A 121,577-nucleotide genomic window follows, 5' to 3' on the forward strand; every position below is an offset into this window, starting at 1 on the left:
ACCTTGTTTCAGTTCCAAGACGTGAAACGAGCTCTCGTGGCAGCATGGAAAGTGGATGAAACAGGTAAGAATTCTTCCGCTTCAAAAGGGTCCCTCTATAGCTTTGTTTAAGGATATGAGTGATTTTTATTTTGTTTTAATGGATGGTCCTTGATTTGTTTTTGAGCAACGGCTCCTGTTGAAGGAGTGGCGTGTGCAGGACAAGTCCCCTCTCCTATCTCCTTGCATGAAGTAGATGTTTGGGTCCAGATGCATGACCTTCCCCCTATGAATATATGGATATGGATACTGGCAATGGCATCAAAGAAAAAGCTAGGGGTTGTCTGGGTTTGAATGAAGCTCCATTGACCTGGGTTTTTCTTATTCCTTGCCAAAAAAACTAGGAAGGATATCTAGAGGAGTAAGAGATGTAGAAGGAATGGAGGCAGCATCTACTTTGCAGGTACATGGAGTTTAGTCTGTAATAAAGTGGGCGCTGGTGGCTGGCCCATAACAACCACACGGGGGCCATGAGGATATGCAGTTGGAATTGTCGAGGAAGTAGATGACCTCCAGCGGATTGAGATTTAAAAGACCTAGTTTCGTCTGGGTTGGTGTCTCTTTTGCGATACCCCAATTTTGTGAGTGTTCCCTTTGAGGGACTAGTTGGATGCCTGCTTATTTTTTGGAAATCGGGGTTTGATATCTCTATTCTTTTTACTTCTCAAATTATATGGTTTTAAAATTGTTAGTAGGTCCATATTCTCCCTCTTGGTTGTTGGTTTGCATGTATGGGGGGCCGAATAAAAAGCTCTAGCGCACCTTTTGGAAAAATGACTATAATTATCTCTCCAATCCTAACTTCCCTCTTTTAATAATATGAGACCTCAACGAGTTGGGGTCCATCGATGATGAGGGTTTGGTCTCAATGGTTCAGGGTGTAGGTTCAAGTAGAAATAGGGTGACTCCTAATTTCATAAATTTGGTAAGAGACCTAGACCTATAGGAGATTAAGGCATCTACACAATGGGTAACCTGGTCCAGGTTTTTTAGTGGAAAGGGTAATCAAGCAAAGAACCTTGATAGAGTCCTGGTCTCACCCAACTGACTGTTGTGGTTTCCCTCTACAATTTTAAACCAAGGTCCTAGGTAGGGTTCAAATCATAACGCCTTGATTTTAGACCTAATAACCCAGGTTGTTAATAAGCCAAAACCTTTTTAGATTTTATCAAATGTGGCATTTAAAGGAGGATTATGTTCAATTAATTCAAGTGGCGTGGGATCAAGACCTGAGGGGATACACAGCCTTTAAAATCTAGAGAAACCCAAGAGAACTTGCTAAGAAACTAAAAAATTGAAATTGAAAGGTGTTTGGGGATATTAACAAAAACCTTCAAGGAATAGATTTGAGGTTGGGTTAGTTCGAGCTTGAGAAAAAGTCATATTCGAAGGCATAAGTGATGAAAAAGGTTAGAGGAAGAATGGGATCTCATTCTTCAATGTTAGGAGTTGTACTTGAAGCAAAACTCTAGACAAACTTTGCTCTAGGAGGGGAACTGAATACAGTCTATTTTCACAGGATCATGGCCACTTTGAGGCAGAAAAGAAATAGAATATCTTGGATCAAGAATAAAGAAGGTCAATGGGTTTCGAATCATGATGAGGTCAATGAAACTATTATGGAGTACTTCAATGACTTGTACACTTCCTAGGGTTGTCAAAACCTTGAAGAGGTTTAAAGCTTGTTTACCCCAGTAATTTTAGATAAAGAGAATTAAGAGCTAATGAGGATCCCCAAGGAAGAGGAGGAAGTTAAGGGAGCTCTGTTTAGTATATGAAGTCTCAGAGCTCTTGGGCCAAATGGCTATCTGGCACTCTTTTTCAATTTTTTTTGGAATTAAATTAAAAAGGTTCTAATCCTTATGGTGCAGGAATTCTTTAGGAATTGTTGCTTTGCAAAATCCTTTAATCAAATTTTTATTATGCTTATTCCTAAAAAGTTAGAGTGTCATCAGGTAAAGGACTTTCAACCCATTAGTCTCTGTAATGTGGTATATAAAGTCATATAAAAAATATTGGCCAATAGATTGAGACATCTCCTAGATAAGTGTGCTTCTCCTTACCAAAATGCTTTTGTCCCGAGCAAACAATTGTTAGACAATGTGGTTATAACCCATGAGATTTTTCTAACACATGAAGTACAGAAATGGGTCATGGATATATGGCAGTTAATGTTGACATGTTAAAAGCGTATGATAGGATAGAGCGAGATTACATCATTGAGGTTGTGAGAGGTTTGGGGTTCTCGGAAAGTTGGTGTAGCCTGATCATATATTGTATCTCCTCTATATCTTTTTCAATTTTAGTGAATGAAGTAGTGGAGGGTCGCATTCTGCCTATGAGAGGTTTGAGACAAGGTGATCCACTTTCCCCTTACATGTTTATTCTCGCCATGGAGGGGGCTCTCTAGGATTTTGAAAGGGTAGAGAATCAGGGGCTTGTTAGAGGCTTTAAGATCTATAAAGAAGCTCCTTCTATGTCCCACCTATTTTTTGTTAATGGTGTTTTCATTTTTGTTAGAGCTCAGAGAGATATTACTGCAAACCTGTTGAATAATTTAAATAATTTTTAGCAGATGTCGGGGCAAACAATAAATTGTGGGAAGTCAGGTATTTTTTTAGTAAAAGTGCCAGTCATAAAGGGGCTAAGTTGGTTAAAAGACATTTGAAGATGTGAGATTTGGATTGCCAAGCAAAATATTAGGAATCCCTCATAATATGGAAAAAAATAAGGCCAATTCTATGAATTTTATTATTGACCATTTAAAATCAAAGCAGAATGAACTGGAAGGCAGCCACCTTGTCCCAAGCAAGGAAACTGGTTCTAACCAAATCTGTTTTGCAATTGGTTCCAAATCATGTGATGTTTGTTTTCAAATTGTCAAATAGTTTTAATTAAAAGATAAATAAAATTTAAAGTGATTTTTTGTGGAACCATGGCAAGGACTCAAGAGCCTTCCATTGGGTTAATTGGGACACAATGTGTACCCCCGAAACTCTATGAGGTTTGGGTCTAAGAAAAGCCAAGGAAATTAACAAAGCCTTTCAATGGAAGATGGCTTGGGCCCTTATAAATAAGAAAGATTCGTTGTGGGTTAGACTCCTTAAAAGTAGATACCTGAAAAACCCTGGTTTGTTCCCTCATAAATTCAAGAAAAATTCTACATTTTTCTTGGAAAACCTGGCTAGGACCCTGGCTGAGGTTTTCCCCCTAATAATTTGTAGATCGAGGGCCTCAAGGGGTGCTACTTTGTGGGGCACCCCTTGGATTTTAAGTTCTTTAGGCACTATGGCTCCTATGGGGCCTCCCATTCGATAGCTAACTAGACTCACCTTGGCCGATGCTATTGATGAAGGAGGGCAGTGGAATGCTGCCTTTCTAAGAAACCATTTTGATGATCCCTAGCTTAATTTGATCATCTGCGCCCATGTTTTTAGGTCTCTGATTAAGGATCATTTTTTTTGGACCCTATACAAGAAGGGAGTTTTTCTCCCTAGGGTCAACCACTCAATATGTGGTGGAAGGTTGTATTCCGGACCCTAACCCAAGGTACCTTCCCCTTTTGCAGAAAATCTGGCACCTTCCTATTCTCCCAAGATATAGGCTTTTTCTACGGAGACTGGTGAAGGGCTGTGTAGGCACCTCAGACATTCCGAATCAAAGAGGTTTTATCTGTTTTTTCTTTGGGTAGCTTTTGTAAGTCTAACAATGAGTTTTCCCCATCACCCCTTCTTTCAATGCCCTTTTGCTGGAGCAATTTGGTTTTCTACCCCTTTGGCCAATATTACAAACATGGCAACAAATTAGATTTGTGACACTATTAATATGGTGCTCGTAGCTCTAGGAAGCAAAGAGAATCAAATTGATTTTTTAATTTTCAGAGGTAAGGTTTGGAGAAGCTACAGGGCAGCCTTGATAACTCAGAAAGCTCATAGATGGTTTGTCTAGACTAGGTCCATAATAAGAAACTTCCACAAATTCTTCTTTGATCCCTGATCCTGAGAGCTCCTGTATGGGGCTTTTTATCCAAAGACCAAATTAGATGTTTTTCTGTGATGGTGGTTTTTTTTTTCAAAATACCCAATGAGCTTTTGCTTTTGTTTATCTAATGATGGGTCTTTTGTGGTAGCCATTGGAAAAAAGGTTCAAGGGACAGAGTCAACCCTTCATATGGAATTGCATGTGATAGAAGCAGCTATTTCTTTTTTTGGGGAAAGAGGCTTCTCAATTTTGTCTACATTTTCTGATAGTTTATCATCTGTGAACTTATTAAATTATGGGTCTGTAAATGTTGGGATGAAGTTGTGGCATGTGGTAGATCAAATCCTTTTTTGTTCTATTAGTTTGGATGTTAAATTTAACTATATATATATATATATATGAAGAGAAACTTGTTGGCCCATGAAACATAAAAAATGGCCCAATCTTTGAATGGGGAGGTGCACATTTTTATAGTCCTCCCTCTTTTTTGAACACTCTGTATAAGGTCTTTTGTGTAGAATGGTAATCTTTAGTTTCATAAAAAAGTGTTCTTATCCTAGTATTATATTAAAATCATTTACCTTGATTATTGTGCAGATTATAGGTGTTAAATCAAAGTATTAGCATTCATATAAGGTTATTTGCGTTTATCCTTTAATAGTATGTGCATGCATAGCACGTGTTCTTATACTTTTCAGGGTGAGTGCATAGTGCTAACCATCCATACCAACCCTCTAAAAACTTTTATTTGGTCTTAAGAAACCCTAGAGTAACCTTGATCTAATCAAGGAACTCATGCACCACCCTTCTAATCAATAATGCGGCTACTGTCTACTAGTTCATTAAGTAAGCCATTTATCTAACTAGGACTTTGATTCATAATAAACCATCCCGTAAATCCTTCCTTAACTCGAGGAATAATGTGGGAGAGTTAGCTTGTATGGCGTGGGACCCATAGGAGTACACTTTTTACCAAAATAGAAAACCCCACAAATTAGTATATGATCCCAACGAGAGTGGGATCCTCATAGCTGAATTCTCACTTAAATATATAGAATTTGCCAATGTCTACTGGGCCTACAATTGGGTCCAATTTGTATTAAATTTTATGTTTGAGCTTTACCTTCCTTAAAGTCCAAGCCCATTGGTTCTAAGTGAATTGTGAATCACGTAAACAGGCCTAATAAATATTGGTATCACAATCATTTTTCCATTAATACCCAACACTGAGAATGACAGAATAATTCTTCCCTACTTTCACAAGAGTCGGTGCTATATGTCCTACCATGATGAATCCCTAGAAAATATTGATTTCAAACCAATTTAAAATCCACTACTAGCAGATTTAGGCATCCATTAGAAAAAACATTCCTAGGTTATTCACTCTACTTGGCAAAGTGCAGGATCCTATCACAATGATCACTTACCACAATCCATTAACGCTTGCTTCAACGTACGTAAGTATTGACCATAGAAGGATATCATTATAATCAAGTCTAAGGACTATGAAATATCTAAATATTTTACTAATCATAAAGTCCAAGAATTAATTGAAAATGGTTCAATTAAACATTTCAGACATCCACACCGATCCTCAATTAAGATAGGTTACTCTTTCTCACAAGGCAGCCTAAGTGTGTCAACCTTATCAAGATAAATTGCCCAAAATTATCCATTGATTGAGAACATTTAGAATATATATAGATCATGGTTGTCTTCAATTATAGTTATGGCCATCATGATCCCAGAATGTAGATCAAGGACATTATTCCATAGAAACACACCTATCTTAATTTTTTTTTAAAGAGTATGTGTTGTTCAAATCCATAGCAACATCAAAGGGATATTATGCTTCAAATACATGTCATTTAACAAATGGGCCATATTGTTATTGTCATTCTTATCATTGAATCCATACCTCATACAACCATGGCCATAGTGTATTTTCTTGTGATGCCCAGTAAAGAATTGCCATGTCACGCCACTATACTTAAATTCAAATTCGACAGCAAAGAGACTCATTTTATCACCCTAAACCTCAAAAAGCATTAGAATTTTTGCTCTACGCATTGAAACTATAAAGCAAATACTGCATTATTCATCAATTGAACACAAAGATGATGGGAATGGCAGCTATATTAGTACTGAAACATCATAGATCTTGTTTATGGTGTTTACAATTTATCATTTATCACTTTTAACTAAAAGAAAAAAATAGTACGCATCCAACTAGGATGCCATTAAGAAGCAACAATATATAGATCCGTGAAAGATGGTAAAATTGTGTTTTTTCAATCGATCGATCAATTCAGCTTTTTAATTGGTTCAATTCTTTGCTTTTTTGTCATTTTAATGGATCTCCAAAAATATAAACAAACTCAAAGGGAGAGTATAGATAAGAGGGTGATGTTTAGTACCTTTAAGATTGAACGAGCGAAGAACACAATCAGGCCAATCAACCATGGGGTTGGACTATAAGGTGCTAGTGGTGTACTTCATTGGAGTGTGGAGGTCATCACTGGCATCTGACAAGGGGCGGCATGGTGTTGTACTGCTTTGGTAGAGAGGAGACAGAGAGTGAAAGGTCAGGTCAAATGGGATGAGAAATGAAGACGAAAGTGTTCTAGTTTCATTCTAGAGAGCAAGAGGTTAGAGGATTAAAGGAGAGGAAGAATGGAGATGCATGAGTTTGGTTTCATTGTAAGGATTGGAGATGAAGAGTTTTGGCTGGAGAATAGAAGTGGCAAATGATATTTGGGATGGGAGATTGAGGTGGGAAAGACAAATAAGGTAACTGCCAAGCTGTGTGGGGTAGTTTGGGTAAGGAAATTGGGAATCTTAAGTAGAGAAGTACGAGTAGGGTGCCACTTATCACAAAAGTCAAAAAAGTATGATTAGGCCATTAAGGCATCTACGTGGGTAGGTTAGGTAGGTAAGTTAATTAAAAGATACAATTAATAAAATATATACACAATTATATTATATATGTAAATATATAGTATTATACATGCACAGTTTGTTTAGTTAACCATCGTCTTACAAAGTCCATAGTGTTTGGGTGGTCCGGTGGTGATATTTGATGAAGTTGAACGAACGAGCATTACACTTGTATCCAAGGGAATTCCAGTTGTAGGGGATAACGATGGGGATGGTGTTGTTTCTGGTGATGATTTGCTTCAGAATGCTTCATCTTCCTTGGCGGAGAATGATTGCACAATTGATGTTGAGAATTTCACCAGCTCTATAAATGGTTTTAATGTTGTTTCCATCTTAGCCTTAATTGAGATTTTTGTTTGGGGTAGTGTTTATTATTGTGGGAACATGAAATTACCCTCCTTTTGGCAACTATTATTGAGGCCTTTATTACATACAATGGCCTTTATGGAATAGAGGGTGTCCCACTTGTCTTTTATGGTAGTGGTGTTGTGTGTTGCTTGGGAGCTCCAGGAAGATTATGGTCGGTTCAAAGAGATGGAATCGCCACTAATTTTTTATAGGAAATTGACCATCATTTTTATATTAAAAAATCGGTTTACTTGCATTGACAGTGATTTTGTCCTCCATGGAAAAGCCATTGAATCGAAAGGTTTTGGGTTCCAAAAGGTTGGGAGAGGGAAGGTGTTAGGCAACCCTCTCTGCAAGTTGCAATAACAACCCACTATGGGAGTAATTCTGGCTCAAATTCCATCGGAGCATGAATCAATAGAATTGCTCAAATCTCTTGAAATCTGGTGAAAACGTTCCCAATTTCACCCAGAACTGATTTGAGGTGATGTTATCGGATCATAAGTACTAGTTTCCCTATGACCCTTGCCTCTCTACCTATTTTCGTCAATCTGGAGGAAGCTGAGAATGCAAGTTTCCTAGTATTTGAGAACTCTAAGCAACTTGAAACTAAACTAAAAGCATAGAGATGGTGGAATGAGAGGCCTACCTCGCGTGTACAACCTTGAAACAAACTTTCCTGCAACGAAAATGACTTTAAAGGAAACTTGAGCAAGGTATAGAGATGGATTGAGTGTTTTCGGTGTTAAGTTTGGAAAATAGGGAATGAGGATTGAGTTTGGCTTCAGGGATTTAGGGATTTCAAGTAGAATGGGTGTATCACAGAAGTTGGGAAACTGCCCCTTCTCTCCAAGCTCGAGCTGGGCCTCTATTTATAGAGGAAAAGGGAGGGAGATGGGTCTGAAATTCGTTAAACTACAATGTTTGTGATTCAGCAGAGCTCATTCACTGAAATATGCAAAGATTTTGAGAGAGAAGAGCCTGCAGTTGACCCTTCATTCTTTGTGTAACAAATTTTCTTGAGCTTAGAAGGCTTCTCATGGATTTCATGCATCCAATGAGGGTGGGGCGTGCCATACGTTGCAGCCCCGTATTTGGGGCTGACAGTGTCAAAAAAACGTAAATTTAATGACTTTTAAATGGGGTTTTGTCCTTTCTTAATTTTAAATAGAGGTTTATTTGGTATTTTAAGCTTTTTTAGCCTAATTAGCTCAAATTCACCAGTCTAGGTGTTTTAATGGGGTTAAGTAATGAGCTGACAACAGTCCCCATTATCTTGAAATCCTAGGATGAGACAGCTGATGTGGCGATTCAATCTGATACGTCGAAATAGTATCTTTCTAGTTTAACAGTAAAATTGATGAATTTTGCCATGAAATTTGGCATGTTGGGTTTTTTTGGGTCTGTGAACATAGTGGTGAGGTCTGATTGGACAAATATGGTTAGGATGATTGAGATCTATGTCCAAAATTTTTGGATCAATAAGATTTGCTTAAATGAAATTTTTGTTTGATGAAGGGTGAAACTAGGGAATTTCGGGATGAAATTTGGTAGGTAGACATTTTGATCATTATGAATATAATGGAAGTGATGGATCTTTGACCAAAGGTGTAGATTGACTGATTTAGTTCAGATTATGGTCTTAGCTTATGGTTTTCTAATCAACGAGAGGGCCCAAAATAGAATCTTACTTTTTCAACGGTCAAATGGAGGTTTTTAGTCGTAAAATTTGATGTATTGGAGTTCTTTGGGTCTCTGAACAAGATGACGGGGTCTGAATGGTCAAATAAGGTTTGGATGATGGAGATTCGTGATATGTGAGCTTTTGATCAATAAGATTCGCCAAACAGAATCAATACTTGATGTTGGGTCAAACAAGGGAATTTGGAATAAAATTTGGTGGGTAGGTATGGATTGGGATTATGAGGTTGTTGGAAGGGTTTGATCATGTTAGGTATTTACAGATCATGGGTTTTAGGTTCGAGGAGCGTTGTAGTGTTATACGCGTCGAAATAGAGTTTCTGATGGATGTTTGACTAAATTTAAGAATTTAGGGTTGAAATTTTGTATGATTGGTTGTTTAAGGATTTTGTTTCACGTGATGAAGTTTGATTGGGGATCAAGTATGGTGACGTGGCATAATCAAGACCATTGTAAGGGAATCATGTAGATTTAACAGTGAATTTATGGGCATTTGGACTAAAGTTTGGTTTCTTAAGGTTTTGGCATACTTTAAAGTGACTGATGTTGGTCCGATCGAGCATCCGGAATGTAGGAGATGGGTCAAAAAATGGACCGAATAAAAATCAAATGTTAACGTTGCTAAAGCTTCATTTGGGTACGAGAATCTCTGGATTGACATTGACAGTTTTAAGAAATTATGGTTACTTAACATGTGGCTACTTGTGGAGATGGAAGATCTCCTCTTACACCTTCGTCTATTTTGAAGTGGATTCTGGAATTGTCAAGGGTAAGGGTTTACCTTGGCAATTCCTCTTCTCTAAGACCCTTTTGTTTGGTTAAGGTGGTTAGGTTCTTTTCAGTTTTTTTCTTGGATTTAAGTTGATTCCTTCATTGATACGGAAGTATTCATTGACTAATGTGGTCTTTATTGGAGGCTTGTTGACCTTCATTCCACGGCTTTTGTTTGACTCTCTGATAACACTTGTGCTAAGCTTCATGGTCTCTCTTTCTAGTTGGTTGGTTGTTGCATCATTGGTTTCTTGTTTGTTTCTTCTTTTTGGTTTTAGTGTTGAGTTTGTTGGTTGTTTTCTTAAGTAGTGTGTCTTTGAATTTGTTTATGTGTTTTTATTGTTGTTATTGTATCTTGAGCATTTTTCAATGAAGATTGGCCTTTGGCTTTCAAAAAAAAGAAAATCATCTTATTGGTTAACCGAAAACCTATTTCTTAGAAAAAACTAAATTGAAATTGAATTGGTCGATTTCGTTACCTGGTTTTTCGATTCAGTTTTCCGTTTATCATGAACGCCCCTGACCTCCAAGGCCTCTTTAACTGAGTGAAGGCAATACTCAATCTTAGGTCTCTACTACAACCAGTTAGAGACATTACCACCAGGCTAATTGGCATCTTTGAATAATAAAATCAAGCTTTGAATGACAAGAAAGTACACACCATTTTGTTTTCAATGTAGTGTCCAGAAAGTCCATAATGCATTCCCTCTCTAATTTTTTATACAAGCAGGAACAAATATGAAAGATGGGTGTTTTGACGGATTCACCTGCCATTATGGATTATTCTACTTGGGTATGGAACCTTTCTAATCTGATAAGTGTAGTAGATAGGAATAATAAGGCTATGTCTAGTTATGTGGGTGTTTATTGGAAAAACAATGCCACACCAACGCCACTTAGGGATTAACATTTATTGTGCTTAAAACTACTGTTTGATTTTCAACATTATCTAAACTAAATATATATAAATGTTTGGATTTATGTGCATGAGGCATTGGGGGAAACTTTAAATTCTGGCTTCTCACTAGGCCCCAATGTTTATTGAAATCAGATGCTTACCTGGAGAATTGTAAGCTGATGTGGAAGATAGCTTTATGGGGTATTACTTGAAATGCCTATGAAACACCTAACCAAACAACAAAAATAATAAACGTTTAAAGTAAGGTTTTTAATTAAACATTTATTTGAGAAACACCCCATCTATAAATGCCCACGGAATCAAACACATACTAAGTGTTTTGAGGCTACGAAATATTTCTTTAATTCTACCATATTCTCCATTCAATGCACTTTTGAAGAATTAACTCCTTTAGACAATCTCCCATGTGTCATTCAGATTTCATGAGATTTGAGGTTAATTTTATCAAGTATAACTGTTGGTGCTTGTATTGATAAGCGTCAATGTTGAATGGATCATTAGAATAACATGAATGGGCACTTGGAACATGATAATTTGTTTATTTTGTTTGAGACCAAAACCATTGTTCTCCTACTTTCCAAGAGGTTTGCTACTAGCTTAGCTTATATTCTTCTATTCTATTTATTTTTATCTTTTTCCAATTCAAATGTTAAGGATTTTTGTTGATGCTTGTTAATGTTTCATTATATATATATATGGTAAATTTTTGAAACAAGTAAGAACAAATATCATAGATGGAGTTAATAGATTCACCTGCCGCTCGGGATGATTCAAGTTGACTCGGGAACCTCTATGATATGAAAAACCAGAAGTTGACTCGGGATGATTCAAGTGTAAAAAAAAAAAAAAAAAATCCTTTGATATTTAGACCATCTTGCCTTGTACAAACCATGTTCATCTTTGACAATAGATCAGTTTCCAATTTTTGCAATTTGTGTTGATCTTTCTATATTATAGAGTTTGAAACAATAATCCAAACAATGTAACCAATAGCACTCTCTCCCAGTATTGGCATGGTGGGTTTTAAAATGGATTTCATCTTGTTAACATGTTGGGGTAAACAAGTAGGGTTTTGTGGTTAAGTTGAGAGTGAGGAAATGGAAAATACCAAGGGTCGTTAGAAACATGTAAAAGAAGATCCCCCTATCATAATTTTTGAGGTTCAAGATGGGAAATGGGGATTAAGTTTCAAGGCATGACATAATAGTTCATTATTTGGGATTGCAAGACAATGTTGTGACCATGGTCGGATCAGATATGGACTCATTTTGTTTGTGTCAAGGGTGCTAAATAACTTATTCAAATTATATGACAAACATTAAATTTGGAATGAATATTGCAAATTAGATCAATTTGGCATGGGATATTGCATTCTACTAAATCGAATAGAATATTTGAAATAGCTTACCTCCGGTCCTTCCCATAAACAATAAAATTTGAGTATAACCTTAATGAGACATGTTTCAATTTGTAATCTCCCTGGTCAGAATAGTGTCCTTTTAGGGCTCCACTTTCCTATCCTTGCAAAAGTAAGCGGGACAATACATCAATGGATAAGATGAAGAAGTAAGGGGACAAGAGATATCCTTGTGCCTGTATTTTGAATAACTTGCTCCTTTGATTCGGTATATATTACGCAAGACGATCGCAAAATAGGGTAGAGATGCAATTTATAACTATATTGCAAAAACCACTCAATTATGTCATACACTTTATAGCTACACTTTATAGCTAGGTCAAGCTTCATGAGAAAACTAACTCATTGTGTCTTTATTTTTTTATTTAGATCCTTCACTCCCCCTCCCTCTCCTTTCTAGGGATCAAACTAGTGAGTATCATTTAACCTAACAATAAATGTGGGATTGGTGAAAGCCTACTGAATAGATTGCATAACTTCATTGCCCAAAAATGACCAATTTGATTGATAGAACAAAATTGAATGTTCATTAGGGCTTGGAGCTTTAGTCTTATTTCATCAGCAATTGGAATGTCAAAAAGCAATATGGCTCAATTTGGAAGGAGTACAAATGCAAATGTGTAGAGTGCAAAATCTCATATTTTGTATTATTTCGTATGTATTTATACTATACATATTTGCATTTGTATCAAGACTCGGTTTGGAAAGAGTATAAATGCAAATACATACAAAATATAAGGTTTTGCACTCTAAGTATTTGCATTTGTACTCCTTCCAAACTAAGCCTAAGGCTCGGTTTTGAAAAGTACAAATAAAAATATGTACAGTACAAAACCTTGTATTTTATATTATTTTTTATGTATTTACACCATGCATATTTATATTTGTATTCCTTCCAAAACGAAATAATTGAAGGGTCTCATCTATCTGCTTTTACCGTTTCAAATTCTTGCTTCCCCCCACGGTTCGCCGCTTTCTTGAACGCGGATCTGACCTAGCAATGATGTGCCTGCCGATGTGGTTTATCAGAAGAGGAAATTCGAACTGTGGTTCCTTTTTAATCTGCAAGGTGTTTACAATGAAATCTCTCTTTTTTTTTTTCCTATGAATTATGAGAAATTACAGACATACATTTTTTGATATGCAAACTAGTGAACCATGGGATGATGCTCTTATCATTAGGGCAGGTTTCCAAACCAGTTTGGCCAAACGGCAACAAACCTGTCTTTGTATGTTTTAAACTCTACGACCTTTTAACTTAAAATACGGTACTACCTAGTACCTAGTAGAAGGCCAGAGGAAAATGTTGGCGTCCAATAGAATAGTTTTAGATGAACCGATAAAAGATTCCAGATAGGTGAGTTGGTACGTATAATTATGTAAGGTACCAAGTTCAAGTAGTAAATGATTTATCATCTCAGCCTTCAATAGAAGATAAAATTTCAGGTAAAGCATAACAAAGAACATGGCCATACCCTCTATCAAATGTTGCACCTGTAGATGATAGGGTGTAATCCTTCTCCTTTTACTTCATTTTCAGCAATAAAACCCCTTTTGATATTGTTACCAAAAAATAAAAAAAGAAGTTTGCAGCTGACAAAAATAAATACTTTCCTACCACTTCACTCTAACCAGTGTCATACACTCTATCAAATCATAAGTACTAAGATATTCCTATTAGTTAGGTCAATAGACATTTCTATCATCTTAGGTAATTGTTTTATAGGGATGGCAATTTTTTTCATTAGCGGGGATGATTGTCCCCCGCGGGGATAGGGATGGGGAAATTTTCATCCCCGTTAGCGGGGACGGAGAGAGCACTCCCTGCCTGTGGGATCCCTATTAATATATATGTATACATGTATACATACATTTATATATTAATATTTTTAAAAATATGGTTGAATATGTCTGAATATTTTTTAATAGAATTATAAATTTTAATTATTTTATTTTTATTTTTTAAATAAAATAAAAAATAAAAACAAAATGATTAACATTATAAGAAATCACGGAGAATGGGGATCCCTGTGGGAATGGAGATAACCTTATCCCCGTTAGTGGAGAAGGCTCCCCATCCCCGTCCCATTGCCATTCCTATTCCTTCACCTATTGATTTTGACTCCAGGTTACAGTATGGTGAAAACCCATAATGAATTGCAAGGCATTTTGACTCGAGGTTCATGACAAATGCACCATAAAACAATATTGAAAATCCAAATATGAAGTATTCATTAGTAGAAGTAGCACAAGATGTGATGACTGCTAGTAAATATGGTGAAGTGGATCTCATTGACTTTGATAGATACAAATAGCATAAGATGTCAAAGACAATTTGCATTTAAGGGCCTATTTGTTTCCTCTTAACTTTTATCTCTTAAGAGGAATCCTTTAATTTTAAAAGAAAAATGGTTGTTTGTTTCCTCTTATATCTTATCATTTAAAGTGCAATAATACAACTTTTTATTTTCTAATGATACCTTAAAAAAGACAAACAAAAACTTTCATATATGAGGTCAAAATGGATATTTAATCATTTTCATAATTCATAACAACATTATATGCATTTAGAGTTCAGAGGAAATAAAAGTTCACCAATACCAATATACCTCTTAATGTAATTATTGCACTTTCAAATGTCATATTTCAGAACAAACAAACAGGCCCTAAGTTAGATTTACAACAATGCCAGACTATAATATTCCCATAAAATCGTTCCCTACTCCCTAAATGAGGAGTCTATGTGAATGAACAATTCATATTGGATGCCAAAGCAATTGTTTCTCTTATCATCTGTTGCAGTCTCTAAGGACCCATCTATAAAACCATTTGCCATTGCAGCTGATTTTTGCACACATATATAAAAGAGCTCATTTCTCTCACTAGCCACATGTCTATTTGTCGTCTTGCCCATATTGATAATGGCCATGTTGCCTTGTTTTTGTCAATCAACCAGCTACATGATGGCTCAACATTCAATCTAGTATTGTTATTTATTTTTTTGATAAATAATAGAATTTCATTAAGTGGAAGCAAATAAAGAGTACCAAGTCCATCACCACATTTGCCCAAATCGACCACACCAAACTAGCAAAGAAAAGTACAGAAAAATAAAACAGGGAAGATTACAAATTAACTCCCAAGTCTTAGCCCGGGACAACCCCGGACAAAAAGTTCTTTGACAGCCCCAACCTTATCTAAAGCATCATATAAGGCGTTACTCCCCCTGAGAACCCAGTCGAAGAAGTTTTTTTTTTTTTAATTTATCAACTTGAGGCGTTATTCCTCCAAAGGGATTACTAACGTTGTAACTTGGATAAAGGAACCAAGCAATGGAATTATTGATGCTTTATTGTAAATAAGTCCACCCAATATCAATGTTCAGTTGTAAGTAATTTGTATACCGTTGGATATCAATTTTACACTTTCATAGAGACGGTAATAGAAAGAAAATTCATGCAGAGAGAGAGGATGACACTGGTAATCGAGCTTACACTAAGGCTGTGTCTGGTTTGAAGGAAAAAAAGTATGAAACCCCTACAAGGTTTGTAAAGGTTTCCTTACATTTTCCTTCTTTTCCCCACATTTTCCTTTAAACCAAACATAGCATAAGGGAGTTTGATATGGTGAGGACGACAAAGGAGTACTACAGACTAAAGGAGTTCCAAATGGAGGCGACCATGCCGGCCAAGCTGTCGATGCAGAGGGAGAATGAGACTGTAAGTATGAAATCGACAAGAGGATCGAAGGAGTTCGAAGCGGTGGTGGGTAGGAATGGGAACGGGGCGGGTTCGAGGCGGGAGTACATTCCCCATTCCCGACCCCCAAATCACCCCCATCCCCGACTCTGACAGGGATGAATTCCCCGCCAAAGACCCGAATCCCTGAAACTAAGAGAGAGAGAGAGAGAGAGAGGACCGTTGGGACTTGTGAGAGTTTATGTCGATGATGAATGATGAGAGAGAGTCCAAATGGTGACAGCGACGGCGACGATGGTCGGCGACGAAGACGAAGTCTCTTCCTCGGTTCTCTGGCCTCTCCTCTGTTTGATGTCCGACGGGCGAGTGGGCAGTGGCAACAGTCAGTGATGACGGTTGGCGGTCGACGAATCAACGATGAAGACAAAGCTAGGGTTTACTGGTTTTGTGGTTCAGTCGCCTCTCTTGAGTCTTCTTTGTTGAAGACAAAAGAATGAAGACTAGTAATCGGTTTAGTTGAGGGTTAAGGGTTTTCCAACTTTTCAAGTTTTCTTGATTTATTCAAATTATGTTTTAGACTTTTTAGTTTTGACTGTTTTATAAATAAATTAATAATTATTATACTTATATAATATATAATATTAATCGGGGATGAGTCGGGGTGGGATTGCATTCCCCGACTCTGACCCCGCCAAGGTACCTCCCATGGATGGGGTCGGGGAGCCCGGATACCCGTCGGGGATGGGAAAAATTGCCACCCCTAGTGGTGGGGACGAAACTGGTAAACGAGTGCAGAGAGAGGGAGTGCAAAAGAATGGGATCTCAATGAAGGTGGTGTCTAACCGTTATAGGGGTATGGTGCTTGGTTGGGAGACCAGTTTTAATTGTTTATTTCTCACTCTCATTACAGAGGTTTCTTATTTTCTCACCCCAGTCGCACAAACCAAACATATGTACGCAACTACGTCACACGTCAGGTTCCTTTATCGTGCGCCGTCCGTTTTTCACTAATGTAAGCGAGCATAGGGTTTTGAAAGCTAGGGGTTTACCATAGTCTCTTTCTCTTTCCACAGCCCGCTCAAATTGCAGGCATTTCGCGCTCTTTTTCTCCTAGCGCCACCATTTCAGTCTCCGGTTGTCTTATTCGGCCTGTTAAAGAAGAAGAGAAAGAAAATAGTGAAAAATGGTTTCTCCGAGGCAACTATTATCCACCATCGAGTCTGCATTACTCGGCCCTTCTCCTCCAACACCTGCTCAGAGAATCGAGCTAATGCACGTCATTCGTAAATCTCTACCGTCTCTCCAATCACTCCTCTCTTATCCAGTACGTGTTCCATACAAGTTGTCAGAATTTATAATTTTTGATGTTCTTTATCAGTTTCATTAAGCTGTCTATGTATTGATTTTCAGCATCCAAAAGCGTCGGACCGGTCACAGGTCCAGTCAAAGGAAGTCAGACTTCCTGATTCGTCCCCAATCTCTCTTGACGATCAGGACGTTCAGATTGTGAGTTTATCTGCATCTACTTATGCATTTACAAAACCAGATTTTTAGTTTACTCTTTTCAATTATGGGGTTTAATTTCATGCCTGAGTTATACGGCTTTGGTTCAAGTGTATTACTGAAGCGACACTTCGTATAAAAAATATATCATTTTACCCGGGGAGTTCAATGCCATCATTTTGTTGAAACAACATTCAGTTGTCCTTAAAATAGTATAACTACGGAAAGGCGGCACATAAGGTGGGCATCAAACAAAAATCATGTGGTCCATCACAAAGTTGTAGGAGCGCTTAGCTATACAATTCTCCTCTGCACATAATAATTAGCTTTACATGCCATCGTTGTTAATTCCACTTTGACTAAGCATGGCAATATCCCTATCTCCAGTTGGACTACTATAAGCCAAAACTATGTTTCCTTCCCTATTCAGAGACATGAACCTTAACACCTAAGGAACATTGGTTGCCCATGGAACTGCTATCAAATCTCAATCACTGCTTCATGCTAAATGATTCATCCGGGGATACTATCCTCCTGTGAAGGGGATAAGAAAACAATAGTATAGGGCAGCCCAGTGCACGAGGTTCTCGCCAATGCAGGGTCTGGGGAGGGACAGATGTACCGTGGTCACCCAGGTCGCATTGGAGCAACCCAACCGTTATGCCAAGGTCCACCCTCATAAGAAGACAATAGGATCACAAATAGATTTCAACCAGTCATCTTTCAGCTAATTCCTCTAAGTTCTTGTCATGCCTCAGCCCAAGAAGCAGCCAGGAAATTACTCTTTCACAAATGATATATTCAGTGATTTAAAAGGCACGCCTCTAGGTGCACAGGCGGGGTGCATTTTAGGTTATGCACCTCACCTAGGTCCTAGGTGCAGCACTTTCAAAAGGCGCATGCCTAGTGTGCCTTGCACTTCAGCCCAGGTGTGAGAACCACCTATTTGCTGATGTTGTTCATTCATTCACCCTAATAAAATATATTTTTAAAAGGCAACTAAAATTATAAAATCATTATTTGCTGATGTTCATTCATTCATTCACCCTATTTGCTGATGTTGTTCATTCATTCACCCTAACATGGACTCGTTTGGGATTGCCTTGAGGGGTTCGTAGAAACAAGAATGCAGTATGTTTTACATCACATTAGGTACTACTTGAAGTAATGCAATTGACGAAAAAAATAGATTGTGGGTTTTACATGCTTGAAAATGTTTTATATGTTTGATTTTATTTTAAATTTTCATTCGAATACACTCTACATGTTATGTTTATGTATTTTAATTTTAGATAATAGGGTTTTTAAAATATTTATTTTTAATTTGAGTTTATATTTTTATTAATATTATGTTTAATATTTTTTGATTTTTTGCAATTTTTTTTTTAATTCTTGGCATTTTTTTTTTGTATTTTTGGGCCTTGCTTCAAAAAGGCGTGTGCCTCTCCTTGCGCCTCAGGTGCAAATTGCCCCTTACGCTTTTAAAACACTGGATTTATTGATGGGAATATTTATTCTGGAAAGTTCTTCTATTCCTTTCCACTCATAGACTCTAGATGGATCCACTTGCTATACTCGTCCAAAATATCTATTGATAGTTCTAAACCAGGTGTAGCATCTCTAAATACAGTAAAATAACCGTTCTTGGTCCATCTCAATTTAATTCTATTTACAACTTTCTCTTCAATTACTCTCTTATTATGGATTATTGAACAAGGGCAGTTAAATGGTTGCTTTGAAGCATCTCTTGGTCAGCTATCTTAACTGTACCCTTGTTCTTCTTCTTAATGATACTAACTTGCATACTACATACTTAGTCTAATCAATAGTTTTCACATATTGAAAACTTTTAATTTCTGAAGAATTTTTAATAGTTTGAGCTTTCATTTAACCACATTTTTAGTCTCTTCAATCAATATTATGCTGTGTCAACAACACATCCCATGGGATCTGATTTAGTAAATGCCTAATCAGCTGAACATTTTTTTTAATGAATGAGCGAAGAGATTTATTAATCAGAACAGGTAAGAGTTACAAGCATCCCAAGGAGAGGCACAAGGTGCAACCTCTCCTAAGAAACTAAATACAGCTTTCCAAACTCAATTAGAACAAGTCAAAAAGTAGCCCAATCAATTGAACACTAAGCAAACCAAATGGATCAAGTCTTGACCTTGGTGTGACATATATGAGAAGGTACTCTCTTGTCTTTCCTTTGCATGATATCATTCTGGTTGCTGATATATATATATATATATATATATATATATATATATATATATTAATCAGATTCTTTTGTTTCCAAAGGCCTAACCTGTTATCTCCTCATGGTCCGCATCATCCGCTTTTCCCTCCTTGTCATGAAACCATATTGGTTTTCTGATATGATTGTGTTTAGTTATAGGCATTATTTAATGACTTTCTGTCAAAGTTTCATAACTATGGCACATAATTAGGCAATCTATGTACATCACATTTATCCCATTGATTTAAAAGGCATGCCTAGGCGCATAGGCGAGGCGCATTTTAGGGTAGGCGCCTCGCCCAGGTCCTAGGTGCAGCACTTTCAAAGGGTGCATGCTTGATGTGCCTTGGCCTAGGCGTGCGCCTTTTGAAAATTTGTATGCTTTTTTGCTTTTTTTTTTGAACATAGTGGTTGGGGATGCTAATGTTGTTCATTCGTTCATCTTAATAACATATCTTCTTAAAAGGCAATTAAAATTATAAAATCATTATTTTTGTGTGAGAATTAAGAATTTAAGACTATAACCCTAACATGGACTTGTTTGGGCTTGCCTCGAGGAGCGTGGCACAAAGGCTACTCGTAGAATCAGGAATGTAATATGTTTTACAACATTAGCTACTTGAATTAATGCAATTGAGGAAAAAAAGAGATTGTGGGCTTTACATGCTTGAAAATGTTTTATATGTTTTATTTTATTTTTATATTTTCATTTAAATATGCTTTACATGTTATGTTTATGTATTTTAATTTTAGATAATAGGTTTTTTAAACCATTAATTTTATAATTTAAGTTTATATTTCTTATTAATATTATTTTAATATTATGTATTTTTTTTGAAATTTCTGACATTCTTTTTTTATTTTTAGCAAATTTTTTGTATCTTTGCGCCTTGCTTCAAAAAGGCGCGCACATTGCCTTACGCATTGCGCCTCGGGTGCAAATTGGCCCTTGCGCTTTTAAATCATTGATTTATCCAATGCCTTTTCACCATTCATTTGGTATTTTTTTTTAATTTTGTTTTCAAAGGGCCTACATTTATCTCCTTAGGGGTCATATCATTTGATTTTACCTCCTTGGCATGAAGCTATATTTGTTTTCTGAAATACTTGCTTTAAGTTGTGGCTGTTTCTTAATGGTTTTCTATCAAATTTGCATAACTATGGTGTCTAAACTTGATTCTTCTATAATTAGGCAATCTTTGTATATCGCATTTATCCAATACTTTTTGCCATTCATTTGGTATTTTCCTTCTCATTATCTTATTAATAGCATTTTAGATTGGAATCTCATTTTGGAGAGATTTGCAAGGAAATTAGTAGTGTGGGAAAACAATTGCCTTTTGTTGGGGGTAGGGTAACTTTATCAAGTTGACTTTATCCAACCTGCATGTGTATTACCTCTCAGTCTTCCGTATCCTGAAGGCAATAGCTGACAAGTTGGAGAAAATTATGAGGAATTTCTTATGGGAACCGGGTGAGAGGAAATTGAGAAGTGGTAAATAGAAGGAAAGAATTTGGGGATTAGGTATTGGAAATTTGAATGATAAGAATATAGCTTTGTCGAGGAATTGATTCTGGAGGTTGCCCATTGAGAAGGAAAGATTGTGGAATAAAGTGATTACTAGCATACATTGGCTCTTGGCAAATTAGTGGGATGCTGGCCTATCTACAAGGGTCTCTAAAGCTTCTTTTTGGAAGTCAATTGCTAAAATCTTTTGATAAAAAATTGCTAAAATCCTTCCAATCTTTCTAACTGGCATTAAGTATGATGTTTATGCTGGTACCTTTGTGGGGTTTTAGAGTACCCATGGCTGGGAGAGACTCCTTTGAAAGGTGACTTTCCTGTTTGTTTTTAGTTATCTTCTTTGAATGGGGAACAAGTCTCTAAGTTTGTGGTTCCCTCTCCTTGTGGAATTGGCTTTGACTGGGAGTCTGGGACATTGGATTTAGAAGGGATATTCGTGACTCAGAACTTTTTATTATCACTATTTTGCTGCTTTTGTTAGACTTTGTATTCTTGGACCCTTCAAGCCCTGATAATAGAACTTGGTCTTTTGCTCCAAGTTCTTTTTCTTGTGCTTCTTTTTTTTTTTTTCCTGTGCGTTCAGTTCCCACTGTACTCATTTGTAGCCTTGTTCTTGTTAAAGAAATTTGGCGTTGGCCACTTCCTCCCAATATTGGGGCTTTCTGTTGGGAGGTTTTCCATGGTAAGACTAACACTTTTGATACTGTCCAAAAAAGGCCTTCTTGGGAATGGTTATTTTCTTTGTTTGGGTGTAGATAGGAAATTCCAACCAACAAGGCTGAACTGCTTGCCCCTTCAACCTTCAAATGGCCAAATAAAAGAGGAAAGGTAATGTGGAGAGCAACAAAGGCAGCAACAGTTTTGGATGATTTGGGAGGAAGGAAATGCAAGGATTTTTGAGGACAAAAGAAGAACAAGAGAAGTAGTTATAGAATGAATTACAATTAGAGTGGCACATTGGATCAAAATGGAGGACTTTTTCTCACCTTTCTTTTTTTCTACAGATGACATTTTTAGGCAATGGAGGGAAGTGGCAACTTCTTGTAGTAGCAAAGAATCAGTTTCCGAATATTGGCCACCTCCTGAAGAAGGTTATATCAAGTTAAACTTTGATGGGAGCAGCAGCCAGCAGGGGAAATCCATGGCCTTCTGGAGTGGGAGTGTTAACTGTTAAGGGATGGAGGAGGGAGGGTATGAGCAATGTACTTGGGGCCAATTGGAGAAGGAGATTTCTAAGAGCAGAAGTTGTGGTGGCATTGATTGGAGTAGAAAGGTCAGCCCATGCATGAGGCTCCCGCCAATGCGGGGTCTGGGAGGGACAGATGTATGTGGCTTTACCCCTGTACATACAGAGAGTCTGTTTCCAAGATTTAAACCCTTGTCACCCAGGTTGCGGTGGAGCAACCCAACTGTTGTGCCAAGGCCCACCCTCGTTGATTGGAGTACAAAATGCCAAAGAATTAAAACATCAATAGATTGAATATAGAGGGTGACTCAGAGAAGATGGTAGGGTGGCTACAAAACAGGAAGGAAACATTATGGACCTACAGGAATGAGATGAAAAAGTTTTAAGTGCTTAATGAGGGGCATGCAAGTACAGGTTCAATTGGTGTGCAGATCAGCTAACAAAATCACCGATACTTTAGCTAAACAAGGGGCACTTAGAAGTCAAATATTTTTGGCGGTCCTGTAAGTTGAAACTTGAATAGAAGAGGGGGGAGATAATTTCTATGCTCTCAACACTTTGTATTTTTCTTTGTATATTTCTTGTATATATGGATTAACTTTAATGGATGAATGAATTTCATTGCCTATCAAAAAAAAAAAAAAGAAAAGTCTTATTAATAGCTTTGGTCAACTATTGTACAACTGAGATTTTTGTTTTCCATTTTCTTTTTAATTTCCCGTTAAGTTATATAATAAATTGGATTTTTCAGCCCGAGCTGAGGTGATGGCCTCAATTGGAAAGAAACTAACTGTATTGGCTATTCCATTGACCCATTATTATGCACTAACCACTTCTTTTTGTTTTTTTATAGATATTTCCTTTTGGTGTTTTTATTTGATTTTTATGAAAGGTTTAATCTCTGAAGCCTAGCCATGCCCTTTGTTTTACTGGATCAGGATCCTGCTATTGTATAATTCCTTTCTTGTTTACTTAAGGCTTCTGCAATCGATTGTCTTTTATGCGTTGGAATCTCAATTATTTTTAGTACACTAAGTCTATTTTGTTTCCTTAAAGTTTGTATTAATATTTTAACAATGGGACCGGCTTTTATCTCTTTACTGATCCTTATTAGAAGAAAAAAATCTTTTATATCTTAATCAATCCTTTATTTTAATTTCAAGTTGATAGTTTGTTTTCTTTCTGCCTTATTTTTTATCTTTATATTTTTTTGTTTGCTAAAAATGATTTGGTACTTGTCATGATGCTTGAACCCAGGCTTTGAAGTTGAGTGATGATCTCCATCTAAATGAAGTAGATTGTGTCCGCTTGCTTGTTTCTGCCAATCAAGAGGTAATATACGTGCATACATTGTCCATTCTAATTTGTCAGTTTATTTATTTTTCTTTATTTCTTCCAAATCTTTGTATTTCCTATTGATATCGTTTCAACTTCAGTGGGGCTTACTAGGACGAGAGCCATTGGAAATTTTGCGTCTTGCAGCAGGGCTGTGGTATACCGAGAGAAGAGATTTATTAACAGCACTATACACTCTACTTAGGGTAATGTTCATCCCCTCTTGGACCCCTCCTTTTGTTGTTGCTTGTTCATTATAGCTTAGAATAAGTATTTTGTTGGTGCCTTGTAGGCTGTTGTTCTCGACCAGGGACTTGAAGCTGATCTTGTGGCTGACATTCAGAAGTATCTTGAAGATCTTATCAGTGCTGGGCTTAGACAACGGTTGGTTTCTCTCATAAAGGTTTGGACCTTTGCATACTAGTTTTCTTTTCTTTTCTTTTATCTGGAAGGCTGTGATCGATAATTATTAGGATTTTCAAGCATTCATGACAGTCCAAGACACTTGCTGATACTCCTACATTTTTTTTTGTATTTTTGTACAATATTTAACATATTTTTGGTCAGTTGGAATGTTTGGCGTTTGATGATGTGAATAAGAATATTGAGCATAATTGGAAGAAAGAAGAAATTATGGATTGTGTTTTGACCGAACTTATACATTGGCTACTAATTTTGGATCTATTTAGACATTTCTCCTTTGATGATATTTGGAAGAACTGGTTATCAATGGCTTCTAGTTCAGTACAGGAGACAAAAACAAGGTTGTTATGGGTACCTTTTTTTTTTTGATCAATAACAGTAAAACTTTATTAAAGATGTGAAAATTTAAGAAGATTTAGTTACAACAGGGGAGGTAAAAAGACTTAACTCCCCTACAACAGAATACAAAGACAGAAGTTCAAAAATTAGCCCAGAAGATAGCCTCCCTATTCACCCCCTGCTTGGCCAGCCCATCTGCAAGTGAGTTAGCAGACCTCTTTACCCAGCTATAGTGTATCTCAATGTCTCTGCCCACCCAACAGAATTTTTTCTTTTCATTGTTATATCTCCACAAGCCACTGTCTTCTTCCTTCAGCCAGCTAATCACCACCTTCGAGTCACCTTCCAAGACCAAGCGTCTGATATTTAGTTCCCTTGCTCTTTGAATTCCTTCCAGAGCTGCAAGGATCTCAGCCCTGAGAAAGTCTCCTTCCCCAATGGGGCCTGAGAACAAAGCAATAATAACCCCCTCCTCATTCTTGAACACTCCCCCAATCCCAAAAGGTCCTGGATTCCCCAAACTACTGCCATCAAAATTCAGTTTTTATACATCCAGAGGGAGGAGGGGACCATGAGTGACGTGGAAAGCTCTTACACATAGAAGAAGTAGCTATCTCTTTCCAGTTTCTTAATAAGTCGGCCACAGGAAAGTCTGAAAACTGCCCCATAGATTTTAGCCAATGGACAGCCCTTAAGAGAATTAGATGTAATAGGTTTGCCAAGGATCTGTGAGAAGATTCATAGATTTCTTTCTTCCCAAAGGGACCAACATACTGTTGCCTTAATGCTCCTCCACATAATCTTCCCTCTCTTCTTAGGCCAGCTGAAAAACGTTGGAGAGAACAGCCTCTGGACACACTCGGGAGGATTCCAAGAACACCCAAAGAGTGAAAGAGCCCACTCTCAAACAATTTTAGCAACCTTACAAGAAGCCATAAGGTGGTAACTAGTTTCCCCATCAGCTTTACAAAGAGTACACCAATTAGGAAGTAAGCAAGAGTTGGGTTGGGTCTCTTTTTTGAAGTAAATCAGATGTGTTAGATCTTTCTAGGAAAACTTCCCAACAAAAACTACCAACCCGAGGAGAAATGGGCTTGCTCCAAATCTCTTTGACCGGAAAGGACACCCCTAAAGTGATAGGATGCTGAGTTAGAGTTTCAAAAAATGAAGTACAAGAGAAAGTACCTGAGGTGGAAGGAGTCCGGATTCTAGTATCCTCCTTATTAGGATCCAGAAAGACATTCTCAAGGATGGACAACAAAGATAAGATACTGTCCACGTCTGTATCCCTAATTGCCCTTCTCAGGCCTAGGTTCCAACCAAAACCAGAGATGGAATCTGAAGGACCTAAGAAAGAAGAAATAGGCTCATTTTTCAAGTCTGACAAAGCATACAAGGAGGGGAACTGGTCCTTCAGAGGTGAATCCCCTACCCAAGTCTGTTCCCAAAACTTTATTCGATTACCAGAGTTAAGACCATACTTGACCCAAGGGGAGAAAGCAAGAAGCAAAACATGAATGGATTTCCCAGGAGAAGCAATTGTAGCCCTTGTAGCGATTCCAGGATCCCAACCATTGTCTTCCAACCCATGAATGCTAGCCACAATCTTAGCCCACAACTTATCTTTTTCCATTGTAAATCTCCATAACCATTTCCCCGGCAAAGCCATATTCATTTTCTTAAAGTTACCAATCCCAAGGCCTCCTAGCTTTTTACCTCTGGAGAAAGTTCCTCATTAATTTTTCCAAAAGATTGGAAACCTTAGTGGGGATCTTAAACACTGACAGAAAGTAGACCAGAAGGTTAGCTAGGGTAGATCTAATCAAGGTGATTCTTCCCCCCAAGGAGAGATAACTTTTCCTCCAGGATGCAAGCCTCTTCTCACATCTCTCCATTATCGGGTTCCAGAAGCTTTCATTCTTAGGATTATCTCCTAAGGGGAGGCCCAACTACTTCAAAGACCAAACCGACATTGCACACCCTATCACACTTGCATACTCACTTAATTCCCTCTCCTCCATATTCATTCCCACTATACAACTCTTACCAAAGTTCATCTTGAGGTTAGACATCTGCTCAAACTGTTGTATTGCTAATTTCAAATTCTGGATCCAATCTAAATTCCCACCTTCACAGAATAGGATTGTGTCATATGCAAACTGCAGATGTGTCAGTGGGACCTCCTCCCTTCTTACACGCCAGCCTTTTATTAAATTTCTTGAGTCAGCCCTATAGATTAATCTCCCAAAAACATCAGCAATCAGGGCGAATAGGAAAGGGGAGAGTGGCTCTCCTTGTCTTATATCTCTCAAGGCAGGAAAGAAGTCAACCACAACTCCAATTACCTAGATAGAATAGTGACAAGTCCTAACACAACCCCAAATCCATTTACACCTCTTGTCTCCAAAACCAAATCCTCTCAGCACCTCCAATAAGAAAGACCAATCAACTAAATCATAAGCCTTCTCCAGATCCAATTTGCAGACCACTCCCTTCTTCTTAGATTTCCTAAAGTTCTCCAAGCTCTCATTAGCAATGAGGATTTGATCTACGATTTGTCTTCCCTCCACGAAAGCACCCTGGTTGGGAGTAATAATGAGGGGAAGGATCTTCTTTATCCTGAGGGACAAGACTTTTGCAATTATTTTATATAAACTATTCACCAAACTGAAAGGTCTAAAATCCCTTGGTTGTGAAGCCTCTTCTCCACAACCTCTCAGCAATCCTGATAAAAATCCATTGTGAAACCGTCTGGGCCCGGAGCTTTTGTCCTATCCATTGAGAATACAACTTCCTTTATCTTCTCTAGATCAAAGCTCTTTTCTAGCCACTCTCTGTTCTCTTCACTCAATGTTGGCCATTCTAAGCCCTCCAACCACACCCTCATATTTAAAGGTCTTCTAAAAGTGGATTTGAAATGACTTACAAAGGCCTCGATAATTTCTACCGGGTGGGATAAGACTGATCCTTCTACTTCCAATTTTGATATGAAATTCTTTCTCCTCCTACCATTTGCCACTGAATGGAAGAATCTAGTGTTTCTATCTCCCTCCTTTAGCCACTTACACTTGGACTTCTGCCTCCAATTTATTTCCTCTTTAACAAGAATATCCTCCATCTGCCTCCTCAGATCCCATCTCAACTTCCTTTCTTCCTCCCCAAAGGATCCCCTTTCTTCCTTCATATCCAATTCCTCAATCTGCTCTATCAATACTTGTTTTCTTTCCTCTATTCTTCCGAACTCCAACTTATTCCACTCCTTTATTTGTGATTTTAAGAACTGAAGTTTCTTGTGGAATTTCATTCCCTCCTAGTTTACTGCTGGATTATACTGCTCCCACCACTCTTTGATTTTCTCAATGAACCTCGGATGGGTCAACCACATATTCTCAAATCTGAATGGGGTAGGTCCATCACCTCTCAGTTCCTTCTTGCATATCACTATAGGCTAATGATTTGAAGTAAGCCTTGGGAGTGCTCTAGAAGTTAAATTACCCCAATGTTCCTCCCAATCTATCGAGAATAAAAATCTGTCCAGCTTAGAGCATATTTGCCTTGATTGAAGGTTGGACCATGTAAAGTTATTATTTAGGAGTGGAAGTTCTTTAAGCTCAAAAGTATCCATGAACTGGTTGAATTTCCTCATACTTGTTGTCACTCCCTGTCTAGGGTTGTTGGTTTCCTCTGTGAACTGCACTACATTAAAATCCCCTCCCACACACCATGGTCCGTCCCATAAGCCCCTAATATCACTCAATTCTTCTCATAATTTCTTCCTCTGCTTATAGTCATTGGGGCCATATACATTTGTTAGTACCCATTCAAACCCATCTTTCACCTGTCTGAACTTTAGAGAAACAAAATGATCACCTATTAGTTCCTCCACTTCTATTTGAACTTCTTCCTTCCATAAAGTTATAACCCCACCTGAGGATCCCCACGAAGGAGCAGTCACCCACTTTATCCCCCTAGAACTCCACACACTTCTTGTCCATCTGCAATCGAATTCCATTCTTTTGGATTCCTGGATTAAAACCACATCTGGGTTAAACTTCTTAATCACCTCTTTGATTGTTGCTCTCTTCCTGGCACTACCCAATTCCCTCACATTCCAACTTAGGATTCTCATTTAAATTCTGAAGATCAGCCCTAACACCTCCAACTCCTATTTCAACCCTTTCCTTCTATTCCCTCTCACCTCAAACTTCTTATCCCTATCAATATCTCTTCTTAATCTCTTAACTTCCCTCTCACTAGGAGGTTGTTATGGGTACCTCCTAGTGATGTTTTTTTTGAAATTAAATTTTGATGGAAGTAGCCAAGCCAATCCAGGTCTGTTTGGAATTGGAGGAGTCACAAGGAAATCTGATAGCACTTTTTTCAGGACCGGTGGGGAATGGAGACTCTATAAGGGCTGAACTGTTTGCAGTCCTACAAGGTGTTCAGATTGCAAAAGAGTTGAAATTGGAAAACCTGGTGATTGAAAGGGATTCCAAGGTGGTGGTGGGCTGGTTAAAAGACCCAGATTCAGTGATATGGTGCTATCGAGATGAAATAAAAAAATTCAAATGGTTAACACAACAGATGAGCTTAATTATACAATGGGTGGGAAGGGAGACAAATGCTATGGCTGATTCATTAGCTAAGAAAGGGGTAACTAGGGATCAATTGTTTTGGGCTCAGTTGTAATTTTTGTGCTGTCTTTTCCTTATGAGTGAGGCTGCATCTTGTGCCTCCATTGGGGAAACTTGTCACAGTTGTTTATCTTTTCTGATTTAATGAAATTTTAATGAATCTTTTACTTATAAAAAAAAGAATATTGAGCATAATTATTGCACTTGGCATCCCTTAGTTTTCATAGCTTTACCCCTTTTGTATTGCAAGGAAAAATTTCATTAGAAATAATGAGTAAATGTACCTTTGTAATCTCTGGACAGTCAATTCAGAGTTGTTCGAAGGAATCTCAATCAATGATCTCAATAGAGATGCTCACTCCTTTCTTTTTCTTCCTTACCCTCAAGAAGCAATCCCGAGGCAACTGGTTGTTTTCAGTGACGGAAAGGTGACCCCTAAACTTTGATGGGAGTGCTTTAGGTAATCTAGTTTAGCTGGTATTGGAGGCACAATAAGGGATGATAGGGGCAACATATGCTGGACTTTCAGTGGTTCAATTGGATTGGCTGATTCCACAAAGGCTGAGGTGGTGGCTGCTCTTACCGGAATCAGAATAGTAAAAAATTTGGGAATTCAGAACTTAACCATTGCAGGTGCTCAGCAAATGCTATAAAATGGTTAAGAAACAAGGAGGGGGGACCTCGGAGACTTAGCCACTTTTTGGCAGAGGATAGGGACTCTTTGGACTGTTTAAATGCAATTTTAGTTTGGATTCCAAGGGAGCAAAATCATATAGCAGATGGATTAGCCAAGTGTGGGGTGTATTTGGATTCATTTGTAGTGACAAGCTTCCTCCTCTGTAATCTTTTGTGGGTCCTCCCCTTTTTTTGTACATGTTCTCATGTACTTGTTCTTTGTTTAATGAATTTTGGTTATCTTTCCCTCAAAAAAAAAAAAAAGAGTTAAGAGTACATGGAACTTGGAATGATAACTGACCAAATAGTCATCTCTTCAGACTAAAGACAAACAGAAGCAACTCATGACTGCTGATCAAATCAAAAAGAAAAAAATCTGGACCTGATCCCCAGTACAGCTTGCTACCTTATTTTGTGCTGCTGGCTGGGCTCTTATTATGTCATTTGGAGGTGGTCTGTTGGTTAACATATTGGTTAGTGTTTAACTGTTTATTGTACAAAGTGTGGGTTGGTGGTCTATAGGTATTTTGTATATTTTTCCACTTTATCACATTATAAGAGATACAACTCACTCCTATTGATTCTTGTCAATACAACAAATAGGCAAATCAATTGGGTGATCTGCTTCTCCATTGGAATGAGATGTCCACAAACAAATAGGCAACTCCCATCCTCTCACCACTTGAGTCCAGCTCCATCTCCACCAATGATAACCTTAGTGAATATATCAATTTCAATCGCTGAAGAAGTGACAAAAGCTTTGCTCCAATCAAATTCCCCTAACCAAAGAAATGAATCCCTCATGATCTCTGAAAACATCTCCAATGCCCGGTCTCTCTAGATTTCCAAAAGAAATAATTAACATTTAGCTTTATTTCTCCTATAGGGGTTGGAGACAAAGCTATAGGAATAATCTCCCCTTGGTAAAAGATGCTACACGGTGCCATTCTCTAACAACATCAAGACATCAATTGAGAAATCTATTAACTCAACCCTCATACAACTCTAGTGTGCCACTCTGATAGTGATCAAGTGATTTTTTAGAAAAAAATCTTGGCATTTGTTTCTTTTTACACAGTCCAAAGAAGAGCTGCTGTCAAGCACCACCGCATCATCTTTCATATTTTAGTTTTGTGTGAGAAGAAAGTGGTCTTGAAAGCATTGGTATGTCATTTGGAGGTGACCATACAGCAGTTAACAATGAAATAAAAATTTATATGAGCAGGTAAGTGGCTCCAAATCCTAAATGTATAAGAGCAAGTGATAAGGAGATGATGCATTGATTTTCCAATCTCCACTAGCCCTCATAAGAAACATGCGGGAAAAAAAGGTCAAGTAGGCCTTCTATGTTGACACATATTACAGTTATTAAGTTTTACTCATCTCTGAGCAAAAAGTAAGAAATTTGGACTGTCTTAACCATATTGCTTTTATTGGGAACACCAATTGTACCTGCTAGAGGGTTATTTTTGGTGTTTTATTTTTCTTACTATGTTATGTTTTGTAGATCTTTTACATATAATTTGGCAGCAGGGTAGTTTAGAATGTGGTAGTATTTTAGTTTCAAGATGGTCATGATTATCCAACGCAAAGAGGTTGCTCTTGGAGGATGATGTGGCTGTGTTATTGGGCTTCCTTTCCATTTGTGGAAGATTGAAGTTCTATTGTCCATAGTTTCAATCTGTGGTGGTTGCCCGAATGGTGTTTTTACTTTTGACCTTCACTCTCTTACTGTGCTTCTCAGTTGGGTGAAACTGGAGGACATACCAAGGAAGGTGGAGATCCTGGTAGATGGCTTCTCATACTCAGTCTGGTTAGTGACCTCCATTGAAGTTGTGCTCTGGGTGGAAACTTTCTGATAAGCTGACCTAGGGGTTGAAGAAAAATGACTGTAGCAGTTTAGGAGTGGGCCATTTCAAAAATTCAGCAGGAATTCCAATGGAAAGGAAGTTAAATGGAGATGCATTTAAAGCTGGAAGACAGATGGATGAGGTTGCTGCCTTTGGAAAGGAAACTGTGTTGGCGTGTGATAGAGGCTGTGTTCAGGCGGTTACCTTTGAAGGAGGACTGTCAGGCATGAAAGAGAGGTTGGAAATTGAGGATAAGTTGAAAGGGAATGGGAATGAGTTAAACCTGACCCGGTCTGGTTTGATTGAGGAGGAAGATTGTGGACCCGCTTGTGCGATTTTAAAATGTGTGACAGGAGATGGTTGTGGCCCAGAGATAGTTCAAAATGGTCTGTGTTCCTCAAGGCCCACTTGATTGAGTTCTTTGTATGAGTCACATGACAACTTTAATAATCACATGTTTGGGAGTTTGTTTCTGGAGATGATAGACAAAAAAATGATCTATCATTGCCTACCTCTTCTTCATTGATAAAGTGGCAGGAGGGTGGGGGTGGTGGTTAAGGTTGCTGCAAGGAGTCAAAAGGAGGGTTTGCAAAAATTTTAAGGGGAGGTTCAGGAAAGTCTTTTAAAAGAAGGATTGTAAGGAAACAAATTAGACTGGGAAAGAAGAAATTTATCTGGGAATGGGTTGTGACCTTGTTTTGATGAGGAACCAAAGTCTGGTAGCAGTGACTGGAAGTCTGATACTTTGAAGATGGACTCAGCTTTAAAACCAATTTCATCCGAGTACCTTGATAACCTTTCTTTGGCCATAGGTGCACTTCAGGAGAAGTGCCTGGACTAGGAGGTTTTACAGAATACAAAGGAATGTCCTGCTTAGGTGTCACCCCAAGAAAAGGGTAGTGTTTTAATTGCTGATGAAGAGACGGTCCTAGAAGCAAACGTTGATAGGGCCGAAGGGCAGTGTCTTGGAGTCATAGCGAGATTAGCTGAGATCTTGGAAGAGATGGTAAAGGAAGACACCTTGGATAGGGGTCTTTCCTTCAGCAGACGATAATGAAAGGGCTCGGGCTAATGAGCCCTTGATTTCAGAGTCTGGAAAACAGGTTGGGGGTATTGAGTCATCAAGGGAAAGAAAGAATTATTCTGAGGTTTGTGGGCTTACTCAATCTCAACAGGAGGCTGCTGCTGCTTTTTTAGTGGAGAATATTGTGGCAAAGTTAGATTTTGAAGGGATTGAGATGAAAAAGGAGCTGAAAAACTCAAGGAAGCTGACTGCACATCTGGTAAGTTTGTGTTTCAGAACTGAGTGCTGACAACCAAGTGGGTGTTCTTAGAAGCACACAAAATAGCAAGGGTGAAGGGGAAAAAGAGTTTTTTTTTCCAGAAATCCTTGTGGGGAAAGTGGGAAGAGACTGGGTAGAAAGAGGCAGGAAATAAAAAAGGAAGTTCTGGTAAGGCAGGATGAGCCTGTATCCAAAGCCCTAGAAATTCCAAAAGAAGGGAAGGGCACTGATAATGGGCAGTTGGTTCATATCGCTAAGGTTTTCTCTATATTGAAAGATGGCTTCATTAGTGCAGGTTCAAGTAGTAAATTTAAGAGGGTTTATAGGAAATAGGAGGAAAAGACTGAAAGACAAGTCTTGCTTAGAAACTTCAGTTCTCTTTTTGATTATGATGATCTTTTTGCAAATCAGGGATGGAGGGTGTAGGGCTGCTTTGGCAGTGTGCTGTAAATCCCGGTGTACAGGTTCTTGTTGTACATGTTTTCTTACTTTAATGATATTTTACTTTACCTGTTTGCAAAAACAAGACAAGTCTTGCTTGAAGAAAGTACAAATTGGAGAGGCACTCTCGACGCAAATTCCAGACTGTTGTAGTGCAGGCTCTATCTTTAAACCTCATTCTGAAGGTGCTCTGCCAAGAGGAGTGTTGTTGGGGGAGGAGGATGTTTCAGAGGAAGAATCTGAAGAAGGAGAGGTGATGGTTCTTTATAGAGTTAGAAAAATTGGAAATAAAGTGAATTTGGATAAGATTGTGGAGACTGGAGCCCAAGTTTGCAAGCAGCTGGGCTTATTGGTTCTAGGTGGGGAAGATGGTAGAAGACAATTGTTTTTGGGAATTAGAGTTGTGGTACCCAATGAATGAGAAAGAGCCTACTTCAGATTGGTAAATTGGGTGAGTTCTGTTTAGGGCTGTATCTGGTTGGTTGGTGGGAGTTTATTGGGTTTGTTGAGAGGTGTGTTCTATGAAAGCAAACTTTTGTGGATGGTTTCTATCATTTTGGGTGCAGGGATTGTTTTGGGTGGGTGTTTCTGTGGGTTCTTTGTATGTGTGGGGAACCCATAGTTTTTGCTTGGTTAGGTTGGGCCGACTCTGCTAGGAGTTGTAGATAGGGAATTAGGAATGGCAACTTTCCTTGTAAAACTGGGGCCCTGCCCTGCCCTGAATTGGGTGGGTGTTCCACGATCTTAAACGAGTACGGGGAAAATATTTTTGCCCCGAACTGGGGACGGGGTGGGGATGGGGTTTGCATATAATTTCTTGAAGCCGCCTTGAACCTGGTGATCAATTACTAAAATATGCCTAGGTTTAATATTAATTTCTAAAACATCCTTAAATTTCCCCCAAATTCCTAAAGTCTTTAGGATCCCATAGTCCAATGTTTAAAATACTCCTAATTTCCTATGATACAATTTCTAAAACATCACCAATATGATGTATTTTTAGGTGGTTGACTTAGGGTGGGGAAAATTTGGGGGCCCGCCATGAACCTGCCCTGCCACTAGGTATGGGGCAAGGGATTTTGGCTACGGGGCGGGGATGGGGAGGGGGACCTGCCCTGTTGCCATTCCTAGTCATGTTCTCTCACGTGACTACTGGTCACCTTTGTACTCTCTCTTTTATTTTAATAAATCTTTTTTTATTACCAAAAAAGACATTTTTTTTCTTTAGGTAAGGACACTCTAGTCCTTATTTTATATTAAATAAGTTTATGATTGTTATTATTATACCTTTTATGCTTAATATATAAGCACAAGTGGCTGCTAGGTGAGACTAGTATGTTCCAAGTCTCACCTAAGCAGGAATTTGGGGTTTTCTTCTCTGCACTCACCCTTTTCCTTTTCTCTTCTAAACTGCTCCTTCAATCTCTTTACCAGTTTACTTGGTATCAGAGTAGGTAGAAGTAACTTGACCTCTCTTCTTTTATTCTCTCTTTATCTATCATCATTTTTTTTCTTGTTTCTTTCGTGAGGGAATTGACAATTAAAAGAGGCCGATTGCTGTTCTGGGTGAGTCGTGATGGTTCTAACCATCACTTCATGTTTGGTGAATGGTATGTTATGTGAGACGCTCTACTGGGAGATTCCAAGAGGTAATGGTGAATATGTGTGTATAAATTGGTGATAGTGGGATGCATCGGTTTGTGAAGATTATATGCTGCAGTATATTTTTAAACAAATGGTGAATGAACATTTTATTATTGCTGAAAAAGCCTAGTGCGTGACTGGCCAATTGTGGGTTAACTACTCAATTCTTATTACTTGTTTTATTGGAAATAATGATTGGAATGGAGTCTAAACCTGCTGTGGTGATGACCTTTGACATTTTATCCATTCAAATGACATCTATTAAATTTTTACTTCAAAAAAAAGACATCTATTAAATTGAATGGGAGTAATTATGCTACATGGGCCAAATTGATAGAGGTATTTTTGATTGCTAAAGGGAAGCCTAGATATCTAACTGAAAACAAACCTGAATTTGGTAGCTTTGCTTATTCAGGTTGGGTGCACGAAGATGTTCAAATAAAGATTTTCTTGGATACCTTGAAGTTGAAGCATATTTGGGATCAGGTTAGAAGAATGTACTCTGGGAGCAACAATATTACTCATATATATCAGTTCCAATCTTTCTTCACGTATAGCAAGGAGATATGTCTTTAGAACACTATTTTTCTGAGTTAATGGGGTTGTGTGAAGTGAAGAGCTGAATATATATGAGCCAGTTACCACTGTTGTTGGTTGTTACTAAGATGCAACAACAAAGATATGGTTTTTCTGTTGCCATGTTTTTATCTGGTATCAAACCTGGATTTGAATCTGTGAGATATTAAATTTTGGGCTGCCAGCAGCTTGAAACTACCATCTGTGGAAGTGGTTTTCTCTAGACTCCGAATAGCAAGACTTTCGGAGTCACAATCTTCACCCACCATGGATTGTTCAGTGTGTATGTATCTGTGAGATATTAAATTTTAGGCATCCATCAGCTTGAAACTACCGTCTGTGGAAGCTGTTTTCTCTAGACTCCAAATAGCAAGACTTTTGGAGTTACAATCTTCACCCACCATGGATTGTTCAGTATTGGCAGTTATTGGACCCATAGGATGTGGTAGTCGTCTACTTGGAGGGTGTGGTGGTGGTGATACCTAGTGGTTGATATGAGACAAGAAGTGGTAGAGGTCGTGGTAGGATCTTGGATATCAGATACTGTACACATTGTGGTTGTGGTTGATATGAAACAATCGGGTCTACTACAGAGTCAGGAAGAGGGGAAAGGAATGAAGTTAACAAAACAAGGGAGGGGGAAGGAGAGGAGGTAACTGTGCACTCCCCTCAAATTGTTTGAACTGATTCAGAGGTAATACAAGATGGGGAGGTAAATATAGAAAAGTTAATAGAGAGGGAGGTTCAGATTGGGAAATCACTTGGATTAGTCTTCTGGGGAGGGGAAGGTTTTGCCTAAATAGCATTCGAGAAATTCGAGCAGAAGAAGAAAGAAGAGAAAAAGGGAAGTCCTAGAGAAAAACAAGGGGTGGAATGAGGAAGAGGAAGAAGAGGAAAATTTGGACGAGAACGAGTAAAGAGGAGTAGGACAGTGGGGGGGGGGAGGGGAAGAGGGATGAAGATTCTCAGTTGGAGTGTGAGAGGTTTGAGGGATGGGAAAAGACGGGAAAAAACAAAACTGGAAAGTTTTGACTTGAGATTGAAACTGGATATTTGGGGAGAGGAGGGTGGAGAATGGGTGGATCTACAAGCTTCAGGATTGTCAGGAGGGGTTGTGATAATTTAGAGTTCATAAGTCTCCAAAGTTGATTTGTTGGAAAATTTCTGGTATTCATTCTAGTTACAGCCTTGTAATTTAGATGCATTCTCAGTTTAATGTTCTGGACATGTAATTGAAGTATGTACTTGATGTTGTTGGTGTGTCATCTAGACAACCAATGTGATAGGATGTAACCTTTTCTTTTAATAAATTTTCTTTCTTCTTGATTCTTCAAAAAAAAAATCTCCATGGAGTTTGAATATGCATAATACACCCATTGTGGTTGACTGGTCGTGAGGGGCATATAATTGACTTTTGTAGACTGTTGAAGAAGCATGCATACCATCTATATACACATTTTTTTGATAAGTAAAATAAAAATTTAATTAAAGATAAAAAGAAGTTACAAAAGAGGGTGTCAAGTCATCACCCAAATACATAGACCAACTTCCAGAATAAAGAACAAGCTCCACATTACAAATCCGATAATCCAGGAACTCTCCTAAACTATTTCCAGAATCCTCCTTTTCTAGCTGACTGAATTCTGGAAGAATCAACAACCATTCTAACATTGATCTGCCCTCAGCCGCGACCATCTTGCCCATGCTGCGGGTTTTGTCTTCAAAAGTCCTACTGCTCCTCTCCTTCCAAATGTTCCAGCAAATTGCAGATGGGATACAGTTCCATGCCCCCTAACAAAAAACTGCACCAGCTCGGCCCACTCTCCTCTATTTGACCCCCAAATCTCGTTCTTTAACGTTAGATCAGAAGACTCCAACTTTGTATCATGCAGTAGTACAACATCTGGGCTGTGTTTTCTCAAAAGATTTTTAACCACTTCTATCCTCTTCCCAACTCTCAATCCCGTCACACTCCATGATAAAAGCTTCACTTTCCTCACCTCCCCTGCCCCCTCCAACAGTCCTTCTATTCCTCTTCCACCGAACCTACTAATCTCCCATCCCCCTCTTCCCCTCCTCTTTCTAGCTCCTCCCTTCTAGACCTTTTGTACTGATCAATAGCCTTTCTCACCACATCCTCTCCTCCCAGGAAAAACAGAACTAAGGTTTTGCTGCCTACCTCAATCTGTCTTTCAGCCAACTCTTCTATGTACACGCTGTACTCTTAATGGACATACCATTATTGGTTTATAGTGATCTCCAATTCTCCATGGAGTTTGGATATGCATAATGCACCCATTGTGGTCGACTGGTTGTGAGGGGTATATGGTTGACTTTTGTAGATTGTTGAAGAAGCATGCATGCCATCTATGCCCATTAGGCTACTTATCATGATGTTGTGTAGTCATTTGCTACATCAACTCAATGAAATAGTTATACTATAACTATTATCCATAGGAGTGGTCTTGGCCCTGAGTGGGCTTAGCACCTATGTTAAAGGCTATAACTTGGGCCTGGGCCTGGGTTGGGTTTTGGGCTTAAGTCACAAATTAAATATTATAAAATATATAGTATTTTATATTATATGACATAATATTTGTATAAAACATATGATACAATTTATGCAATATGAAATATTGTCTATATTATTTATTATAACTATTATTTTGTAATATTTATATAATATAATATAAAACATATATTACAAGTATTGTTTAATATATAAATAATATGTTGTAGGATGGGTCGGGCTTGAAGCGTTGGGCTTAGGCCTGGCCCTAAAATCGTTGGGCTTGATGAACACAAAAACCTATGCCCAAGCTTGGAAATTTTTGGGATGGATGAAATCAACCACCTTTAATTACTGAGGCATATGCTTGGCTAAAATATACTTCTACAACCTCTTCTACTATTACTCTAGCCCAAACATTGGGCACATCGTTGCATTCATTCAATCCAAATGTCACCAAAGCCTTTTATCTTCAAGATGTTCCATAAAAACTTCTAGTCTACTTAGCGGTTCAAAATTTCGATACGCCTTTATGTATTGACAGAGGAGTATTGGAACTTAGAAACACACATAAACTCTTTTTTGTAGTTTTTTTTCAAAGTTTAGTTTTTAGGGAGTTAAAAACATGTTTTTTTTTTAATTGAAAAAGAGTGGGGTTTCGAAACACCTGGAAATAGGCCTATAAGGACCCAAAAGATATGATATGATATGCCCGATACGGGGTGTATCGTATCGAAATTTTGAACCTTGGTTTACTCTATCACAAGCTTTTTACCACCCTCTCCATCCACTATTTGTCTAAAAAATTCAATTGTATTCCACTATCTCTCTCCTCCATCACCTCATTGGCATGAAAATCCCATCCACTATCTATCTACCTCCAACAAAGGCACCTTAGGTTTTAGCGACAATACCTTTGATGAAGTAAGCCGATTCGCAAGGACTTTGGACAAAATTTTATACAAGCTACCCAAAAGGCTGATTAGCTTGAAGTCTTTGATCTCTACAACACCTTCATTCTTAGGAATCAGCTTGATGAAGGTGGCATTATTACCAATTTTAATTTTTGCAGCTTAGTGAACATCTTCAAACACCTCTGGAAGATCCTTTTTAATTACATCCCAATGTTCATGATAGATCATCATCGAGAAACCATTTGGACCTGGGGCTTTACCTTCATCAGTGAGCAGACAACCTCTTTAGTTTCCTATTCATTGAACTCTCTCCAGCTAAATCTTCGTGTCTTCTACTAGTCCAATATGCTAAGGAGGGTCTCCAACTTCTATCCATGAAGTTAAGGTTTTCAAAAAGGTCAATGGTTTCCTTCTTGATGAGATTGGGATCTTCCACCTGCCAATCCGCTAAAGAGGGTATCCAATTTCTATCTGCAGAGTAATTAAAAAAAGTCAAGGATTTTACCTTGCATGATTCTCTCCCATTGGCAAAGTGAGGAAACTTTAAATTACAGACTTGAAGAAGATTACAATTCACTATCATTCTTTATAAATCTTGTCTTGGCTTCAAAGTTGATATGTTACATATTTTTTTTACATTACTTATATGTATATGCATGTTTGCATTTGTTTAGTTGCTCATGGCTTTTGTTTCTGCATATGCTCTATGTTTTAGGAACTTAACCGGGAAGAACCAGCTGGATTGGGTGGGCCACATGCTGAGCATTATGTTCTTGATTCTAGAGGTGCTCTTGTGGAACGACGAGCTGTTGTTTGTAGGGAAAGGCTCATCCTTGGCCATTGTCTTGTCCTTTCTGTCTTAGTTGTACGGACAAGTAAGCAATTAAGAATTTCTTTCAATTGTTTTTCTGGTAATTGTGAACTTGCTGTGCCTTTTGAATGTTTGCAGTAATTAGAAATAAAGCTTTGCATGCAAAGAAGTTAGATGGGGAGTTTCAATCTTTAATTTTGTTATCATTTTTGAACTTTCTTTTTGTGTTTTCTTTTATTTCTTATTTGGATTTCTTCTGTTTTGTGTGTTTTTTTTTTTAGTTTTTTATCCATCAATAATGGGTTTCATAATAGCTTTATAAGTTTACCATATTCAAAGTGTTTAATGCTTAGTTTTGAATATATCTTTTTTTTTTTTCATCTTTTGTTGTCATGTGATATTGTATTTCATAACATAAGTGTATATTATTTGTTCCTTTTAGGGATAGGAAGGTTGAAGGATAGAAATGATTATCATTTGGGGAATTTGGAATCGGAGGTTCCTAGGTGTTAAACAAAATGTGATATTTTGTGATCAAGAGAATTCATGGTTATTGCTGATAAAAAAAGAGTATTCATGGTCTATCGTCTTTTTTTTTTTTGAAGAAAAAGTTAACTTTATTCGAAGAAAAGAAAGGTACATGAGGAGATGTACATAGCAATTAAGCACTCAGAAAGTTACATAGGCAAAAAACTATCACTAAAAAGGGAATCCCTGTGAGCGCCAGATTTAGCTAGACTGTCGGCTTTAGAATTTAGCTCCCTTGGAATCCAGACTACATGAGCATTTAGAGAAGAGAGGATGTCTCTCGCTTCAGCCAGGTAGTGGGCTAAAGCCCAAGGCCCACTGTCAGGGTTAGAAAGCCAGTCAATGGTGTTGGCTGAATCTCCTTTAATGGTAAGGTTTAGTAAGCCCATGTCTTTTGCAATCCTGATGCCGATTAGAGCTGCCATGACTTCGGCCTTTGTTGAGGAGGCTATCCCAATCGGCCCACTAAAAGCTCATCTGATATTGCCATTTCTGTTTTGAATTACCCCTCCAATACCCGCAGCACCTGGGTTTCCAAAAGCACTCCCGTCAAAGTACAAGATCGTCTCCCCTTCCACTTCAGATCTGAAACTGCGGGAAATGATGAGCTGTTTATGATTAGAGTGAAGAAAATTTATGGCGTTTCTTTGAAGGTCATCAAAAGTAACTCCTCTGAAGTAAATTGAGTTGGAGGTCCACAAGAAACATCTATAACAGATTATAGAAATCAGCTCCTCAAAGTTTTTTGTTCTGTTGGTAAACACCCGGTTGTTTCTCTCTTCCCAAATGCTCCAGAAGATAGCATGAGCAGCAGACAGCCATAAAGTTTTTCTTCTTTTGCTTAAACCTCTTCCGGACCATTGCCCTAAGCAATCAATCACATTTTCTGGGAATACCCAGCTGTATTCAAAGAGTGATGGAAAGAAATTCCAAAATTTTCTAGTTTCCTCACAGTGAATCAGGATGTGGTTGGTAGATTCCCCAGCTTTAAGGCAGAAACAGCACACACGGGGAGATAGATAATACCTTCCATGATTCTTTTTCTGAAGGAGGTCGTAAGTATTGATTTTCTTTAACCTGGCTTCCCACACAAAAAAGCATACCCTAGAAGGGATATGAGCACACCAAATTCTCTTGTAGGGGTACTGATCAGTAGCTTGATCTTCCCTAACTAAAGCCTTGAAGCAAGACTTGGTTGAAAACTTACCTGATGGGTGAAGGGTCCAAACACGGAGATCTGGGGAAATTTGGGAGAGGTATACCTCTCTCAGGGTATGCAAGAAGCTAGTGATTTCACTAAGTTCCAGGTCCCTTAAAGGTCTCCTGAGATTTAGATTCCAGTTGAAGTAAGGGGGGTAAAACCTGGGATATGGAAGCTTCTTGGTTTATGGTAAGGCTGAATAGGCGAGGGAAGGAGTTGGCTAAGGTAGAATTACCGCACCATAGATCAGTCCAAAACTTAATTCTATCGCCCTTTCCCACCTTATATCTGATAAAGGATATGAAAAAAGTGTAGTTTGAGATTATACCTTTCCAAAGGTGGGTGTCTTTGACCCGATTCAAGTGGAGCTTGCTATCCCAACCATTGGCGTGCTTTCCGTATTTGCTAGTAATTACAGCAGTCCAAAGCGCATTTGGTTCAAGAGGGAATCGCCACAACCATTTACTGAGAAGAGCTGAGTTTCTTTCTTTCAAGTGGCCTACTCGCAATCCACCTCCCTCCTTTGGTTTGCTAACCTGAGACCACTTCATAAGGTGAGAGCCCCTTTCCCCACCTCCTTCCCAAGTGAAGTTTCTCTGAAGTTTTTCTACCTGAACTGCTATCTTGTTGGGCATGCGGAAGATGGAGAGGTAGTAGGTGGGAAGGTTTGCCAATGCTGCTCTAACTAGAGTGAGCCTCCCCCCTTTTGACAAGTAGTTCCTTTTCCATGTGGCTAACTTCTTCTCACGTTTTTCTAGAATTGGTTCCCAAAAGTTTTGATTTCTCGGGTTTCCTCCAAGGGGCATCCCCAGATAGAGGAAGGGGAGGTTTTCTGCCTTACATCCCAAGATCTCTGTGAAAGTGTCCAAGGAGTAAGTATCAGCTAGATTTAGGCCAGCAATACTGCTCTTTGCAAAGTTTACTTGCAGTCCAGAAACCCATTCAAAACAGGTGATGACCCATTTCAGATTTGATACAAATTCTTCATCAGCCTCTAGGAAAAGGATGGTATCGTCGGCAAACTGGAGATGAGATGTCTGGGTGGCTTCCCGTCTGACTTCAAAACCTCTCAAAAGACCAAGAGAGATAGCCTTGTTCACCAGTTGGCTAAAGATTTCTGTGACTAGAGTAAAGAGCAATGGGGAGAGGGGGCAGCCTTGTCTTAATCCTCTGCTAGCATTAAAATATCCTTTTGGTTGCCCGTTTATTAGAACTGAGAACCAGGTGGAGCTTATACATCCCTCAACCCACTGAATCCACTTGTTTCCAAATCCCATTAATCTCATTATTTCTGTGAGACACTCCCAATCTACTTTGTCGTGTGCTTTTTCCAAATCGAGTTTCACAATCACCCCTGGTTTGCCATTCATCTTCCTCTCTTTAACACATTCGTTTGCTATTAGGATGCTGTCAATGGTTTGTTGCCCTTTGACAAATGCAAACTGATTTGGGGAAATGATTTCCCCTAGGTCTTTTTTTAGTCTTTCGGCTAGAACCTTTGCTAAAATTTTGTATACACTCCCAGTCAAGCTGATAGGCCTGAAATCTTTTGCTTCTAGAGTACCCTTTCTCTTGGGAATCAAGCATATGAAATTAGAATTGTTTCCTTTGTTGACAATGGCTGAATGATAGAAATCATTAAACACCTGCATTAAATCTGAACTAATTATGCTCCAACAAATCTGATAAAATAGAATTGGGAAACCATCATGCTAAAGACAACATCCTTCACTTCTTGATCTTGAAACTCTCTTTCTAACCATAGACTATTCTCCTCTGACAGTTTAAGCCCTTCCCAAAAGCTTATGGATAGTTTTCTGTTTTCTTTCTTTGAGTAAAGATCTTTAAAGAAGTATAAGAAAGCTTCAGAAATTTCCTTAGGGTCCTCCACTTCTCGTTGCCCGATTTTTCATTTTGTTATAGGAGGGTCCTTAGGGTCTTCCACTTCTTGTGTCTCCATGTGAGCCTATTCGATCTATAGCATAATTTTGAAGGTGCCAAGGTGAGGCTAAGCGGCCAGGGGGTGCCTTGTTGCTTAGTCACCTAGGTGTATATGGTCAAGTCTATAGGTCCTTATATCCATTACTGGAACATTTGAAGCAAGAGGCCCAATTTGATGCCACTCTGTCCAGTATACAGACTCAATGGGCTTGGGATCCTTCTAGCTCTCCTGGATATTCAGTTGTACACGACACTTTCTACTACAAGGGATATCTTGCCCTTTCACCTGGGTCTTCTCACCTTCTTGAGCTTTCGTAGATTTTTCATGCAACTCCGGCTAGTGGTCATTTAGTAGTGTTGCACACGTACTGGTGCCTTGCCACATTATTATTGGAGGGGTATGCCCAAGGCTTTTCGGGACTTTTAGCTAAGTATGACACTTTCTAAAGCCATAATTATGACAATCTCCAGTTGGTCTTCTTAATCCTCTTCCTATTACAACGAGTTTGGGAGGACATCTTTATGGATTTTATAACTGGCTTACCTCCTTCCCTAGGGAAGTTTGTCATTTGGGTGGTGGTTGACCGGTTCACCAAGTATGGTTACTTTGTTATCTCTTTCATCCATTCACAGTTGCCTCTCTTGCTGAAGTCTTCATTAGAGTGATTGGCCATCTTCATGGTACACCTAGGTCCATTGGGTCAGGCTGAGACCCTACCTTTGTAAGCAACTTCTGCTGTGAGTACTTCAGGCTACAAGGAGTGCTGCTGCAACACTATACGCATCATCCTTAGAGTGATGGGAAAATAGAGGTCCTCAATCGTTGATTGGAAACATATCTTCGTTCTTTTGTTGGTGATCACCCCAAGCAATGGTTTCACTGGCTCCTATGGGTTGAGTGGTGGTACAACTCTACTTTTCATTCAGAAGCAAGCATAATGCCTTTCTAGGCTCTCTATGGGAGGGACCCTCCAGTTGTTCTCCCTTACTAATTAGGATCCATATCAAAAGCTTCTATTGATTGGCATTTGCAATAAATGGATGATATCTTACAGGAGCTAAAGTTCAATTTGCACTGTGCCCGACAATTTATGAAGGCAGTCTATGATAATCATCATTGCCAGGTGGAGTTCTAGATGGTGATGTGGTGTTTCTTCATTTTCGGCCTTATAAGCAAGTGAGTGTGGCACGGTGGGCTTGACATAAGTTAGACCCATGATACTTTGGGTCATTTCGGGTTCTTGAATGAATTGGCTAGGTGGCATATCAACTTGACCTTTCAGCACGTTCGCACCTACATCCCATCTTCCGTGTATCCTTACTCAAGAAACTGTTGGAGTCAAATGCAATTGGCAGCCTGGTTTTACCTAACTTTACTGAGGGAGGTTTTTACAAGTTGAACCAGCTTAGATATGGGACTTTAGGTGGGTTTGTCATGGCCGGAAGCTACGGAAGCCCTAGTACTCTGGTCCCATTTACCCCCTGAAAATGCCATGTGGGAGTCTTATTCCCAACTACAACAAGAATTTTCTCACATTGACCTTGAGGCCAGGTCAATCTTAGGGGGTGGGAGTTGTTAGACAGTAGTCCAATTGGTAGCCCAAACCCATGGGAAGCGCAGAGCCCAACTTGAGCATTTAGGAGCTAGGAGGTGGTTCAGATGGAATGGTTCATTCCCATCCAAGGTTCAAGCATGTTAATGTGAGATGTCTGTGTCATCTGGACTGGCTTACGGGCATTTTTAATGTGATGTAATTGGATTTGCAACAAATGTATAAAAGAGTTGTAAAAGGAGATGAATAGTAGCTCCCAAAATTCCAAATCATTTCCCTCTTTTCTCTCTCCCTCCCCTCTCTCTGCTAATTTTCTTCTCCTTCTTGGCTCTCAATCTCAGGAGAGTGAGCTTCTTGAATCTGCTCCAGAGTTGGGCTGCTCCTAACACGCCTGAAGGAAGATTCCACTTGCATTCAAAAAATGAGAAAAACCGATCCCAAATACAAACAACAAATGAACTGGAGATTAGCAAATGGTAACAAGTCTCACAACCAACTTTGTAGAGAGTGCACAAATTAGGGGATAAGCACTAGTAAGGCCTTTGTTTATGAAGAGTGTAAAGTATTGATCTTCCCATGGAAAACCTCACAACAAAAGGCTCCAATCTTATGATGGATTTCTTTCATTGGGAAAGATTGCAGGGATAATTGTGGAGGGCAAAGAACATCAAAGAAAGAAGTACATAAGAAGAGGCCCCTAGGGTGGAGAGTCCATACATGACTATCAGGCTTTTGAAGATCCAAGTAGACTCCTAGGAGTTGCAACAAATTCAAAATCCTTTGGTGTTTAGACTCCCTAATGCTTCTTCTAAACCCCGAGTCCCAATCAAAGGAAGAGGAAGACATGACATTTAGAAATTGGTTCATTTTTGAAGGTAGAGATTGAAAATAAAGACGGGAAATGATCTTTAAGGGGGACATCTCCACACATAGCTCCTCCCCGAACTGAATTTTATTACTGAAACCAACCTATACGGCTATACCTGATAGAGATCTGAAACATTGGAAGCACATTATGGATAACCTTTCAAGGAAAAGAGAAAGCAGACCTAAAGGATATGCTAGCATTCCACCCGTTAGCCATGAATCCATACCATAGTTTCTCAGTTTCCATAGGCCACCTCCATAACCACTTCCCTAGTAAAGACCTTTAGAAAAAAAAAACGACTTACCTAGTAAAACCTTAGTTTTCTCTTTTAAGTTTCCTATACCCAAGCCCTCCCGGTCCTTCTGCACACTACTTAAAAATTCCTTTCCAATCATCTTGCTATTTCTTCATCCAAAGACGGCCAGTCATTTCCTTTCACACTCTTTCACCGAAAGGTCTTCTATAAATGGATTTGGAGTGTTCACAAACACCTTAGCTATCTCCTTGATTAGAAATCACTTCTCCCTTCACTTACAATTTTGCCACACTTCTTTCTTCTCCTTCCATTTGCTAATACATGAACAAGTCTATTATTCTTGTTCCTTTCCTGATCCATTTATGCCTTTGACTTTTGTCTCCAACAAACCTTCTCCTATAAAGGACCTCCTCCAACTCCTTTTTTAACATCCACCTCTATCCTTCTTGCTCACTAGGGTTTTTTTGGCTCTCCTTTACACCCAATTGCTCATTGCTCAATCTGAGAAACCACATTTAATTGTTTTTCTAATCTTCCAAAATGATCCCTATTCCAATCCTTTTTAGCTTTTTACCTTCTATAACTTCTTGTGAAACCACACCCCTTTCCACTTAATGCCTCTTAAATCTTCTCTCAACCACTCATTCACTTTATATACAAAGTTTGGGTGAGTTAACTACATATTCTCAAATGTAAATGATAAAAGTTCCACTCAAGATTCTTGAAAGCCTAATTTGATAGGATAGTGGTCTGAGGTTACTCTAGTTAAATCTCTAGATATCATTACTTCTCAATGGTTTTCCCAATCTAGACTAAATCAGAATTTGTCCAATTTTGAGCCTAGAGGGTTTTCTTGGAAATTGGACCAAGTGAGCCTAGCTTGTAGTAGAGGAGGTTCCTTTGATCAGGTCAACATTTTCTTTTTTGCTTGATAAGTTTGGAGTTGGAGTGAACTGTCTTGACCTTTTGGTGATAGGTTGAATGTTCAAATGATCTAGGTTGGTTAGAAACACTGATTTGGGGAGGAGTGGAGTGGACAGGTCCAAGTTGTATTGGGTACAATAATTCCATGCTAGTTTCTTTTTCCCACCCATGGATTTGTGGTTGGACTGGACCATCTTGACATCCAGGTGACAGTTTGAATGGTCCAATGTCTGGGTCAATTATGTATTTATGTGTAAAAAATACTGCTATGGAGAGGAGTGGGCAGATCCAAGTTGTTGCAATACAACAATTCCATGATAGTTTCTTTCCCACCCATTGGGTGATTGCTCTTAAGGTGAATTTACTTTAGGGTAACATTTGTTTTTGTTGGGACAGGCCTTTTTCATTTTTGGTCCCAGTCCTTAATCTTCTTATGCCCTGATTTCTAGTACTTTTTTTACCATTACGCATAAATAGATATGTTAGGATACTAGATCTGGTTGTATGATGCAGCCAACCATCTGATTTCCTTTTCTGAATATTATTCATTTTTACGACTACAATCAGCTCAGCTGTACTTATACTAAAATGATGATACTTCCCTTAAGACATCACATGCTAATGACCTTGTAACTTGACTCCTTGTAAGTTCTCCTATCAGAAAGATTTTATATAAATTGGCCTTTGTAGTTGATGCAAGCTGAAGATGAAAATGGGGGAAAATGATGAACTGTTGATGGTGGAATCAAAAACTTGTAAATAGGAGCTAAAGTGGTAGGGTACTCAGGGACTTGCTCAACCCATTGGTTCAGTGGAATCACTTGACTCTAATGGGGGATTCATGTTGTTACCAACAAAGATCAATTCAATCCCTGAAAACTGCTTTCCTTGTCATGCATAATGGGCACATGTAGAGGGCTGTAGCTTGTGAAAGAAGACACCTCCAACATCCGGAGAGATGCACCACACAGGAAACTACTATTATTTATAACCTTGTACCTCACTTATAGATGGTAACTTTGACTATTGAGATCACATTCCCATGCATGGATTCACACCATAATATGATGCACTAAGGTGTATATCACAATTCAGTGATGTTTTCTATGACAGTAGTTTCATAACTCTAGCTTCTAGTAATGTTTGATATTAAATCATTGTTAGTTTATCCTGAAGTTTGATTGTTGGGTGTTCAATAAGGCATTGCTTGGAGAAAACAAAAATCAAACCGAAGGGTCTCTTCTCTCTTTTTAATTATTAAAGGAGATGTGATTGGATTGTATTGTTTATCAAAATGGTGAGTACCCAAATATGGACTATAAACACCTTCTACCACCCCCCTAAAAACCCAACTCCAATAATGAACATTGGTGTTCTTTTTTGCACGTCTATCTGCTACTGTGTTGGTTCTAACACTCCCTGATATTGTTAAAATAATGAGGCAAACACCAGAATTTGCTCCTCACTCTTCGCCATCATCTTGTTGCATCTTTTAGTTTGCTTCAAAAGCCAAGGAGAAGAACCAAAACTGTTATGTGATGTTATCCATGTGAAGAATTTTCAGTTCCACTTCAGTTGAGTTTAAGATCCCCTTTGGACTCCACCAAATGCAGAAACTATGATCCCATCAGACTTGAGGAAAACCCCTCCAAACCCGGCTGGCCCTGGGTTACAACTTGAGCTTCCATCGAAGTGTAGTCTTATTATCACACTGATATAGCAGTTAGCAGAAGGGAATCAACTCTCCAAGCACTCTATGTTTAAAGAGATTGATCTCCTATAAATGGACGTGTAAAAGGAATGGTGAGAGTGGACCTGTGATCCTACTCTCAATTGTATAGTGAGCACATCTGTGGGAGAAATGGGAGAAAAAACCAAATATATGAACAATCCCTGATATTTCCTGAATCAGATCTATTTGAAACTTAACACTGATCTTCTGAACTCTTAATTATCCAATGCTTTGAGCTGACCCGTCTGATGCACGTGAACAAGTAATGCCTGATAGGAAAGGGAAAACAAAGCACTCACCTGGATACCATTATCAGATGTGAGTTTGCTTATTACAGACTCAACAATACCTGGAGCCTGCTTTACTAATCAATATAACTGGCATTTAATTAAGAGAAACAACCTGGTGGATATTAAGTCCACCAAGAAACCAGATGCCCAGGACCAGAACCCGGTAACAATCCTTTTATCTTGATACCTATATCTATATGAAACTAAATTAGGGTTTATGCATTTGAATATCATTGGGAGTGTTCTATATGAAACTAAATAAGGGTTTATGCATGCGATTACCAAGGTGGCAGTGGACAAAAATTCTAGTGTGGCTGAGGATTTGCAAGTGCTAAATGGCAGTGTGGTGTGGGATCCTCAGTTCAGAAGACTTTTGAATGATTGGGAAGTAGAAGATATGTTGGTTTTGCTTCAAAGATTATATGACACTCAGGTGGACATTGGGAGCATTGATAGAAGAGTGTGGATTTCAGTTAAATCCTTCTATAAGGCTTTCTCATGGTCAGAAGAGCAGAATATCCAAGTTCAGGTCATCTGGTGCAAGAATCTTCCATCTAAGGTGGCCTTTTTTGTGTGGTTGGCCTGCCTGAATAGACTCTCAACCAGAGACAATCTGATCAGAAAAGGGATGCAGTTGACGTCCACTACCTGTGTCTTTTGTGAGGCTCAAGTGGAATCTGTGAATCACCTTCTGTTACACTGCAGTTTTGCCCAAGAAGTGTGGTTTAAAATCTGGAACCTGTTTGAAATAAAGAGCTGCTGCCTGAAGTCAGTTATGGATTTTGTAAAAGGCTGGATTTTAGGGGTTTATCCTTGAAAGGAAAGGTGGCTTGGAACATGGTGCCTGTAGCTGTTTTTTGAGTTCGGCTTCCATCAGGGCAACACCCATTCGAGCAGCCTTTACAGCCTTGCATTGGGAATATCTCCACACTCATGTGTTTTATTTCATGGGGAGATATTCCCAGTGCAAGGTTGCAAGAGGCTGTTGGGATGGTGTGAGCACGGGCTTGCCCTAATTGAAGCCAATCTCCTGTTTTTTGGTGTTTATGGCAGGAATGAAATGCAAGAGTTTTCAACAACAAACACAATTCTCCTGACACAGTGTTTCAGAGAATAGTGGACAAAATGATGTCTTGGCTTTCTCTAAACAAATTATTCAAGAATAGGATCTACAACACTTTTTTTGTACATGAAAAAATCTTTTTTTAAAGCAGGGCTGGGGGGTATAGAGCTGCTCAAGCAGTTTTTCATAAATTCCTGTGTACAGCTTCTTGTTGTACATGGTTTTCTTATTTAATAAATTCATCATTGAGCAAGATATAAATTGTACTTAGTAAGGGAATGTTATTGTTTGGATGGTGATTTTACTTTTTGGTTCTTTGCAGGTCCAAAGGATGTGAAGGACGTGTTTGCTCTTTTAAAAGATTGTTCCGCTGAAGTTAATAGTGGTAGCGTTCCTCTCAAACTTCAGGTCATATTACTCTTCGTTGAAGAACAGGCTCGTTTCATTTTTATATTGTTACATGACCTCTATTGTAGTCTTCAATCCTTAAGAAGTGGTGGTGCCTCTTCTACCTCATTAAACATTACTTGTTTCGTTGCAGATCTCATTCAGTCTTCTATTTTCTCTCATTATTGCTTTCATATCTGATGCTCTAAGCACTGTACCTGATAAGGCATCTGTCCTGTCGCATGATGCATCTTTCAGATGTGAATTTCAAGATCTTGTAAGCTTAAAGTTTACTGCTGCTGTCATTTGATTTTTCTCTTAGATTATTGCTAAATTTTAATTCATTATTGCAGGTTATGTCCACTGGAACTGATCCAAATGTTGAGGGGTTTGTTGATGGAATAAGACTTGCATGGATTGTACATTTGATGTTAACACAAGATGGAATTACTGCTAGGGAGACAATCTCAGGTGCTTCATCCCGTGATCTTGGAAACGTTTATTCATGTCTGGAAGTTGTCTGCAGAAACAATGTTTTCCAGTTTTTTCTGGATAAAATTCTCCGAACTGCAGCCTACCAGGTTTGGTTATTAATGTGGTACAATTATTTTGAATTGTAGGTATTAGAAATGGGTGACATGTTTTGTTTCTTCTTCTTCTTCTTTTCCTTTTTTGAATGTGTTTTTGTGTTGGGGGGCGGGGGGCCCTATGAACATGCTCCAATCTTGATTCTCTTCTGCTTGTTCTTTGAACAGAATGATGATGAGGATATGATCTATATGTATAATGCTTATCTGCACAAGTTGATTACATGCTTCCTTTCACATCCGCTTGCTAGAAACAAGGTTAGTTGTTCTTGATTGTTTGTTTCATTCTCAGAATTTGTGAGATGCTGTTTCCAACTGTTATCTTGATTAACAAGGCTATGTTTGGTTAAAATTCTGCTCTAAAGAATTACTATTAGAAGAATTCTCTTTCTCTTTCTCTCTCTAAAAAACTATTTGAAGAATGAGTTTCCAGCCAAAAGTGATTCGTTTTTGAAGCTAAAAAAAATCTTAGAATGAGTTTTAAGACCAAAAAAGAATTAGTTCAAACAATTTTCATACATCCTGACTAAAAAATTGTTCTTAGGATCACAAAATTCATTAGAATTAATTCTCTAGAAGTATTCCAAAGTTCCAAACACACCTTTAACTGCTTACAAGTTTCATTGTCCTCATTCAAGAATTTTATTTATCAGATACCAAAAAATCCTTATCTTAGAATTTGAGAAGATAATAACAGTTTTATGCACTGGACGCCATATAATCTAGAAAAAGATTTTGGATGGCGCTGATGATGATTTGTAAATCAGCACAAATCAAGAGATGTTATCTATACAAGGTCTGCATGTTCAAAAGTTAGAAGAAAAGAGAATCAGAAATCTAGTCAAATATATTCATTGGCTGTTTACAGGTCTGAGAACGATGCCAGTAGATAAGAGTTTTTTGTTTTTTCTTTTCTTTTTTTTTTGTCTCTCATAAGGCTCCATGACTATTTTGAGATATTATTTAACATAATTATGTTCATGCCTTTGTTAGTGTAAACGTGAAAATTTCATTTCTTACCTCCCTTTTGAGGCTAGCATTTGCATTATTTTCCTTGAAATAAAAGGGAGGGTGGCCAAATTTCTTCTCTCTTTTATTTACCAGAATATCATGAACAAACAAAATTGGTACATAAATCTTGCCCATAGAATGTCTGTATTGGCACAGAGAAGTCACAGCAATAAAAACACTTGAAACAAAACTCAGAATCCAGTATCTTTCCAAAATAGATATAGTAAAATGGAAACACTTTCCAAAAGCATAAAAAAGATGACTGAGGTCACCTTGGTTAGCTTCTCAGATCAGCAACTGCTCTAGCTGATGATCTTCTTAGGGAGGAAGACATCAGTCATTGTACTTTAATGGAAGCTCACTTGGTAACCCCGGACCCTCAGGAACAGGGTGTGTGTTCAGGGACAGATGGGGCAAAGTGATAGCATTATACTCAGGCCCAAATGGCATGGGAGATTCTGTTAGAGCTGAAGTAATGGTGGTATTATGGGGACTGAGTATAGCTAAACAACTTATCTTCCAACACGTGGAGGTCGAAGGGGATTCTAAGGTTGTAATATTCTGGATGAGCAATAAAAGTTCAGATGTTTGGACTTACAGGCAAACTTGAAGGGAGTTTGGCGGTAGCTAAGAATTGGGAGCAATCTGTCATTGGCTAAACAAGGGGTTCAAAGGAAACATTTGTTTTGGTCAAAGTTGTAATGTAATCTCGGTGGTGTTTCTAATGGATGAGGAAATGATACCCATACACTATAATGTGATGTTTATAATGTAACCTAAATTGAAGTTAATGATTTTTTGTTACTGATGAAAAAAGTCGATAGTCCTTGTATTTGGCATTATATCCCTTACATTATAGCTGTTATTTGCATCTGGGGATAATTTTTCTAGGGAAGTATAACAGTGGGACTAGCTCTCATTTGCATTGTTCAGTAGGGTCATCTATCAGATTCATGTGCTTATTTCTTGATTCCATAGCAACTTCTCTCGGTTACTGATGAGGAAAAAGAATAGTGTGGATAAAACTAGAAACGAATGTGTTTGACCTCTATCCATCTGTATTTCTCCTTTTTTTGGTCTTTCTCCTCCCCCTCCCCCTCCCTCTTTCTCTTCTTAATGCAATATTTTTTTCATTTCTATTTTTCTATTTGTCATCTTTATGTGCTTATAGAATCATTTCTGTTAGGTGAAAGAAATGAAGGAGAAGGCTATGAGTGCACTTAGTCCATACCTAATGGCTGGATCACATGACTTCAGACATGATTCTGATTTGAATTCCCAGCAGACAGTTGAAAAGAGTCCTCAGCCATTTGTTTCCCTATTGGAAATGGTTAGCGAGATCTACCAGGTTAGTTTCAATTCCATCTACAATTTTGACATTGTTCAAGAACATATGTATAAACCAGGAAGGTAGTGAGCAACTTATCAAAAAGAAAAAAAACTATAAGGTTAGTCAGTAATGAGCATTGGCTTTTTTCTTTATTTTTTCAAAAATTTATATAATAACCCATATTTATCCAGTAAACTAGTGTTGTTAGACTCAGGCTGGACTGGATGGTTGAACTATCAGACTTGGGAATGGTGGGCTTTCTGGTTTTCATTTTTTTGTTCAGAAACTGTCAACCTGCTATTAACTTGGGTGAACTGTTAAAAAGTGTTTTGTTTTTAGCAACCCAGCCGATTTTCAACGACCTGCTTGGGTCATTGCTTCTTCGTAATGTATAAAATGTCAATGAAGAGAGTTGATCCTATGACCTTTTGTGTTTATTTTTATTTCTCTAATGTTTATATTGGCCAAATTTGTTGTTGGGAACTTGATTTTGGATTTGATCCTTGTCCTACCAGAATTTTCTGAGATTCAATGATGCTCATTTGGATTCATGTAGTGAACCCCATATAGTTGGTATAAGGCTTAGGTGATGATGACATGCATATTTGGTCAATATTTGTCACTGGTCTTTGGGTCAACCCACTGGTTGGGCTGCTTGACCCGTGACCTGCTGGCCTTTCCAGTTTTGTTAATGGTTTAAGTCTAACAACGTTCAGTCCCTTTAACATAATAAAGAGGATTGGCAACCTGGCCTATTTTAGGGGTGGCAAATGGGTGGGTTGGGTTGGATGAGGGTTGAGTACCAACCCACCCATTCTGACCCACTAACCCATTTGTCACCCATGTTAGTGGATCACAACCCACTTTGACCCTGACCCACCGTAACCCACCCATTTGACCCTCTTAACTTTTTATTTTTTTAATTTTCTATGTTTTAATTGCACAAAGTATATAATTATATATTGCAACTAAGAAACACAAAAGTTCATTTTTTAAGTAAAAATAAAAAATGCATAAAAACACAAAATGTCAAAAAATATATATTTCATGTAAAACAAAAATTGCAAAGAAAAAACAAAAAATTGTCATAAATTGCAGAAAAATCAGAAAAATATAAAAAACAATTGCAGAAAAAATACAAAAACTGCAAAAATATAAAAATTGAAGAAAACAACGAAAATTATAGAAAAAAACATAAAGATTGCAAAAAAACAGACATTATAGAAATATTAATAAACAAAAATTTATAGAAAAGTGCAAAAATTATTGAAACTTGATCAAATATAGAAAAATTAAATGATCATATATTTCAATAAAAACACAACATAATCAAGAATTGAAGAAAATGTATTTTTCAAAAATAAACAAGAAAAAATTGAATAAACAGAAAAGATTGTGACGTTCTAGATCAAGCACAGGAGGGAGGAAGAACCCCCTGTTTTCTAAGAAACAAATAGAAGAAGAAAAATTGAGCGAGCGAGCCATAGGAGAGAGAGAGAGAGTGCGCCTTTGTCTACTGTCGACGTTTTGGATGTAGCACAAGGAAGAACGACCCCCGTTTTTATGAGAAACTCAAAGAAGATTGGGCCAGTGCATGGTGGATGAAGCTTGCTAGCGCATTAGTGTTCTCCATCAACAACAATCTTGGTGGCAACATCTTGTTCAACGGAGTGAGGGAGGAGCGAAAGATGCTTGCTATGCCATCACTATTTTCTACCGGCGACGATCTTGGCAGCAACGATCTCGTTCGACAGACTGAGGGAGGAGTAGAAGAGGCTTGGTATTCCATCGTCTACTTTACCGGCGGTGATATATTCGGCTGAGTGAGTGAGAGGCCAAATATTGGAGACAATAAACCCTAAGTCCTTTTTTTTTGTTTTTCTCAATTTCCCCTTAACCCTCAATCGACCCAATGGGTAACCCTCATCCCAACCCCACCCTAACCATTCTCCCCTGACCATAATAGGTCATTTGACCCATCTTGACCCACCACTAGAATGGGTTGGGGTCAAGATTGCCAGCCCTAGCCTATTTATTGGAGCTCCTAGCTGACTCTTGGTTGCATCATGTGTTCCATGTGGTCTTACTCAAGAAGTCAGTGGACCCATATGTCACTAGCCATCCCTTCCTAACTTCATTGATGATGGAGAACTAGTCACAGAGCCCAAGTGAAACATAGATTTCTGTTGGGTAGGAGTGGGGAAGAATGTTTTCCCAGAAGCCTTGGTCGAGTAGATGGGCCTTCCAATGGGAGCCCAAAAGGAGAGAAATAGAGGGGAAATTATTAAGGTGATTCCGTGATTACTACCAGGGCGGTTCATTGGATAAAATTAATGGACCTATTTGATGATATTCCTACAGTTGTTCTGCTGAATAGTTGGAAGTGGCAGATCCAGCTCCAAGTAGAAATGTCCTTCCTGCATGGAGTCCACCATGTTCTAATTTCATTAAGTTGAACTTTGATGACAGTAGTGAGGGCAACCCAGGGCCTTTAGGGATTGGTGGAGTTCTTAGGACAGAGGAAGGTGTAGTCATTGCTATGTATTCGGGTCGATTGATTTTGGGGACTCACTTCGGGCTGAGGTTATGGCTGTGTTGGAGGGTGCAAAAAGAGCTAAGGAATTAAGTATTAACAGGTTGGTCATTGAAGGAGACTCAAAAGTGGTACTAGCCTAATAGGTTGGCTACGGAAAGAGGATGATGGTATGTGGCCTTGTATTAATGATCGGAGACTCTTAAAGTGGCTGACACAGGGTATGGAAGTGAGGCTGCAGTGGGTTAAGAGGAGTGCTATGCTAATTCATTTACCGATTTCCTAGTCAAACAAGGAGTTGGAAGTGATCAGTTCTTTTGGGCTGTGCTGTAATTTTCCTTGTTTTTTTAGGGTAGTTAAGAGAGTTTATCTCCCCACGCCCATGTACTTTTTCATTAATCTAATGAAATGGTTCTGTTATTCATCAGAAAGAAAAATTTATAACTACCTTGTCTCAAAGCTTGTTAGAACCTCCTGTGAAGTTCCATAACCATTTTTCTTGCAAAGCCTTGTTCCACTCTATTAGTTTACCTATTACCTAGTTCCCCCTTATCCTTCCTTTCGTACACTAATGCCTATCTCACTAAGGTGTCTGAGTATTCTACCCTTTAGATCTTTAAAAAGGGCATCTATTTATGTTGATAATTCGTTGTTAATTTATCAAACCCATCAATAAACTAGGTGATGTGAATCCCATAAAATGAGCTTGATCAATGTGTCTATGTGTGCCTAAGGCGAACTTTCAGAAACACTGAGGACATGCAATTAGTATTTTTTTTTGAGAAAGAAGTAGCCAATCCATTGCCTATTTTTGCTCATGCATCTTGAAGGGGAGTGCATCAAGTTTAAGTCATTAGTTGAGTTGAGGAGGATCCATATGTCAGAATTGGATATTCTTAGATCGTTTTTTATTATATATAAGCCCATATATGTCTAAATATGGTTATCAATCACCTAAAACTCTGGTCTAATGCTTGTAGGAGCAACACTAGATTGTTGGCTTCCTAATCATGTAAATTTGTTTCAGTTTGGATTATTCTACGCTACTTGCTAGCAATCATACCATAGTTTTTTTGATAAATAATGAAATATCTTACTGATTATGAACAGTAAAATATATGCATGTGCAATTATTCATACACCCATAGGAGTATACATCATACCCCACCTCTTATATATTCATATCACAACTGGGCCTAAAACAATTGATTCATTTATACCTACCCCTTGCTTAGCTATTGCATCAACCATCCTATTTGCTTTCTGTTTTACCCTTTGGACTTCGATTTGCATTTCTATTGCAACACTAGATTTGCATTCTATTGCAATAAGACTCTCTCCCTGTTCAATGGCTATCCGGTTATCACCTTTGAGTCATCTTTCATAATTAGTTTATTACTTTATTTATGTGCATTTCTTTTGTTCGATGCATTCCATGAATCGCAACGATCAATTCTGCTCTTAAAGAGTCCCCCTTCTCGAATGGGTGCAGAGAAAATCCACCGTATGACACTTAGTCTCTAAACACTCCTAGTCTCCTACATCTAACAGCCCTAGATTGCTGATCTTCCCAAAGGCTAACCGGATCACCCCTACCAACTGAAAGTAAAATTATTTTCTTCAAGTCTTCCTAATAGTTCAGTATATCCCTCCAAACACTTGGGCCATAAGTGGTCAACACGAGTAAAGGGTCCTAGCAAAAGTAGCTATTCAGTACTTGTTTGCAATAACCTTCTCCGTAGTGTATTTGTTTCCTCACCTAGACTCCAATGCTATTTGGACTGAAGGACTTTTCTTATAATTCTAATTGGTCTTAGTTCAGTTTCACATTCTTAACAGTACATCAACTAAGTTGTACTTCTGTTCACGATGGGGACCATCCTGGAGGAAATCTGTTTCCTTCTCTGGCAGTTTAGGTATTGAAGCAGGAGTGGTGAACAGTGAGAGATAACAGTCAGGCACAGGCAAAGTTTGATAAAACAATCTTTAGTTGACTTCGATCTGCAACTAGCTTGTCAAGGAAAGCCAGAGTATCTAGTAGGAAAATATGCTCGTTTGGCAGCCCAAAGATCCTGCAAGATCAGGCGGGGTTGGTACGCCCCTACCGTATACACCTCACTCTTAGAGGGGAAGAAGGCCATTGGAAACATTAAAAATTTTCTAGTAATGGTTTTAAAACAAAAGCCCATTGAAAACATTAATGGTGAAGAAAGGATAATTGCAGCACTAGATCGCCATCGAAATGGTTCTGAATCACATGAATCAGATAAATTGTAGCATCATTATGCATGATGGTCCAAGCTATCTGGGATTTTTGGAATAGACTGGACACTGATCTAGTATTCTGAGATGAATCATATGAATTGGCACAAACTGGTTTTCTCAGGCTTTAATCCATTTTCTTTTGCATACCAGTGTGAGATGAATTGGATAAATTGTCATTGTCATGAATCAATTCCTGAGATTCAAACAGTAATTGTAAGTGGTTTTTAGGAAAGGATATAGCAGTAAGACTGAAATCAGAGTTTATGGTTTAGATCATGAATGGTATGTAAATTACAAGATTTTGACAACTATGACTGTTATGTTTTTGAAGGAACCATCTTGTCACATCCTGTCCATATCTGGGCCTGCAACCCTGATGATTTCTAGTTTGATTGGATTGCTTTTGGCAACCTATAATTTGTTTAATGAAATACTCCTACATGCTTTGTGTATGATGTGATGTCTGTGGATTTATTTATAAATTAGATATTTGATTGGATAAGTTTTTTCAGGGGTAAAAAGCATTCATTGATTGTGCTGTGAGTAAATTTCTTGCTGCTTGCATATTTTTTAAGCTTTTTCGTTGTGTAAGCTTAATTTCTGGTGTTCCAATATTCTGTTTATTATGTTGCTTCACTATTTGTATTTACATAATCTTTTTTAGATGAAAAATAATTAGCATCTAATATGCATGAGATTTTATCAGAAGGAACCGGATCTTTTGTCAGGCAATGATGTCTTGTGGACTTTTGCAAATTTTGCTGGAGAAGATCATACTAATTTTCAAACACTTGTTTCTTTCTTGAAAATGCTCAGTACCTTGGTATGTAGACACTCTTCTTAATTCCCTATACCATTCTTTGTATGGTATAAGATTCTTTAATCTGGTGTACTTTTTCAGGCTTCCACTCAGGAGGGTGCTTCAAAGGTTTTTGAATTACTTCAGGGTAAAACTTTCCGCTCTGTTGGGTGGAATACTCTATTTGATTGTTTATCCATTTACGAACAGAAGTTCAAACAATCCCTTCAAAGTGCTGGAGCTATGTTACCTGAGTTTCAAGAGGGCGATGCAAAAGCACTTATAGCATACTTGAATGTTCTTCAGAAGGTTTTGACTTTCTTCTTCTCTTTATTTTGTTGATTCATGATTTTATGTTATTTTATTTGTGTAAATATTGAATAGTTCCATTGCCATAATTTTTTTTTCTTGGCATGTTTAAATTTGTACATTATAGCATGCATGTCTCTGTGTTACTGCACTTGCATGCAGAGTATATTTGCGGTGGTGTATGTTACTGTAGTTCTATATTCAGAATGGTTTTGGGCTTGCTTTTTTGAAACTGTGGGTTTAGCATTTATGTTGTGTATTTACATGCAACATGAGCATGAGTATTTGATATGGTTAAATCAAGATGGTTAATGAAACAGTAGAAGGAACTGGTTACTGAATGCTACAGCTTGCTGACAAGCCTTGAAAGAGTAAACATACCATTTTATGAATCTGAGAATGTACTTATAATATTTGTTGTTAATTTTAGTATGCTGAGCCTGAGCTAATCATTTTGGACTAGTTCTGGGTATTGGATTTATTATATAATAATCTTGTGTTTAAAATGATGTTATCCCCACGTTGGTCATTGGGAATGAAAATTGGAGTTGTTTATGTTTAACCTAGATGGTATTATTAGAGTAAGTGGTTACTTTGATCTGAAGAAGGGTCAATAGCATTGTTGATTGGATGCCTATGCAGTTATGCCTATATTTTGTAACAAAATGAACCTTGATGACTACAGCAGGGGAAATCCTTGAGACTGAGGTATTTGTGGGTCTTTTAGAATCCATAGTGGAGAGGTGCTGGTAGTGTATTCAGGTCCTATAATCCTATTAGAGTAGGGAATTGTGTACTATTTTCTCTTTATTCCACTTATTGTACTCCCTTTTTTTATTTATGATGTTAATATTCTGATCAGTTAGTAGTCAAAAGATGTAATTTTCTCAAAAAAATTTCCTCATTAATTTACATGATGGTATTTGTTATCCTTTGAACCTTATATCCTTAATGTGGTGACTGGAGTTCTCTTGATGGGTCTAATGCCCTTCCTTTGGGCAATTTAGTTGTGTTGGTTGAGCTGGCTTCTACAAGCAGGGACCCAAAACCACTCTTTGCTGTCAGCAACCTCTTTTGCCTCATGTTGCTGTTGGTCCATCTAAATGCTTTTCTTTTCTTTGGTTTTTTAATCAGCAACAGTGAAAAAGATTCGTTTATTAAAAACTTAATCAGTTACAACAAGCTGATTGTGATTACATAGAATTATAGCCTCTGCTATGTCACTCCAGCACACTCTTTTTATGCTTGAGCCCAAAACAGTTGCGGTCTAACGACCCCCCATGTAGCCAAAGCATCAGCCAGACTTTTGTAGATGTTTGTTCCCACCTAGTTTGTAGCTGTATATCTTTAGAATACCATTTGAACAGTCTAAATTCATTTATGAAGTTCTAATCCACTCTCTTTTCCTTTAGTAGCCAGCATACTACCACTTTCAAATCACCTTCAATTATCAATCTTTCAACTCCCATTTCCTTGTCTTTCTGCACCCCAAATACCGCTGACAAAATTTCTGCCCTTGTTGAATCTCCTTTTCTTATTAGACCTGAATACATCACAATAATAGTTCCTTTCTCAAAAGGCGAGCCTAGTAGGGAGATTTGTTGGTTGGGAATTAGAAGCAAAGAAGGTGGAAATGTGGGTGACTCTTGAATGGGGAAAAGAGAGAGTTCTAGGAGTTAGAAGGTTAATGATGGATTATTTTTTATTCACGTTCCGTAGCATAGAAGTGGTAGAGAGGATTCTTGACTTTGAGTCGGTGAAAGAAAGGGAGTTTGATCTTCGGCTTGGGCGGTGGCATGTGTAGTAACAGAACAAAGAAGACGAAGGGCGGTGTGGATTGATGTACTAGGAATCTCGGTGCATGCTTGGAGTATCCTTACCTTCTAGGCGACTGATGGTCATTGTGGGAGGTTCTTGAAGTTCGATAATAAGAACCAATCTTGGGATAGACTGGATATGGCGAGATTGTTGGTGGAGGTGGAAGATGTCTTAACCATATTGAGCAAAATAGACCTGTTATTTGCTAGAGAAAGGTATGAACTGAGATTAGTGGTGGAAGGGGAAGATGGTACATTCCAAGCCAAGGCACAGGCATGTGGGAACAAAGAGACTAGTAGGGAATCAAAGATGGTTGCAAATGGGCGAAGGAAACAAGGGTTGGGAATAGAGGAAGAGAAGATGAAGCGTCAGTCGTAGAAGGAAGAAAGGATGGAGGGGGAGACCTTGAAGGGTAAAAGTGGGATTCCAAAGTATATTGGGGAGGAGAGGGTGAAGGATAGAGGACACATGGAAGGAGAGGAAGTGGGGAAGAGGACAAATGAAGAATCGAATAGAGGGGAGGAGGGAGGCGAAGTGGTTTGGGGCTTAAAGGGTTATGGACGATCGATTAAATTAAGTGGGGTCCACATTATGGAAGGCTGGTCAACACGTGTCAACACCAAAGAAAGCCAAATGTATTAGGGGTCTTAAGGAGGGCATAATAGGGTAAAGGAAATTAGGTGCGGGCAAGATGAAGAGATCGATGGAAATGCAAGGGTCAAATGAAGGGGTGAGGAGGGGGAGAGGCAAGAAATGGGCGATAGTAAGGTATCGCTAATGCTAAGAAAAAGAGTGGGGACCATTGTTTTAAGAGGCTGGGAAACGATTTCAAAAGGGGAAAATGTGGCAATAGGTTGCGAGTGATTATGGGTATTTTTGGAAAGATGGGATTTAATTCGAAGGGGTGTGGGGTTGCATCTTATCAAAAGAGGTAGAAGAGAAGAGTTTGAACCCAAAGATGATTGAGTATGGGATTTATCAAAAAAATGATTGAGTATGGGTGGTTACGAGGTATGAGAAAGGGAGGAAAGTAGAAATTTCAGAAGGAAGGAAGATGAAGGAATTCCCATCTTGTTTAAATAAAAAAGGATGACTTGCATCGACTTGAAGGCATGAAGGTTGCAGAAGAGCTGACTTCAATGGGAGATTGAAGCAAAGAAATCAATCAGGCGACTTCTTCAAGCCAAGGAGCTCTAGTAGCTAGAGTCCAACTGATTAACTCTAGAGGTGACAAAGGAAAGGGATTATAGGTGGAAGTCAAATGAGATGGTGGAGATTTTGAAAATGGGGTACTAGAAATAAACGAATTATTGATTGGAGAAATAAACGAATTTTGAAAATGGGGCAAGTTGGTTTAGGAGTTGGGATTGTTAGGAACAGAGGGAGAGTGGAGAGGTTATGGGGGAGGGAGAAGAGGAGAGAGTGGGGTCGAAATTGAATAGGACTGTCCATACTACAATCCTTTTTTCCTTTGGTGAAGATCCTGCAACTCCTCCCTCCCCCCAAACTCCTAATAATATCACTTACTGTGAAGGTTGAGAAAAGTTCCATTGTTCTCACCCAGTGGTGATGGTTTCAGTTAATGTCTTCTTACTTCTCACCTTCTAAAAAATTCTTTTTGGCCCCTTCTTTGTGGACATCTAAGCAGATTTGCATAAAAAAACCTTTCCAAGCAAATGGGAGGAGTCCGCCTGCATCCAGAAAGAGCAAAAAACCATATTTCAAAAAGAGTGGTTACACTTTAGAGTGCACATCTAAAAGGTTGGGCCGTAGCATTATTTTATGTTGTATCCTTCAGGTTAGAGATTAATTTGGCTTGGACAAGCATTACAATTAGGGGTTTGGATGACTCTGTTTTGGAGCTTATGCAATATGAGCATCTAAAGAAAAAAGGTTGGTGTGTTGGAAATGCAGATACTTATCTCAATTACTTATCTCTTCTGAAGTTCCCTACATTAGTTGCCAAATAAAGACCCTAATAAAAAAGGACAAAGAAGAAAAGGATAGATATGGATTTTGGGTAAGTATTTCAAAAGTGCAAGGGGCTTCTTTGCCTGAAGTGCAAGGCAAGGTATACGCCTTTTTGAAACAAGGCACAAAATTAAAAGAAAATAAAAAACTTATAACTAATTAATTGATATCATAAAAGTGGTAACCAATTAGGTGGTATTCATTATTATTCACTGTGGTTTTGATTGGTCAAAGCTCTTCCAATCAATGTTTTAAAACACGGAGGCGTGACTCGAGGCGTTCCACTACCTAGAGGTGTGAGGCGTAGATCAGAACGCAAGAGGCGTAAGCCTCCTGAGCACAAGGAGGCTAGAGGAGGGGGGTTAGGAGGAGGATGAAGAGGAAGGGGGGATCTCGTTTTTTCTTTATTTTTAATAAAAATCTTTTATATTAAGAGGAATAAATATGCATAACATTAATAAAATTCTTTTTCATGCTCCTCAATACAAGTTATTTTTCATCAAATGACATTTGATTCCTACTTCTAAGTCACAAAATATCTCTTTATATGTGGGCAAAAAATTTAGGACCATCACATGGACTTGTTTGGGTGTCCAAGGGCATAGCCCCCCTCAGCCCAGCCATTATTCTTGAAGAAATGCACAATTGGGAGACACAAGGAGCACCTGGTGCACACCATTTCAAAGGGGCTATGCTTGGTCTTAGGCGATGTGCATACCACTTGAGAAACTCTGGTAAAATTGAAAAATTTTCATTAGTTCCCATTACCCCAACTGCTTCCTAGTGATTGTTCAACACTTAAACCATGTGAAGTGATGTAGAAGTCCTAGTGTGTTGTCCAATAGGTTGTATTGGGCCTTAGGTAATCAACGATGGAATTTCACTATCTTCTTTAGGCTTATGACAGGTGGATCCGATGTTTTAAAAGCATGGTTTCAAATGTCGCGAAATGTCGCTAATGTCGCCTGACATATGCTGATGTTGAGGCTCACCGACATGAAAATGGATGGTAATATAAAAATTACATTATTTTGGTCGACATTTCCTATATTTTGGAAATGTCGACCAAATCAGTTTAAATAACCAAAAAAAAAAGATAGTTTTTCCTATTATGTCGACAGGATGCCGATAATGTCGACACGATGTCGACTATTGTACATTAATATTATAATATATTAATATATTATATTATTAGAATACAGTATATTAATATAAATTATTCCATTAATAATTTCTATTTAATATTTCAAATAAAATATTTATAAAAAAGAATTAACAAAATATAAAAACAAAAGAATAGATTAATTACTTTATAATATAAAACATAAAATATTTTTCAAGTAATAAAATATTAACTAGTCAGTATTTTTTTTAAAATATTTATTAAAATCAGAAAATGTTTATTAAATTTTATAATAAAAAATATTCTACATTTAATATAAAAAATCAGAATAAATTTATTAAATTTTATACTAAATCATAATTTATTACAAGTTTAGTATTAAAAATCGTAATAAATTCATTAAGTTTTATAAGAAATCAAAATTTATCATAATCTTAATACTACAAAAAGGAGTATCAGTTTATTAAATTTATAGTAAAACATAATGTATTATAACTTTAATATTTAAAAAAAATCAGAATAAATGCATTTCTATTTACTAGTGTGAAATAAATATATTAGAATTTATAATAAATCAGAATTAAAAATAAGAAAGGAAAATATCAGATAACCTTGTAAAACATCAAAATGCATAATAAATCAGTAAATCGTCATTTACTAATTTGTTATTGATCTTAGTTTCTTAGCTTTATATAATGGTTGGGAATAAGATAATAGTCTAGAAATATGTATTAATGCTTCTTTTATCATTTTACAAAATATCATTGCATATTTCCACATATTTCATAAAATTTCCGCAATGTCTCTAATTTTTACAATAGAAGTGCATGGGCACAAGGTGAGGCACAGGCTTGAATGAAGTGAGGTGCTGCTTCGTAAAAATCAAAAGAACTTAACATACAACAATATTCAAATCTATATTCTGAAAGAAATAGAATATTTTGAAAACCTGTTCAGCTTAATTGGTTAGAGCATCATGCTATTAACGCAAATGTTCTAGGCTTCTAGCCTTGTATGTTCAAGTCCTACAAAGGCTGAATGGTTTAAAGTCTAAAACATGATAATTGCAACCTATAACTCATTTGTATGTACCATGCAATCGTATACAAGGCTACGGAAATGTCACTATATCTTCCAACTTATTTCTGTACCAACAATCATGTGTTGGGATACACAAGCTACCATCTTCTATTTTCGTTGTAATCATTGCTACTACTAATAGATTTCTTGCATGTATATGGCAGTGTGAGCATGCATATGAAATAATGATTAGGTACTTTGTTATGGGCTAATTGGTTATTGTAATTTTGTTGCAGGTTGTAGAAAATGGAAATCCTGTTGAAAGGAAGAATTGGTTTCCAGATATTGAACCCTTGTTCAAACTTCTTAGTTATGAAAATGTCCCTCCTTATTTGAAGGTTAACAGTTTTCTGCTGATTATGAATCTTTAGTTATGCTTTGTTCCCACAATAATCTTTCTTTTTTGACAAGTGAAATCTGTGTATTATACAAGCAGGAAGTTATAAATTGTTTCTGTATGTTGGTTATTTGTGTAGGGTGCCTTGCGGAATGCAATAGCTGCTTTCATTCAAGTCTCTCCTGTATTGAAGGATACTATATGGAGCTACCTTGAGCAGTATGATCTACCAGTAGTTGTTGGTCCTCCTGTTGGAAATGGTGCACAGCAAATGTCTACACAGGTATGGATTTAGGGGCAATGCTGTAAGTGATAAAACAATGCCGTGCATATTAGTTATTCTCTGGTTGGTGCTATAATCTCAAAATGGGTAACAAGTGGTTCTTTTGCTGGTCCTTGTCAATATTATATGTATGACTATACTCATTCATTTGATCATTAGTGTTGCATGGACTTTGACACATGAGTTGGAATCTGACATGTGCAATGAAGTCTGACTTGGTGAACCCAAAAAAGTGGGATTTATAGATGTATTTCTCATAAATAATGTTTCATTATATTTGTTAAACATCATATTTTTAATATTAATCTTTAAATTCATTGAACCATCTCATTATAATGTTTCCTATCTGAGACAAGAACGATCTTAGATCTGAGATCCAGGTACAACAATTGCAGAGGTTGGAGACTAGAGAGAAATCAGATCTCAGATCCAGTGTTTTAAAAGCACAAGGTGCAAGAAAAGCACAAGGGCCAATTTGCGCCTGAGGCGCGCCCCTTTTTGAAGCAAGGCGCAAAAATACAAAAAATGCTGAAAACATAAAAAAAAGCTAGAAAATTCAAAAAATGCCAAAAATTAAAAAAAATAAAAAATTAAACATTTTAGTAATAAAAAATAGAAACAAATTTTAAAATAAATGTTTTAAAAAACCTATTATCTAAAATTGAAATACATAAACATAACATGTAAAGTGTATTCAAATGAAAATTAAAAAAAAAGAAAACATATTGCATTCTATGAGTCACCTTTGTACCATGCCCCTTGAGGCAAGCCTGAACAAGTCAATGCTAGGGTTTTAAATTCTGAGTTCTCACACAAAAAATAATGATTTTATAACTTTAATTGCCTTTTAAGAAGACATTTTGTTGGAAGGGCATGGTCGGGAGTTCGGGGGTGTAGCCCCTGACCCATCCGTTAGGGTCAAAAAAGTAAAAAGCCCATAATTTTAAAAAGGCGCATGCTTGGGCTGAGGCGCAAGGCGCATCAGGCACACACCTTGTGTGCCTTTTGAAAGGGGTGCGCCTAGGACCTGGGTGAGGCACATACCCTAAAATGCGCCTTGCCTGTGTGCCTAGGCATGCCTCAAGTGCGCCTTCTAAATCAGTGCTCAGATCTTAGATCTGAGATCTGCGTTTCTTTCCTTTCTCTCATTCCTTTCTTTTTTTTCTTTCTTTCTCAGCCGACAATCTCAGTTTCTTTCTCATAAAAACTAAAAGTCTAAAAGACTAATACCAACATTTGCCCTCATAATGTAAACTGTCTGACCCGGACATTTCTTTCTCATAAACCATCCGTTTGACCCGGACGGTCGAACCACTGATCCGGAAACCGGTGAGCACAGCGGTTCCATTTCTGGGTCGGTTTTTAAAACCTTGGGTTGGACCAATGTTATGTAGAAGCGTTTAAAGTGAGGATTCATAAATTTGGAGAGTCAACACAATGGGCATTTTGGTAAATCTGCGTAACTTGTACTGTAGATGAGTTTGACATGTATTTTAGAGAGTTGAACATGAATCTATTCATGAATCTTCTCCAAAGGTGGGGTATCCATCCAGTGCTGCTGTCAATGGGGTTTAAGTTTCTTGTAGTTCAACATTGATAGGCATCAGAAAAAAAAATCTTGTCTGTTAAAATTGTGTATAATGTTAGCTAGTGGCAGTATTTTCAGATGCTGGGCCATGGAGCAAGGCATTTTGCTTTTGTGAAGCATGGGACATAAGCATCAGGGCATGGAGTGCAAGACTTATGAGCATCTAATTTTTAATTAGTGAATATGGGGTCATTCAAATGAAGTCAGAGCCTGTTTGGTTCATGGGAATAGGGGTCTGGAATTGGAATCGGAATGGGTTATTCTGATTCCAGCCGTTTGGTAGAGTGGAATCAGAATCCCATTCCCATTCCTGCTGGAACGGTATTCCCCCTTCCCCTCCTTTGGGAACGAAATCCAATTCCTGATTATTCCAATTTCTGTTTGATTTCTATCTGAACCAGACATACTATGGGGATAGACTATTCTGATTTCAATTCCAAAGGATTTTGATTCTGATTCTGACCGTGAAGCAAACGGACCCTCATATTCAGTTGGTCATTCTGTGTAATGAACTAGTTAATTGTATGAAAAAAGATCAGCATGGTCACCAATTTACCATTTTCAGTTTTAATGCTCTAGTTTTTTATTGAACAATTTTATTATACTAGTTCAGTTATACTTCACATATGTTAATATAAAACATAAGGTATTTTCTGTAAAACAGAACAATTAGATTTAATGATGCAATATTTCAAATTGTGAAGTAAACTAACATCGTTCATTGTTCATGGAAAAATCAATTATTCAAGTCAACATTGTTCTTTCTCCTATAATTATAAAATCAAATTCAGCAAAGATGAAGCAAATCTGATGTTTGAAATTAAGAATAATGATGTATTAACATAGCATGATCCATAAAAGGACTATGTATGAACATTGCCATAATAGAAGAAATTATAATGATTTATTTCTTCATGTCATCCATGGCATGCAACACCCTAACACAAACGGATTAAGCTGAGTTTTGATGTCTGCTCTCTTTTGGACCCACACCAATATGGCTTGGGGGTGTATTTAGAGACCTTGGTGGCAAATACTATTAAGCAACTCAGGTCTAGCAGAAGTTGGGATTCTCTAAGAGCTGAACTTTGGTGTGCATAGTAGTTGAAGGACATTGTCAAATTGTGATTAGCTGGTTTCTATGAAAGGCTGAAGGGATTTGATGTGTAGGAAATCAAATCAGAGAAGCTAAGGCTTTATCTATGGATTCTGAACAGCTCATTCAGTTGGATCCCTAGGCCTGCTGATAGCTTAGCAGACAGCTTAGCCAGATTGAGAGTTTCAACACTATCTGGAACCTCTTTGACTGGTTTCATCCATAGATAATTCCTGTTGATGTGTAGTTGCGTGGAGCTGATCAACCACAGTATCACTTTGCAATTAATAGTGTTGGGTTAGAGGATGTAGTTGAAGGGACTGGAGTGCATAGTAGTTGAAGGAGATTGGCAGTACCATCTAAATTTATCCATAGATAATTGCTCTTTGACTGGGTTTCTCTAATACCGCCCTCCTCTAACCCAGTGTCAGTATTTGAGCCTTAAAACTTAGGCTGCTAGAGAAGTAAGAAGCCTACAATTTCTGATCTTCTAGACTTGTAAAATACTTTAACAAGATCAACAATGCCTTAAAACTGGCATTTCTGACCTTGCCGGCGTGTTTCCTATATTTGAATGATCAACATTTCCATCAACACTGACATTTTAAACCTTTTCATGTCTTTTCCCTCTTTTGTTAACCCCCAACCTTGGTCTGGTAAAAGCAATTTTCTTGGGCCCTACCCTAGGATGGATGTTTGGACCCCTGTTGATGCTATTTCATAGTTCATGGCTGGATCTCTGGCTTCCATGGTGAATAGATTGTTCAAATGGGCTGAATGTTTGGCTGACTTGTTTGCTGATTATCTTATATATTGTTGATGGTGGAATACTGTGGTCTGGCAGGTTTATGATATGCGTTTTGAGTTAAATGAAGTAGAAGCAAGGAGTGAGAGATACCCTTCAACTATATCTTTCCTAAACTTGTTGAATTCCCTGATTGCGGAAGAAAGGGATATGAATGATAGAGGACGCAGGTACTGATATCTGTATTGCCTTTGCTACCCTTGCTTTCAGTCTAACATTGAGTGTCACACTTTTCCAGGTTTGTGGGGATCTTCAGGTTTGTGTATGATCATGTCTTTGGGCCTTTTCCTCAAAGAGCCTATGCAGATCCAAGTGAGAAATGGCAGTTGGTTGTTGCTTGTCTTCAACACTTTCAAATGTGAGTATATAATTGAGTGATGTAAAGTAAATTGTATGTCTACATAATTTCTAGCTTTTTTAGGTATTACTTGGATGCTGCAAAAAATATTTCTCATGAAAAAAAACAAAGAAGAGTTATGCTACCAATATTTCATTATACATTTTCTGTTTTGAACTACCTTATACCTAAAACTTCTTATGCACCTTACGAAGAAAACATTGAGTTATGCCAGTAGCATTTTTATTTTATTTCATCTTTTTTGCCTATTTCTTCTTGTACTTCCTAGATGCCTTATGCTGTTACATACGATCTTTTGTATTGCTTCTTAGTTAGTGGTATGTTTATCATTATCATCTTAGACCAACTTTTTGTCCCACACGAGGAAAGTTCTATTTTATATAATGGATGAAAACCATTGAGTGGTTTGGATTGTCATATTTATATATTGTGCAGGATTCTGTTCATGTATGACATTAAGGATGAGGATATTGATAGTGTTGTTGAGCGATCTCATCTTCAAAGTGTGGCTCAGTCAACTCCTCTTGAAATGCAGCTCCCTGTTGTAGAAATGCTAAAAGTATGCCCTTTACAATATATTTATGTTTTCATCCATTTACATATTGATTCTAAAGCTAGCCATAAATTGGAGGTTTGGTCGTGTTTATTGTGATTTTTTTGAAAAGGCATTTGTTTTGTTCAATTTGTTAATGTTTTAAGATGCTTTTTAATTATTAAGTGCTAATTCTGATAATATTGCAGGACTTCATGAGTGGTAAAACTGTTTTCCGCAATATCATGGGTATTCTTTTGCTAGGGGTCAATACTATCATGAGTGAAAGATCTAGTAAAGTTTATGGTCAACTTTTGGAGAAAGCTGTTCATCTTTCTTTGGAAATTATTATTCTTGTTTTGGAGAAGGATTTGTTTCTTGCTGATTTCTGGCGCCCTTTATACCAGGTTGGTATCACATTGTATAATTTTCATGGGTTGCTTTTTCTTTGGTTTAATTAGAATTTTGTTTAATGCCAAGAAGATTATTTTGATAGACTGTGTTTTCTATGTAATCAATCTTATTTAGGGAATAGGTGATATTTAAGACAACTTGTCATTGGGGTAAGGGCTTAAAAGTACATAGTGGCAATATTTTAAAACACGGAGGCGTGACACGAAAACGAGGCATTCCACCACCTAGAGGCGTAGTTCAGAACGTAAGAAGCGTCAGGCTCCTGAACACAAGGAGGTGTAAGCCTCCTTAAGAGAGGTGGATGAGGAGGAAGAAGGAGGAAGGGGAGGAGGAAGTTGAAAGAGGATCGCATACCCCCTTATCTTTCCTTCCCTTTCCTTTCCTTTTCTTTTCTTTCGTTTTCCCTTTTCTCTTTTCTTTCTTTTTCTTTCCCTTCCCTTTCTTTTCCTTTCCGTTTTTTCTTTTTGACTAAAGATAAGGTAAAATTTTATTAAAACAAAGATAATAATACAAGAGGGTCCCCCCAAAACTTACTTTTGGGAGAAGACCACAATGCTTTCATTTTCCTTTCCTTTTCTTGCTTTTTTTTTCTGTCTTTTTATGAGGTGTGCGTGAGGCACATGAGGCGTACGCCTCTAGCACGCTTCATGAAATAAGCGCATGAGGTGTACGCCTTAGAGGTGTCAACGCCTCTGGCATATGCCTCAGGGTATTTTGGGGCGCCTTGCCTTGAGGTGTGCCTCTAGGCATACACCTCCCACGTCTTTTAAAACACTGCATAGTGGAACTATAATATGTATGTGCAATAGCAAGAATAGAGTTTGGTTTGGGTTGTGTTGGGTTTACTTGAGGGTTAATCCTAGTACAATCCAAAGTGAAATTGGCTTGGCAAAACTCAAACCCTAATCCAATTGTCAACCTGATCCAACCCAATATGACTTTTTCAGGTTGGGTTTGGGCTAACCCTGCCTGAGTTGCAGCTCTAGTCAGAGCTTAAATATAACCACTTCACCTCCCAAACCTTGACAGAGAGAGAGAGAGAGAGAGGCCTAGAAACCTTAGATATACCAATAGACCAAATAGATACAAAGAGAGTACCTATACTCTCCAAACATGGCAAGCTGACGAACCCATCCCCAATGGTAATTCTGAAATAACAGTAAATTTCTATAAATTTTACAATGGATATGGCAATATAGTATTAAACAAAACGGAATGGAAAAATAAGGTTCATGTATTTGACATAGTTGTGATAAGGCCTGGATGATGATGATGAGTCGATTTCTAGGAAACTTAAAACCTTATTCTTAAGACACCTTTAATTAGAAAATAAATTTAAAAAACTCAAATAGTATCGATATCCCATCACATAAAGATTTTGAAATTGGTGTAGGGAGATGTAAAATGTCTGTTTCAGTGGAAATGTCCAAATATAGGATACATGTCAGATTTTTTTTTTTTGATCAACCAACATGTCAGAAATGTTGTGTGGAAATATTGTATAAGTTATAGATAAGGAGGAAACATTGTTAAGTATGCAAAATATTAGAGCAATATTTAACAAAATGATAAAAGAAGCATAAGTACAGCCTTTTAAATTATCACCTTGTTCCAAACCATGAAATAAAGCTAAGAAACTAAGGTTAGTAGACAAAATTATAAGTTGCAAAATTGCCCTGTAAACTATATGACAGTGTTAGATAAAAAAAGAAGTCATAGATGGTGCAAATGATTCTAATAGATTGGCCAATTATCTATTACACATTGCTAATTCACATATCTATAATATCTGGCTTAATGTGCCAGTTGTTTTCAATTGGGTCCTCTAATATTTTGTGTTGGTACCCATGGAAATGGAAACATGTCATGGAGATATTAGCAAATGCATGGGGATTTTAAACAATGGATGGAAAGACCAATTTGTTTCTCCATGTATTCTTTCCGTGATTCAATATTTGCATCAAGCAGTGAGGCGTGACTTGGTGCACGTAGAAGGCTATAAAAGAGCAGAGGGACAAGACCAAGCAAAATGTGGTTCTAAGGATTTAAGATTTGACAGAAAACTTGGTTCTTGACGGAGGGTAATGTTGGGACAGGATTCTCATAGTTGACCCCAAATATTTGGAATTTAGGTTCAGTTGAGCTGGGATAATTTCATTTTTTTTTTTGTTCTGTGAGACTGTGACTTAAATATTAAAGATTCTCCTTTACTCAATTGACACTTCTATATATTATTCTGAACTATCTTAATTTATATCTGGTTGATGAATAATTAAATATTATTTTTGTTCAGAATGATTTGTTCTTTAAAATTGTTTTCACCCCGAGTGAAAATTGCATTTTCTTACAGTCCTGTGGGGTAAATAGATAATTATGAAAAACTCAAAGGTTAGTATGTAATTATGGTAGCCTCATAAGTGAATGAATAAATTGCATTGTTTCACATTTCTTAAAAGTTATCGTATAGGATTAACGGTTGTAGACCAAAGTGATTGGTGAAATCCTAACTAAAAAACAAAATAAAATTGGGAATGATATCATTTTGGAATTAACATTAAATCTGCTTTGTCCTCTGCATATAATAACTATAATCTAGTTCTCAGTTTCTTGTCATAGCCTTCTGGATGACTCTTGACAGAATTGAGGTGGTTGCCTTACATTGTTGCCCTGGTTTATTATTAGGCTTTATTTCCTGGTTAGGCAAACAAATCTGTGCTTACATTTTTTGCTCCTTTACCTTGTGCAGCCATTGGATGTAATACTTTCTCAGGATCAGAATCAAATAATAGCTTTGTTGGAGTATGTGAGATATGATTTTCAACCTCAGATTCAGCAATGCTCTATCAAAATCATGAGTGTTCTAAGGTTTTTCCTTCCCTGTATCTTTTTTTTTGATTAATAACCACAGAAACTCATTAATGTTAAAAATTTAAGAAGTAGAAAAGGAGAAAAGTCTGTCAGAGGTAAACCCTCTTATCTCTCCCCTCAAGTTGTTGCTATATTGCTATTATGCCCAAAAAATTTGATTTCTCCCAACCCCTTGTTTGGCTAACACATCAGCCACAGAGTTTGCAGTTCTTTTTCACCCGAGATATCTCACTTCCATGTCCCGTTAAGCCATCTCAATTTATTCAATTATAGCTTCTTTTGTCTTTCCTTTCTTCCCACACTGTCCAACAAATTGCAGCCCTCACACACCTCTTTACCTGTATCTTGGTTTATGTGGTCTGGTGATTCATCATTGTGGTTTACTCCATTCTCTTTTTTAAGGCTTTAGATGTAAAGGTTATTTGATGTTTATATGCAGAATACAAGTTTCTTATTCATGCTTGTAGAAACCTCTTAAATTCTTTCTTGTCAGTTCTCGCATGGTGGGTCTTGTACAGTTATTGCTAAAATCACATGCTGCAAACTGTTTGATCGAGGATTATGCAGCTTGCCTTGAATTACGCTCAGAAGAGTGTCAGATCATTGAGAACTCCAGAGATGATACAGGCGTTCTTATTATACAGGTTGGTCCATTCTTGTCTCTTCTGTGGTAACTGGGAAATTGTTTGTATTGTTTCCAGAAAGGATGATGTAACTATTCTCTGTGCCATTACCAGCTTCTCATTGACAATATTAGTCGACCATCCCCAAATATTACACATTTGCTGCTCAAGTTTGATGTGGATTCATCTGTAGAGCGGACAATACTACAGCCAAAATTTCATTACAGGTTTAAATAGTTCAAAATTATTAAGAATTTTTTGTTCAATGCTACTCACCTTGTATCATAATTTTATTATATATTATTATTATATCTTGTGCAGTTGCCTAAAGGTTATTCTTGACATTCTGGAGAAGTTTTCGAAGCCAGACATAAATGCATTGTTGTATGAATTTGGTTTACAGGTGAGATGGGAATCATTCTAGTATTAGAAGAATTTTTGCTTTAGGTTCTTTTTATTTTACCAATATCTGTGTTTGTTATATGCAGCTTTTATATGAGTTATGCTTGGATCCACTGACAAGCGGTCCTATGTTGGATCTGCTCAGCAATAAAAAGTACCGGTTCTTCCTGAAGGTACACATTACCATGCATTTTAAATTTCAGTTTTGTTTCCTTTGTCTTATGTTGATCTATTGGCACATATCTGTTATTGTTTTATATTATCTTTGTTGCCTCAAAGTGTACTACTACTTTTTATGTTTTTATTGCTTTTGTTGGTTAATGACTCTTGGCTTTATTTCAGCACTTGGACACAATTGCTATTGCTCCTCTTCCTAAAAGGAATAATAATCAGGCCCTTCGTATAAGTTCACTGCACCAGGTACGTTTATTGTCCATGTTTTTCACTAAATGTTATTTGTTCCATATCTTACACCTATGCAACTGAACTTATCATACTTAAATAGTTGCATTAATCATGTACTTTACTATGCCTTCCTTTCCTGTAGTTTTAATTGAAATGGTTAGTACATTAGGTTTTTCAAATGATTGGTTTCTCTAGGGTTTGTGATAAGACTTGCTTACTGACTCTATAAAATGTGTCTCTTGGTTTTGAATTGTTTGGCATCTCTAAGACTTGGACACATGTCCAACATGACTCGTCATGCATTTAAGAGATTCCATGCAACAATGTGGAAAACATTAATTTTTATTTGCTTGTGCTTCATAAAGTTCTTTAGTGTAGGATTTAACTGGAGTTATCTAGTTGACCATGGGTGACTAGCAGTACATTTTATGTGAAGGACTTGTTCTAGTTGACCATGAGTTCTTAAACCATGGAAATAGGTATAAGGATAGCATAGCATTTATTTGATAGGAGGCTTTTGGTCAGAAGAAATTGCTTGAGATTATCAAGTGTTTATGGAGGCTTTTGGTCATTGCCAAACTGCATAAGGGGTAAGTGAGGAAATTTGGATACTAGTAAGAGTCATAGAGTCACACCAATACTGAAATACAAAATTGGATAAGAGAGAAGGGATGCAGGCTTTATGTAGGCATAGGAGGTTCAAATTAAAAATGATTGGGTGTGGGATGTATGGGGTGATTCACAGGTTGATGCAGATACATTTTACAGAAGCAAGAAAAGAATCCATGGAGAAGAAAATCAGTTTCCCAATTCCTACACGAGTTTCAAAATTTTTAGGTTATAGATATACTGTGATTTTTGAGTTTTTAAATTTATTTTCAATTGTAGGTGACTTACGAATAGGGTTTTAAGTCTTCTGAAAATTTACTATTATTAGTAAATCAAAATTACTATTTATGATAATTTCCAGAGTTACTATTTATGGTATTTCTACTAAAGTTGTGAGATACTATTTTTAGTAATTTAAGGATCCTTTACATTAAGTTAGGCTCCATTTGGATGGGATTTTGAGCTTTGGGCCGTAAGAAGCAAAAATGAGCCAAAAAGTGTTTCAAATGTTTGCTAAGAGTTGCTTCTAAAATCATAATAATCTAAAGCCAAAACACTTTCAAGCCCAAAAGCACAAAGCCTAAAATTTGGGAATTTGCTTTTGGGCTTTAAAAGCACAAATCCTGAAACCTATCCAAACACAACCTTTGTTTTAGTAGTATCAGTAAGGTGTTACTGGATTGTTTAGGAGTTCGGTGGTCACTGATTGCTAAATCAAGTAGGTGGTAGGGACACTATTTTTTTTATTTTATTTTTCCAATGGAGTTCCATTATATGGAACATGTCCAAGCATAGCCCATGCACAATTTTGGAAAAGAGAAAACAAGGTTATCTATCAGAAAAAAAAAAGAAAAGAAAAGAAAACAAGGTTGTGAGGGTGGTTGATAGGCCTTGCCATTGCTGATTTCCTGTTGTTTCTTTCTTTATTTATTCATGTTTCTGTTGGGCTTTATTCATACATTTTGTTTTTGGGGTATGGGCCTCATTTTTCTTTTTTTTAGTCTTTTTCATGCTACTGCCTAACTAGGGGCATTCTTGTAATTTTGTTTATCAGTTTCAGCAGTTGATATAAAAAGTAGTGGGGTCTCACAATGGCTCCCCCCCATTAGATTGCTGCCCATTCATCCTATATTCCTTGTATTCTTCTCTACTGTCTTGATCATCAATTTCTATTTTTTCCTGATTATTATTTTACAAGACAAGTAAGAGAAAGAGAGAGTTACAAGAACGGAGAACTGATGATTAGCTTCCATGGGTTCCATTGGAATGTTAAGACAAGCATTAAATTGGTACTCCATTCCAAAATTCTTTCTGCAAAAATCATTATGTGTGCTGCTTTCGTTCTTGCAAATCTGAGTTTCTCCAAATTGATCACGTGATGGAAAATAGGAGGATCTTCAGGGCCTGGTTTCTTTTAGACAGGTCAAAGATTTATGCTTGCATGAATCTTTGGTAGACCTTGGCTTGCACCATCATGAAATCCCAAATATGTGAGTGTGGTACTGAAGTCAATCTTTGACAGACCTCTTCTAATCAATGTATCCCTAGAGAGACTGTTCCTCGTGGTTCAAGTGCTCACTGTGAAGACAAAGGCTGTGTTTGATGGATTGAAAATTTTCAAATCAGTTCATTGGGAAAAAATTCAAACTGTCATCAACCAATACTAGAGTAATAACCCAAATAGTCCAATTTTGTCCTGATCGTATTCTCAATGAAGTCTCTTTTCTATTAATAGAGCAAATAGGAGTAGGTACAATGAGTAGAAGTACATAACAAAGACAGTAAGAGATAAGTCTTCTTATCTCTCCTCAATTTACCTTTCTCCCTTACAGTTGTGCCCAAAATAAAGATGCTTCCCTAAAGAGTGAGCTATGAGGGTGCTACTTTCTAGTTATGTCTCTCAGAAACATGTTTTCATCTTCTTTATTTTAATTAAATAACTGTTGAAATAGTGTTGGGAGTTTTATTTCTAGTTTGTACCAATCCTACCCATGTTGTTTTTGAATTAAAAGGTTATCACTTTTAAGTTTTCTGGTTGGATCATGGATGCCTCTAATATGTTTTAATTATCTCTTAAGTGTCACTTATTTACAACTTCATTTTTTATTTGTTAAGTCATCCTTGTAGAAAGAAAATGGGAGACCCCTTAATATATTTTAATCTTTTTAAAGCTTATAGCTGAAGGATAGCTATGCACTACAAATAGTGTAAAGGAGGATCTTAAGGCTTTGAAATGGAAGTGAACCGGGAAACATTAGAAATAATAGCATTATTAAACTATTTACTTGAAGGGTAAACTTTTAACACAAGGGACACATTATGGATAATTTGTATTTAATATGCTATTTACTTTTATGGAAAAATTGCAATGTGAACCTATAAGAAGTTGTACTATGGTATTTAATATAATATTTACTTAGTGAAAATAGGTGTGGCTAATTGCTCCCTGCTAGTTTTTTTATAAGGTAATTGAATGTACTCCTTTCTAACAATGATACTTTCCAGAGAGCATGGCTTTTGAAGCTTTTGGCATTGGAGTTGCATGCTGCTGATTTGACTGTAACAACACATCGAGAAGCATGTTCAAATATCCTTGCTCAGATTTTTGGATGTGATGTTAGAGAATTTGGCTTGAATCGTGATATATTTCTGTCATCTGCATTTGAAGCAAATGCTGACCATCCTAGAATTGGAGCTACAAATAGGAGCAAGGTAATCTAAGAAAACCTTCTGAATCACTGCTTTTATTTATATTGTATATGCATTATAAGTTCATTGCTTATCTTGACTTTGGTTGAAATATCCATGTATTTACTGAACTTATCAAAAATTAGATTTGTGTATTTCTTATCTAGTTTTAATTTGATATTCTGTATCATTGATGGGGAATATGGCCCACATCGAGTTACATTTGGGTTGGCTTGTGAGTCAGGCTGGTCAAGGTATAAATTCATAAAAGATTAATATGTAATAATTTGTTGGGGTAAACTAAATATGGTAACTACATTTTTCTCGGGGTGTGTTACTGAGGTGCCTTCTGGAGGATTTGGATCCAATATTAAATATTTCCCGTATAGGTGGTCTGCGAGGTCAAATATCAGCACATTGGATGTCCTGAAAGGAATTACTGTATGTGTTCTTCTATTTAGTCACAATGACATATATCTGGAAAAGAAGCCCCCACAAGTGGTGGCCCATTGCATGGTTGAGACCACTGTGTTAAAGTGGTTTGAACAATTCTTCCTTTCCATCTTCACCACCTTGGCTCAGGACTTAATGCCATTCTCATTTCCTGTTGTTTGAATTATGGGCATGTGCTTGTGCCAAACAACCATGGAGTTCTTGTAGAAGAAATTTCCAACACCAAACAGTCCTTTTCATTTAGGAGCTGCTTGCAATTATTGGATGAATCTGTCTTATAGTTATGATAACTCCTATTTCATGCATCATGTGTTAGCAATTTTGTTATTCTGTATTATATTTGACGTGTTCCTCCATTCATTTTGTATCCTGTGATGCCATAATTCATGATCTGTTGTTACATTTTTGGTTTTGTATGAAGGGGATATGTATTTCATCATCAGAGCATTAGATTGTCATTGTTTTGGTGATAGGCTTGCTATTTTCCGTGTTATTTCTTCTCTGCAAGTACAAAGGTGTTTTGGTTGCAAATTTCAGGTTTTAGAGTTGCTTGAAGTAGTCCAGTTTAAATCTCCTGATACTGTTATGAAGTATTCTCAGTTTGTTTCAAAGAAATACGAGTTGCAGGTAAGATGAGCTTTTGACGGTATCTCCTCCCCTGTTGGGTATTTCTTGAAGAAACCTTAATTATTGTGCTTTGGATGTTGCTAATGCTCTTAACTTTAAAGGTAGAAGATGTACTTAGAAATCCTGCAATTTCCGAAAAGGGTGGTGTCTATTATTATTCAGAGCGTGGTGATCGTTTGATTGATCTTGCTTCATTCCGTGACAAGCTATGGCAGGTTCTGTATCAGTACACTATAATAAGGTTTTGGTTTTCTGCTAGATGATCAAATCATAGGAATTCTTAGTTCGATTATGCAATACTTCCCTTTTAATTATTTTCATGGTGCAGCTTTTTTTACTGACTTTTTGGTCTCTTCAGAAATGCAATTTTGTTAATCCACAGTTGGGCTCCTTTGGTGGTGAAGTTGAGCTCAGTGATCTAAGAGAGACAATCCAAAACCTTTTGAGGTGGGGATGGAAATACAACAAAAACCTCGAGGAACAAGTTGCCCAACTTCATATGTTAACTGGCTGGTCACAGTTGGTAGAGGTGAATGCTTTTCCACTTTGTTGTGTTCCTTGAAAGAGTCCACTGACATACTTGTGATTTTTTGCACGTTCATTGACCGTCTTCTTTTCTTGATTGCTTTCAGGTTTCTGTATCTAGAAGAATGTCTTCTCTTGAAAACCGTTCAGAGGTTTTGTTTGAGTGAGTCAATGTTTATTGCTAACAGTATTCTTCTACTTTGCCTAGAAGTTCTCTAAACATTTCACTTTATCGCTAGCAGGGTGCTTGATGCCTCTTTGACTGCTTCAGCTTCTCCAGATTGTTCTTTAAAGATGGCAATACTATTAACTCAGGTATAATCACCTTGTTTTTTTATTTTAATTTTGTTTTATTTTGTCTTTGTTCTTTTTGCTGCACAAGTGTATCTGCAGTTTGCCTTCATTATTAAATTTAACTATCTTAATTGACTGAAATGTCAATAGGTTGCACTCACATGCATGGCCAAATTACGGGATGAACGATTCTTGTGCCCCGGTGGTGTAAATTCTGATAATGTGACATGTCTTGATATTATTTTGATGAAACAATTGTCAAATGGGGCTTGCCATTCGGTATTGTTTAAGCTTATCATGGCAATTCTGAGGCATGAGTCGTCAGAAGTCCTGAGGAGACGGTATGATGTAATTGGGTCAGCAATGCTGTTTCTTTATTTGTTTTTCATTGCATTTTGTAGAGGAATCTGATTTTTCTTGAACTTTCTAAAATTCAGCCAGTATGCATTACTTCTTAGCTTCTTCCAGTATTGTCGGCATATGCTTGATCCAGATGTCCCAGCATCAATATTGCATTTTCTATTGCGTGAGGAACAAGGTGGAGAAGAGGATCTTGATCTCCGAAAGGTGCCTGGCTTTCTTGTCCTTGCATCCTGAGTTGGTAGTTTTATGTTGTACTTGCATCCTGAGTTGTAGTTTTATGTTTTTCCCAGATTGATAAAGAACAGGCTGAACTAGCACAAGCCAACTTTTCTATTTTAAGGAAAGAAGCTCAAGCCATCTTGGATTTGGTAGGTTCCCTCCTTTATTGATGATCATTTGGTGTTTATGTAATTATCATCATACTAGTCCTGATTTGCAAGTGGAAATTCACGGGCAAAGATCTATATCTATTTCTGTCATCTTTGTCGTATAATTTTCTGTGAAATCTGTGTTGTGCAATTGTGTGAAAGATAAAAAGAATCCCCTAATTTATTGATCCTGCTATAATTAATGAGTTTCATATGTAGTTATGCACTAGGCACAGAAAGCATCATCTTCGTCTTTGATTTCTGTGGTGCTTCTAGGCATCATATGTCCTTTAGGGAATAGGATGAGTTATATTCAAGAAACAAAGCTTCATTTATCAGGAAAAAATGTTCAAGATAAAAAGTGCATTCCAGGATGGGGGGTGGTGGGGACTAACCACTTGGATAATTGGCTCTTTCATACTCATTTATCAAAAAGAAAATGGATCTTTCATACTAATGAAAAACTGTAAGCCTTGAATAGTTTTTTGATGTGGAAGAGAGTGCAACAGAGTTGGTGATAAAGGACTTTGTAGTGACAATTGACATGGGCCTATGTGGTAGGAGAGTGAGAGGAAATACTCTGTTATAGGCTAAAAGACCATGATTGGACCTCAAAAGCTACTGTTTTGACTTCTAGTTATCTTTTAGTGGCGTGAGTAATTAGTAACTATTTGGTAGGTGTAACAATTGGTTGGCTTCAGGCTGTGTCTAACACTCTAACTGTCTATATATATATCCAGGGTCAGACCCTATTACATGCATCAGGTCTGGGTCTTGTCTGTTCTGTATCCGGTATGATAAAAGTGGTTCCAGATCCACCAAATGATTGGAATTAGTTGGGTAATGGGTATAAGGAAATCGACACAATTCTATTGATAACTGTTAAGGATGAACTGTACTCTCCTCCCTCCTTTAAATTTCAAGATTCACATAAGATTGCTAAAACTACAACTCAGGATGGAAACCCTCCCTTGGAACTGTTATTGATACACAATTCTGGTATTTGCTAACCTGGTCTGTGGTTGGACATGATTCCAAATGGGTGTTAAATCTGTAAGCCTGAGTTTGACCATATCATGCTTGGGTCAAAAAAGTATGGGTTAGACCCCATTAATTGGAGCCTGGTATGTTTGGTATCCTAGTATTCAGGTACCCATTAATTGGGGCCTAGTATAATTATTACTCCTTTGTTTCTTCTCTTTCCTTTGTTATTGTCCCTTCCAGATGCTCTGAAGTTGTAACTAATCCAAAATGGAGGGAGCCAATGAATGAAGAAATGATGGCTTTATTGGAAGGGGTTTGTGTAGATGGAGGGCGATGATTGTAAGGAGACATTTGCTCCTATTGCAAAATTGAACACTGTACGGGTTTTGTTTTCCTTTGTAGCTAATTCTCTTGGGAATGACATCAATTATACATTAAAAGTGTTTTCTTAATTGGAAATTTACATGAGATGTTTATGGATCCTTGTAGCTACAGCTTCCAAGGGAAGGTCTGTAAATTAAAGAAAACTTTCTATGGCTTTGTGGAACAAGGAAGAATATAGGATATATTCAAAGTATTGCTGACCACACAATGTTTGTAATAAAGCAAGGTTATAAGCTAACACATCTTATAGTATATGTTGATGATATTGTGGTAATAAAAATGATTTAGAGGAGATATAGAGGTCAAAGATACTCTTAGCTTTTAAATTTGAAATTAAGGAGCTTAGCCCCTCAATATTTTCTTGGAATTGAGGTGGCAAGATATGATAAGGGCATGTATCTATGTTAGGGAAAATATTCTTTGGATTTTTAAGATGGAAGTATTAAATAGGTACAATGGGTAGTAGGTTGGTTGATAATCCCATAGAGCATAATTGTGGCTTGCGAGAGTTTGATGGTGAGCGCTATCCAGATAAGGAGGGAATCGAGGGTTATCAAAGGTTGCTGGGTAAGTCAATCTACTTGTCCTTCAATAGACCAGACATCACTTATGCAGTATGTCGTGGATGCATTCGTGGAAAGAATTACCGCCGCCGGCAGTAGCAGTGAAGGGGGCCCACACAGCAGCTTATCTTGCCACGTCAGCTCTTCTTGCCAGCTCGCCAATAGTTTACTTATTCCAGTTCTGTTCTTACTTATCTAGTTCTATTCTTACTTGTCTATTAGAGATAGGAACTGAGTTCTGTTAGAAGTCTGTTAGAAGTAGGAGTTCTGTTCTTACTTATCTATTAGAGATAAGAATTGAGTTCTGTTAGAAGTCTGTTAGAAGTAGGAGTTTGATTTAAAGTTGGATTGTCCTAGCTTAGTCGAATGGAGTAAGGAGTCTCCTCTTGTAATCTCCTATTTAAGGAGCTGTGATTTGGGAATAAAGTATTCAGTTTCTAGTCAAGAGAAGAGTGAGGAGAGTTCGGGTGGTCTCTTGGACAAATCACTTATTCGGTTTTCCACAATAGGGTCTGCACACAAGGGAAGGCGCAAGGGGAAGCAAGAGGTTCTCCCCGTGGACCGAATCGTGATGAGATCCTACGCGCGGGCCCATAACACAGTATATGTTGTAAGCATAGTTGTCAAGGCGACGCCTAGGCAACAAGGCACCCTTTGAGGCTCACTTTGCCTAATCGCCGAGCAGTTTTGTACTTTGTATTATAAAATACTTTTTTATTCTTTATTTTTTGACATTATAATTATAAAATAGGCCCTAGGATCTATGTTTTCTACATAAAAAAATCCATCAACTTGGTGCCTTGAAAACTATGGTTGTAAGCCAATTCATGCATGCACCTATTGTGAGAGAATTCTTAGATATTTGGAAACATGTCCAAGGAAGGGAATACCATTGAAGAAGCATGATAGGCTTGAAATCGAGGCTTTTGCAGATGCGGATTGGGTAGGCTCTATAGGGTACAAGAAGTCTGCATTTGATTATTGTACATTTGTTGATGGTAATCTAGTTGCCTAGAGAAGTAGGAAGCAGAATGCAGTAGCTAGTAGCTAGATTAAGTGTGGAAGCTGAATATAGAGCTATGGCCCATGGTGTGGCTGAGTTGTTGTGGCTTCACATCTTACCCTGAGTTGGGGGCCTTGGGGCTGAAGATTACTAGTCCTCTTAAGTTGTAGTGTGATAACAAAGCTACTAGGCACACAGGCGAGTTGCATTTTAAGGTAAGCACCTTGTCTAGTTCCTAGGCACAGCACTTTGAAAGGATGTGCATTTGGCACACCTACATGTGCACCTGTTGCAACTTGTTCTTCAGCCCAGGCGTGCACCTTTTCAAAAATTGTGCATTTTGCTTCTTCTTTTATGCCTAGTGGTTAGGTCAGGGATGGGGCCCCTCGAACCCTGGTCAAGCCTTTTGAGGCAAGCCCAAAGGCCCCAAACAAGGTCATATGAACGTCTTAAATTCTTGATCCCTATTTGCTGATTTTGTTCATTCATTCATCCTAATAAATGATGTTTTTAAAAGAGCATTAAAATCATAAAATCATTTTTTTGTGTTGGGATTAAGAATTTAAGACCTTGACATAGCCTTGTTTGGGCTTGCTTCAAGGGACTTGGTGCAAAAGCGGCTCATGGAATTAGGAATGGAAAATGTTTAACATCATATTAGTTATTTAAATTAATGCAGTTGGGAGAGAAATAAAGACATTGAAAGTTTTGCATTCTCACTTTGAATATGTTTTATATGTTATGTTTATGTATTTAATTTGAGCTAATAGGCATAGGATTTTTAAAATTAAAGTTTATTTTTCTAATTAATACTATTTTTATCTTTCCTTAATTTATTTTCATTTTTTCAATTTTTTGATGTTTTTAATTTTGCACCTTGCGTCAAAAAGGTGTATGCCTTGCCTTGTGCCCTGCGATGTGGGTGCAAAATGGCCTTTGCACTTTTTTGTGCCTTGCGCTTTTAAAAATTGCTTTTGTGAACTTTGTGATCCATACACTCCTTCAGAGAGGCAGTGAGCTGATGCCCTTACTAAAGGATTGTCATAAGCGAAGTTTCATGGATTACTTATCTATACTCAGTTTGAGTTGGAGCGTTGTAATGAATGAATATCTCAGGCTGGGCCTTCTCAGTTTAGGAGTGTGCTATATTCTTGACTCATCTGACTATCTTGATTGCCAATAGTTTAATGTTTATTTATGCTTTCTTAATTGTTATTGGTTCCAAAGTTGTCATTGTACTGTATGCCAATATTATTGTGGTTTTCACATTTTGTAAAGTAATTATGCTTTGTGTCATTTTGTCTTGTTATCTTTCTTGTTCTTATGGTTTCTCCTACATGTTCTCCTTAACTGCAGGTGACAAAGGATGCAATTCATGGTAGCGAAGCAGGAAAGACAATAGCAATCTATGTTTTGGATGCATTTACTAGTATTGATCAAGAAAAGTTTTTCTTGAACCAACTCCAAAGCAGAGGATTTTTAAGATCCTGCTTTGCAGATTTAAGCAATCTGTCCTCTCAAGTTGGTGTTCTTTCTTTGATTTCATTGCTTTTAAAATGTTTTTATTTTTGTTTGTAAAAAGATAGGGCTGTTTATTGTTAAGGGAAGAAATACAATTTTTCCATTTGGTTTGACAAGTAAAAGACACAAATCATGTCCCATCTAGAACCACATCAAAAGTTAGCGCAAATGATAACCATCACTGATTTTTAGGTCATGTGTTTACTTACACTTTATTACAGTTCCATATGTAAAAGAGCATTATCATTTTCTTAGGCTTAAATTCATATATCTTCAGTGCTTGTTTTACCTAATCATGAGGTTATCATTTTCCTGCATTTGCTAGTTTTGCTATGATGTGGGAACCTGTAGTTGTAAAAAGCAACTCAGAGAAGAGGGCAGTGATAAATTTAGAAAATCATACCATTGGGGCTGTGTCAAATGAAAGCATATACCTTCATAAACTGATGTCACCAGATTTTACCAACAATTGTTTTGTGGTATTTAAGAGTGACCATTGATTACTCTTGGATCTCTTCCTTTTATATCAAGAGTAAAGCGACCACCATACAAAAGATGCATCACTTTACTTTCCATAACCCCTTAAAAGGGCAACTGGCATACCTTGAGATGTCCAATGTAGCACAAGACCGTCCAAGTGAAGCATAATGTGCTAATAAATGATTGACTTAATTCATTCTTGAGGCACATTACACAACCAGCCGGAGAAGATTGGTGTGAAAAGTATTTTACATGCCTTGAACAAACCAATACAAAAAAAGTACTTCTTTATAAATATTCTTCATAAAGATCAACTCTAGAACTCTTTTGCATCATAGTATTTTCTCAATATCCTTCAGCTAGCAATCTCTATGACTAGTTGTGTAGAGTTAAGCACTTGCAAATTGTCTGTGACACTTCCTCTTAAGCTATCATCAATATTCTTTATTTTCTGGGGAATGTCTTCTTTCCTAGGATGGTTGGCGTTCACTGGATTCACTGCAAAGATTGTGTACTCTGGAGGCTGAACTTGCTTTTCTATTGAGGATCAGTCACAAGTATGGGAAGGCTGGTGCACAGGTTTTATTTTCCATGGGTGCTTTAGAACAGCTTGCTTCATGCAGAATAACTGGACTGCAGATGAAGGTACTGTTTGTGTATGCATCTTTTTTTTATTCCACTTTACTTAGGCTGATGGAAGCATTTTTATCAGGGAGGTTTTAGGTCTATTGATGCCAAGGTTCGCAGAAATGTACCTATGGAGATTGATATGCAAAGAATGGTTGTAGTGCCAATTCTTAGACTTGTTTCTTCTCTGACATCCTTGGTGGATACGTCTGACTTTTTTGAGGTTAATTACCCTCAGCTTTTCTTAGTCAGAATTCTTGTCTTTTTCCTTTATAAATTGGAATTTAGCGAAGTGATACTCTTTGTAGATTCTATTTCGTTTATATATTGGCATTCTCTTTGTGAACTGTTTCTCCCTACTTTATTCTACCAGTTGCTGTTGGGCATGTAGCTGCTGTCTATTTTTGTAATTTAATAGCATAATTATTTAATTAGTAATGCCAAGCTATGATTTCCAGTAATTGTGGATGTTCATTATTTGAATAGTAGTTTAGCTTGCAAAAATTTTTCTGGGTGCACTTTGGTATTCTTGGGATTCTCATTGTTCTCATCTTGTTTGTGCATTCTGTTTTAGTTTTCATGTTATAAATATTATTAGTGTTAACTGATTGTGGAATAGGTGAAGAACAAAATTGTTCGTGAGGTCATTGATTTTGTCAAGGGACATGAATTGCTCTTTGACCAAGTTCTTAGGCGGGATGTTTCTGATGCTGATGAGTTAGCATTGGAGCAGATTAACCTTGTCGTTGGCATTCTAAGCAAGGTGAGGGCCTTTACTTGATGTATACAAGATTTAATAATGAAAAGGAAAAACATTGAGATATCAAGAGCCTGCCCTTTTGGTAAATTGGCTCCATGTTTGCCTTGGCATATTGTTTGTTAGTTGGCCTTAATACAAGGCACAATGTGGGCTTTATGCTTATTCATTGCAACCCAAGCACAATGACAACTTCATTTTCGGTGTGAATCCTTAAAAGTGGTTTTGTGCTCATTTGTCTAACACATTATATGTTGTTGGCAATGTAAGTTGGCTTTATCCAATCTTAATTTGAAAATGCAATGATGTTTTGGGTATCCTGTAGGTTTGGCCATATGAAGAGAATGATGAATATGGTTTCATTCAAGGGCTTTTTGGGATGATGTGCATTATTTTTTCTAGGGATGTAGAATCCTTTAGTTTCCATCAAACATTACGACCTCTCGAGGTAATGCAATTATTTCTTATGAGATATACAATATATAAAATTTTAAGATTCATATAATCAGTGTACTGAACAATTGTATGTTCATTATCAATGATCAGAACCAAAGAAAGACAGAGTTGTTCTTGTTCCGACTATGCTTTTGTCTGAACTCATACCTTTATTTTCTGGTCACAAAGAAGTCCCTGAGGTTGCAGGTATGTATACTGGAGTTGTGGTAGTGACCTGGTTGCTATGTGATCTCTAAAAGTTTCTAGAAAATCATTAATGCTTTGAAGGTGGATCTCTTTTCTTTTTATCAAAACATAACTTTGTGGTTTGCAGGCTATAGATTCCCCTGGTGATTATAATGCTTCTGCTGGGCAGCAGCAGCCCACATTGAGTTTACTTGCTTCTCTACTTAATACTGTAACCATGACTCTCGAGAGAGCGTCCGAGGAAAAATCCTTGCTACTGAACAAGGTAATATGGCTTCTATGATTGAACTTTTTGGGGTGTTTTTCCTTATTCTCAGAGTTTGAACAGTGGTTACTAGATACTTTTTTATGGTTTCCTAGATACAAGACATTAATGAGCTATCAAGGCAGGAAGTTGATGAAATAATTAATATATGTGTAAAACAAGACTGTGTATCTTCATCTGACAATATCCAGAAAAGGTATGCTATCTTGTGGACATTTTCACATCCGTATTTTGTTCTACTCATTCCTTTCAGATTTGTCTTTCTTTTCCTCTATTTTGATATCAGAGCTGTTAAGTTTTACTGTGTTGAATTTAACTGTTAATTTTGGATTTGATTTTCATTAAGAGACAACTTGTATCTTCTATCCTTATACTCAAATTGGAAGTATTTAAGTTTGCATTGTCCAAAACCACTGTCAATAATTATAAGGCATCTCATGAAAATGGCTTAACAGTTTTATATTGGAAAAAGTACATGCCGAGAAGAGAACAATTTGTAAATAATAATATCAAGATCATGAAGCTTGATTCGCAAGGATTAGATGCTCTCTCGTGATACAGTTAGTAATAGGTCCTTACTGTACATGAGTCAACTTGCAAATTAAATTCACTCACTTTTAACTTGTTTTCCTCAAATATTTATTTTTCTCCCTTTAGTTTATTGATGAAGAAAACAGACACAACAAAGTTACTGAGAACCGATGTACCTATTGGTTTTAGACATTGCGCATTAGCCAAGCCATGTAATTCAAATGGTGGCATCAGTTAATGATAATACCTCATATGAAAAAGATGGAGGAGTTTTGAAACCCAATTCCATAGTTATTCTCCCCTTCAATCTTGTGAGTCAATTCATAAAGAATATTTATATGTACCTTAGCCTAGATAGACCAATTATGTTTATTGATTGATCTGCCTAAGGTCAATTATGTTTTTTGATTGATCAATTCATAAAGACCAATTATGTCAATTCGTAAAGAATATTTCACTGTAGTTTAGTTATGTTTATTGATTGATCCGCCTAAGGCTTCACTGTAAATTATTACCAATAATTTATGGTCTCTAACAGTTTACTGCTCCATTGGCATCCAAGTTTGATTTGATTAGCAAAATTGCTACACTGAATTCGATCCAAAATAAAGTTGGACCTAGGGGTGTGAGATTGAATTTGAATTGGGTTGGTTTTTAATCAACGATCTAAAAGGGAGTATGTATGAGTATGACTCTGACTTGTATACTTAGAATCAGTGTTTTAAAAGGTATGGGAGGTGTGCCCCTGGAGGCACCCCCAAAATGCCCTGAGGCGTATGCCAGAGGCGGTGACACCTCTGAGCGTGTGCTTTTTTCATGAGGTGTACTAGAGGCGTAAACCTCATGCACGCCTCATATAAAAAGACAAAAAAAAAAGAAAAAAGAAAGGAAAGGAAAGGAAAGAAAAGGAAAAGAAAGAGAAGGGAAAGAAAAAGAAAGATAAGAAAAAAGGGGAAAAGAAAGAAAAGGAAAGAGATGGGAAGGAAAATGAGATCCTCCTTCCTCTTCTTCCTCCTCAGCCCCCCTCTTATGGAGGCTTACACCTCCTTGCGTTCAGGAGGCTTACGCCTCTTACGCTCTGAACCATGCCTCATGCTTCTAGGTAGTAGAGCGCTTCGTGTCACGCCTCTGCATTTTAAAACATTGCTTAGAATATACGTGTGTGTGTGTGTGTGCTATTATGTCTATATGAAAGAGAATAAGACTTGGATGTTAAGTGAATCAAATAGGAGAATACCTGAGTTTGATCCAATTATAAAATAGATCCTACTTTCTAAATCCATGTTTGGTCCAATACGTGTACATCATCTGAGCCCAAGATAATTGGATTTGGATAATTGGGCATAATGGACATCCAATTTGGAATTATGATTAGTCAATTTTGTTTCCAGTGTAATTAAATGAGTCTTTTCATGGAATTCTGCAGAACATGCATTCAAACTAACAACTATGCATCCTTCATTTGAAGTAAATTTTATTTTAAACGAGAAGGAAAATTTTATGCTTTATTATGTACTTGACGTGTTGTACTTGGCCAGCCATGAAACATATCATTAACCTATGAAAGGCATTGCAATTTTCAAATGTTAGGTTTTTGTTTTTTTATGTGATCTTCACAGTGGTTTTCCAAATACAGGAGATACATTGCAATGGTTGAAATGTGCCAGGTTGCTGGCAACAGGGATCAGCTTATTACTCTACTTCTTCCACTTGCAGAGCATGTGCTTAATATTATCCTCATCCACTTTCGTGACAGGTAGAATTACTAACTGCTTGGTGATGTTATTTGCATGCAACTATTTCATGTATCAGTTATCTCTTGATGATTCTCTCATTTATGAAATCAGTGGACCGATTAAAAGAGCCATACATGGTGTCAAGTCTGATTCTGGACAAGACATATCTTTATTGTGCGGGAAGTTGCTTCCAATTTTAGAGAGACTTGAGTTACTAAGTGAGGTACAATTTACCACTGACTTAATTGTTACTCTTATGCAATTGTTTCACCATTTATGTTCTCAGTATCATCATGGCATGCTGGAAACTTTGTGCAAATTAGCAGCCTCGCTAAAAATTGGAATTTTTTATTTCCTAGAGCTCGTTTGGGAGGGCTTTGGCTTTGATTGAGCTGTGTTAACCAAGCCACTTTGAAGAAGCTACTAGAATTAACTTCATTGGAAAGTCAATTTTGCAGTTGAATTAGCATACTTGGGCTTTCCAGGTTTTTCACCAACATAGCTTCTAGGCTTTCCATGTGGAGCCCACCTTGCAAAGCCAGAATCCACTGCATGAAAGCCCTCCCAAACAGGCACCTAATCTCTTCCATAAGCCCAAGGGCTTGTTTGATTATTGGTGAAGTGATTGACCTAACCTGACCCTATTACAAGGGGTTTGGGTCTTCTTTTTCAATCTTGACTATTAATAGGATTAGTTATATATCTGTATTGAGTTCTGATTATAATAGGGTCAGGATTGGTTTTACCTGTTTTGACCTGATTAAGACTGAGACATTATTATGTCTTTGTGTGGGGGGCATTAGTACATCATAACATACTAAATTTTAATCTATAGAGGATATATAAGATATTTTGAAAGAGAGCAACAAAATTAGCTGGTTTATTGTCAAAATACCAGATTAACGGCTTGCCAGTTATAACCAAGTTGGTTGTGATTCTAGTACCTCAGACCCTCTGGATAGGATCTTGGTCTGTGTTTTTCTTGGTTCAGGGCTTGGTCTACTCTGGTCCAGCTAAACATGACATGTTGGGCACTTTATCCTGCTTGGTCAACTTGTGAGTTTCAAAGTCAATCCATGCAGCTTTTCAGTAGTAAATCTGAAGTAATCTAGATGTTTGTAACGTGGACTAGAGTTAACTTCCAATCAGGAAATGAATTACAGATAAGGTCCATCACGGGCTGGAACTTCTCATGTGTTGGATATGAATGAGATTCTGTCCTATCAATAAATATATTATAGGGAAAATTGCAGATAGGTACCTTGTACTTTAGGGGTAGTCTCTAGGGCATGAACTTTCATAAATATACATTTAAGTTCAATTCCGTTAATCTAATGTTACAATGAGGGATAAGATTATGAAAATGCCTATGTTATGATTCTCTTTTTTCACTATTCACCTTCTACCTTTGGACTTCGGATGCAAACTAGAAGTGGCAAAGTAAGCTCACCCCAGTTTGTTCATTGGGTAATCTCACTTTCGGATGCTTTGCTGCTGTTTGTTTGCGTCTGAACTCCAAAGGTAAGCTCACCACGGTCTGTTCATTTCCTGCTCAAATTGTTTACTTGAAATGTGTTTGAACATTTGCTTACCTGTCTTCATTTTACTGTTAGGACAAAACTGGCCATAACCTGAAGGTGTTCCACCGATTAGTGTCTTCACTCAAGGAAATTACGATTCAAAAGTTGTCTGTGTGACTATTATCTCTTTATCCAAAGCCAGGGCCTCCATCTATCTTGAGCATTGTTTTACTGTTTTATCCAGGAGTTGCACCTGAGATCATAAAGTGGTTGAAGTTTATGAAATTTTTCTTGATAGGCGTTGAATGTAATTTTTGGTATGTATCCTTAATCATGTGCTTTGTACAACTATTGAAAATGTAATTAAGATGTAAATATATAACTTTTTATTCATTCCATCAACCCTCTGTTTTTTCTTTTATTTGTTTTTTCACACTTCATTGGGCTACACAGCGGGGGTAACCTCCCCCACACCCATAACCCTACAACTCTGATGGCAGGGAGATTTGAACGTTAGTCTCTTCTACAACCACCCAGAGAAATCGCCTACTGAGCCTCCATCGGTCCATAATCATGCACCTGAAAACTAAGGAGTGTATACAAAAATGCATGGAGTTTTGAACTGTTATTTTTTGAACCGCTTTTTTTCTCCCCTGGGACTGCTTTAGTTTAGACTTTAGACTAGGTAGGCACACTCATGGTTAAAACTTCAAAGTATCTATACACCTGTTTATTGGCAGAGGTGTATTGGTACTAAGTGATGTATTTTACGAAGATTTAATATGATACATGCGTCATTTTTTTATGGCTAAAATCATATTTCATTTAATTATTAAACTTGTATGAATATTAAAGCACAGAAACATTTATGACAACAAAGAAGTACGAAATTGGACACATTGAGTAGTGAGTATGCAGTTATGCGTTCAGTGAAATTTGACACCTACCCACAAATACTCAGCCTATCCTCGTTGAAATGATTCAATGTGAATTTCCGAGACAGTTGCCCAAATATTTATTGAATGCTTGCTACTATGTCCTCACAAGGATGTGCTTGTGCCTAGCAGATCCGGTCTTCGGTTCCAATGATCATGAATTCATAGATCAATATTTAAATTACATAATGATTTTTTTTTTAAGTTCTAAGATGATTATTATTGATTTTTAAAGTGGATTATTTGTCACTTCTTGCATAACCCTCTGCACATGGTGACAAAGACTTGAGAAAGCAGACAACTGTGGGGCATATGCCTCCAACAGGATAACCGAATTGGGATCTTCTACAAACAGGGCACATCTGCTTTCACCGACCTAATTGGCTTTAAAGACAGGCCCAATTGTAAGGGCCATCCCCTACCATGGCAATACAAGAGATTATAAGGGGATGTTAAAAGCCCATTGCTGGAAAGGTATGATACCTGAAGGGCTTTGATCAATCAAAACCTTATTGTGAATTTTGATAAATGCCGCCTGATTGGTTGCCAATTCTATGATGCTGGTTGATTTGTTACAAGTTTTTCCAGTAGGATGTGGTATCATACTCGAACCCAATTTTTGCCATGCCAACTAGGCACAATGATAGAAGAATTGAAAAAAAAATCTAAATCCATAAAAATCATAAAATTTATGAAAAAGAAAAGCCAAAAGTAGGCCCATGTGGGGCCCACATACAGGACTCTTTTTCCAATTATATTTCCTTCCTGCAAATCAGGCAACTACAGGGGGTGTATTGAAATTTCAATACATTTTGGGCTGTATCGTGTTGGACCTTCATGTGGGGCCCACATACAGGACTCTTTTTCCAATTATATTTCCTTCCTGCAAATCAGGCAACTAGGGGGGGGGGGGGGAGGGGTGTTTTGAAATTTCAATACATATCGGGCGGTCAGTATGTATCGTATTGGGGGTTTCTTGATATACCCCTACATGGGGTTTAACCCGGTTCAGGGCGTAGACAGGCCTTACACTGATCCCTCTGAATCAGGTTTAAAAAAACTAAAAAAGGAGAGCGAGACCCCGATACAGTCTGATACACCCCTACCAGAGCGAGTAAAACTTGTGTACTATTCTTGATGGTTCAATCTGCAATGTACTGTTACTCCCATCTTATTTATTTTTCAACAAAAAAATAAAGAATGTATTACTTTATTCAGTTGAAATTTTTGAGACAAGGAGCTTTTGGTTCAACGACTCCTATTGTTTTTCCATATGCATTATTGCAGTTGGCATTGAGTTGTTTTCCAGGACTAGCTGCTTCTAATTTTATTGACTCTAACCTTATTCCGGTGCAAGCAGCACGGTCGCTGCAGTTGAGATTGATTGCCACTTCACTTCTTGATGTTCCAATCATTCCATTGTAGGTCACTTGGCTTATTTTAACACCAGTCGGCTGTAATAAACATACAAATTTATCAATTTATATCTATGTGAAATTGTGAAATGAGAGAGAGAGAGAGAGACCATGTCCTTGCATCCATAAGGTATGTTGCAGTAGTACTGATCAATAATTATAGGGTTTTCCACAGTGGTGAAGTTTATATTCTCAAATGTAATTCGTTGAGCGTATCCTTTTCCTCCCTATCAAATAAAGAAACAAAAACCAGAAGGGAAAAAGGTTATTGTCACCCACAAGATGTGATTTACAAATTGAACAAGGTTGAAATTCTTGGAACTGGCCAATCCAATTTGTAGTTGGTTCCAGAGTTCTGGTTGAACTTGGTTATCTTCAATCTAGCCTAATTTAGCTGAATAAAATATAAAGTCTGAAACGACCCAGATTTTTGGCAAATGGTCTATAGGGTACACGGTCAGATTTATTTCAATTTTTTTTTTTTAATTTAGGCCTTTTCAGGTAGGCCGGTTTTAAACCGATTGATCCATTACCACAAGAAGGTTCATATCTACCACAAGAGTGGAGATGATGGTTTCTGATTTTATACCTGCCATGTCTTAATTCGTACTCCATTCGTAGTATTGAAGAAGTAGGCGTGTCCCACATAAATATCTTCCACTTGCACATAACTTCCTCCATTACCTAAGCTTCCAATACTATATCAGCAGTACAAGTGCAAAAATACACATTAGAATGTCATATATAGAGGTCTCAGGAGATAGAACTATCACATCAATCGATAGAAAGCTACGGTCTCAGCACTAACACCCAACAGAAAGTAGAGGCATGAATGGACACCCATTTATCTGATACCCAAATCCGGCCAAAGTTGGTAGGGCTCCTTTTAAACTTTTGGGGCACTACTAATCCTCTACATCTCTACTGAGACAAGAGGATACTGGGCCAGCCATGAAATCCCTTATCATTCAGATACTTTTGGCTATGAAGCTGGCATGGTATATCATGATTATGAATAGAACTGTATGCAGTTCAAACTCCTACATTAGGTTCTGAATTAGTGTAGTTGGGAATATTTCAAGGACCAAACACAGAGATAAAGAGAGAATGTGTTCATATGGATGAGAAAAAATAGGAATTTTTTCTGAGAAATCATAGAAAAAAATTACACCCACCTTATACCGTGACCAGGCCCACAAAAAATACCTTTGATACTAACATCTGATGTGTGATCTCCAACTGAGATACAGTCATCACCTGATAACCATCACAGAGAAACTCATGAGTCTGTAGTAGGGGAGAGAGAGAGAGAGAAAGAGAGAGAGAGAGAGAGACCACTGGCAATGTTTGCCCTACTGATGAAGACATGTTGAGAGGATTGAATGTGGATTCCATCAGTGTTTGGACTGAAATCTGGAGAGTTGATGATAATGGTGTCAAGATGAAACCAATCACACCCGATTATGAGGACATGAGTCTGTGCACTATTGATTATATGAATGTTGTAGAGTTGGCATCCTTTGCAGGAATCGAAACGGATGGCCTGGGAACAATTGTGACTTGTGAGTACAAGGAGCCCATTTGAGTTTACTAAAATGGACCATATAAAGACCGCAAACAACCAAAAAAAAAAACTAATATCAAATCTAAATCTAACCCATTTGCTAATATCAAGAAGGGCCTAATAAGAACGGCTTGTCTCACCAAAGAAGAAGAACGGGTTGGGTAAAACCCAATCAACATGGATACCCTATTAACATCCCCAAAGGATAACTAATCAACTGTAGGCAGTGCGGGAGTTAATTTTGGCTGTTGGGGGTTAACAGCCAATGCTCTGTTGAGAGTGTTTTTAGGGTGGACATGTTCACCAATTCACGGCCATGTCTATGTTTATGGGAAAAGTTTTAGCTGTTGGAGACCAACAGTCTATGCTATTGAGAAAATTTTTGGGAATGCCACATTATCCTGAGAATGGATAAATTAATAATTACATCTTAATTTATTTTTACTAAAAATCTAAGCATGGACGTGAATAGGTGAACTGCCGAGAATGTGCCCAATCCAAAAACTGTCTCGACAGCCTATGCTGTTTGGCCCCAACAGCCAAAGTTAACCCATGTTTATGGTTAAAAAATAAATAAGGGGCAATTATTATTTCACCGCATTCTATGGTAACATGTCATTTCCAAAAATGTTCAAAACAGCATAGGCTGTTGGCCCCCAACAGCCAAAGTAGTTCAAAACAGCACGTCACCATTACTGTGGCAGTTAACATCCAGACCTCGCTGATAGATAATGAAGTACTTCAGATCAGATCTGGTCCTTCTGTAAAGTATTCCCAATCCTTTCTACTGTCGCAGCCCAGCCAAGCAATTTGGATAAGCTCAACACGAAGGCTGTGTAGAGGGCTGTGGAATCAACGATAATGCCCCACACCAGTGATAACATATTTGAAACCACAGTGAGAGATTCAGTAGTTGTGGACCTCATATTTTTTAACTGGTGTGGAGTGTTATCATCTCAGATACAAGTTACTTTTCTTGGGAGGCAAACCTAATATTTCAATGAAAACGTCCCTATTTAAGGAGTATTGAATTGTCAAATTAGAAGAAAAAAAAATATGTTCACCTGCCAAAGAATTTTTTCAATGTTTAAAAAAAAACAAAAACATTTTTTCAATGTTTCTTTTATTTAAGAATCAATTTATTTTTGAAACTCACAATAAAACCAATTCATATTAGAGAGCACCCACATTTAGATGCACAGTAAAGTTTATTAGTAATCACTTGCCAAAGAGAATTATGTTTTGAAGACAATACTTACAGTTGGTGCCAACGTGGTGCAACCCTAGAAAATTAATAAATCAAGTTAGTTTAAATATAAAAAGAAAATAAACAAATTGAGATATTGTAGGACTGCAACTCATCAAAAGAACTAAGGGTTTGTTTGGTTAATAGTCAAAATCGAAATTGGAATCAGAAAGGAAATGGTCTATTTCCACAATCTGTTTAATTTAGATAAGAATTAGAATAGAAATTGAAATCAATTATAATAAGATTTCATTTTCAAAAGAGAGGAAAGAAATAGCCATTCCCTCAAATAGGTGAATGCCATTCCACCAATAATAGAAATGGGATTCAAATGCCACCCAACCAAAACAGCTGAAACTGAAATAACCTATTCCTGTAAACCTAAAACAGGACCTAATATACATTTTTATATAGTTTCATGCACCTGAACATGATGATATCTGCAAGACTGATCCCACCAGGCAGAACCGCGCCCATCAACTGTGCCTGGACCACTAACACTGAGTCCACTAACCTTGGCGAACCTTATCCATGTGCTTTGGTCCTTCCCCTTCCATGCATCAGTTTTGCTCGGTGCAATGATATTTCCTATTATCTACAAAAAAAGAGGTAAAAGTGGTTATTTCGATTTTCGTATTGAGACTTCAACTTTTCCAATTCTATCTCATATTTTCAATGTTTTCAAAATCAGACCGGAAAAATTGGGAATCAGTCACCTCCGTTTAACCTCAAAACTATTTTTTGGCCAAAAACTGTTGATTTGATCAGCGAATCGCTGACCTGGGTGGTTGGACCATCAAATCGTTCAACCAGGAACAGTTTTTGGCCATTTTTTGAATTTTTAATTGGGTTCTACTATAATATGGAAAAGATATGATATGAGAAAAACAACTGACCAATAAACTGAAATAACATGAAAAGTTACACAGAGATGCATGAGATTCTCATCACTTATTTTTAATGTATTTTTCTTGTTCTAATTCCAAAAACAAGGGGAAAATGCAAGGTTTTTAAAATCGGACCAGACAGGGAATCATTCTGGGTCCGGTTCTTGGGTCGAAGGGTACGACCATCCCGTCCAAACGAACAGCCCTCTCTGACAAAAAAAAAACAAAATTAAAAAGGGAAAATCTATGATGCAGATTTTCATGGGTTTTTACACTCTTACAAACTCTCTCCTTACATCCCCTTTCAACTACCTTACCCATTCTTATGCTTTTAATCAAGGTTTTTAAAACCAACCCGAATAACAAATCGGTTAGGGGTTCGGTTCCCTGGTTAAAAAACGGTTAATACCATTGAATGGATTGAATGCCCGGATCAGCGATTTATTGACCAAACCAATATTTTTTGACAAAAATCTGATTTTGATGAAAATAAAACCGATCACCTGACCGATTCTCGGTTTTTCCGATCCAACCGTCCGGTTTTGAAAACCATGACTTTACTACATCCGTATTAAAAAAGGAGACCAGATTAATTAACTGAATGCAATGGCTGCGTAACCCACCATAGTTTTAAAAACCGGATCGTCAGACAATCAGACTGTTGGGGTTGGGAACCGGTCAGTACTCCAGGTCCGGTTTTCAAAATTATGGGTGAGTTATAAAGCCATTGCATTCAGTTAATTAATGGTCTCCTTTTTAATATGGATGGTCAAATGGTCTGACCACCCGGTCCAAACCCCTAGAAGGTATATTTGGTTAAAAAACCCTGAATCCATAATGATAATATACTTTGTGGTAAGATATGAAATTTGTACTAGAGACCTGCGATCAAATCCTACTTGCATCAAGGTTGGAGGGTTTATGGGTTATCCAAGGTTTTCTATCTTCATGGAACGAGAAAGAGAGAGAGAGAGAGAGCGCTCTGCTTTAACCTGTCTTACTCTCATTAATTATTTATCTTTAATTAAAAAGAAACAGATTTAAAGACAATATATATATATATATATGTATATATATAAATAGAAATATAATTATGAAAATGCATTTAAAATTTTATTTTTTATCTTTTAATTAGAAGAAATAACTGTAGAATCCCCTATGTCCTACATCCGTTAAAAATAGATGGTAATGGCAAGAGTAGAGCCAGCAGCACTTCGATCACTCTTGCCATTAATTCAAACCTTTGCACTGCACCAGTCACTGTTAGTATAAAATATAACAAAAAAATTCAATGAGAATCTTGATGTGATTGGAAATTCAATACAATTTGTGAAAATGTTAAGATTGTTATTCATGATTTTTCACAATTAAGCAAAGCTTCTCTTCATTTTTTTTTTTTTTTAATTCCAGTCTACCTGAACGCTGATTTTCTTAGCCATGCAAGGGCCATCGAAGGATATTGGATTCACCAAAAATGTTTTCCCGCTTGGAACAACCATGGTAGGAATGCCTGTTGGTGTCTTACACATTGCACTCCATGCTTTCAAGACTGCCTGAAAATAAGAGAGAGAGAGAGAGAAAATTAATACCATTGCCAGGAGGAAATTCAATTGAAACTTGGGTCCTGAAACACCTGTAAATAGGCATATTGGGACTTACTAGTATTGATTTTTTGAAACTTACTAGTACCTGGGAATCATCTGTACTACCATCACCTGCAGCTCCATAATCTCTCACATTAAAGTAAGAAATCACATTGGCATTTGAACATACCAAAATCGACCAAACCTTGGTGAAAACAAGTGCAAGAGCTAAAATACCCTACAAATACAAGAAAAAAAATGGAGTTCTCCCGAATGTGAGCAAATGACAGAACCCAAAGTTGTGCCTTGTAAAGTAGAACCATTCATTCCTACAAGATAAAATGATTTCACCATGAGATTGACAGAAGTTTGAGGATCGCCCAAATGTGTTCTCAGTCCTCCACTTTTTTTTTTGAATGAGTGATGTGTTTGATTACACAAGTTCAGCCTCATTTTAAAACTTTACTTTCATTGATATATATGGCAACATAGTTGTATGCCTTAGAGTCCTTTAAATTGCTGCCATGAGTGATTGGAAATCTTGGAAAATCAGTGAAATTAATGCCAATTCAAATTCTACTTTTCAATTTCACAACTTCACCCTATAGGACGTAAATTAATGCCAGTTTTTATAGGCAAGAAGGCATTTATCCAATATATAATTGGAAGTGTATGGCTGAATTGCTGTCATATTCGGTCTTATCTGTATGCTCAAAATTAATGGAGTTCTTCTATTAATATGTCCAAACCCAAGAAAAAAAACAAACATAAGATGCCTACAGTCAGGAATCATGATCCTTGTAAAGTTCACTGTTCTCAACACAATAGAATACAACTAAGAACATGCATGAAAATTCATAAAGCAAATACCCAAAATATCCGCATACAGACGACGTTTTGCTTTGCAACAAGACCCTCTAACCCAGCTTAGCTGCCAAATAAAGGTTCCTTCTAAGTTAAAATATGGAGGATACACAGAGATACCTTCAAGTGGGTATTATACCGATATGGTATATCCAAGCATATCTAGATACACAGATACCAATATCATATGTCTGATATAAAATCGATATTTTAATTCTTATACATCAGATGAGATTCATAACTAAATTAAAAGATTTCCAGTGCCAAAAATCAAGACATGCACATGCAGTTATGTGATATCCAAAACATATAGAAGAATACATTACTTGGAGAGAAAAACACTTTTTGCGAAGGAAACAGTAGAAACTAGAAATACTGCTAATAATATTAAACTGTACCCCCTCCTTGTACATTTCTCAACGAAATTTCTGCCGATCTGCTAAATCTGTTGCAACCAGATAGTTTTCCTCTTAGACTTGTAATGTTTCTATTATTGAGTAGCCCAGGAAATATGCTCATGATGGTCATGACCATGGTTTTTAAAGCCGATCCAGAGAGCTAACCGGTCAGGGGTCCGATTACTGGGTCAAACAGTCGGCCCATTCTGATAAAAAATATTAAAAAATAATCAAAATCGTTCAAATGTTAACCGCCCAGGTCAGTGGTTTGCTGACCAAAATCAACGATTTTTTAAAAAATCCGATCACCTGACCAGTTCCCGATTTTTCTGGTCTGACCATCCGGTCCGGTTTTGAAAACCATCATCATGACAAATATTTCTAAGACGATAAAGTTCACACAGTTGGCTAAGAATAAATGAACTTCTGTTTCTTCATCATATTTTCCATAAGATAGCTAATTCCGTGACACTGCGGGCAATATTAACTGTCTCACACATGGATTCATGGAATGGTCAATGAAGACGCTTTTCAAAATCGGTATATTAGCCTTGCGATGTGTCCAGTGATCTTTGTTTTGATCATTTACAGACAGCAAATATGAAACAGAACCCATTGTCTAAATTTTTCAGATACCAAGGGGCGATTGAGTCCCTCCAGGCTCCAACAACGTTTGTCTTTATTATCTTTTCCAACTGATAAAGCAAAGTAAAAATGTTAAATTAGTTCATCAATAAATGAAGGATTTATGGACCAACGTATTGGTCAATTAGGTTCAGTTCGGGAAATAACCCCCAAAAAGCAAGTGGGAAAGATATGCCACTTGTATTCCTTCCAAACTGAGCCTTAAGAAATAACCCCCAAAAAGCAAGTGGGATGGATATGCCAATGCGTGGTAAAAACTTAAAATGGAGAATTTTAAATTACTGCCCCCCGATAACCATAAAGGAAGTGTTAAAATGGAGATAATATGGGAAACCATTCTTTGAATTCACTTCATTCAAATTTATCCAACTGGCCAGTCTTATAGAAGAAGAATGAGAGGATAATGGAATGAAAAAAGACTTTAAGCCATTATCACTATTGTAGTCGACATCAAAATTTTCTTGCACGTCGTTTGATTTGTTGATTGGAGAGTGGAGACCAAGGCGGAAGAAGAATGAAATGCCCCACACAGATTAGTCTTATAGTATCAAATTTTGAAACAAAGGCACTAACACAATAGCAGTAGCAGCATCAGAAAAAACTGAAAAAGAACCGAAGCAGGAAAGTTTCCACCACTACTGTTGCCTTGCCTGTGACCTTGGCTGATTCTGCAATAACGGTGGCGATGATTATCAATTCAACTCCTCTTCCTCAGTAAAGTTGATTCAATCTTGTGCGAGTGACGTTCAGAGAATTGAAACCTCGTAAGCTGCTCCAAGGCTTCTTGGTCAGCCAATCTGATTAGATCCGTCATCTGAAACGATCAAAAGCAAGAGGGGCACCCCCAAAGTTTTCCACATTGATCCAAACGATTCCAGCGGCCGCGAGCAGCTACTCGAGCCAAGCTTGTGCCCAATGCTCATACATACATACATATAAAATTATATATAATAATAATTAATTATTATTATTATATAAATAATTATAAAAAATAATATATATAATTTTTTTTTTATTTTCATATATAATAATAACTAATTATTATAATTCTTACCTTTTAACTATCAAATAAAAAATATTTTTTATATATAATTTTTTAATTTTTATAAAAAAAAAAAAAATTTCTAGCCAAGCCAAACCAAGCTCGAGCTTACGAGTTCGAACCTTGTACTCCCTTGGTGAACCGAGCTCAAACCTTGTACTATTCGACTCGAGCCAAATCCACCCCCTAAATTCCGCACACTGTCGAACAACCCCACTCAACCAGTTGGATAGTTCACCGTACCCCAACTTCTTCAAGTCTTCAACATATACATGTTATGCAGACGACAACAGCTTGCCTCTCTCTCCTAATAAAAAAAAATGTACTGAAGCAGGCAGAAGTTACACATTAAAAAAATATATGCGCTTTCAAGGGTGGTAAAAAAGTAAAATTTCTGCAATAACAGAAAGGCAGCTCAAATCTAACAGACTAATACTGTTGCAGCAACGTTATTAAATTAGCAGATGCCAAATTAACAGAGATCCACGGGAACTAGCTAGCTATGGGGTATTTTACCAATTATCCAAGTAAAAAATTTCAGCCTAGATTTAGTAATCTATCACATTTGACACTCAACTACCTTCCCCAATCAAAAACTACAATAATAAAATTACGTAGAACACACAATTTCGTTCTCTCCCGGCGTCCCTCTTTAGAATCAGACTTTGTTAATCTACATCCATCGAAACACCTCCATCATATTATATGCTTGTGTCCACACGACTGTCGACTTTGTGCTGTCCTCCATTTGACAAGGCAACCTAAGCTAGCTCTTCATCCCCCTAGATAAATTTACACCGAGGCCTCAATGCCGCTCAATTAACTTCCATCAAGATGGCACTGCAAACAAGAAAACAAATGAAACCCTAAGAGATGGATAAATCAACCCAAAATGGGAGACCAAGGGTGAAAAATCAATCACAATGTAAGCGACATATTAAAAACAAGGCAACTTGATTGATTCTGTATTAAACCAAGCACAGCAACTCTATGACCCACTAAACTAAAGCCATAGTCGAGGTAAAATCCAAGCGAATACTTTTACTGGTTCATGAACTTTAAGGAAAAGAGACATACTGTATGTGGAAGTATCGATTTGCTCTGGGAGCTCTTTTATATCCACCTCAAACCGTTCCTGAACCTGCATTCCAATTTCCAACCAACCAACAATAATGATATCCACAAAGAACTTTTCACCAGAGCCAGAAAAGGAAGTTCCATTTGAAAGTTTAATATTCTTACCTGATTCAGAACATCAGAGTCGGAAGCAGATGACACAAATGTTATTGCAAGCCCCTTGGTGCCAAAACGACCTGCTCTTCCAACCTTTTTATGACATTCAAGAAGAAAATACAGCTTTAATATAACTTATTAGGGCACGATGAAACATCACCAGAAGTAAGAGATCAGATGGGGGGAGCCTACCCTATGCAAGTAGGTGTCAGCAGAATCTGGCATGTCATAGTTGATAACAATGTTAACACGTTCAATGTCTATCCCCCTGCCAACCAAGTCCGTTGCAACAAGAATTCTTTTATGCCCTTCCTTGAATCCTTTGTAGCGTGTCAGCCTGTAAAAAGCTGATACAACTTAGATATCCTCGTTAAAAATCCAGAAAACTAACGGAACTTTTTTCCATGACTTATAGTAGGAATAATAAGTGTCTGTGTGTGTCTATCTATCTATCTATCTATATATATATATATCAATTCAAAGACGATGAATCAGAAGCAGCTATGCTAATACACATTACAAAGTCAAAAGGAAACTCAACAAAAGAAAACAGAGATTTTAGAGAAAATCATGTAAAATAATATCAGGCTTTGAAGCCCCACATTAAATTTTGGAACTTGGTTCCTAAATTAACATGCTTAGCTATGCAGAAATGGAAATTTTTGGGGGATATTTTTTGTTAATTCAATTAAAATATCTGGAAAATCTAATAAAATTAAGAGAAAGGAATAATTAAAATATCTGGAAAATCAGAAGCATGAAATTTGCTAATGAAACTTCATGGATTCAGAAAAAGGAATAATTACACATATAAAACTCCAAACACCATAGCAAAAATGTGCATATCAATTAAGATAATATTAAGAACCAACATATCTACTTCCCCTGTTTTTCTTTTCATTTAACAATGGATACAGCATAAAATTGGGATAAGGCCTGGTTTCTTGTAACTGAGCCGATAACATTGGAATAAGGCTTGGACGATAATAACTCATTAGATTAAGAATCCTATTTTCCTGTTGTTTAGCTTTTTTTCTATTTTTAAAATCATAATAATTTGGTAAGTGACTATGTTTAGGGTTGCAAGTTAGATACCTGTCTCTCACTTTCCCTTGAAATCCATGGCACTCCTTCCTCTTTAAACTGTAGTCTCAGATGGATTCCAAGAGAATTGAATCAAATGGCAGATAGATAAGCTAAACCTGGGATGGAAGGGATTCTAGTATAATATGAATACATTCCCATTTTAATTGTATAGGCTCATGCTTTTTGTTAGTTCAGTGCCCACCAAAAATTTTCAATGAAATATCGGAAAGTTCCATTTATGTTCTAAAATTTTAAATCCTAGATGTTTAACAATAGCATGTGAAATAATCCTAATATGTTGGCAAGATAAAGGTTATACAAGGGTGAAAAATCTAGGAATATTCCATACTGCTCCTAGCAAAATGGGGAGATTTCACAAAATATAACCAATATTTTCATTAATTAAGAAAGTACATTTAAAATAATAATACTCCCGAAGATGCTTTAGAGAAGTAGGACTATAGGAAGAAAACAGCCATTTGCTTATTGTACGAATGTATTAACAGTGTAAAAAACAGTTAAAGATTTCCCTTTAGCCTTGCCATTCTCAATTCTACCTCATTTTTTGAGTACTCTCGTGTTGACTCCAATAGTATTTAAACTATCTGCCCAAGCTGTTGGCAGACCTGGATATACAACTGACAAACAGTTCCAATTGGATGGCAAGGCTGTAGCCTCTGTAAATTGAGCTCTAAGACACCAAGGTCCTTAAGCTGTTCATAGAAGACAACAACCACTAGTTGATAATCTCCTTTGATAGCAAATAATTACAGTCAATCTCACATGATAGTTTCTGTGGTTATAGCTTCTCCCTTCATTACCATTCCAGCTGGGCCTGCATAGCTCAACAAAATGATTAAATTATGATCTCTAAAAACTCCCCATACACCTGATTGACCCAGGTTTTCCAAGGAAACTACCACCAAAATTCAGTTTAATGCATCCTCAATGCGGCACTGCCCATAACTTGTATATTACCTGTCTTTCAGGAGAAAAGCAATTTGACCACAAACCACTCTCTTAGAATTAAAACTTGAATTCCGATCTTCACCTAATGTGAAAACCATATACGAAGTCTATAATGGCTCCTATATCTTGACATTTATTCTCAAAAGTTCTGGAATTCTGTGCAGACCTAACATTCCATAGAACTGCAGCCCTCATAGTGCCAAAGAATCTTCTTTTAAAGTGATAGGGAAAAGTTGGAGAGAAAGAAAGCTCTACATCTTCAGTGTCAGACCCATAAATGCCAAAGGGTCAAAAAAGTGTTGCTATACCTTTGTGATGCAAGGACACTCTAAAAAGAGGTGAACTGCATTCCCACTACTCATCAAAAATGGATTTGAAGAGGTATGCCCCACTTGGTCCTTCATTGGATCATGTCACCCATGTTGATCATCTTCAAAGTTCAAACAATTCCAATGAAAGACTTCACCTTCTGAAGACCAACCCCCAAAGAGCTCTCACTGGAAAAAGGGGAGGGGAGGTAGGAGACATATTAAGAATAATTAAAAAGGAAGGACAAGAAAACAACCCCAGGATATTGGGGGCCTAAATTCTTTGATAGGAGACATGTGAAGAAAGAAAAGTGGAAGTTAAACATTGAGAAAGTTAATAACCTCAAGACTTTTGTTGTCCCTCAAACCCTTCCCATAACCAAGACCCCAAGATATTCTCAAAGAAGACAAGGACGTGATGTTGGATACAGGCCTCTTCTTATGAAATCAGTTGATGCAAATATTCTCATGTACAGTCATTTTTATATTCTCTCTCTCATTTCAGCAAATACAATTATACTTTAACTTTTCTCACAAAAAAAAAGGATTCTCATGGAGGAGATTTGAAATCTCCTTTTCTTGATTTAGGGTCATTCCTACAATATCGAAATTACCTTAAACCTGTGTGAAAGCTAATAAGCTATCGAATGATCGATACTAAAGTTCTTGAGTAGTTAGAGCCAATAACATTAGCATAATTCACCCCCAAGGACAATAACCAACCTCACACTCCACCCCGCACCCCCCCCCCAAAAAAAAAAGAAAAAACAAAACTTGATCCTAAGAAAGCCCCTGTTCACCCTTAAACTATTAAAACCCCAAATACTCTAAACGCATTCCCTATTAGAAGCATCTTCACTATTAAGATAAAATATTCCAACAACTCTCAAGAAATTGGAGTTAAAACATGAGAAAACAGCAATAACAAAGTCTGAATACACTCAAAACATACATGACTGAGCCATTCAACAGGCCCAAACCAACTATCAATTAGAGAGAAACAACCAAATAAGAAAAGTAAGACTAATGTCCATTAAAGATGATACAAACAATCATAATTTTAAAGAACCAATAGAGTTGAAATAGGAGTCATTGCATGGTGAAATCATAAAATCTCAGCCTGACAAGGATGACAATGTGGTTTCAAGCCTAGCATTGCTAACCATAAAAGAAAATGCTTAATGCTTTTTGAAATTGAGGAGAGTTCCAATAAGTCAGCAACATCATTTTTTATTAGCATCTCAAAAGGCTTTTTTTATTGAGTATATAAAAAAGGCTTTAATTGAGTGTGCTATAAATATAAAGTTCAAAAAACAATGTTGTTCCTAACCTTTCTTCCTGGGACATCCCAGAATGGATGCAGATGGATGGGAAATTACACTCAACAAGTAATTTGTTCAGCTCAGCTGCTCTGCTCACACTTTTGACAAAAATAACAACTTGATTGAAGTCCAATGCATCCAGGAGGTCATTCAACTTGCGATTTTTCTCCAGTTCACTCAATTTAATGTAGTGCTACAGGTAAAACGATAACAAAAGAGAGATTATTAACCAAATATAATATATAATATATATAGCAGATTTAAACTTCAGTTTGTTAGGGATACCTGTACAAGACCATGAAGAGTCAACTTGGCCTCATCATCGACATAAATTTCCATTGGCTGAAAGGGAACAAATGTCACATTAAAGGAGATTAGGAACCTTCCTCAGGCTAAAAGAATCCAGTACCAAATGAATGATGAACGAACAACTCTTGACCCATGACTCCAATCCTTCTGATTTGAAACATAAGCAATATGCCTTCGCACCAACACTTTAAGGTCACATAAGTAAACCCCACTTCCTCAACTTAGATCATAGTATTATGCAACCCAGACTACAGTCAGAAAAGCCCATCCAGACACTTCTAGCCTATAATAACAGGAAAAGTTTCTACAGCAATAACTCAAAAGCACAACTGACCAAAAATCACTTGCCCAATAAAATTAAGTGCAGATTAATGGACACTAAAACCTAAATCCCCTAAAAGGATACAATCAGTGGCTCCTAATACCCTGGGATTACCCTAGTAAAACCTATTTCCCCACTGGAGTTACTAAAGCTACCTACAAAAGACATTGCTCAGGGCAAGCATGGCTGTTCTGGAACCCATCGTGGTTGTTATTGTTGGTAAGTCTCTTGCAGAAAGTTGGCATAATAAAATTGTTGACGACTAAAAATTTGATGAGTATTGACCACAGGACATTACATCTTGCATGAACCTCTTGCAAACAGGCCGGATCTCTTTGCTGAGTGTTGCTGAAAACATCATAACTTGCTTATCATGAGGAGTCATCTTAAAAATCTCCTGCACGTCTCTCCGCATGTCTGCAAAACATGACAACCATGAACTAAGATCAGCAATGAAGAGACAAAATAATATATGAGATGCAAAACTGCACCCTTAATCACTGAAATATTATATGAACCAATGATTTTAAGATGGTAAACTTACCAAGTGACTCAAGCATCTTGTCACACTCATCAAGGATAAAATGCCTTACATTCTTCAATGCAAGGTCCTTATCCCTTGCTAGTGCCAAAATCCTCCCAGGTGTCCCAACAACAATGTGAGGACACTCATTTTTAAGTAAATCCTTGTGAGTTTTGATATTGACACCACCGTAGAAAACAGCAACCTTAATATCGGGCAAATAGGTACTGAACCGCTCAAACTCATGACATATCTGCAATACATAGTCAACAAGTATTAATGGAAAAAATTAATGAATGGTATGGGAGTTTCTTAATAGTTATTTTAAACATGAAGAACCAAACAAACACAATATGCATCAAAAAGAAGAATCAAGTATTATACAAACCTGGTAAGCTAATTCTCTTGTATGGCATAGAACAAGTGCAGCAACTTGACCTGCAACAGGCTCAATCTGCTGCAAAGTTGATAGAACAAAGACAGCAGTTTTTCCCATTCCAGACTTTGCTTGGCAGATGACATCCATTCCCAATATGGCCTGAGGAATGCACTCATGTTGCACTGATGAAGAACCAAACAAAATTGGAGTGAAGGAACCCTCAGTAAGTAAAGCATGTCCTCCCTATCCTTTTAATCAAATGTTTACCAAAGAAGTTATCTCTCCCAAAATCAAGAATATGAAAATAGTTGTGTTACCTGAAAAACATCAAATAATACAAGTCAGTAAAGTAAATAAGTCACGTCAAAAGATATCATTTACAGAACTAAAGTACTTATATGATCTGAAAACTCAAAAATAAATACAAATATTTACAAAAAGAGAAAGGAAGTCATACGACATATAGAAAAGTGGACTATGTCAATCAATAATAGCCAACTACCAAGTATAAAACAACATCTTTAAATGTATTAACTTCCCCAGCAACCACCAGTTTGTTCCCTAAAATAATAAAAAAAGGAACCACATGGTCTCTGCCACATGTTCCAGGATGAACCTCAGTGATTATAGATATCGTAAAGAAGATAATGAAAACTAAGCAGATCCAATAGCTGCCTATCATTTATTAGCAATAATACATAGAGTCCAGATCTCCTGACAAAAAACTGTTCCAACATGACCTGTGTCTGCACATCTTGTACATGGTGGGTCCAATTCTTATGATGAGATTTGTGGTGACAGATCATGTTGGAAGTGTATTGAGACAATTTTTGTTGGGAGGAGATCCCAAATATATTACATGATACTTGTGGCTGAAAGATTAGATTCTCTGAACCATTGGCCAAACAAAGTGCTTTATGTTTGACCCAAGTTATTTAAAGAAGGGCACATATATAAAAATACTGCTAGTTTTTCTATTACTTATGAATGAAAAGAGTAATTGAACAATTGTGTTATCCAAAAAATAGAATTACACAGTTTTCAGACATGGTAGTTTACACAAAAGACCAATCACTTACCCATGATACAAACATGAGATGAAATGGCAGATGCATAATTCATACTTTAAACTGAAGCATCCAACATTGAACCATGGCACAGTATGACATGTTTGGTAACATTGATAACTGTAACTATGAAAGGCTTCAGGGTTATTAGATAGATGTAAATTATTTCAGCTCCAAACAACGTATTATCCCATATAAAAAAATAAAGATTCCAAACTTACATCTTCTGTTATCAGTGCTTCAGATCCACTTGCTCCAAACAGCTTTTATATTGCAAAAAATATCTAGGATGCAACTAAATACAACATTTTTCCACTTGAAACTGAAAAATTGTTGGTACAGTATAGATTGACGTTTTTTTTTAAACAACAGAAACTGTACATGAGATGATGTACCAGTATATCACCTTAACCCCCCACCCCCCCAAAAAAAACATCCACCCTCAAAAAAGAAGAGGATAAAGCATCATTTTTAAATACAGTATGAATGGATAACCAGCTTCTAAGATCCTCTGCTACCCTATTTATCACCCCTGATTCTGTTGATGCATTTTGTTCAAAATTCTCAGATTTCTTTCAGTTTCAGACCAAATGGCCCACAAAATAACCAAAGGAAATGCTGACCAACAAACTTACGGAGTTTTATATCTAGCCTAATAATAAGGCATACAGGCCCACGCCAGCATGCATGCATACATGCTCATAAAAACATATATGTATGATTACTAAAAGTTCACATCACCAAAATGTGGTTGACTGGTCAGCATGCACCAACCATAAACTCACATTATTCACAACACCGTTGCATATTTTTATTTTTGAAAGAAGGTAAAGTATGATTGTATTAATAACTGGTCCTGTGTACAACGAGTAACTAAAAAGTTTGAACTTTAATTTAAGGTGGTAGAACTCCGTCCCCCTTCTGAAGTCAATCTAAGGATGGAATATGATAATCAGACCTTACTTGTATTTCATCTCTTTCATTTCTTTCCTCTTATGTTCTTCATAGTTATCTCAAAAAAAAACAGCAAGAATAACTTGTGGGACCTTAATCATAGTAATCCCTTTGTTTTGTACAATCACCATATTAAAGTGTTCACGGTACTTTATAAGTTTATAGAACATATTGGATCTTGATGATTTTCTGGTTTCATAAAGAGATATGGTTAAGAATTTGCCTTCTGAAGGATGCTCAAACCCTGAGTCCACAATAGCTCGAAGTAGCTCTGGCTTCAAAAGAAAATCTCTGAACCCCGAACTGTGAATTCCAACATAACCCCTACATCACAAAAAGAAAGGCAAATAAGATAACCAATTTAAGTTACCAAGTGGTGTACACAACACCAAAAGAATAACTCAAAATACATTAGCAGTGTTTAAACAGCATTTCAAGGCATCAGCCTCAACAAGCACTTCAAGGAATAGCAAATGCACCTAGGAACAAGAATAGGGAGCATCAGGTGCATGCATGCCCTTTCACACCTGAAAACAAGCAAGATTATAAAAAATGAAAGAGAAAAGAGTAATGTAGAAACTAGTTTTCTTCACATTACTCTTAGGTAGAATTACAACAAAAAACAAGTTCCTCTTCATCATCATCACCATCATCCCAGTGATATCCCAACTATATGGTTTTGGCTACACAAGTTACCCTTCCTTGGCCCAATACCAATAATATAAAACACAAAGGCCTACTGAAGCAACTTTTTTGAGTCTGAAGCCTTGGGTTTGAGAGTTAAACACTTCAATTCAAATTTTAGAAAACATATGAGAATTACTAATATATAAATATCATGTTCTTTAAAATTATGGTCACACTTTTTGCAAGTGAAACACCTTGCCTAGCACCAAAGTGATTAGAAAATATTACTCCATATATACTGCAATTTAGTAGCTTATAAAAACAACTTTCTCTCAGGTTATAAATCCCAATGTAACAATTAACAAAGTTAAAGAATTATCCAAACAAAAGGAACAACCAAACAATTTAAACTAAATTACCGAGATTAAGTATCTTTCCACGTAATAGCATTTTTAGATAATTAGCAATAACAATAAAATGGAATATGAAGTACAAAGGCGGAAAGTAAACACCCTCCCCAGTAGAAAGGGGTGTCAGAATTAAATTGAAAGGCAAAACCCCCTATTTGGTAACTGGATCCTCTAAAACTAAATGCTTCTTTGTGAGAAGAAATTCAGGTGCAAGTTACCAGCAAGTTATTCATTGCATATTACATGTTTATTGCTAACTAGAGTTTGATACCAAATACCCAATTCAGAATATCAATATCAAAAAGCAAATAACAAAACAGCATTTAAATCTACTTCTCCACAATCAAGCTTTCAATGCTCACAACAAAGGCATTCCACCAATCGTGCTAGATGATGACAATAAGTGATGAAAACCATAAATCTACACAAAACATTATAAAAACGCAAAAAAAAATCGGACTTTCAGAAACAAAATGCAAAAAAGTTCAAAAAAAAAAAACTCAACATTAGTGGGGAAAAACTGCCGTTGACCATAACATTCACCATATAATCCTTAGATCCATCTACTACAAACTCACAAGTGGAAAATTTGGGAGAAAAACAACTCTAACCACAGCAGTCAACGAACTTTAATAAACCCTAACTCTGAAGCAACTTCACAAAACGCATGAAATTTTTCTAAGACAGGAAAAAGAAACAATTTATCAGAGAAAAAAACAATATCATGGTAAAACCAGAAGCTCAACAGCAAAGGGGAAAAAAGAAAGAAGAAAAAAGACAACCAATAAATAGCATAACGAAGTCCAAACATGCCAAAAATAAAAAACCCTCAAGATCTAAAAAAATGTGGAAAGCCCCATGTTTACCCAAAAGTATGGAGAAGAGAGAACAAACAGGACAATGAAAATTATCAACTAAAGAAAAAACAGATAAACCTACTTCTTAGCTACTTCCCCAGCGCCCTTTGCCGCGACGGAATCGAGGGCCTTTTCTTCCTCTTCTTCGTAATCGAGAAGCTCTTCCTCGTAAGCATCGTTATCCCTGGTTTCTCCCATTTCTAAGAAAGTAAAATTCCAGGTTAGAGTGTGAATCGCCTGGAACAAATTAGGGTTTGAGTAATCGGAATGCAACTTTAGCAGACTTACCTTGAATCCCGAAAGAGGTGGACTAGGGTTAAAGATTCGAGCGTCTGCAAGAGAAAAAAAATATATAAAAAAAGAAGTGGGGAAAACAATAAAGGAAAACAGGTGGAACAGGTTATCGACCCTCGCTAATCCTTCCAAGAGAGAGCGAAACAATTGGGGAGGAAGAGAGCTAGGGCTTAGAAGACGCCATAGTTAAGGCAGCGATGAAATAGGAGAGATTTCCTGCCAACAAAACAAGTTCAAGCACCCTACCAACTAAATCTGACACCGTACATGAGTCCCGCCATGTACGAGATGTGCGGTGTCAGATGACATTGATAGGGTGTTTGGCAGGTGATCCAGACTCATGCAGTAGATATCTTTTATTCGTATGGATTAACGAACTCGGTTGGTAAGTTGCGGAGACCTGGGATCAAATCCCGTTGCCATCAGGGCCTCGTTCATTTGCCCGTATTTAGCCGAGTCCAGATTTGTTCCACACAATCGCTCTTCACACCAATCTCACAATGCCTTACAGCCGCACATCTAACACATCATCGTACTTTGTACTGTTATTCATAACCAACATAAGGTGAGATAAGGCTATGCAGTCAGTCATCAATGTAAGGAGTGCTCTATCAGAGCAAATCCTGATTCTATTTAAACGGGGTAAGTTACTCAATACGATAAATCATAAAGTTGATCACAAATCTGAATTTCGTCCTCATAACACGTTGAGAAGCATCCAATAGTGAATCATTAGAAGTACGGAAATATTCTCAATACATGGCTACAAATGGCCACGTAAAAGACAATTTTTGTAATGATTAACGGGGTGTTTGGTTACTTGAGCGTTTAATAAAAGCTGCCAATATTGGCGCCATTTCAGCAATTCCCCTCTTTTATTGTCTGCAGAATGGTAAAAGGGGAGTTTAGTTTTTGTGCATATTTATTGTTTGGGGAATTATTTTTTAAAACTTTTATAGATTATACATTTTTTAGCTATTATGCTGTTGTGTATTATAGTGGCGCCCAATTGTCATAAATAATTGTAATTATTATTTTTTTTCGATTTTGTAAGTAAATAAATTACAAACATTGAATGAAAAAATGTAAAGGAAACTACTTTAGTGGGCATTTATGGATACACCATTTATTTTTATTTTTTTCATTATACTTTTTCACTTTAAAGGTTTTATGTTTTTGTTGCTTGATTGAGCTTCACTTTAAACATTTTTTACTTTCCACTTAAGATTGATACCCATTAAGGTGTGTTACATTAGCATTTGGTTTCAAGAAACACTCAGGCATTGAAAAAAACAAGAATTTGATGTTTCCCCAAATGCCCTATACACAAAAATCAAAGTATTTCATTTTTCTTCTATTTATTTGATAAATAATGAAATCAAACAATTGTTTCATTTTGCGATGTGGCGCTATTTTTTCAATAAACACCCATGAAACCAAAGACAGCCTAAATCCAATATTGATCATAATACCCGTGTTTGTTGGTACATGGCTGTAAAAGATCTTTTTTTACGTCCAAACCTCCCCTTGACCCCTTTTTTTCTCCCCAAAGTGGTGGTTACGAGATTCAATTCCACATCACTACGAACAAATCAGCTAAGTCACCTCTAGGACTTCTGCTATATTAGGTCTCATGAAAAATGAGGATAACAGGGAATATCCATTATTGGAGAAACTTATACCATCCCTCAATATATGTAAACAATTTACCCACGAGTTACCTGGAGTTCTCTCCCTCTCGTGTATCTTTTTATCCAAGTGTTACCTTACAACACCGAAAAACACGCTTTTCTAAGTAAATGAAAGGATAAATCTCTTAAACTATCCTTACTATTCATGAAACTGACAACTGTACACTTACTGTTTGTATTGTGGTACCCTTAAGTTTTCTGGTGCTAATGGAAGGAAACGAAATGTTGAATTTGCCCTTATTATTTATCAAAATTTCAAAATAAAACCTAAAAGATAAAAAAACCCTGATTTCCAATTTTTTTAAAGTTTTGCTTGAAAAAATCCTGAGACAAGAACTACCGCATTTCTCGACAAACCCCGCCCCATTGGCTCTTTTCTCTTCCACCAAATCCTCCACCATTGCTCTTTTCGCTTGGATTTATCGATGTCATAAGATAAAATACCAGAAGAGAGAGAGATTCTGGAAACGATGAAAAAATGATATAAAAACAAGAGAATACAGTTGGATTCAGAATACTGTCGATTAGAGGACAACACCTCACAGCAAGGACCCGAGGCTGTAAAGATAGTTTGTTTAAAACTGAACAAAAGGAGATTAGAAGAAAGTTGGTTGTTGTGAGGACAGCACCTCACAACAAGGACCCGTCATTGCTTCTTCACTATCTGCCGCTGCTGCTTGCCAATGGTTGACAAGTTGGTGAATGCCGACGTCGTTGGAGCAAACATGGGCTTTGGCTAGCTGCCAGAGCCAAGAGGTGGTGGCATTCACAGGCGGAGCCCCTGTTTTTGTGCAGGTTGTATATGAAGAAGAATGGAGCTCCGCCCCTAATTTAACATAAAAAACAAAAGAGAATGTTTTTGTGCAGGTTGTACATGAAGAAGAAGAAGAAGAAGAATGAAACTCCACCCCTGATTTAACATTAAAAACAAAAGAGAAAGGGGCGGAGCCCCCATTTTACTGAGAAAAACCGAAAGAGCAATGCTGAGTCGCTGGCGCCAGGTGAGCTTTGACCATGTAGATGCTCGAAAAGGGTCCCGTTGGGGATGTATTCATAGACCGTGAGGGGCTGTTCTAGCTCAACACAGCATCCAAGTAGTCGAACGAGGCTACGATGGTTCACCCGACACCAGGATTCTGACCTCGTTGAGGACTTGATCTGCACTCTTGGTGTTCCCAAGCTTGGTACACTTGACAGAAATGATGGTGCCATCCTCGAGGACGCCCTTGTAGACCTCTCCGTAGCCACCGGCGCCAAGCAACCGGTCCTTAGAGAAATTATTAGTTTCCTTCTTCATTTCTTTGTCGGTGAAGTTCTTGGCAGATTTGCCACCATTGTTGGCATTTAGTATCTCCTCTCGCTCCTTGGCCAAGCGTTCTTGAGCCTCTTTGATGCGCCAGTGGTGGTATCATCAGTTTCGTCTTTGCCGGCAGTGGCATCATCAGTTTCATCTTCGCCGAGCCTCTGCTTAAGAAGAGCAGAGACCAGCAGATGGGTTGGATTCCATCCAACAACGGTGGTGAATAATAAGGGTGAACAAAGAACTACCACCGGCAAAGGGCTTAATCATCTGAACTGAATGCCCGGAGACTGAGCATTATCGTTATCACAGGCGATGACGGCCACTACAACTTTCGAATAATAAGAGTATTTTAGGAATTTTAAAAGTAATTAATATTCATGTGATGTCACAGGTGAATGAAGTGTAATGGAAAATTAAAGGCAATGGAGGTTTTAGACAATTGTCAAAAATCTTAAGGGTACTGCAAGGCAATATCTAAACATTAAAGGTATAGTTTGTCAATTTCATAAACAATAGGGATAGTTTAAGAGATTTATCCTAAAAAAATGAATAAGCATCCAAGTGAAATGGGAATTGTCTATCCTTGTCGGTCAATTGTCAATGGATTGGGTTAAACACCAAACCTAGCTTTGCCCAACCCTATTTGGGTCAGGTTTATTGATTTATTCAGAAATTTGGGTTTTAGTTATTTAACCCACAAATGTGGAGGTAATTGGAAAGGTTTTTGTTATCTAACATGTCCACTCATGTGAAAGTCTATTGAGCTTGAGGTGCAAACAAGCATAAGCTCACTCATGCATTGGGCTGAAGGCTTAATTAATTATAATAGGGGGTGAGGAGCATTGAACAGTAAACCACTCGATCAACAAGCTATGATACATTTCAAGGCAATGTTTTTAAAATTGGACCAAATTGGACGGTTGGATCAAAAAAATTGGGAATCGGTCACCTTCCGTTTAACCCTCGAATCACTTTTTTGGCCAAAAATCATTACTTTGGTCAACGAACCGCTGATCCAGGCAGTCAAAGTGTTTGACCCAGGAATGGTTCTTGGTCATTTTTTGTGTTTTTAATTTTTTTATTTTTTGTCTAAGTGAATTGTCCTTTCAGACTGAACGGTTAGGCCATTCGACCTGGGAACCAGACCCCCAAACGGTTCCCTGTCCGATTTGGTTTTAAAAATCTTGTCTCAAGGGACTGTTCAGCCTAAGTTGTTAGGTGATGCCAGTTTTTCTTCTCTAGCATGTACTATTTGTAATTTTTTATTATTTATACTTCCAAAGCTGTAAAGTTAAAGAATTTCTTTTCATGTTTTCATTTTTTTTTTCTTAGAGGAATTAACACCTTAGAACCCATAAACCAAATTTTAATTTAAGCCTCCGTTTAGGATGAATGCATTGAACATATTTGTATTTGCACTCTTCTCAAACCGAACCTAAATACACACAATGCAAATATAGGTTAAAAAATACACACTATATATTTATATCTATACTCTTTTCAAACTGAGCCTAAATTACAAAGAATACAATTGAAGGGATGTAAGGTAGGATCAGAGATTAAAGTTTAGGGATTTTTGGACTGCAGTCCCCCGCCCCCTCCTAGTCTATTAGTAGCCCCCCCTCCCTATAAACTACATCCTGCCCATAAATTCGGCATCAATCCATTGGCAGGATTCAGTCCACTCCTAGGAAATCCTAGCTCCACCTATGGGTGGACTGAATCATAAAAACCCCAAGTTTATTGTATTAGTTTTTAGGGTCCCAATAATACAAGGAGTTGCCAAATATCAATGGGTTTAAATAAAAATGGATGTCATGTCATATCCTCGATAGATTATCAAATAAAAAACTAAAAAAAAAAAATACAGAAAAAGTATGGACAGGCCCAATGCAAATTTCTGAATTCCACTATAGATCTATAAAGATTCAAAATGTCAAAAACCCCAACTCTATACACCAATGCCCACCCATGAATTGGCATCAATTCTGAGCTGGCATCCACCCCAACCGTACTTTGGGTCTAAAGATTATGACCCTGGGCTGAACTGTCATTCTCCTAAAAAAATTAGTGTAGACGAAATGAAACTCTCGATAGGATATTTTGAGCCTTTGTCATGCCAGGTTTGAGTGGGTACATTGGGGGTTGGATTAGAGTGGAGGCAAATTTCCACCGAACACAACCTGTTGGCATCGATCCACTTCATACTTACAAGATTGTGCTCATGCTGTTCGCACAATCTTTTATACCGTGCATTGTAAATATTTTTGTACCTATGTCTCCATTTATTTGGAAGGAGTACAAATACAAATATATAGAGCGCAAAGCCTTATATTTTGTAGATTCCTTCCAAATTAAGCCTATATGTTTTTTTTTTCATGGGGAGATATTCCCAATGCAAGACTGTAAGGGTGTGAACACTTAAGCCGATTTCCCCCAAAGATGAGTGCAACTATACTAGGTTGAACCAACAACTAAAGACCAGATCCGGTTGAGGAAGAAAGAAAAGAAAAATTGACTAGAATTAAGGATAAAGGACAGTGAACCTTTAATCCCTCGGAATATGGATGTCTGAGATCAAACCCTCTCCCCTGCCAAAAATAAATACCTAAGCGAAGGGAGGCTATTCTACTTTTGGCTTTTAAATTTTGTTCAATGTTAAACGTTATTTGTACTTTTTTTTTAATTTTCTTTTCATTGGTATTAGATAATATTATAAAGGATTTAGGGGTGTTGAAAGAATGGGTACACATGAGATTCACTGACCTTACCACGGAGACCCCGCAAGCTGCAATTACACGAGTTTGATCCTATGCTTCTATTTTTTAATAAATGCAGTAACCATTTCAACTATTGGGTCATTAGCAGTTAAGTCTACATTCAATCCAACCCTTCCAAGACCGAAACGGGGATCTGCTCCTCACAAATAAGTGCCTCACAGGTACATCCACCGTGCATTTAAAACATCTCCTATGAATAATAATTAATAAGTTCGGGAGATATTCCCAATGCATGGTAGGATGTGCGTGTAAGGCACCAGGTGTGAGGAGTAGATCCAGCCTCTCCAAGACCCTATATTCCTACTATCAAGTATCAAAGGAGTTAAGTCTTAAAATGTTATGGTCTAGGATTTTTATTTGATTCGAATGCTAAATGAGAGAAAACTTTGGGTATCAACATTGAATAGTATGGATTGTTTCTATCTCTACATAAGTTGTTAGTTCACATTCCACAAGTCATGACTTCAATATTTTTGCTTCTATAGCTCAAAATTTACATAAATTAACATGCCATGCAGGAGAGCTATGTGGACAATACAGCCGCTTTAGGTTCTATATGGTTATAGAACCTAAGGAACTACCCAAGAGAACAAGAGGTGCCTTGCCTTGGTGACTTGAGAACTATGATGGTGGGCTGTGTAACCAATAATAATGCCCCATGCCAACCATAAAGTGCCATGACTCATTACTATTCAATTCTCTCACTTCACATGCATGGCTGATGCACATCTCATGTGACATTGCTACAAACCCTCAAATGAAAATTTTGACTTGCCCACAATGAAAATGAAAATGCGTTTTTCATTTTGAGAGAATGACGGTTCAGCCCAGGGTCAGAATTTGTAGGCTCAAAATACATTTAGGGTAGGTGCCAGCTTAGAATTGATGCCAATTCATGGGCAAGAATGGATGCACGGAGTGTGGGTTTTTGACTTTTTGAATACTTATAACTCTGTAGTTGAAATCAGAAATCTGCATTGGGCCTGTCTTTATTTCTCCATTTCATTTTTGGGTCGCACTTAAGGCAATGATGTGACCTTAGTTGCAGCAGATGTGAACTCTTTGGGTTTGGCCCAACACAAATTGCTACGTGATTGGAAGAACCTCTAGATTGCCATTAAGGTGTTCGTGTTTGAATTCAGTAAGCCATCTGCTTATAACTGCAAATTGTTCCAGATTTGATCTATACTAGTTGCACATCAGAACTGAAGAGAGAGAGAGAGAGACTAAGGCTGTATTTGGTTTGAAAGAAAAAGGAATGAAAGCAAGGAGCATCGCCTTTACTAATTCATATAATTATTTACAATCCAAAAGCATGACTTCTATGAACAATGCGAAATGAAGCTAGTGAAGGAGACATGGAACATTAGGTTGCACGACCCCATAAACCTTTCCCTTAGCATTTGAACAAGATGCTGTGACTGGTTTTCCTGGGATGGCCGATGTGATTTTAATATTCTCCATGAAAATCCCTTTGCATCCCACGGTCTCATCACAGTTGAGGCTGATCGCTATAGGTGTCTTGGAGGTCCCAAAGGCTTCTCTGTAGGAAATATCGCTAATTTGAACGCCTTCCGTCTTCATGTACATATCCCATGCAAATAGAAGAACCATAAACATGGATATTAGGACTTAAAACAAGTTGAGGTAATTATTTGCACTACTATGAAAAAGAGCATTTTCTACGAAGAACAAATCAACTTCAGAATTTTGATTATATTAGGGGGGTGTTTGACATTATAGTTGATTTTATTTTCGAAAACAAAAACAACTTCTCAAACTTTATTTTACGTGGTGAATATAAACACTTACCACATTTTTGCATTGTTTATCACAATAATATTGATCAATGATGATGGGATTCTGTACCTCTGTGAATTCGAGCTGCTCAAACTTGATATTGCTAGCATATCCTCTTCCTCCCTGAAACATGATCAACCCATCATATCAAACCAACTTATCATTCAATTGTTCACAAGTTCGAGATCACTTGACCAAGAATCAACATAACCTGGTACCTGCCATGTTTTGATCCGAGCTCCATTTGTGGTTCTCAAGAATTTAACATTCGTCACTGAAATATGATCAACTGTTACAGTGGATCCTCCCCTCCCCAAGCTTCCAATGCTGTCAACAATGTTATGAACCATCAAATCAAATATCAGGTAATTGTGAATTATATTGTAAGAGGCTGCCTACTGAATGTATGGTCAATCACTGATTATTATGATCATGGGCCAGTAGGGTTCAAAATCTAATACTTAAATTTATTAATTAATACGATATCATCCCGTATTAGACATATCATATCATATCATAAGGGTTTCGATATTTTTAGAAAACCCATTATTTTATTTATTAATAAATATAAAAATATCTATAAAAATGAAAATAAAAAAATTAACAAAATAAATTGCGCATGTGTATCAATACTTAAAACCATTCTTAAAATTTTAATGTAATCACCAAATCTTCTGTAGCCTAGCTATAAGCCTACCTTATACCATGTCCAGGTCCACATATTATGTTGCTGATATTAATATCACTTGTTCCGTTTCCAATAGAAATGCAGTCATCACCTGTTAAAGGCAGGGAAACAATAGAAGCAGGATGGATTTGGAAATGATTCAATAAGGAATAACA

General features: G+C 37.3%; 3 protein-coding genes across 8 annotated transcripts; 1 reads left to right on the forward strand and 2 right to left on the reverse strand.

Moving 5' to 3' along the window:
* The first annotated feature begins 16,796 nt into the window (after positions 1–16,796).
* EMB3142 (nuclear pore complex protein (DUF3414)) lies at positions 16,797–92,342 on the forward strand. Of its 2 annotated transcripts, XM_088893198.1 has the most exons (46): positions 16,797–17,135; positions 17,222–17,317; positions 23,525–23,599; positions 23,704–23,808; positions 23,895–24,005; positions 39,606–39,765; positions 50,380–50,465; positions 50,599–50,721; positions 50,798–51,025; positions 51,200–51,289; positions 53,229–53,390; positions 58,877–58,993; positions 59,072–59,278; positions 65,507–65,608; positions 65,747–65,890; positions 69,419–69,549; positions 69,618–69,737; positions 70,173–70,296; positions 70,479–70,676; positions 73,430–73,548; positions 74,045–74,195; positions 74,289–74,401; positions 74,496–74,577; positions 74,663–74,749; positions 74,919–74,996; positions 78,096–78,302; positions 79,269–79,358; positions 79,460–79,573; positions 79,717–79,887; positions 79,991–80,046; positions 80,126–80,198; positions 80,328–80,518; positions 80,615–80,744; positions 80,831–80,908; positions 85,199–85,363; positions 86,318–86,488; positions 86,556–86,693; positions 87,090–87,233; positions 87,553–87,623; positions 87,654–87,675; positions 87,774–87,869; positions 87,997–88,134; positions 88,230–88,330; positions 90,302–90,421; positions 90,513–90,624; positions 92,015–92,342. In XM_088893198.1, the coding sequence occupies exons 1-46, from the start codon at positions 16,995–16,997 to the stop codon at positions 92,096–92,098; spliced, it is 5,622 nt and encodes a 1,873-aa protein (XP_088749324.1). In that variant the 5' UTR covers positions 16,797–16,994; the 3' UTR covers positions 92,099–92,342. The 2 variants fall into 2 exon arrangements, with proteins under 2 accessions (XP_088749324.1, XP_010250099.1); XM_010251797.3 differs by having other exon boundaries at positions 87,553–87,675.
* A 1,728-nt stretch (positions 92,343–94,070) lies between these two features.
* Positions 94,071–100,586, reverse strand: LOC104592628 (putative polygalacturonase At1g80170). Its single transcript, XM_088893092.1, has 7 exons — positions 99,372–100,586; positions 97,506–97,676; positions 95,607–95,814; positions 95,447–95,528; positions 94,861–94,969; positions 94,382–94,498; positions 94,071–94,310 (listed from the first exon to the last, which is right to left on the reverse strand). Exons 1-7 carry the CDS (start codon positions 99,558–99,560, stop codon positions 94,071–94,073), a joined length of 1,116 nt encoding a protein of 371 aa, XP_088749218.1. The 5' UTR covers positions 99,561–100,586.
* A 1,982-nt stretch (positions 100,587–102,568) lies between these two features.
* Positions 102,569–113,512, reverse strand: LOC104592428 (DEAD-box ATP-dependent RNA helicase 15). 5 transcript variants are annotated; one of them, XM_088893199.1, is made up of 13 exons: positions 113,275–113,489; positions 113,155–113,198; positions 112,949–113,066; positions 111,196–111,296; positions 108,961–109,133; positions 108,594–108,825; positions 108,348–108,466; positions 107,704–107,760; positions 107,427–107,611; positions 103,926–104,070; positions 103,743–103,826; positions 103,578–103,641; positions 102,569–102,807 (listed from the first exon to the last, which is right to left on the reverse strand). In XM_088893199.1, exons 3-13 carry the CDS (start codon positions 113,062–113,064, stop codon positions 102,776–102,778), a joined length of 1,308 nt encoding a protein of 435 aa, XP_088749325.1. In that variant the 5' UTR covers positions 113,065–113,066; positions 113,155–113,198; positions 113,275–113,489; the 3' UTR covers positions 102,569–102,775. The 5 variants fall into 5 exon arrangements, 4 of the variants coding, with proteins under 4 accessions (XP_088749325.1, XP_088749326.1, XP_010250101.1 ...); XM_088893200.1 differs by having other exon boundaries at positions 108,961–109,268; positions 113,275–113,485; XM_010251799.2 differs by lacking the exon at positions 102,569–102,807 and adding an exon at positions 102,876–103,340 and having other exon boundaries at positions 113,275–113,512.
* Between the last annotated feature and the right edge of the window lie 8,065 nt (positions 113,513–121,577).

The sequence above is a fragment of the Nelumbo nucifera genome, chromosome 8, assembly GCF_055504915.1.
Source record: "Nelumbo nucifera cultivar China Antique chromosome 8, China Antique-T2T, whole genome shotgun sequence".
NCBI lineage: Eukaryota > Viridiplantae > Streptophyta > Magnoliopsida > Proteales > Nelumbonaceae > Nelumbo > Nelumbo nucifera.

Bases quoted from the DNA above. Each gene is read 5' to 3' on its own strand.
- EMB3142 (XM_010251797.3), top strand. From the start codon at position 16,995: ATGGTTTCTCCGAGGCAACTATTATCCACCATCGAGTCTGCATTACTC. The intron at 73,549-74,044 runs GTTTTTCCTTCC...CTTTCTTGTCAG, and splicing joins AAAATCATGAGTGTTCTAAG to TTCTCGCATGGTGGGTCTTG. The intron at 80,909-85,198 runs GTAGGTTCCCTC...CCTTAACTGCAG, and splicing joins CTCAAGCCATCTTGGATTTG to GTGACAAAGGATGCAATTCA.
- LOC104592628 (XM_088893092.1), bottom strand. From the start codon at position 99,560: ATGGTATTAATTTTCTCTCTCTCTCTCTCTTATTTTCAGGCAGTCTTG. The intron at 94,499-94,860 runs GTATAAAATCAG...TTTATTTGATAG, and splicing joins TACGAATTAAGACATGGCAG to GGAGGAAAAGGATACGCTCA. The intron at 94,311-94,381 runs GTCTCTCTCTCT...TGTTTATTACAG, and splicing joins CTTATGGATGCAAGGACATG to CCGACTGGTGTTAAAATAAG.
- LOC104592428 (XM_088893199.1), bottom strand. From the start codon at position 113,064: ATGGGAGAAACCAGGGATAACGATGCTTACGAGGAAGAGCTTCTCGAT. The intron at 109,134-111,195 runs GCAAATTCTTAA...GTTCTTCATCAG, and splicing joins GTTTGAGCATCCTTCAGAAG to TGCAACATGAGTGCATTCCT. The intron at 108,826-108,960 runs GTTTGTATAATA...TATGTATTGCAG, and splicing joins CAAGAGAATTAGCTTACCAG to ATATGTCATGAGTTTGAGCG.